General features: G+C 44.8%; 7 protein-coding genes and 1 non-coding gene across 18 annotated transcripts; 5 read left to right on the forward strand and 3 right to left on the reverse strand.

Moving 5' to 3' along the window:
* Positions 1 to 8,657: 8,657 nt before the first annotated feature.
* Positions 8,658 to 52,712, reverse strand: LOC133095673 (uncharacterized). The gene is given in 12 exon segments (XM_061197420.1): positions 8,658 to 9,497; positions 10,386 to 10,439; positions 10,857 to 10,976; positions 11,096 to 11,329; positions 11,332 to 11,370; positions 12,427 to 12,702; positions 14,603 to 14,899; positions 51,038 to 51,137; positions 51,258 to 51,292; positions 51,491 to 51,716; positions 51,814 to 52,352; positions 52,703 to 52,712. Coding segments are annotated over 12 exon segments (2,091 nt in total). The 3' UTR covers positions 8,658 to 9,336.
* Positions 35,525 to 35,663, reverse strand: LOC133095814 (small nucleolar RNA SNORA70). The gene has a single exon (XR_009701676.1). It is a non-coding gene; the product is annotated as a small nucleolar RNA SNORA70 (small nucleolar RNA).
* Positions 51,787 to 64,800, forward strand: TRIM39 (tripartite motif containing 39). Of its 4 annotated transcripts, XM_061195907.1 has the most exons (8): positions 51,787 to 51,825; positions 52,461 to 52,789; positions 54,161 to 54,620; positions 55,982 to 56,077; positions 59,917 to 60,147; positions 61,331 to 61,353; positions 61,935 to 62,050; positions 62,796 to 64,800. In XM_061195907.1, the coding sequence occupies exons 3-8, from the start codon at positions 54,168 to 54,170 to the stop codon at positions 63,341 to 63,343; spliced, it is 1,467 nt and encodes a 488-aa protein (XP_061051890.1). In that variant the 5' UTR covers positions 51,787 to 51,825; positions 52,461 to 52,789; positions 54,161 to 54,167; the 3' UTR covers positions 63,344 to 64,800. The 4 variants fall into 4 exon arrangements, with proteins under 4 accessions (XP_061051890.1, XP_061051886.1, XP_061051887.1 ...); XM_061195903.1 differs by lacking the exons at positions 51,787 to 51,825; positions 52,461 to 52,789 and adding an exon at positions 52,002 to 52,085; XM_061195904.1 differs by lacking the exon at positions 51,787 to 51,825 and having other exon boundaries at positions 52,009 to 52,789.
* A 1,159-nt stretch (positions 64,801 to 65,959) lies between these two features.
* RPP21 (ribonuclease P/MRP subunit p21) lies at positions 65,960 to 75,660 on the forward strand. Of its 5 annotated transcripts, XM_061195910.1 has the most exons (6): positions 65,960 to 66,153; positions 66,230 to 66,330; positions 66,425 to 66,507; positions 67,513 to 67,638; positions 69,023 to 69,109; positions 69,355 to 69,461. In XM_061195910.1, the coding sequence occupies exons 1-5, from the start codon at positions 66,097 to 66,099 to the stop codon at positions 69,091 to 69,093; spliced, it is 438 nt and encodes a 145-aa protein (XP_061051893.1). In that variant the 5' UTR covers positions 65,960 to 66,096; the 3' UTR covers positions 69,094 to 69,109; positions 69,355 to 69,461. The 5 variants fall into 5 exon arrangements, with proteins under 5 accessions (XP_061051893.1, XP_061051895.1, XP_061051894.1 ...); XM_061195912.1 differs by lacking the exons at positions 69,023 to 69,109; positions 69,355 to 69,461 and adding an exon at positions 67,784 to 67,925 and having other exon boundaries at positions 67,513 to 67,645; XM_061195911.1 differs by lacking the exons at positions 69,023 to 69,109; positions 69,355 to 69,461 and adding an exon at positions 75,427 to 75,660 and having other exon boundaries at positions 65,961 to 66,153.
* Positions 75,661 to 100,886: 25,226 nt separating this feature from the next.
* On the reverse strand, positions 100,887 to 109,230 carry GNL1 (G protein nucleolar 1 (putative)). The gene is made up of 12 exons (XM_061195913.1): positions 108,608 to 109,230; positions 108,027 to 108,192; positions 107,525 to 107,661; positions 107,208 to 107,359; positions 107,019 to 107,090; positions 105,830 to 106,037; positions 105,587 to 105,682; positions 104,983 to 105,177; positions 102,240 to 102,418; positions 101,999 to 102,161; positions 101,620 to 101,760; positions 100,887 to 101,242 (listed from the first exon to the last, which is right to left on the reverse strand). Exons 1-12 carry the CDS (start codon positions 108,678 to 108,680, stop codon positions 101,001 to 101,003), a joined length of 1,824 nt encoding a protein of 607 aa, XP_061051896.1. The 5' UTR covers positions 108,681 to 109,230; the 3' UTR covers positions 100,887 to 101,000.
* Positions 109,099 to 115,033, forward strand: PRR3 (proline rich 3). Of its 3 annotated transcripts, none has more exons than XM_061195914.1 (5): positions 109,099 to 109,330; positions 109,757 to 109,934; positions 110,672 to 110,734; positions 113,118 to 113,408; positions 113,693 to 115,032. In XM_061195914.1, exons 1-5 carry the CDS (start codon positions 109,226 to 109,228, stop codon positions 113,797 to 113,799), a joined length of 744 nt encoding a protein of 247 aa, XP_061051897.1. In that variant the 5' UTR covers positions 109,099 to 109,225; the 3' UTR covers positions 113,800 to 115,032. The 3 variants fall into 3 exon arrangements, with proteins under 3 accessions (XP_061051897.1, XP_061051899.1, XP_061051900.1); XM_061195917.1 differs by having other exon boundaries at positions 109,243 to 109,330; positions 109,806 to 109,934; XM_061195916.1 differs by lacking the exon at positions 110,672 to 110,734 and having other exon boundaries at positions 113,693 to 115,033.
* Positions 115,034 to 118,551: 3,518 nt separating this feature from the next.
* On the forward strand, positions 118,552 to 132,961 carry ABCF1 (ATP binding cassette subfamily F member 1). 2 transcript variants are annotated; one of them, XM_061195918.1, is made up of 25 exons: positions 118,552 to 118,677; positions 123,731 to 123,777; positions 123,977 to 124,075; positions 124,232 to 124,361; positions 124,512 to 124,549; positions 124,634 to 124,744; positions 125,417 to 125,491; positions 125,573 to 125,686; positions 126,639 to 126,743; positions 127,003 to 127,125; positions 127,504 to 127,604; positions 127,702 to 127,787; positions 128,103 to 128,242; positions 128,328 to 128,476; positions 128,774 to 128,857; positions 129,058 to 129,182; positions 129,373 to 129,485; positions 129,609 to 129,780; positions 129,883 to 129,957; positions 130,041 to 130,111; positions 131,356 to 131,388; positions 131,473 to 131,641; positions 131,853 to 131,917; positions 132,012 to 132,084; positions 132,230 to 132,961. In XM_061195918.1, the coding sequence occupies exons 1-25, from the start codon at positions 118,605 to 118,607 to the stop codon at positions 132,394 to 132,396; spliced, it is 2,538 nt and encodes an 845-aa protein (XP_061051901.1). In that variant the 5' UTR covers positions 118,552 to 118,604; the 3' UTR covers positions 132,397 to 132,961. The 2 variants fall into 2 exon arrangements, with proteins under 2 accessions (XP_061051901.1, XP_061051902.1); XM_061195919.1 differs by having other exon boundaries at positions 124,235 to 124,361.
* Positions 120,475 to 121,836, forward strand: LOC133094375 (annexin A1-like). Its single transcript, XM_061194914.1, has one exon. It carries the CDS (start codon positions 120,541 to 120,543, stop codon positions 121,579 to 121,581), a length of 1,041 nt encoding a protein of 346 aa, XP_061050897.1. The 5' UTR covers positions 120,475 to 120,540; the 3' UTR covers positions 121,582 to 121,836.
* Positions 132,962 to 138,101: the final 5,140 nt, after the last annotated feature.

The following is a 138,101-nucleotide window of genomic DNA, read 5'->3' on the forward strand; positions in this document are numbered from 1 at the left end:
ATTTTCCAATTCATCTATTGAATTATTTATTTCTGTGATATTTCTAATTTTAAAGAGTGCTTTCTTCTTCTTGGACTGTATACAATTGTATGTAATTCTGTTCTTGTTTCATATGCCGTATCTTTTTTACATCTTTTAGATATTATTGATTATAGTCATAGGGAATCCGTTAGTTCTCCTGGTTATCTGCTTTCATGATTTCTGCTAAATGTTCATTTCCCTCACAACAGTGAGATCTCCATAGCACCAGGGTCTTACTCTTGTTCTTCACTCTGTCTCCAGGAACTAGCAGATCTTGATCCACTGGAGGCCTCGAAACATACGCTGGATGATGGACTTTAGTGTGGCTTGGGCAGTTAAGTCACACTGCCGCTTGATGACCTCCTGAGTTCTGAGCCTAGCAGTCTCCTATCACAGAACATTCTGGAACACTGCAACAGTTCATTTGCATGGGATGCAGAGTCATGCCTGCCACCTGATGGACAGGGAACCAAAGGAAGATGGGTCACAAAGGTCTCTGAGAGAAGATATCCCGGGTTCAACCCCAACTCTACCACCTCCTTAACCTCCCTGAGTTTCCCTTTCCCTGTCTGTACAAAGGGATCACAAATTGGGTGCTTCATGGGTTTGCTCTGAGGATTAAATTTGACTCTCCATGTAAATCACATGGCATTATTGCCTGAGAAATGTGTTCCTTTATTCACAGTTACCATCATTACAGCATTTAGATAAGTTCCACTATTTTGCTTTTATAAACCACAATTCAAGAAACATCCTTGAACACATTTTTGAGACATGTGTGATTATCTTCTTAGGATAAATTCTTTTTAGGAATTAGTTATTTCTTTTTTTTTTGGCTGCATTGTGCGGCATGTGGGATCTTAGTTCCCCAACCAGGGATCGAACCTGTGCCCCCTGCATTGGAAGCGCAGATTCTTAACCACTGGACTGCCAGGGAAGTCCCAGGAATTTAGTTATTTCTGCATCAAAATGTAAGCATACTTAAATTGTTGAGATGATTTGCAAAAGTGCCCTTTAGAAATTTTACACTACTTATCTTTATTTCAAAGCTGAAAAAAAGCCTAACAGTTTATTAAAATTTAATGTACTCATTAGTTCTATTATTTTCCCCCTAAATTCTATACTTCAGGATAGAGATGAGCAAAAGACTCTGGATTTTAGATAGCTTTCTTTGAATAGTTGAGAAAGTCAGCTTTGTGCTTAGCACACTAAAAAATAATTTTATATTATATAATCTTTTGGTATCATTTATATTTAGACCGTGTCTGGGGAATCTAATATTCAATTACTAAATTAAATGTTCTCTTTACTACTTACTTTGTAACCCTATAATATTCTAAGAGTAAACACAAATTAATAGAGTTGGTAAGAAGAGGAGAAAAAAAGAAATTTTGTATTCCAGTTTTTAATCCCATCAAGCTTTATGACCAGTATATTTTTTCCCTATACTGGCAATATCCTCCTCATTCATTTTCATCTTTGCCAAGCTGATAGATTTTTTCATTCTTTTTTTTTTTAAATTAACTAATTTATTTATTTTTGGCTGCGTTGGGTCTTTGTTGCTACGCGCAGGCTTTTCTCTAGTTGCAGCGAGCGGGGCTACTCTTCGTTGTGGTGCGCGGGCTTCTCATCGCGGTGGCTTCTCTTGCTGCGGAGCACAGGCTCTAGGTGCACGGGCTTCAGTAGTTGCAGCACACGGGCTCAGTAGTTGTGGCTCACGGGCTCTAGAGCAGGCTCAGTAATTGTGGCGCACGGGCTTACTTGCTCCGCAGCATGTGGGATCTTCCCAGAGCAGGGCTTGAACCCGTGTCCCCTGCATCCGCAGGCGGATTCTTCACTGCGCCACCAGGGAAGCCCCCAAGCTGATAGATTTTAATTTTTATTTCATTTCTTATTCTACATTCTTGTTTTTGTTCACATTTATTGCTAATATATTTGTTTGACATTTAACCTATGTGTCAAAGAATTTACACAAATACTTGCACAAGATAAAGGAGCAGCTTGGAGCAGGAGATGTATAAGTACAAGTGGGCAAAAGACAATACAATTGAGAACCACAAGAAACAACAGATAGTACAAAGAGGCTCATAAAACTTCAATATTGTAATTATAAAACATAGAAAATAAAACAACCTGGATTATTTTGTATAAAGAGAAAAGTGACAAGCTTGAAAATGCCATGATGGAGTATCAAGGATCAGATTTACTCTCCTGTCTTAAACAATGACAAATTCAGATAAATATATGAAACAACAGTATTCAGACCTTGGGCATCAGGCAGCACAAGAACTGTGACTCCTATGAGAAGGGAAATGAAAGCAGCAAGGCCTACAATTGTCCAGCTTCCTTCCTGGAGAGAGTTTCCAGGACACAGCGCAGGTGGGGAGGAGCCCTAACACAGCCCAGCAGTCTCAGTGAGTTAAGGGGACAGAGTTATGAACTGTGAAGACTAGGATGTTAGAATTAGCAGACAGTGACATTAGAAGTTATTATAAATGTACTCCTTATGTTCAAAAAGTTATATAAGGACATGAAAGGTATATAAAAGACCACAATCAAACTTCTAGAGATGAAAACGTCTGAGATAAAAATACAATGGATGGGACTTCCCTGGTGGTGCCGTGGTTAAGAATCCGCCTGCCAATGCAGCGGACACGGGTTTGATCCCTAGTCCAGGAAGATCCCACATGCCGCGGAGCAACTAAGCCCGTGCGCCATGCCTGCGAGCCACAACTACTGAGCCCACTTGCTGCAACTACTGAAGCCCGTGTGCCTAGAGCCCGTGCTCCACAAGAGAAGCCACCACAACGAGAAGCCTGCGCACTGCAAAGAAGAGTAGCCCCCGCTCGCCGCAGCTGGAGAAAGCCCACACACAGCAATGAAGACCCAAAGCAGCCAAAATAAATAAACAAATAACTTTAAAAAAAATACACTGGATGTGTATTGGTAGATTGGTAGATAGTGTTTGGATGTGTAATGGTAGATTTGATATTGCAGAAGAAAAGATCAGTGACCTTGAAGACATAAAAATTATACGAAGTAATAATTATTACAGTGTATTACTAAGTTTGCAACATATGTTCAAGCAACATTATTCATAATAACCAAAAAAACAGAAATAACCTAAATGTCCATGAATAACACACGAGGTGACTATTTTCCTTGGAGGGACCCAGAGGATACTGTTTATCAGGCAATAAGGAATGTGCAGGCAAGGGGAGTATCAACCTCATTGTGCCTGTGCTTGGTAAGCCGGGCCTGACTCTAGGAGATGATATTACAGAACCTGGCTCCTTAGCATTAATGGGGATAATAGGATCCCAGAAAGCCAGAGGACAAGTGACAGCAAGTTAGAAACAAAGTGGGCAGAATTGCCAAAATAGCCAGCAATGTCAGAATTGAAGCCAGAAAATTCTGACTGCAAGGAATTTTGGAAATGGGTAACAGACTATTGTACTCCTAGGGGCAAGATAAATGGGCAGCCTACAAGAGTGTTGCTTAATATTTTAACCAATAGAAGAAAAATGAATAAGCTGAAGGCTGAGATTAATGGCTCCAATAGAAAGTTATGATTCCTTGGGACTTCCCTGGTGGTCCAGTGGTTAAGACTCCATGCTCCCAATGCAGGGGGCTCGGCTTCAATGCCCGGTCAGGGAACTAGATCCCGCATGCCACAACTAAAAGATCCCGCATGCCGCAACTAAAAGATCCCACATGCCGCGACTAAAAAAGATCCCGCATGCCGCAGCAAAGATCTTGCACGCAGCGACGAAAGATCCCACGTGCCGCAACTAAGACCCAGCACAGCCAAAATAAATAATAAATAAATAAGCAAATAAATGAAAAATTTTTTTAAAAAGTTATGATTCCTTGACCAGTTTCCAGACCCAAGCCAGATCTCAGACCCAGAATCCATTAATTAAAGGAGAGGCCAGGTCCCCTGTTGAAGTCCCCTGCAACACCATGGCAAGTGTACATCAGTAATTCCCCAAGCCCATCACTAAAGGAATCAATGGCCATTTATTCATACACTGAAGAAAGAAAATACCCTGATCTTTGCTAGGTTTATTAGACACAGGATCCAATTTGACACTAATTCTTGGGGAACCAAAGCACCATCATGGACTCCCATTAGGGAGAGGCATATGGGGACCAGGAAATAATTTGTTTCCTGTCTCAGGTCCACCAATATCTCAGTGGGTCCTCTGTGTCCACACATCCACTTGGTGGTTATTTCCCCAGTTTCCAAATGTGTCATTGGAATGGACATGCTTAACAATTGCCAGAACCCTCACATTGTTTCTTTGACCTGTGGAATAAAAGCCTGGTAGTAAGAGAGGCCAAGTGGAAGCCCATGAATTAGCCTTTGAACCTCAGGCAGGATAGAAAATTAAGACAATATTGTATCTTGAGGGCAATTAAAGAGGTTAATACCACCCTCAAATACATAAAGGATGCAGGCGTGGAGGGTAGTCCCAACATATTAAGTTAATTTGCTGGTCTGGTTCTTGCAAAAATTGGATGGATCATGGTAGATGATAGGGAACTGCTAGAAATTTAACTCAAATTAGCCTAATTGCAGCAGATGTGCTGAATGTGATATGTTTAATAGAGTAGATTTATGCAGTTTCTGGTACATGATATAAGGCTATTGAATACCTAAAGGGAATTTTACCTCAATTCAGTTGCATAAACAAATGGCTCAGGCCTTCATGTCACCTACCACTGTTGTGCCTTTCTCTTTTCCTCATTTCTCACCTATGACCTAACGGGGAGTTCCTATGACCAGTTGACATAAGAGGGGAAAACCTGAGCTTGGGTCACAAATGTGGCAGCTCAGTATGTTGGTGTGAGCCCAAAGTGGACTACTGCCGTGCTGCACCATAGCCCCACTCAGGGATGACCAAAGACAGTGCTGAGGGGCCGTCCTTCCAATGGGCAGAACTTCAGGTGACGCTCCTACTTACCCACATTGCATAAAGAAAAAGAAGTGGCCTGAGGTAAGACTATGCACAAACTCAGGCAGTGGCGGTGGCTTAACTGGAGGGGCCTGGGAGGGACCTAAAAGGAGCAAGATTGGAAGATCAGGACAAGAATATTTGGGAAGAGGCATATGGTAGGCACAAAGTGTTAGGATAAGCTGTATCACATGTTAATGCCCATCAAAAACTATCTACTATGCAAGAGACACTAAACAACCAAGTGCACAGAATGACTCAGCCAGTAGACATTAGCCAGCCTCTGTCCTTAGCTAACTCAGTGTTTGCACAACAAGCTATAAAAGGAATATCCATGGTTGGGCTCCCTTTCACCCAGGCTGATATAGTTACTGCTACAACTGAACAGCTGATCTTCCAGCAACAAATAAACTCCAATGTGGTATCATTCCTTAAGGAGGGCAACCAGCCCCTTGGTGGCAAGTTGATTATGTTGTTACTCTTCCACCTTGGAAAAATCAGGGATTGATCTTGATCTGGGCTGACATGTATTCCAGGTAGGATTTTGTCCTTCCTTCCCACAGAGCATCACTCAGAACTATTAACCTAGGGCTCACATAGTAATATAAATATCCAAGGCTATACTTCTAGTCATTAGACTAGACTAGTCATTAGACTAGTCATTGGGTGATGGAGAGAACATTAAATTCTGCTGGGCTCTCATTAAAAAATAACAATATTTGCATCATTGTGGCAGGACTCCTTCAGTCACAAGTTAACAGTTTTAGCAGAACAGATTGAGCATGTTGATCTACCTGAGAGGGCAGGGATGAGGCTGACGTGAGACATGACTGGATCTAGGGAATCAAACTTGTCATCAGCTCTCTCTCTCTGTTCCTAAGGAAGGTAGCCAAGATCATCTCTAACCTCCCTCACATTGCGCCACTTTAACAACTTAAGCAGAAAAATAAACATCTTTCTCACAGTGTCCATACATAAAGTACCAGAGAAGGTTACCTTTGGACCAATCCCTGTTGCCAGGCAGATGTGGTACAATGTGGTACACCCTGATTGGTCAGGTCTGGGTCATGTGCCTCTCCTGGTACATCATAATATTTCCTAAGCTATTTAAGGTCATGCTGATTATTAAACCATGTAACTATAAATAAAAAGAACTTTCAGAATTCTTTGGGCCACGAGAAAAATGAGAGAACATCAGCTATTAGCTTTCCTTTATGTTTCTTTTTAAAATTAATTAATTAATTAATTTGGTTGTGCCAGGTCTTAGTTGCGGTTCGCAGGCTCCTAAGTTGTGGTATGCATGTGGGATCTAGTTCCCTGACCAGGGATCGAACCCGGGCCCCCTGCATTGGGAGCGTGGAGTCTTAACCACTGGACCACCAGGGAAGTCCCTACCTTTATGTTTCTAGCTAACAAAACTGACTCTTTTAATCACAAAACTGATTCACCTTTCTAGGTGGTAAACAGACAGACTCTAAGATATTCCCAAAGATCTTCATCTCCTGGCATCCATGCCCATGTATAACCTTTACCCTTAGAGCATAAGCTGGAGCTAGTGACTCACTGGTAGCAAATAGAATTCGGGAAGTGAGCAATGGAATATTTATTTTGGGATGACCGGGGACAGGATATGAGGGAACTGAGGTCAGTTGTCTCAAGTTCAGCTGTCCAAGCCAGGCTGGGGAAGCACAGACTCCCAGTGAAAACCAATGTCAAGTGGCTCTGCATTCCTTTTCCACCTGAGGAGTTTCTCCTCTAGATCTCAGCCTCCACAGTCACTGCCTCGAGACAGGAGGAGGAGGAGGAGGAAGAGACCACCTGCAGTGATTCTGATGCTGGCTAGGACCGTTGTAAATATATTGGTTTGAAATGATTTCAAATCCACTTGTTTATACCTTAAGTGGAGTTGTTTTAATCCACTTGTTTATGGTAAGGACCAAAAAAAGTTGTTCTTCAAAGTAAAGTTGTTTTGACATAAGAATGAAGTAAGTTGTGTCAGGATGTCATCATGTCCTCTGCTGTTGACTGATAAGCACTTAGCAGCCCAACTGCTGATGGGGGCCCTCTGGGGGCTTATCAATAAGAACATGTGGAGAAGCAACTATGGCAAAGGGACATTTACAATATAAAAAACCAACAGTTAGGGAGGAATATCTGAGAGTTTCAGTCAGGGCAAAACTACCCTTCATGGATCTAGCTCTCTGAAGATATTGAGACACTTGCTCCTGCCCTGGCCAAGGCAACTCTTTGGTCAGCAGCAATGTTCAACCACGCAGCAGTCTCAGGAAGGGAAGGGACACCTGTTCCTGCTTCACCGAGGCCCTCCTGGTTGGCAGTGACATGAGCCATGCAATGGTCCCTGGAGTGATAACCTTCAGAGCAGCCTCGCCTGCCCACCAACACAGGCTCCAACGTTCCCTAGCAACATGCTCTAGCAAAGCCTTCTCTCCCGAGAAAACAAACTCCTATAAAAGATGCACCTCAAAGTACATTTGGACATTATTTCTGTAATCTCCCCTTGCCCAGAACAACAGTGTAATTAATCATTTGTTTGGAGTATGTTATTTCTTTATTAGCTTATTAAAAGACATTATCCTGTATGCTATTGGCTGATGAAATTATTATAATTTCCACAGTGAACCTGTGTTAAATAAACTATTGGCAAAGACAATCTCAGTCTCTGAGCACAATTTGCTGCCTCCAAACCAAATCATAAAACAAACAAGGAATCTGATCTGTAGTGAAAACAGGAAGTGAAGAAACAAAGACTCCCAAACCTAGCACGTGGTGAGCCCCATGGCTAGAAAGATGAGCACCAACATTTCCAGCCTGGACACTGCACTATTTCCTACAGTTTCCACTACTACATTGCTCACCCTTCACTTCTCGATTCTGTTCTCAGCGCAACAGCCAGACTGATGCTTCTAAAAAGAAGTCATACCAGGTCCCTCTTCTTCCAAAACTGTCTTGGAGTGCTACATCTTCCTCAGAGAAAAGTCAATCCAATATTCTCAAAGCCCACATGATCTGGCCGGACACTGGATTTCATCTCAATTCCTCTCTCCTCCAGCTACTATGGCCTCCTCACTCTTCCTTGAGCACGCAGACACTCTCCTGCCCTAGTGCACTGGCACTGGAGGCTCCCCTGCCTGGAGAGGACTTGCCCCAGACATCCTCGTGGACATTCCTTCATGTCCTTCGCATCTTTACTCAAAGGTCACCTTCTCAATGAGGCCCACACTGACAATGATGCCCTAGTAAAACAGCCACCTTCCCTGTCCCCACACACTTACATGCTGGGTCTCCTTCCTCAAAGCATTTACCAACCTCTAAGGTAAACACTTCCTTTATTACTCTGCTTATAGTACCCACTCTGCCCCTTCCCACCAGAACATGCTCCACAGGCCAACAACTTTGCCCGACTTTAGTTTTCTGAAGTTTCTTAGATGCAAAAATAGTGTGTCATGTATCTGACACACAACATATATATCGGTTGAATGAATGATCAGTGGATAGCACCTCCGTATTCTAAAGGCAGTATCTTTATTAATGTAGCCTAAGGCCACGTGTTGTTCTGTGGCAGCTACAGCACGACATCTACTCTCACTGGTGTCAATCCTGCCTTGCTTTTCTCACAAGTGCTGCTCTCCCTCCCTCCCTCCCTCCTTCCTTCCTTCTCCTTCTTCCCACACCAACCCTCCTGCACACCACAGCACACAACTTCTTTCCCTCTTGAGAAAACAATGGTCCTTGACCTATGCGTCCTATTTTCCAATCCACTGTAAATCTAAATTAGACTCAGCTTTATAAATCCATGAGTCTGGCCTGAAGCCAGCACTAGCACTACTAGAGCTAAGGGCAGGGAGAAGGAGTAGTGAGCAGAGAAGATAAGAGGAATTTCTAAGATGAGAAACTATCAGATCCCTCCTCTCTACTATTCTGGGATCTGGTTCCTTAAAGAAAGGTTGGGGAAAAGACAGAAAGAACAATCCAGAAAATAGCCTTAGAAGGAGGGCAAGAGCTGGATGAGTCAGAAAACTCATTTCTGCAGACCACTGACGCTACAGTGAGCAGGGAGCTCCTGGGCCTTGTGGGGACAATGACAGGCAAAATCACTCCTGCTCCTGTCAAGAGATGGGGGACACCCAGAGTAAAATGAGACTAGAATTCATACCCAAGAACAAGAAGAGGCGTAATTCTCTATAGAAACAAATAAAAAATAATAATAAACACCCAAAAGATGAGGGCTGAGGGCCAGACCCAGTCCTGAGTCCTGGCTGACCCAACCACGTAAAGTCCTCACTGCCCAGAGTCCAGAAGACAAGACAAGGTCCAGGTGATGTCCGAGTCCCTGTGATCACAAGTCCTGGTGGGACAAGGTTCTACTGAAGGGACAAGGACAAAGAAGCTGAGAAGATGTGACCAGGAGTGACCACATCAAAGCCCACGATGCAGTGAGCTCGGAGTGGGCACAGGCCGCGTCCACGCTCGGCTCCTCACAGCCTCCTCCTGTCCCACCTGCAACACACAGAGCACAGCAAGCACACGGATTCTGGAAGGTTCTCAGCACTTCCATTTATTTCTCGCAAAATTTAAGAATCTGCCTATCTTTTTTTTTTTTTTCTTTTTTTTTTTTTTTTTTTTTTAAGAATCTTCCTATCTTTTAATTAACCCACCAACCCCACCTCACAACAAGAATCAGAAGAAACAAATTCATATCCAGATTCCTATTTTCAATAAGGAGTAAGAAGCTGCAATTCAGTGCAACGTGAAGTTAAGACAGGGATGGAGGTGGCCCAGCCCCACCTCTGCTGGAACAGGCAAGTGGATCAGGGAAGAGAACACAGGTCAGGGTGGGGAGGGGTCGTGGTGGGCAGGGGTGGGCCAGTCTCCCCACCTCCTCACATTATCCTAAGAGGAACACAGACACATTCAGATGCCAATTGCAGAAACAGAAGTCAGGGGATCCAAAGTCACAAAGGAGGGGGGTGGGGCATAAACAAATCTTACATCACTCAGTCCCACACAAGGCCATTCTCTCATACTGTGAAAGAAAATAATCATGAACAAATTCAGGTCAATCACCGTAAGTGGTCCATTCTTAACAGCCCCCCACATGCTCAAAATGTCCCACTCAAAGAATCTCCATAACCCAGTGTGTTCCCTCTGCCCCAGCCTCTCTCCCATTTTGGGCCCTTTAGGGCCTCACCTTTAGAATCAGTGAGAGCATCAGAGCCCAGAGCACTGTCACTGCCTGGGGGAGAACAAAACAGGACGTGGCCAGAGCCCAGAGATGTGACTAAAGAAGGAATCATGGGGTGGGTGAGCTCCCCCATCGGCTCCCGTCTGCACTATCCCAAGGATCTCAGGGTTCACCCTCCACCACCACCTCCGCTCAATACTTACTTGCAGCCTGAGAATTGCCCCTCTTTTTCCACTTGAGGAAAGAAACACAATGTCCTGTGAGAAGCCAGGGAGAAGGCAGGTCATGAGGCCCTAAAGGAACCCCCTAGTCCTGAACCCCAGGGAAGTTTCCAGAACTGTGACTGAAAACCCAGGGCAGGATCCAAAAACATGAAGAAAGTAGATGTGCAGGGACTGGACCAACCACCCTCCTGGAGGCCTGTCCTCAGTAGTAACATTCCCTGACCTTCAAATCCTAGGAATCATGTCCCCGTCACCAGATTCATCACGTTGATATTGGTCTCGATTTTCACATGTGCCTTACAAAGAATAAGTGAAAGCAAAAGGCCCCAAACTTACTAAGCACACATGTGTGGATGGTACTTCCCAGTAACGAGGCAGGCAGACTTCTACATGGGCTTGAAACCCCACAGCGGGACAAGAAAACTCAGATTCCCTCCCTCCCTTCCCTACCTGGTTGATTCTTCCTGCACTGCAAAACCACCACAGCTCCAGCTGCCACAGCTCCAATGACCATAAAGAAAACCACACCAGCAGTGTTGCCCTTGATGGAGATGGGAAGGAAAGTTGGCTCTGGGAAGGAAAGAGAAGGGAAGGGGCCCAGACCTCAGTCTTTAGTCCTGACCTTGATGAAGTTCTCCAGAAGGGCTTCTGCTTCCCTGAGAATCTCCCCGCTCCATTCCCCTCCTTACCCCATCTCAGCGTAACGGGGTCAGGCAGCCCCTCGTGCTGCACATGGCACGTGTATCTCTGCTCCTCTCCAGAAGGCACAAGAACAGCCGCCCACTTCTGGAAGGTTCCATCCCCTGCAGGTCTGGTCTCCACAAGCTCCATGTCCTGGGTCTGATCCTCCCCATCACGCTGCCAGGTCAGGGTGATCTCTGCAGGGTAGAAACTCAGGGCCCAGCATCTCAGGGTGACCTCCTATTAGGGCCGGTGTGTTGGGCCACGTGTGTTTTGGGAGGCTCTGTGGTAGACAAAGCAGGGAGGGCTCAGGCAAGGGCTCACTGAGTGGCATTGACTCCAAAGACCAAGACACCACAACTCCTGATGGTTTGGCTGCTGACCAGGGGGAGACAGGGAGCTTCCTCTATCTGAAGGTAGAGGGACCCATATTAAGCTGAGCCAAGGTTAAAGACAAGGGTGTGGGAACTCAATCTAACATTCTCCTCCAGGATAAGAGCCTCTTCAAAGACTCTCCACTCTTATCAAGCCTTTGGTCAATGTTTCTAGATACAGGTGTGTATCTAGTGGAAAAGTGCCAAAAGGGTGAAAAACCTCCAAGGTTCTATGAAGTAGCTCTGTGCCCTCCTGAGAGTAGTTTCCTGAGCCTAATAAGAATGGGTGGGTCGGGACTTCCCTGGTGGTCCAGTGGTAAAGAATCCGTCTTCCAATGCAGGGGACGTAGGTTCAATCCTTGGTCAGGGAACTAAAATCCCACTTGCCACGGGGCAACTAAGCCCATGTGCCACAACTACTGAGCTCGCACGCCTCAACTAGAGAGCCTGCATGCCACAAACTACAGAGCCCATGCACTCTGGAACCCGTGCGCCACAACTACAGAGCCCATGTGCCCTGGACACTGCGCGCCACAACTAGAGGAGAGAAAACCCACCCGCCACAACTAGAGAGAACCCCACGCACCGCAATGAAAGATCCCACATGCCTCAACGAAGATCCCACATGCCACAACTAAGACCCAATGCAGCCAAAAAATTAATTAATTTTTTAAAAATCGGTGTTTGAATCAAAGCTTTAAAAAAAATAAAAAAAAAAGAATGGGTGGGTCAGATGGCACCGTCCAGGAGACTCAAGATAGGAAGCCCCCCAGTCCACATCTCTGGCTTGCAGGGAAGTCATCATCAGCACATTGGCCCCAGCCATCCCACACTAAATATCTTACACCCCTGTGCTGGATCAGTTCTGGAGGAGACCCCCTCACCTCACTCACACTCTGGAGAGAGAATGGCCCAAGCTGGGGATGGGGGAAGGGCTGAGTGGGTGGGCTGTGGGAGGTCATTACCAGTGCGGTTCAAGCTCTCCCCTCCAAATTTCAAGTATCTCTGCAGCCACAGGACGCACTCTTTCTCCAAGTAGTTCTTGTGTCTCTCTATGAAGTTCCCACCAGCCTCCCATTTTCATTTGGTGTACTGAGCAATGAATGGTGCTGCTGTGTATTGCAGAGAGTCCATATGTAAGCTCAGGTAGTCCTCACCATCATAGCCATACTGCCAGTGCCCCGTGGGCCTGCCGTCCTGCTGGAGCTCACAGCCGAAGGTGAACTGGAGGGTGTGGGGACCTGCCCACCCCCAGGGACCAAGCAGTGTCAGTCAGGCGGAGTCTGCCTCCAAGGCCTCCGCATCCATGGTTCCAGCTCCCCCACACCTTTCCATCTTATCTCTTATCTTCTCCTTAGAGGCCATTCACATTCTATAGACAAACTAGTTTTGTCCTGATACTGATCTCTTTTATTGGCTGTCAGCTCTGCTGTGGGGAGTGGCCTATGGTTGGTTCCAGGAGGTACTGAAAAAGCCTTGGATGGGGAGTTACAGATTTGGACTTCGCCATGAACTGTGTTATTTGGGCAAGTTAGTCAACCTCCAGGGTTCCACATTTATCTTGTGTAAATGGAGGGTTAGATTATGACCTTACAGGTCTCTTCTGTGCTAAGAGTCTCAGATTCTAAGCTCAAGTTCCTGAAAACAGGATCACACTACACAGCATTAACACAGGAGGGCACAGAGTGCTAAGTACAGTTTTCCTGGAATGCTATGGACTGAATTTTATCCCTCCAATATTCATATGTTGAAGCCCTAACCCTCGATGTAACTTTATTTGGAGATTCTAGGAGGTAATTAAATTTAAATGAGGTCATGAGCATGGTGCCCTAATCCAACAGGGATTAGGGGGATAGGGAGATCTCTCACTCACTCCATGTGCATACACCAAGGAAAGTGAGAATGTGGCTGACTGCAAGCCAGGAAGGGAGCCCTCACCAGAAAGTGAATCCTGCTGAATCTTGATCTTGGACTTTCCAGCCTCTAGAACTGTCAGAAAATAAGTTTCTGTTGCTTAAATCATGCAGTCTGTGGTATTTTGTTATGGCAGCCCGAGCAGACTAATACACGAGGTACTAGAGAATGCAAATAACATCAATAAGCCCAAACTGCTGAAAAATTTCTTGAATGAATTTCAAAGTCAAATATAAATAAATCTGAGATCACTGCAGCCTGGATTCACCACACTCTCCTCTGGGTTCCCACAGTCTCCCAGCTCAAACTCCTAGTCCAACACTGACATACTCTAACCTTATTGTGTATCATCACTCTCTTCTTATGCTGTGAGCCCTTAGATGGCAGGTACTATGTCAGTGCCTGTGAAGTAACCATCTGATAAACCTTTGTTGAATTCATGCTCCTAGAAGGATCAACTGGTAAAAGCTGAGCAGCCTCAGTATTCAGCTTGAATTGTACTTCTCACTGGTTTATGCCTTGATTTGGCTTCAAGGCCCTTTACAAACCTGTTTCAACAGAGCTAAACTCTCAAGAGCCATTAACTAGAAATGATTAAACTTCAGTCTATCCCCTGAACTCACTATGCCAAATCCCACCCCACACCTTGCTGCACCCTAATTTCCTACTACTTGAAACATCTTTTACTTTCTTCATAGACCTAAGTAATACACATCTATCAGGTTCTATATAAAGTTCCGCCTCATTCATGAAACTCTGACCACTGGGGTGTGTTGCCTATGAACCTCAGTAAACTACTTCTCTGCTTCTCATTTGCCATTTAAGGAGGTTCCTGTCTTTGACATCTCTGGGTATGCATCAAAGGGTTAATAAAGTTTTCACAGAAGTGTGAGTACCCTCCCATATTAATTGTAAGCTCTCTGAAGACAAACACCAGGTTATACTTTTCTGGATCCCCACCTCCAGTACCCAAAAGAGACATACTAAGCGTATGTCCATGACCCAATAAAACTGCTTAATTCATCTACTAATTATTAAGTCATGTCAAACAGACCCTACGCCATTGTGACCAGACTAGCCCAGCTTTCATTCTCAAGTGTTAACTTGTACACGTTCTCCTGCCCCAGCCTGACCCTATGGGAACACTTGTAGAGAGGGCCTTTCACCCCTGGGGATTGGTGTGAAGTGATAACCACCACTTCCCTCTACTTTTTCTAAGGCATCTACCTGTTTGCTTTTGTGCCAGCGCTTTGTTCAGACCATCCTCCATGGTTTGGTTGTAATATCACTGCACATTCCTCAGATTTAAGTGGAAAATCTTCATCCAACTTGTGAAGATCTTGGTCTCATCCTCAAAGTAACTCGGCTCCTCCATCAACCACTGAACAGAAGCCTTGGCCTTCATCTCCTCACTGTCATAGCGAATGAAGGGCTGGTCATCCACGAAGCCAAAAGCAGTAAATGAAGGGACTCCTGGAGCTGGCTCAGACACAGCCGAGTAGAAATACTGCAGAGAGTGCGATCCTGAGTTAAGAACAAGAGACAGTGGGTCAGAGCGAGCTCCAGAATTTACTGAGTGAGGATCTAGGGAATGAGTGTGTGTGCACGTGTGTCTAATAAGAGACACACGGCACACAACATAAAACAATGAAAAGACAATTACAACACTCGGCATAAGTGAATTCAAATCCCACACAGAGTATGCACTGAGAGAATTTGAAGAAATAAATATATACACACACATGTATACACATACAAATATATATGTATACACACACAAATATATATGTATATATATATTTACATACATACAGAGTAAGAGATTGATTTACTTTAAGGAATTATTAGCTCATGCAGTTTTGGAGGGCTGGCAAGTCCATATCTGCAGGGCAGACCTGCATGCTGGATACCTAAGGAAAACTTGATGTTGCAGTTTGTGTCCAAAGGCAGTCTGGAAGCAGAATTCCCTCTTCCTCAGGAGACCTCAGTCTTCCCCTTAAGGCCTTCAACTGATTAGACAAGACCTACCCACATTATCACTAGGGTAATCTACATTACTCAAAGTCTACTGATTTTTTTTTCTTTTGGCCATGCCATGTGGCTCACAGGATTTTAGTTTCCCGACAAGGGATCGAACCTGGGGTCCTGGCAATGAGAGTGCCGAGTCCTAACCACTGGACCACCAGGGAATTTCCAAAGTCTACTGATTTAAATGTTAATTTCAACTAAAAAATAACATCATAGCAAAATCTAGACTAGTGTTAGACCAAATAGCTAGGTGCCAGGACCTAGTCAAGTTGACACATGAGATTAACCATCACAAGCACTTAGCACAAATACATAATTACATAGTACACATACAAATGTATATATAAAAATATATAATATGTATATTATACATATATACACCATATGTATATGAGAGGGAGAGGAATAAGTGAAAAATCCATATACCTTACAAAGGTACCAGGAACATAAATTCATGTATAGCAGATATATAATATAGAAAGTACAAATGCCCCATAATAATATCCAAGAGAGAACCACTATTAACTATTTGTTCTATATTTCCCCATTTTTTCCCCTATTCATACATTAGTAAAGATGGATGGAAGTTTGAAATAAATGTTTCTTCCAATTCAGATTGTTCTACAACTTTTATTTTTAATTTATCATGTGGACATGTTTCCTGTCCATATATATAGACTCTTATCTTTTTTCCTAATGACAAGTGTGGTATTTCACTGTATGTACATAGCTTATTTAACTATTCTAGTACTGTTTTTCCCAATTATTCACTAATATACATAATGCCTCAAAAGTATTCTTGCACTTATTTCTTTGCATACTAGAGAAAGTGTTTCTATGAATTCTTAATTTAAGTGGAAATATTGAAACAAAGCTTATGAATAGTTTGAATATTAATAGGTAGTACCAAAGTGCTCCACAAAAAGATCATCAATTTATACCCACATTAACAGGAGAAGTTGCAATATATAGTTTTTTGTTTGTCACTCAATAGATTATTTAATAAGCAAGTTTCACTCAATAGATTATTTAAAAAGTCAACAAAAACTTGGGAGGGCTTTTTCTACAGAATTAAAGTGTGTTTTTTGTTTTTTAATTGAAGAGTTGCTTTACAATGTTGTGTGAGTTTCAGGTGTACAGTATAGTGATTCAGTATTTTGGCAGATTATATTCCATAATAGGTTATTATAAGATAATGGGTATAATTTCCTTTGCTATATGATAAATCCTTGTTGCTTATCTACTTTATATATAGTAGTTTGTATCTGTTAGTCCCATACCCCTAATTTGTCCCTCCCCTCTTGCCCTCTCCTCTTTGGTAATCACAGATTTGATTTCTATGTCTGTGAGTCTGTTTTGTATATACATTCATTTGTATTATTTTTTAGATTCCACGTATAAGTGATTTCATATAGTATTTTTTTTGTCTGACTTATTTCACTAAGCGTAATATTTTCTAGATCTATCAACATTGCTGCAAATGGCAGTTGAAATACATATTTTTTAATGTATTTATGTTGTAATTAGAGAGGTTGAATATAATTTCATGTTTACTGGCCAACTGAATTTATTCTTCTGTAAATTACTTATTCATATCATTTATATGCTTTTAACAGAATTGTTTTTCTCTTTTAAGAAGAACCTCTCCATTTCTACCCCTTGGTATGGTCTCCTCCTTTGATGAACAAGTCCCTCTCACCGTGAACTGACTCTGACCCCACTCAGATCTAGACTCCATGAAGAAGCACCTGCTGAGTCAAGTCAAGAAGTCCTTCCTGAGGAACCAAGACAGTGGACATGCCAGCCAGCGGTCCCTCTGTCTGTTCTCTGCCAATCCCTACTGTGGCCCTGCACCTGAACAGGGGCTATGCAGGGAGCAAGGCTGTTGTTAGATGTTCAGAGACATTGAATTCCAGGGAATGATGGTGAAGAGGAAGGAAAAAAAAACAAGAGCAAAAGAAAGACGAAAGACACTGCATACAAACTCCCCTTTATTCTTTCTAAGGTTCAGTCCAGCAGCCATATCCTGGATGACTTGGTCCATTCAGGCAGACAGGAAATGTACAAATATGGAAAAGTTCACACCTTACTCCCATTAAACACCCTCAACAAACCAGTTAGGTTTGCACAGAAATAAAGTCTGTTTCCTAAATATTGTCACTGTGTTGGAGCAGTTCCTCTGTGGTCTGCTATTATTTCTTTGTTTTATTTTAATTCTTTTAATAACTGTATGAAGTGACATTTAAATTCCATGTTAGAGGTGAGAAAACTGAAACTTAGTAGCAAAGCTTTAATTAGAACACATCTCTCTTTCTCTCTTGCTCATAAATAGGTGAGACCAAAAAAAAAAAAAAAAAGAGTGAAACCAACATCACATTCATGCTGCCAGATATGAATGTCAAGAATTTGTTTCATTTTCCATCGAGTTTTTCCTTGCTAGTCCAGAAACATTTTAATCAGCAATTAAGTCATGAGCCTGGCTTTCCATCTGGTTTTCTTGGTACACCTCTAGACTCTGAAGTTCAACAACAGCTGCTGAGCAACCATGCATAGGACACCTGAGGCTGGAGACAACGGTTTCTCATTAGTTTGCATGAAGGAAAATCCAAAAATAGCAGCTTGGGGTGGGGAGAGCTTTACATAGTTTCAGGTCGGGGTTTTCCTGGATGAGTCATATTTAACGAGTACATCAGTGAAGCACTTCTTCCATCTGAATAAATGTGAATGTTTGTGCGTGTTATCTCTTTCAACTCTGTCATTAACCAAGCTTCTGATAAATAAAAAAGAAGTTATTTAAAATATTTTATCCCATCTTTTTAGATTTCTGTTTTTGTAAATTTTTATAATGTGCATAATGTATTGGTACAATGGAACATCTACATACTTTATAAATAAACACACACTTTAAACTGTAAAGAAAGATGATTTAAAACCTTGGACACCATGGACCCCAAACTCTTGCTTCTGGCTGTGGCTCTGCCCTTCGAAATATTCAACAAGCCTCTTTTCTAAGTGGCTTTGAAGAACCAGAAACATCTATTCTGAGGAAGAATACATAATTCATAACTTGCAGCCTCGTTCAGAGATCTGCCAGCTTCCTTCTTGTTTGCACTACATGCCCTTCTTTGACAGAGCCCGCACAATAGTAAGCCTGTGACAGCCTGCACCAAGATTTTGGAAAGTCACCCTTGAGCTTCCAGTGCTCTGAAGTTCCATTCTGGAGTTTTCCTCTGCCAGATTCGGTTTCCCCTGCAACTCTTCCCAGCCCGCTGCCCCCAATTCCCCACTCAACGGGCTCGGGTCTCTGGCAGGAAGGTCAGGAAGGAGTGAAAGAGGACAGGGGCCCACAGCATCGCCTCAGCTGTTATGATTGGCCCCAAGGCTCCCCAGCACAACCGGGACGGGGCACTCAGCGCCGGGACAGCCAGCTTCACTCCGGCTCTTCACCCAACAGGGCGGGGCCTTAGAGGAACAAAAACTGCTGACGGCGAACAGGAAAGGGTTGGGGAGGGAAACTAGAGCACCAGCCAGAGAGAGATAAGCACTCCAAAAACGCTCTCTGGAAAAGTCCCGCTGGAATTGGTTTCGGAGAAAATTAAGTCCCAGATGAACAGGAAACGCTCCCGGTCCCGCATAGCCAACGCCACACCAAGTCAGCCAGTAGCCCAGGGCTGGTCTAGAGGCACCCACCCCCTTATTGGACTTCAGATCCTAGGCAGGTCTCTCAGCTTAGGAGCCTTGGTTCCTTCCTCACCCAATGCAAATAATGTTCATCTATACATGGACAACCACAGAGAAGTTAAAAGAGTGATTAGCAACTTGGAAAAATATAGCCATATATGGAACGTAATAAACATACAATTAAAATTGAATTGGACTTCCTTGGTGGTCCAGTGGTTAAGACTCCGAGCTTCCTTCCAGTGCAGGGAGCACGGGTTCGATCCCTCGGCTCGGGGAAGTTCCGCAGGCCATGGGGTGTTGCCAAAACTTAATTAATTAATTAATTTACAAAAGAAAAAACAAACCTGGGGACTTCCCTGGTGGCGCAGTGGTTAAGAATCCGCCTGCCAATGCAGGGGATATGGGTTCCATCCCTGGTGGAGGAAGTAAGATCCCACATGCCGCAAGGCCACAGGGGAAAAAAAAATTACATATTTAGGGGGAAAATCGGCAATAAATACACAAAAATAATGTTCTGATTTGGGGTGATTTTTTTCCCTCCAGTTCCAAGTTTTATGGAATGCACTGCCTTTGACTTATAACAGCTAATTAATCAGTCACATTGGCAATCATTTCACAGTACATACATATATCAAATCATTATATCCTACACCTTAAACTAATATAATGTTATATGTCAATTTTACCTGAAAAACTGGGGATAAAAATAAAATGTCCAATTAAAATAAGTTCAGCAGGAGCATTGTTTGTATAAGACAGAAACTGTTATGAGGAACCTGGGAGGGGTAGTTACCCTGCCTACTCTGGGCAAAGTGAGAGGACTGCTGGGTCACAGAGTTGCCTCAGATGGTGGGGGAAGCTCTCCTCCCTGGTTTGGGGGTTCAAGTGGACCAGGTTCAGACCCCCACAGTGGGTTGCTGGGGGTGAGGGAGGTTGGTAAAGCTTGGGACAAGGACGTAGAGCCAAGAGAAAGATTAAAAAACAAAAACAAAGGACATCCCCTTTCCCTTGCCACCCGGCTTCTCTTTTGCTCACATCTGGATGGTTGGAAGCATATCCTGATAGGAGCCAGTAGGGACCAGAAGTCAGGACTTCTCCTACCCCCTGTTTCTCTAATCTCCCTAATCCTGCCTCCCATAAATCACCACACCCTCACCCTACCCTATCCCAAGGGCCATACTCACTGGCAAGAATGGCCTTCGGCATTCCCTGGAACAGCAGCAGTAGGAGGTGAGCCCTCATCACTCCAATTCTTATTATCAAGCGCAAGGTCATTCAGGGGGACCCAGTACAACACAACCTGCAACTTGTAGCTAAAGCCAGGGGAGCAGAAGGAACAAAGATGTGGGCTAGTCCTCAGCAGAAAGCAAAGGGTTTAGCAACCAGTAGTTCCTGTGAGAGCACATTGTCTTGATAGCTTCAGCTTTGTAGTAAATTTTGAAACCAGGAAGTATGAGTCTTCTGATTTTGTTCTTCATTTCAAGATTATTTTGGCTTTTCTGGTTCTCTTTCATTTCCATATGAATTTTAGAATTAGCTTGTCAATTTCTGCAAAGAAGTTAACTGGGATTTTTATAGGGATTGCATTGAATCTGTAGCTCAGTGTGGAGAATATTGCCATCTCAACAATATTAAGTCAGGACTTCCCTAGTGGTCCAGTGGTTAAGACTCCGTGCTTCCACTGCAGGGGGCATGGGTTCGATCCCTGGTTGGGGAATTAAGATCCCGAATGCCACGCCGCCAAAAAAAAAAATATTAAGTCTTCTGATCCTTGAAAGTGACAAGTCTCTCCATTTATTTAGATCTCCTTTATTTTCTTTCAGCAATATTTTTTTTCATTTCAGAGTATAAATTATACACTTAATTGTTATATTTATTCCTAAATATTTTATTCTTTTTGATGCTATCACTCATGGAACTGTGTTCTTAAGTTTATTTTGAATTGCTCATTGCTACTGTATAGAAATACAACTGGGGGGACTTCCCTGGTGGTCCAGTGGTAAAGAATACGCCTTCCAATGCAGGTGACTTGGGTTTGATCCCTGGTTGGGGAACTAAGATCCAACATGCCCCGGGGCAACTAAGCCCGAGCACCACAACTACTGAGCCCGCGTGCCGCAAACTACAGGGCCCACACGCCTCAACAAGAGAGAAGCCCGCACGCTGTAATGAAAGATCCTGCCTGCTGCAACTAAGACCTGTCGCAGCCAAAAAAAATAAAATAAAATGTCAAACTTTTTTTAAAAATACAATTGATTCTTGTATATTAACCTTTGTATTTGTTTTCTGTTGTTCTGTAACAATATTATCACCAACTTGGCTGCTTAACACAACAGTATCTTATCTCACACAACTTATCTCACAGTTTCTGTGGGCCAGGAGTGGAGTATGATTTAGCTATGTCCACTCAATTTTGGACCATCCCATCCAAAATGGTGTCAGCAGGGCTGGGGTCTTATCTCAAAACTTTACTGGGGAAAGACTGGTTTCCATCTTATGTGGATGATGGCAGAATTCAGTCTCTTGTGGTTTTGGGGCTCAAGGTTTCAGTTATTTGCTGGCTGTCTGCTGGAGGCTGCCCTTGGCTCCTAGAAGCTGGCCTCAGATCCTTGCCACATGAACCTCCCAACATGACCACTTGTTTCATTAAAGCCAACAAGGGAGGAAGTGTCTTTGCAAATTTGGGATCACAGTCCTATGTAACAAGGTGTAACAAGTGACATCACATCACACATGCTGTATTCTATTGATCAGAAGCAAGTCACAGGTCCTGCCCAAACTCAAGGAAGATAACGCAAATGCCAGGATGTGGGGCTCATGGGGGCCATATTAAAGTCTGTCCACCAGTCTGTCATCTGACCCCTTATAATTCATGTCCATCCTATATGCGTAATAAATTCACCCCCTCCATGAACACCAAAGCTCTCATCCCATTACAGTATCGGCTCAACATCCAGAACCTCTTCATATAAATAAATCAGGTCCAGGCGTGGATAAAGTTCCATGAATATAGTTCTTTTCAATCTGTCAATCTGTAAAACTAAAAACAAATTATCTGCCTCACACACTCCAACATAAAATGGTAGGACAGGCGTCGGATAACAGCTGTAAACATTCCCATTCAATATGGGGAGGGGGGATAATGGAGATACTATTGCATAGCAATTCTGGTATTCAGCTGGGCAAATGTTGGATGGGATGGTCCTGATTAAGTTTCGAGACCTGAGAATAATTCTCAGGGTTTTTGGCTCTGCCCTGTGGACGCTTGATTCCACCCTCTTGGTCATCCTTCCTTTTTCATGAAAGGCAGCACTTGTTTGTACCTGAGTCATTTTATCAGCTTGCTTCCTACCAATAGAATCTGGGGGGGTCTGACAGCAACCTTTCCTTCCCGTTCTGCATTCTCTTCATCCTTTTCAGTACGAACTACCAGTGATTTTATTGACTAACCTTCTTATAAAACACTGTGGGCCTTCCATGGATTTCACTGGTGTTCACAATTAGACAAAAGACACAAACACAGATCTTTTCAAGATCTTGGGCTCTTGCTGAGATGGCTGAGGGACAAGATATTTAAGCTTCCTAGAATTGCTATGGTTTAACTGAGAGGTTCTATGAGGCATACACTTAGTATTTTTAAAGGGCTTGTTGTGTGACTGAATTTTACTTGATGCTTAGGTCTTTCTGAGGTTTTAACTAAAATTGTATAGTCATACCCTCAGCTTTTTCTCTATACCATGCTTTCCTGATAGTGCTGAAAATTCATTTCCTAATTTTAATGCTTTTTGTCATCTGGAGAGGCTGAGAATTTTCAAAATAATCAAACCCTGGTTCCTTTTTTCTTTAGCTCTTCTTCCCTCAATTTATCTGTCTCCTCTTACATGTTACTATAAACAGTAAGAAGAAAGCAAGCAGCACCTGCAACACGTTGCTTGGAAATCTCCTTAGCTATATAACCAGGTTCATTGCTTACAAGTTCTGCTTCCCACATAACTGCAGGAGATAATTTAGCTAAGCTTTCCACTACTACTTAACAAAGACTTCCCCTTCTTCTAGTTTCCAATAAGATGTTCCTCATTTCCTTCTGAGCCCTCATTGGCAGATTAAAGCCCAGGTTTCTACTAAGTGTGTTCACAGAAATGTAGGCTTTCTCCAGCATGCTTCTTTCTTTCTTCCTTTCTTTTTTTTAAAATTTAATTTTATTTATTTATTTTTCATACAGCAGGTTCTTATTAGTTATCTATTTTATACACATCAGTGTATACATGTCAATCCCAATCTCCCAATTCGTCCCCCCCACCATCACCACCCCCACTTTCCCCCCTTTGTGTCCATACTTTTGTTCTCTACATCTGTGTCTCTATTTCTGCCCTGCAAACCGGTTCATCTGTACCGTTTTTCTAGATTCCACATATATGCATTAATATACGGTATTTGTTTTTCTCTTTCTGACTTACTTTACTCTGTATGACAGTCTCTACATCCATCCACTTCTCTACAAATAACCCAATTTTGTTCCTTTTTATGGCTGAGTAATATTCCATTGTATATATGTACCACACCTTCTTTATCCACGCAACTGTAGATGGGCATTTAGGTTGCTTCCATGACCTGGCTATTGTAAACAGTGCTGCAATGAACATTGGGGTGCATGTGTCTTTTTGAGTTATGGTTTTCTCTGAGTATATGCCCAGTAGTGGGATTGCTGGGTCATACGGTAGCTCTAGTTTTAGTTGTTTAAGGAACCTCCATACTGTTCCCCATAGTAGCTGTATCAATTTACATTCCCACCAACAGTGCAAGAGGGTTCCCTTTTCTCTACACCCTCACCAGCATTTGTTGTTTGTAGATTTTCTGATGATGCCCATTCTAACTGGTGTGAGGTGATACCTCATTGTAGCTTTGATTTGCATTTCTCTAATAATTAGTGATGTTGAGCATCTTTTCATCTGCCTCTTGGCCATCTGTATGTCTTCTCCGGAGAAAAGTCTATTTAGGTCTTCTGCCCATTTTTTGATTGGGTTGTTTGTTTTTTTACTATTGAGCTGCATGAGCTGTTTATATATTTTGGAGATTAATCCTTTGTCCGTTGATTCGTTTGCAAATATTTTCTCCCATTCTGAGGGTTGTCTTTTCATCTTGTTTATGGTTTCCTTTGCTGTGCAAAAGCTTTTAAGTTTCATTAGGTCCCATTTGTTTATTTTTGGTTTTATTTCCATTACTCTAGGAGGTGGATCAAAAAAGATCTTGCTGTGATTTATGTCAAAGAGTGTTCTTCCTATGTTTTCCTCTAAGAGTTTTATAGTGTCCGGTCTTACATTTAGGTCTCTACTCCATTTTGAGTTTATTTTTGTGTATGGTGTTAGGGAGTGTTCTAATTTCATTCTTTTACATGTAGCTGTCCAGTTTTCCCAGCACCACTTATTGAAGAGACTGTCTTTTCTCCATTGTATATCCTTGCCGTCTTTGTCATAGATTGGTTGACCATAGGTGCGTGGGTTTACCTCTGGGCTTTCTATCTTGTTCCATTGATCTATGTTTCTGTTTTTGTGTCAGTACCATATTGTCTTGATTACTGTAGCTTTGTAGTATAGTCTGAAGTCAGGGAGTCTGATTCCTCCAGCTCCGTTTTTTCCCCTCAAGACTGCTTTGGCTATTCAGAGGCTTTTGTGTCTCCATACAAATTTTAAGATTTTTTGTTCTAGTTCTGTAAAAAATGCTATCTGTAATTTGATAGGGATTGCATTGAATCTGTAGGTTGCTTTGGGTAGTATAGTCATTTTCACAATATTGATTCTTCCAATCCAAGAACATGATATATCTCTCCATCTGTTGGTATCATCTTTAATTTCTCTCATCAGTGTCTTATAGTTTTCTGAGTACAGGTCTTTTACCTCCTTAGGTAGGTTTATTCCTAGGTATTTTATTCTTTTTGTTGCAGTGGTGAATGGGATTGTTTCCTTAATTTCCCTTTCTGATCTTTTGTTGTTAGTGTATAGGAATGCAAGAGATTTCTGTGCATTAATTTTGTATAGTGCAACTTTACCAAATTCATTGATTAGCTCTAGTAGTTTTCTGGTGGCATCTTTAAGATTATCTATGTATAGTATCATGTCATCTGCAAACAGTGACAGTTTTACTTCTTCTTTTCCAATGTGTATTCCTTTTATTTCTTTTTCTTCTCTGATTGCCGTAGCTAGGACTTCCAAAACTATGTTGAATAATAGTGGTGAGAGTGGACATCCTCATCTTGTTCCTGATCTTAGAGGAAATGCTTTCAGTTTTTCACCATTGAGAATGATGTTTGCTGTGGGTTTATCATGTATGGCCTTTATTACGTTGAGGTAGGTTCCCTGTATGCCCACTTTCTGGAGAGTTTTTATCATAAACGGGTGTTGTGTTGAATTTTGTCAAAAGCTTTTTCTGCGTCTATTGAGATGATCATATGGTTTTTATTCTTCAATTTGTTAATATGGTATATCACATTGATTGATTTGCATATATTGAAAAATCCTTGCATCCCTGAGATAAATCCCACTAGACCATGGTGTATGATCCTTTTAATGTGCTGTTGGATTCTGTTTGCTAGTATTTTTTTTAAATTAATTAATTAATTTATTTATTTATTTATGGCTGTGTTGGGTCTTTGTTGCCGCGCACGGGCTTTCTTTAGTTGCGGTGAGCGGGGGCTACTCTTCGTTGTGGTGCACAGGCTTCTCATCGTCGTGGCTTCTCTTGTTGTGGAGCACGGGCTCTAGGCATGCAGGCTTCAGTAGTTGTGGCACGTGGGCTCAGTAGTTGTGGCTTGCAGGCTCTAGAGCTCAGGCTCAGTAGTTGTGGCGCATGGGCTTAGTTGCTCCACGGCATGTGGGATCTTCCCAGGCCAGGGCTCAAACCCGTGTCCCTTGCATTGGCAGGCGGATTCTTAACCACTGTGCCACCAGGGAAGCCCTGTTTGCTAGTATTTTGTTGAGGATTTTTGCATCTGTATTCATCAGTGATATTGGTCTGTAATTTTTTCTGTAGTATCTTTGTCTGGTTTTGGTAACAGGGTGATGGTGGCCTCGCAGAATGAGTTTGGGAGTGTTCCTTCCTCTGCAACTTTTTGGAAGAATTGAGAAGGATGGGTGTAAGCTCTTCTCTAAATGTTTGATAGAATTCACCTGTGAAGCCATCTGGTCCTGGACTTTCGTTTTAAGGTTTTTAATCACAGTTTCAATTTCATTACTTGTGACTTGTCTGTTCATATTTTCTATTTCTTCCTGGTTCAGTCTTGGAAGGATACCTTTCTAAGAATTTGTCCATTTCTTCCAGGTTGTCCATTTCATTGGCATAGAGTTGCTTGTAGTAGTCTCTTAGGATGCTTTGTATTTCTGCCATGTCTGTTGTAACTTCTCCTTTTTCATTTCTAATTTTATTGATTTGAGTCCTCTCCCTCTTTTTCTTGATGAGTCTGGCTAAAGGTTTATCAATTTTGTTTATCTTCTCAAAGAACCAGCTTTTAGTTTTAATGATCTTTGCTATTGTTTTCTTTGTTTCTATTTCATTCATTTCTGCTTTAATTTTCATGATTTCTTTCCTTCTACTAATTTTGGGTTGTCTTTGTTCTTCTTTCTCTAGTTCCTTTAGATGTAGGAACCTAAGATTGTTTATTTGAGATTTTTCTTGTTTCTTGAGGTAGGACTGTATTGCTATAAACTTCCCTCTTAGAACAGTTTTTCCTACAACCCATAGGTTTTGGATCATGTTTTCATTGTCATTTGTCTGTAGGTATTTTTTGATTTCCTCTTTGATTTCTCCAGTGATATCTTGATTATTTAGTAACATATTGTTTAGCCTCCATGTGTTTGTGTTTTTTACGTTTTTTTCGCTGTAATTGATTTCTAATCTCATAGCGTTGTGGTCAGAAAAGATGCTTGATATGATTTCAGTTTTCTTAAATTTACTGAGGCTTGATTTGTGACCCAAGATGTGATCTGTCCTGGAGAAGGTTCCGTGCGCACTTGAGAAGAAAGTGTAGTCTGCCGTTTTTGGATGGAATGTCCCATAAACATCAATTAAATCTATCTGATCTACTGTGTCATTTAAAGCTTGTGTTTCCTTATTAATTTTCTGTCTGGATGATCCGTCCATTGGTGTAAGTGAGGTGTTAAAATCCCCCACTATTATTGTGTTACTGTTGATTTCCTCTTTTATAGCTGTTAGCAGTTGCCTTATATATTGAGGTGCTCCTATGTTGGGTGCATATATATTTATAATTGTTATATCTTCTTCTTGGATTGATCCCTTGATCATTATGTAGTGTCCCTCCTTGTCTCTTGTAACATTCTTTATTTTAAAGTCTATTTTATCTGATATGAGTATTGCTACTCCAGCTTTCTTTTGATTTCCATTTGCATGGAATATCTTTTTCCATCCCCGCACTTTCAGTCTGTATGTGTCCCTAGGTCTGAAGTGGGTCTCTTTAGACAGCATATATATGGGTCTCATTTTTATATCCATTCAGCGAGCCTGTGTCTTTTGGTTGGAGCATTTAATCCGTTCACATTTAAGGTAAATATCGATATGTATGTTCCTATTACCATTTTCTTAATTGTTATGGGTTTGTGTTTGTAGGTCCTTTTCTTCTCTTGTGTTTCCCACTTAGAGAAGTTGCTTTAACATTTGTTGTAGAGCTGATTTGGAGGTGCTGAATTCTCTTAGCTTTTGCTTGTCTGTAAAGCTTTTGATGTCTCCGTCGAATCTGAATGAGATCCTTGCCAGGTAGAGTAATCTTCCCTTTCATCACTTTAAATATATCATGCCACTCCCTTCTGGCTTGTAGAGTTTCTGCTGAGAAATCAGCTGTTAACCTTATGGGAGTTCCCTTGTAAGTTATTTGTTGTTTTTCCCTTGTTGCCTTCAATAATTTTTCTTTGTCTTTAATTTTTGTCAGTTTGATTACTATGTGTCTTGCCGTATTTCTCCTTGGGTTTATCCTGCCTGGGACTCTCTGCACTTCCTGGACTTGGGTGGCTATTTCCTTTCCCATGTTAAGGAAGTTTTTGACTATAGTCTCTTCAAATATTTTCTCGGGTCCTTTCTCTCTGTCTTCTCCTTCTGGGACCCCTATAATGCGAATGTTGCTGCATTTAATGTTGTCCCAGAGGTCTCTTAGACTGTCTTCATGTCTTTTCATTCTTTTTTCTTTATTCTGTTCTGCAGCAGTGAATTCCACCATTCTGTCTTCCAGGTCACTTATCCGTTCTTCTGCCTCAGTTATTCTGCTATTGATTCCTTCTAGTGTAGTTTTCATTTCAGTTATTGTATTGTCCATCTCTGTTTGTTTGTTTTTTAATTCTTCTAGGTCTTTGTTAAACATTTCTTGCATCTTCTCGATCTTTGCTTCCATTCTTTTTCCGAGGTCCTGGATCATCTTCACTATCATTATTGTGAATTCTTTTTCTGGAAGGTTGCCTATCTCCACTTCATTTAGTTGTTTTTCTGGGGTTTTATCTTGTTCCTTCATCTGGTACATAGCCCTCTGCCTTTTCATCTTGTCTCTCTTTCTGTGAATGTGGTTTTTGTTCCACAGGCTGCAGGATTGTAGTTCTTCTTGCTTCTGCTGTCTGCCCTCTGGTGGATGAGGCTATCTAAGAGGCTTGTGCAAGCTTCCTGATGGGAGGGACTGGTGGTGGGTAGAGCTGGGTGTTGCTCTGGCGGGCAGAGCTCAGTAAAACTTTAGTTCGCTTGTCTGCTGATGGGTGGGGCCGAGTTCCCTCCCTGTTGGTTGTTTGGCCTGACCCAGCACTGGAGCCTGCAGGCTTTTTGGTGGGGCTAATGGTGGACTCCGGGAGGGCTCACGCCAAGGAGCACTTCCCAGAACCTCTGCTGCCAGTGTCCTTGTCCCCACGGTGAGCACAGCTACCCTCCGCCTCTGCAGGAGACCCTCCAACACTAGCAGGTAGGTCTGCTTCAGTCTCCTATGGGGTCATTGCTCCTTCCTCCAGGTCTTGATGCACACATCACTTTGTGTGTGCCCTCCAAGAGTGGAGTCTGTTTCCCCCAGTCCTGTCGCAGTCCTGCAATCAAATCCCACTAGCTTTCAAAATCTGATTCTCTGGGAATTCCTCCTCCCGTTGCCAGACCCCCAGCTTGGGAAGCCTGACATGGGGCTCAGAACCTTCACTCCAGTGGGTGGACTTCTTTGTTATAAGTGTTCTCCATTTTGTGAGTCATCCACCCAGCAGTTACGGGATTTGATTTTATTGTGATTGCCCCCCTCCTACCGTCTCACTGTGGCTTCTCCTTTATCTTTGGATGTGGGGTATCTTTTTTGGTGAGTTCCAGTGTCTTCCTGTCAATGGTTGTTCAGCAGTTAGTTGTGATTCCAGTGCTCTCACAAGAGGGAGCCTTCCTTTCCTTCCTTCTTCCTTCCTTCCTCCCTTTTTCTTTTCTTCCCTTTCTTCCTTCCTCTTCCTTCCTTCCTTTCTCTTTCTCTTTCTTTCCTTCCTTCCTTTTCTTTTTCTTTCTTCCTTTCCTTTCCTTTCGCTTCCTGTGAAAGCACTGAGTCCTAACCACTGGACCACCAGGGACTTCCCTCCACCATGCTTTTTTTTTTTTAATATTTATTCATTTATTTGGTTGCACTCGGTCTCAGTTGCAGCAGGCGGGCTCCTTAGTTACAACTCACAAGCTCCTTAGTTGAGGCATATGAACTCTTAGTTGCAGCATGCATGTGGGATCTAGTTCCCTGACCAGGGATCAAACCCGGGCCCCCTGCATTGGGAGCACAGAGTCTTAACCACTGCACCACCAGGGAAGTCCCCCACCATGCTTAAAATTCTCCTAGCCTCTACCAACTCCCTGGTTCCAAACCTACTATTCCATTTGTAGGTCTTTGTTATAGCAATATCCCACTTTCAGGTACTAAAATACATATTACATTTCTACTAATGCCTAACAATATTACCATCAATTCAATGGCTAAAACCATAAACATTTATTATCTTGCAGGCTTTGTGGGGCAGGAATCTGGGCACAGATTAGTGGGTCCTCTGCTTAGGGCCTCACAAGCCTGCAATCAAGGTATTGGCCATCTCAAGACTTGACAAGAGAAGGATCTGCTTTCAAGCTCCCAAACTGTTGGCAGAATTCAATTCCATGTGGCTATAGGAAGAAGGGCTTCAGCTTGTTGCTGATTGCTGACCAGAGGCCACCCAAGCTCCAAGAAGCAGCCCTCAATTACTTTCCATGTTCCTCCCAACATGGCTGCTTGCTTCATCAAAGCCACTAGAGAAGAAAGCCTCTTTCTTAGACGTGACAATCCTATGTAATGTAATCACATAAGTGATATCCCATAACCCTGGCCATAGTCTATTGGTCAAGAGCCTCAAGTGTAAGTTATCACACAAATGAATGAACACCAGGAGGCAGGGACTATAGGGGCTACCTTAGAATCTATCTGCCACAATCTTGTACTGTATTACCTGGCTGAATTAATTTATTCATTCCAGTAATCTGTGTGTTTGGGAGGGTACCTTAGGGTTTTCACAATGCAGGATCACATTATTTTCAAATAAAGATAGCGTTATTTCTTCCTTTCCAATGTAGATGTCTTTTTTTTTTTTTCTAATTGCACTAGCTATAACCTCTAGTACAATGCTTATAGAAATGGTGGCAGCAGACATACCTTGTTCTCAATCTTGGGGGAAAGCATTCATTCTTTCACCATTAAGATGTCAGGTTTTTCATAAATGCTCTTTATCAGGTTAAATAAGTTCTCTGTGTGGCAAACTCTAAGATGACCCCTAATGATCCTCATTTTCTAATATTTATGCCCTTTTATTATAACCCTCCCCTCGACTGTCTCTGGGACCTTTGACTTGTTTCTAACGGAGAGAATATGGCAAAAGTGATGGGATGTCATGCCTATGATCACATTGCTACAGAGTCTGTTTTGCTAGTAGACTTTCTTGAGACACTCTCCTGTGCTGGCTTTGAAGCAGCAGCCATGTTGAGAGTCCCATGTGACAAGGAGCTGAGGGTGGCTACTAGGAGCTGAGGGCAACCTCCAGCCAACAACCAGCAAGAAGTCAAGTCCCTCAGTCTTGTAACCACAGGGAACTGAATTCTACTGACGTCCTTAGTGAGTGTGGAAGTGGATCTTACAGTCAATCCTCCAGCTAAGAACACAACTGACACCTTAATACAGCCTTGCAGAGAACCCAGCTGAGGTATACTTGGAGTCCTGACCCACAGAAATTGTGAGATAATAAATGTGTATTGATTTGGGGGCTAGGTTTGTGATCACTTATTATGTAGCACAGAAAACTATGTATGTTTAATCCATTCACATTTAATGTTATTTTTTATCTGAGTGGATTTGTTTACGTTTTTTTCATTTTTTTATGTATCTCATGTCTTTTTGTTCCTCTGTTCCTTCCTCATTGTCTTTTATTAGGTAGATATTTTGCTATGAGCCATATAAATTATTTTGTTCATTTCTAAGTGTAATTCTGAATTATTTTATAGTGGTTTCTTTAGGAATTACAATCTCTACCTTAACATATCACAGTATACTTTGGATAAATACTAATTTAATTCCAGTAAGCACAGAAACCTTGCTCTGATATAGTTTTGTTATGACTCTTCTCCTTCGTGTTATTGTCATATATATTACATAGCTATATTTGTAACATAGTGTCATAAATATTGATTTATATAATTTTCTTTTAAAGAAGTTGAGAAAAGAGAAAAAACATACTTGAGTCTTTCATTTTAAACTCTGTATTTAGCATTTCCAGTACTCTTCCTCTTGTGGATTCAAATTACCATTTTTGTCATTTCCTTACTCCAAAAGAGTTCCATTCCTTCCTCCATCCTTTGTCCAATTATTCACATGAATATATATTACATCTGAAGATGTTGTAAGCCCAACGCAATAAATTTATTATTGCTTTATATAATTTAAGTCAGATAAGAAAAGATAAAAATACATTTATAATGTTTTTCATAATTATGTTCATATTACCTTTCCTGGTGCTCTTTGTTTTTTTCATGCGGATTGGGGTTATTGTCTGGTGTCATTTCTTCTCAGCCTAAAGAACTTAACTATAGTATTTCTTGTAAAACAGATCTGCTAGCAATAAATCCTCTCAGTGTCTTTGGGAATGTCTTTGTCTTCAGTTTCAAATCATAGTTTTGCTAGATATAGAATTCTTTATTAACAGGTTATTTGGTGGTTTCTGTGTTTTTGTTTAGCTTTATTTTGCTTTTCATTTTGAATGTATCAATGCTTTCTGGCCTCTATTGTTTCTGATGAGAAGTTAGCTGTTATTCTTATTGTGTGTGGGTGTGTGTTTAATATGTAATTAGCTTTTTCTCCTACTGCTTGCAAATTTTTCTCTTTTCTTTTGTTCACGATCTTTTGACCATAATGTGTCTTGGTGTGGATCATCTTGGAGTTTGATACATCTCTTGAGTGTATAGATTCAAGTTTCTCATCAAATTTGGGAAGTTTCAAGCCTTTATTTCTTTATTTTTTCTGCTTTTTCTCTTTCCTCCTTTTCTGAGACTCCTATTATGCATATGTTGGTACTGATGTTGTCCCACAGTATCTGAGGCTCTGTTCATATTTTTTTATTCTTATTTCTTCCAGTTCTTCATACCAGATAAACTCTATTGAACTATCTTCAAATTCTTTCTTCTGCCTGCTCAATTCTGCTATTGAGTCCTTCTACTGAACAGGTTTTATTTTGTTTTTTGGGTTTTTTTTTTGCTTTGTATGTGTATTTTTTCTTAATTTTTTAAAAGATTTTATTGTTTTGGAAAAGTTTTAGATTTTCAACAAAATTGAAAGGAAGGTACAGAGATTTTCCATACACCCTCTGCCCCCACACTTACACAGTCTCCCCCATTATCAACACCACTCACCAGAATGGTACATTTTTTACCAAGGATGAACCTACATTGACACATCATAATCATGAAGTCCATAGTTTTCCTTAGTGTTCACTCTTGGAGTTGTACATACTATGGTTTGAACACATGTATGACATATATTCATTATTATTATAGCATACAAAGCATTTTCATTGCCCTAAAAATCCTCTGTGTTCTGCCTATTTATCTCCCTACCTCACCCCACCCCACCCCACCAGTTACCACTAGGTTTTCTTGTCTCTGTACTTTTGCCTTTTCCATATGTCATATAGTTGGAATCAACCTTGCATCATTTATATTCCCACCTAGTTCTCCCCACAGTACATGCTGGATATTTTAAACAAAATTATAGATATATCATTTCATCTGTAATATTTTTAATGTATCCCTAAAATTAATTTTATAAATTTCATAATTACAATATCATTTCTAAAAATAACAATTCTTAACATCATCAAACATCCAGTGCATGTTCACACTTCCCTAATTATATTTTTTTCTTAACAACTGAGGTGTTTAAACCAGGATCCAAAGAGATGTACTCATTGATTTTGGTTGCTATGTCTCCTAACTTACTGATTCCCTCTCTTCTTTTTGTTTTTTTCTCTTGAAATTTATTTGGTTAGAAATCAGCCTTCACTTCTACCACAGCTTACCTACAGCTTCCTGTTTCCTGCCCTTTGAGGTCACAAAATTACTTCTTAGTTAAGATACTGACATTTTCTTGGAAACTCCTTTCTCTTAAGTTTATTTAGTACCTTCAACAACTCTTTCTCCTCATAGCGAGATTTCAAGTGTCTAGAAAAACACATCCCTACATAAGGGGGTCTATAACCCACTGTCCTAACCTCATTAACTCACTCTAGTGTTGTTCTACTATCTTTATGATGCAAGAAGCAGAACTGTCTGAGAATAACACTGCGAGCTCATGCTGGGTAGCCTGAATAATAAGCTAATTAGAACCTGGGGTTCCTTCTTCTCCCAGCGAGTGGGGCTGCAAGAAATCACCATCCAGTTGGATCAGTGGTGTTTTTAACACTTGGCAAAGGAGTCTATAATTTGCCATGGGCCCCCAGGCCTCCAGTTATTGGGCAGTTGGCATTTCCGTACATCTGCAATATATTATCTATTACTGCATAACAAATTACCCCAAACAAGAGGATCTCACAGCATCTCACAGTTTCTGTGGGTCAGCAATCCAACCACAGCATAAGCTGGGTCGTCTATTTCAGGGTGCCTACAAGGCTGCAATCAAGGTGTTGGCAAGAGTGGGGCTCATAAAAAGAAACGAAATTGAGTTATTTGTAGTGAGGTGGATGGACCTAGACAGAGTGAAGTAAGTCAGAAAGAGAAAAACAAATACTGTATGCTAACACATATATATGGAATCTTAAAAAAAAAAAAAATGGTTCTAAAGAACCTAGGGGCAGGACAGGAAGAAAGACGCAGACATAGAGAATGGACTTGAGGACACGGGGAGGGGGAAGGGTAAGCTGGGACGAAGTGAGAGAGTGTCATGGACATATATACACTACCAAATGTAAAACCGATAGGTAGTGGGAAGCAGCCGCATAGCACAGGGAGATCAGCTCGGTGCTTTGTGACCACCTAGAGGGGTGGGATAGGGAGGGTGGGAGGGAGATGCAAAAGGAAGGAGATATGGGGATATATGTATATGTATAGCTGATTCACTTTGCTATTAAGCAGAAACTAACACACCATTGTAAAGCAATTATACTCCAATAAAGATGTTAAAAAAAATGCAGATGACGTCCAAATAAAACTTTCTTTTCACTTCAAAGTTTGACTCAGCTTATCCTGGGAATGTGAGGAGGGTGTTGAGGAAGAGTCTGTTAGAGGTTCATGGGAGAGGCAAGTGGAGGGGGCAGGGGGGAAGAGGTGGTGGGGACAAAGGGAGAGATTGAGCAGACTGGACGGTATCCAACAGTGCTCTGAGACTAAGGAGGGAGCACCATGAGTGGTGTTAGGTGCCATAGAGAAGACTAAGGAAAGGCCTCTGAGGACCACTGGAAGACAGTGTAAATTAAGTGGCGAGAAGAAGTGGGACTGCAGAAGTCAAAGAAAGATGAGAATTTTTTTTTGACAGGAAAGTAGGATTTATTGGTGGGCATGAGTAAGGAGGGGACAGCGCCAAAGCTCTCAAGAGTGCAGGGCCCACCATTTGTCCAGGGGCCACTATTAGGGATGCATTTGACCACACAGCCATCCGGGATGAGCCACTTTTCTGCCACCATGTTTTTAAATTCATCCCCATTAAACAGTAAATCCCCACTTCTTGGAGATGTGGATCTTCTGGCGGCCAGGGAACTTGAACTTGGCCCTGCGGAGGGCCTCAATCACATGCTCCTTGTTCTGCAGCTTGGTGTGGATGGACATTATGATTTGGCCAATGTGGACCCTGGCCACTGTGCCCTGGGGCTTTCCAAAGACACCGCACATACCTGTCTGGAGCCTAGATTGGGGACAGCATGCCAGTCATGAATGTCCACTGGAAAGGGCTGTCTCCAAGGTCCCTTAGGGCAACCCATTCAGGCAACAGGCTGCATACACTACCAAGGAGGCTGCTGTTTGCAGCCATTGCACACTGGGCCCCCATGGGGAAAGATGAGAATTGAGGAAAGTAAAATAAATGCAGACCACTTCTCTCACTGCAGCAAAGGGAAGATTGTTGCTACATAGGTCAGCAGGGCCAATAAAAGCTTTGTTAAATTCTGATTTGAAAGCAAAAAAGAGGAAGCACTGTAAAGACTGATAAAAGAAAAAAGACTATGAAAACAATAACTCCAAAGGAGTTATGAAAAAAATAAAAAATAAAAAAATAAAGGAGTTATGATCAAGACTACAGTTAGTTTGGAACTGGCTATATCTCTGGAGAAACATTTTGGAATTAGCTGTCTCTTTTCCCAGCTATGACCTCAGATTCCTAAAGGGACTATGTCTGTCTTGTTCACTGGTATCCATGGGACCTAGCACAATGCCTAACACAGTCTCTCAATAAAAGTTTGTTACTGATGGACTCTTCCTTCAATATTTGAGGAGTACATGCTTAATAAGTGTCCTCAGTGGTCCATGGCCCACCTCTACTGCAAAGAGAAAGAGTAATTTCCATGAGCAGTTTGCAAAGATCTTGGCTTCCCTAGAAAGTGCTCAGTTTGACAAACGAGAAGGATCACTTTGCTCCTTTCACCAGCCAAAACGAAGACTGTAGAAAGCTGTTTTAAACTTTCTCTCCTTACATTTGAATGGGATCACATATGGAATCCCCCATATACCTAAGTGCACAAAGATGCAGTGTCTATTTCTCTACAAGTGGTCTGTTCTTCCTCACAAATCTCCCACCTATAAAGTTAGGACAGCCCATTGGACAAGATCATAAAGAGCCTTGTAAGCCATTCCAGAGAGATTTAGGTCTTACCCAATCAGTGAAGGATAAAAGTCATCATCAAAGATGACTGAGTAGGGGAATACTACAGAGTTCTGAGTCAGAAATATCACCGAGGAGGCAGTACAGAGGAAAGACTGGGAGTGAGGCAAGGGAGTGAGACCAAATGCTCAGATAAAGGTAGGGAGTCAGTTGCCACAGTATAGGAAGGGCCTGAAATAGGACAGTCAAAGTGGAAAAGGAAGGAGGAGACAGCTAAGATGTTTAGAAATGTCAGAAACTGGCAATTAATTAAATGGGAGGGATACAGGAGAGGAATTACAACATAATTAACAAAGCAGTGAAGCACTGGATATCAACAGCAAAGAAAATGCCCTTGAAAAAAAAAATCTCATCCCAGTAGTTTCACATCCTAAGGGTCAGGATCTCCACCTGGAATCTTTCTGCAGTGCTCTATGGGAACAGGGAGAGGATTTTAGAGGCTATCACTTTTGGGTCACTTCCTAAGCAGTGGAATTCTTAGGATGGGAGGGAGGACATTCTAGTTCCTCAGGGATTCACTGAAGTGAATCAGGGCATGATCAGTGACAACACTGTGTTGCTCCCAGAGCGGACAAAGGTCTGAGTGTGAGAGATACAGAGCTCCTGAAGTCTCTCTGACAGATAAACCCATCAGCCTCTGGAACCTACCTAATCCTTCTCCAGTCCTAATCTCCTTAATCCTAAATCTGAGCTCAGTTATGCCAGCACCTCTAGAGTAAATCATAAAGTCTGAGACCTCAGCAACAAGAGAAGCAGAGTTGGACTCACTGAGGCAGCCAAAACAAAGAGGGAGAGATGGAGAAATGCAAAATAACAGAAGATCTGACTCTACCACCTGGGTAGTGCCTTTCATTCTCCTGTGTTTTCCAGTAAGTCATTAGCAGATCATCTGCCATCTTCTTTTTCTTCAAGAACCAATCAAAACTCAAATTTGCATTTGGGAAACAGAAACTTTCAGGAAACCCAGAGACATCTTTTCAGGACCATGGAGAGCAGAAGGTGGTCGCTCCTGAGGAAACGTTCCATCGCAACATGAAGATGAGGGAAAGAAAGAATAAAGGGTAGTGGAGTCATCAATGGAGAGCATTCAGGTGAGGTAGAAAGACTTGGAATATAAAATCCAAAAGGGCCCTATAGAGCACCTAGTCTGAACTCCTCATAGGAGGAATACTCTTGAGCCAGAAAAGGAAATTCTCCATACCTTCATTATAGCCAACAGTTCTCTTCAGCGACTTATCTTAAAAGGTATCTATAGGGAGTTGAGACTTTTTCAATTTCCTTGGAAGAAATGCATACAAAAAGAACCTTTGATTGATGGTCCTAAAAAGAGCATTACAAACAAGAACCGAAATATTGATACCATAAAGGTAAAGAATCTCACCTAGGTAGGATGACACAAGAGCTGCCAACTCAAGGTTAGTCCTTGGGTCTACTGACACCCGTGCAGTGTTTTCTTCTTTCTAGTTCTTGAGTGGTTAAGGATCTAGATTCTCCTCTGGCTCTGCCATACACCAGCTGTGTGACCGCAGGCAAATTACTAATTCATTCCAAGCCTTGATCTCCTTCTTTGAGCTAAGGCTTCCAGTGTGTCAGACACTGTGAAGCAATGGGAAAACAAAGACAATTTCTGCTCTCAAGTAGCTCCTACTCCAGTGGAGGACAGATATAAAAAACATCAATAGTTCAAGAACACTATAAAAGTACAGAAGTTTTCCAAAGAAAAATATTAACAACTTGGAGGTGGGAGCAAGATTAAGAGGAATCCAGGAAAACAAAGGCATCAAGCTGTGAAATAGGGCACTAGATTTAGGGAACTACAAATAACAATAACTTAGTTCTGATGGATGATAATTTGGCAGTGGGGAGAGCTGGAGTAATAAAACCTTCCACATACTAATGCTGTGGAAGTCAAAGGAGACAAAGCACTATATAGATAAATATTAGCTATGTATTATGCCAACAGCTACCCCTATGAGAAAAAGATTCTTTAATTCAACAAACATTTATAGAATACCTACTACATACTCACTGTACTAGGAGCAGCCACTTCTCCTTTTGGTCCCCTCCCTAAAATAGAGCCAGCTTGAGAATCAAGAAAACCAAATTCTGCCATCTTTCCTGGAGGTAAAAGTGCCTCTTCTATGCATATATCAAGCAAGGGGAGTGGAGGAGAGCTTGACAATCCCATGATTCCTCTACTGAAGTGTCACTTAGATAAGCACATCTTGCACTTGTGTGATTTGAAAAAAGGCTTTGCCTACAGACCAAAGAATACCAGGGATGACCTCTGGTATGATCCCCTTGGCACCAAGTAATCAAGCAAGGTGGTATCATGACACAGAGTCAGATGATCAAAAGTGGCAAATTTCCCAGGCTCAGCTGACAATGAGAGCATACGTAAAAGTGGTTAGAAAAATCATCTTTACGCCAGTTACTATTTTCAACTTCTCCTACTTAGTACTAATTCTCTTAGCTTCCCATAATCAAATATTTGCATATGAACAAGTAGCAGCCATGGTTCTACAATCTGACTAGTCCACTGACCAACTCAATGTCTACATCAAGGACATCTGGATATTGCAGTGTCATGGAAACTTCTCTCTGGTGAAGTGTCTACAGACACCAGTGAAATTTAAAATTTATACTCTATATTGGGTTGAATAGTGTCCCCCCAAAATTCATGTCCACTAGGAACCTCAGAATGCAATCTTATTTGGAAATAGGGTCCTTGTAAATGTAATCAAGTTAAAATGAGGGCATACTGGATTAAGGTGGGCATTAATCCAATGACTGATGTTCTTTTTAGAAGAGGGAATTTTGGACACAGACACACAGACACACACACACACACACACACACACACACAGAGAACACCATGTGACAGTGGAGAGAGAGACTGCCAAGGAACACAAAGTATTGCCAGCCACGACAAGAAGCTAGGAGAGAGGCATGGAACAGATTCTCCCTCAGAGCCTCCAGAAGCAATCAACCTGACCAACACCTTGATTTCAGTCTTCCTCCAGACCTGTGAGAGAATAAATTTTATTCTTTTAAGCCACCAGTTTGTGATACCTTGTTATAGCAACCCTAGGAAACTAATACATACCCCTCTCCCAGTACATGTTTTCCTTCTATGTGCCCTAGGATTTAGGATTTTTTTATCTTCTCAGACAGAAAAGGATAGATATCAACGCTAGTAACTGTATTAGCACATGGAAAGGGGTACTCGTGAGAGCAACAGAATGACTGAGCAATTCAAACCAAAAGAGCACCTTCACAGGTGATGTAAAGGGCAGGGAAATTTACTTCTGAAGGCTCTATAAATTGAGACCCTTTAATCTCTGCAGTAGTTTTTTAAATACCTACAAATTCTTTGATACTCTAGGGAGGGAGAGAAGGGCAGCAGTTAAGAAGAATTCCTGGAACTCAGTAACACATTAGCTGTGAGTGAAAGGGAAAAATCTCAGTTCATACATGTTGAGCTCCAGATGTGTGAGTTTCAGGAGAGACATATAAGCCAGAAACAAATTTTGAGAATCTTTAGCACACAGATTAGCAGATCTCAAATGAGCTTCTCTGGCCAAATGCACAATAATTGTCTGGGGAAACCTATGAAAACACGGAGTGCCAGTTAATACTTAAATGAACTCTATAATTTAAAATTTACTACTATTAGTAAGAGATTGTGATGGGGGTCTAGATATAAGAAATAGTCAAATATCAATTATTTCTTACTTCTTTATCCAAGCAATGAAGCACCTGGTATGCTTATCAGAAACTGGGGGAAAATCTCCACTCATAACAGCCAAAAAAATGCTAAATGAATCTGTTTTTTAAAAATGAAGATTTTGGGACTTCCCTGGTGGCACAGTGGTCGAGAATCCACCTGCCAATGCAGGGGACACGGTTTGGAGCCCTGGTCTGGGAAGATCCCACATGCCGTGGAGCAACTAAGCCCATACACCACAACTACTGAGCCTACGCTCTAGAGCCCACGAGCCACAACTACTGAGCCCGTGTGCCACAACTACTGAAACCCGCTCGCCTAGAGCCCGAGCTCCGCAACAAGAGAAGCCACCACAGTGAGAAACTCGCGCACCACAATGAAGAGTAGCCCTCACTCGCAGGAACTAGAGAAAGCCCGTGCGCAGCAACAAAGACCCAGCACAGCCAAAATTAAATTTTTTTTAAAAAATGAAGATCTTACTGAAGAAATAAAACAAGACCTAAATAAATGGAAAACAAACCACATTCTTGGCTGGGAAGACACATAAAAAATACCAACAACACCCAAATTAAATTATACATTTAATGTTTTTCCGTTTAGAATCACAATAGGTTTTTCTCTTTTTCTTTGACGGGAGGGAACAGTAAAAAATGATTTCAGAGTGTATAGGGAATACATGTCCAAAATCATCTAAGAAAAAGTATAAAAATAACAGAAAAGAGAGACTTGCCTGTCTAGATTTCAGAAAATACTATAAAATCAATGAAATAAAATCTATGGTGTTGGTGTAAGAAGAGATAAATAGAAGATTAGAATACAGAATCAAAAATCCAGAAACAGATCTCACTATGAAAGAATTTCAGATACGACAAGTGTGATAGTTCAATTCAACGAAAAGAGGATGATTATTTAATAAATGTAGCTAGCACAACTAGCCATCCATCTAAGCCATCTAACGCATGCTATTCAACAGTAACAACTAGCCACATGCGGTCACTGAGCACCTAAAATGCGCCTAGTCTAGAATTGAGATATGATATGAGTGTAAAATATACATTGGATTTCAAAGACTTAGTCTGAGAAAACATAAACTATCCCACTAATAATTGTTTAAAATGGATCACATGTAAAAATATTTTTGATATAATGGGTTAAGTTGGTGAAATAAAATATATTTTTACGATTAATTTCACTTGTTTCTTTTTACTTTTTTTTAATGCAGCTTTGACTAGAAAACTTAAAATTACGTAAGTATCTTGCATTTTATTTCTACTGGACAGCACTGCTCTAGAGAAAAATAAAGATCTTCCCTTTACATCATATTTTTAAAAACAAAGATAAAAGGCTTCCCTAGTGGCGCAGTGGTTGAGAATCTGCCTGCCAATGCAGGGAACACGGGTTCGAGCCCTGGTCTGGGAAGATCCCACATGCCGCAGAGCGACTAGGCCCGTGAGCCACAACTACTGAGCCTGCGCGTCTGGAGCCTGTGCTCTGCAACAAGAGAGGCCGCGACAGTGAGAGGCCCGCGCACCGCGATGAAGAGTGGCCCCCACTCGCCGCAACTAGAGAAAGCCCTCGCACGGAAACGAAGACCCAACACAAACATAAATAAAGTAATTAATTAATTAATTAAAAAAAAAAAAGATAAAGACTTAAATGTAAAAAATAAAAAACACTGTAAGAAAACCTAGGAAAGTAAATTAGAATCTGAGGGTCAGGCTAGATTTCTTAATGAGGACAGTATGTCAAGTGTGTGTATGTATGTATGTATAAATTGATAAGCAAAAGACAGACAACCCAACAGGAGAAACAGGCAAAAGACAGGATTGGAAATGCACAGAAAACAAATCCCAATAACAAACAAACAAACAATAACAACAAAAAGATATTCAAAATTACTAAGTAAGAAAAAGTGTAATTCAAATAACCAAGACATTTTTTACTGGCCAGAAAAAAATAAAAACAGATAATAACTCTCTCTCCTGGGGATGCGGGAAAGGGGAAAGCTCATACACTGCTGCCAAGGTAAATGTAAAGAATAACAGCCTTCTTAAAAAGCAGTAAGGGGGCTTCCCTGGTGGTGCAGTGGTTAAGAATCCGCCTGCCAATGCAGGGGACACAGGTTCGAGCCCTGGTCCGGGAAGATACCAGATGCCACAGAGCAACTAAGCCCATGCGCCAAAACTACTGAACCTGCACTCTAGAGACCACGAGCCACAACTACTGAGCCCAAGTGCCGCAACTACTGCAGCCCGCACACCTAGAGCCCATGCTCTGCAACAAGAGAAGCCACCGCAGTGAGAAGCCCACACACAACGAAGAGAAGCCCCCGCTCATCGCAACTAAAGAAAGCCCACGTGCAGCAAAAAAGACCCAACACAACCAAAAGAAGAAAAAAAAGAAAAAAATGCAGTAATGAAATATTCATAAAAATTAGTACTACAGTTGTTCCACACAGATACCAAAATCCACTGATGCTCAAGTCCCTTCTAAAAAATGGCAGCCCTCTGTATCCACAGATGCAGAACCTACAGATACAGAACCCACGGATACAGAGAGCTGATTGTAAATAATACCCTTCAACCCCGGAACCGTTTTCACAGTAATGAATCCACTAGCACATAAGGACAAATGTTCAGAGAACCTTTAGTCTAACACTATTTATGCAGCAGCAAAATAAAATAAAGAGGAAACTAAGGCAAAAGAAAGAAAACTAAGTAACAACAGGAAACTAAGTAAATGCCCATCTGCTAATAAAAGATTGGAAAATGTATGTCACCTGCAGAACAAGACCTGTTATGCAATCATTACAATTTTTCATGAAAAAAATTAGCAAAAATTTTTAAATATGAAAATGTCAACACTGGCTCCACTGTAAGCAAAGAGACTATCTCATAATATGCTGGTGTGGGCAGGAATCGGTACAATCTTATGGGAAGGAAACTAGAAGACAATTAGAATTTTAAATTTCCATGCCTTTTGACTCAGTAGCTCAGTTTCCAGAAATCTGTCCTACTAATACAGATGGTATGACAATTTAAAGACATACGTACAGAGCAGAAGCAAGAAGAACTACAATTCTGAAGCTTGTGGAAGGAAAACCACATTCACAGAAAGATAGACAAAATGAAAAGGCAGAGGACTTTGTACCAGATGAAGGAACAAGATAAAACCCCAGCAAAACAACTAAATGAAGTGGAGATAGGCAATCTTCCAGAAAAAGAATTCAGAATAATGATAGTGAAGATTATCCAGGACCTCGGAAAAAGAATGGAGGCAAAGATCAAGAATATGCAAGAAATGTTTAACAAAGACCTAGAAGAAAGAACAAACAGAGATGAACAATACAATAACTGAAATGAAAAATACACTAGAAGAAATCAATAGCAGAATAACTGAGACAGAACAACGGATAAGTGACCTGGAAGACAGAATGGTGGAATTCACTGCTGCAGAACAGAATAAAGAAAAAAGAATGAAAAGAAATGAAGACAGTCTAAGAGACCTCTGGGACAACATTAAATGCAACAACATTCGCATTATAGGGGTCCCAGAAGGAGAAGACAGAGAGAAAGGACCCGAGAAAATATCTGAAGAGACTATAGTCAAAAACTTCCTTAACATGGGAAAGGAAATAGCCACCCAAGTCCAGGAAGTGCAGAGAGTCCCAGGCAGGATAAACCCAAGGAGAAACACGCTGAGACACACAGTAATCAAATCGACAAAAATTAAAGACAAAGAAAAATTATTGAAGGCAACAAGGGAAAAACAACAAATAACTTACAAGGGAACTCCCATAAGGTTAACAGCTGATTTCTCAGCAGAAACTCTACAAGCCAGAAAGGAGTGGCATGATATATTTAAAGGAAGTGGTATGATATATTTAAAGTGATAAAAGGGAAGAACCTACAACCAAGATTACTCTACCTGGCAAGGATCTCATTCAGATTCAATGGAGAAATCAAAAGCTTTACAGACAAGCAATAGCTAAGCGAATTCAGCACCACCAAACCAGCTCTACAACAAATGCTAAAGGAACTTCTCTAAGTGGGAAACACAAGAGAAGAAAAGGACCTACAAAAACAAACCCATAACAATTAAGAAGATGGTAATAGGAACATACATATCGATAATTACCTTAAACGTGAATGGATTAAATGCTCCAACCAAAAGACACAGGCTCGCTGAATGGATACAAAAACAAGACCCATCTATATGCTTGTCTACAAGAGACCCACTTCAGACCTAGGGACCCATACAGACTGAAAGTGAGGGAATGGAAAAAGATATTCCATGCAAATGGAAATCAAAAGAAAGCTGGAGTAGCAATACTCATATCAGATAAAATAGACTTTAAAATAAAGAATGTTGCAAGAGACAAGGAAGGACACTACATAATGATCAAGGGATCAATCCAAAAAGAAAATATAACAATTTTATATGTGTATATATATATATACACACACACACACACGTATATATATATGTGTATGTATATGTATGTGTGTGTATATATATATATATATACATATATATATATACACACACATACATATACACGTACCCAACATAGAAGCACCTCAATACATAAGGCAACTGCTAACAGCTATAAAAGAGGAAATCAACAGTAACACAATAATAGTGGGGGACTTTAACACCTCATTTACACCAATGGACAGATCATCCAAACAGAAAATTATAAGGAATCACAAGCTTTAAATGACACAATAGACCAGATAGATTTAATTGGTATTTATAGGACATTCCATCCAAAAACGGCAGATTACACTTTCTTCTCAAGTGCACACGGAACCTTCTCCAGGACAGATCACATCTTGGGTCACAAATCAAGCCTCAGTAAATTTAAGAAAACTGAAATCATATCAAGCATCTTTTCTGACCACAATGCTATGAGATTAGAAATCAATTACAGTGAAAAAAACATAAAAAACACAAGCACATGGAGGCTAAACAATATGTTACTAAATAACCAAGAGATCACTGAAGAAATCAAAGAGGAAATCAAAAAATACCTAGAGACAAATGACAACGAAAACACGACGACCCAAAACCTATGGGATGCAGCAAAAGCAGTTCTAAGAGGGAAGTTTATAGCAATACAATCCTACCTCAAGAAACAAGAAACATCTCAAATAAACAATCTTAGGTTCCTACACCTGAAAGAACTCGAGAAAGAAGAACAAACAAAACCCAAAGTTAGCAGAAGGAAAGAAATCATAAAGATCAGAGCAGAAATAAATGAAATAGAAACATAGAAAACAACAGCAAAGATCAATAAAACTGGTTCTTTGAGAAGATAAACAAAATTGATAAACCTTTAGCCAGACTCATCAAGAAAAGGAGGAAGAGGACTCAAATCAATAAAATTAGACATGAAAAAGAAGAAGTTACAACAGACATGGCAGAAATACAAAGCATCCTAAGAGACTACTACAAGCAACTCTATGCCAATAAAATGGACAACCTGGAAGAAATGGACAAATTCTTAGAAACGTATAACCTTCCAAGACTGAACCAGGAAGAAATAGAAAATATGAACAGACCAATCACAAGTAAGGAAATTGAAACTGTGATTAAAAATCTTCCAACAAACAAAAGTCCAGGACCAGATGGCTTCATATGTGAATTCTATCAAACATTTAGAGAAGAGCTAACACCCATCCTTCTCAAACTCTTCCAAAAAATTGCAGAGGAAGGAACACTCCCAAACTCATTCTATGAGGCCACCATCACCCTGATACCAAAACCAGGCAAAGATACTACAAAAAAAGAAAATTACAGACCAATATCACTGATGAATATAGATGCAAAAATCCTCAACAAAATACTAGCAAATAGAATCCAACAGCACATTAAAAGGATCATACACCATGATCAAGTGGGATTTATCCCAGGGATGCAAGGATTATTCAATACACGCAAATCAATCAATGTGATACACCATATTAACAAATTGAAGAATAAAAACCATATGATCATCTCAACAGATGCAGAAAAAGCTTTTGACAAAATTCAACACAACACCCATTTATGATAAAAACTCTCCAGAAAGTGGGCATACAGGGAACCTACCTCAACGTAATAAAGGCCATATACGATAAACCCATAGCAAACATCATTATCAATAGTGAAAAACTGAAGGCATTTCCTCTAAGATCAGGAACAAGATGAGGATGTCCACTCTCGCCACTATTATTCAACATATTTTGGAAGTCCTAGCCACAGCAATCAGAGAAGAAATAGAAATAAAAGGAATACAAATTGGAAAAGAAAAAGTAAAACTGTCACTGTTTGCAGATGACATGATACTATACATAGAGAATCCTAATGCCACCAGAAAACTACTAGAGCTAATCAATGAATTTGGTAAAGTTGCAGGATACAAAATTAATGCACAGAAATCTACTGCATTCCTATACACGAATGATCAAAATTCTGAAAGAGAAATTAAGGAAACACTCCCATTTACCATTGCAACAAAAAGAATAAAATACCTAGGAATAAACCTACCTAGGGAGACGAAAGACCTGTATGAAGAAAACTATAAGACACTGATGAAAGACATTAAAGATGATACAAACAGATGGAGAGATATACCATGTTCTTGGATTGGAAGAATCAATATCGCGAAAATGACTATACTACCCAAAGCAATCTACAGATTCAATGCAATCCCTATCAAACTACCAATGGCATTTTTTACAGAACTAAAATAAAAAAATCTTAAAATTTGTATGGAGACACAAAAGACCCCGAATAGCCAAAGCAGTCTTGAGGGAAAAAAACGGAGCTGGACGAATCAGACTCCCTGACTTCAGAGGATACTACAAAGCTACAGTAATCAAGACAATATGACAGGGTTTCCCTGGTGGTGCAGTGGTTAAGAATCCGCCTGCCAATGCAGGGGACACGGGTTCGAGGTCTGGTCTGGGAAGATCCCACATACCGTGGAGCAACTAAGCCCGTGCGCCACAACTACTGAGCCTGTGCTCTAGAGCCCATGAGCCACAACTACTGAAGCCCGCACACCTAGAGCCCGTGCTCCACAAGAGAAGCCACTGCAATGAGAATCCCATGCACCACAACGAAGAGTAGCCTCCGCTCGCCACAACTAGAGAAAGCCTGCGTGCAGCAATGAAGACCCAACGAAGCCAAAAATAATAAATAAATAAAAATAAAATGAAAAAGAAAAAGAAGACAATATGGTACTGGCACAAAAACAGAAATATAGATCAATGGAACAGGATAGAAAGCCCAGAGATAAACCCACGCACCTGTAGTCAACTAATTTATGACAAAGGAGGCAAGGATATATAATGGAGAAAAGACAGTCTCTTCAATAAGTGGTGCTGGGAAAACTGGACAGCTACATGTAAAAGAATGAAATTAGAACACTCCCTAACACCATACACAAAAATAAACTCAAAATGGATTCGAGACCTAAATGTAAGACCGGACACTATAAAACTCTTAGAGGAAAACATAGGAAGAAGACTCTTCGACATAAATCACAGCAAGATCTTTTTGATCCACCTCCTAGAGTAATGGAAATAAAACCAAAAATAAACAAATGGGACCTAATGAAACTTAAAAGCTTTTGCAAAGCAAAGGAAACCACAAACAAGACGAAAAGACAACCCTCAGAATGGGAGAAAATATTTGTAAACGAATCAACGGACAAAGGATTAATCTCCAAAATATATAAACAGCTCATGCAGCTCAATGTAAAAAAAGCCCAAACAACCCAATCAAAAAATGGGCAGAAGACCTAAATAGACATTTCTCCAAAGAAAACATACAGATGGCCAAGAAGCACATGAAAAGCTGCTCAACATCACTAATTATTAGAGAAATGCAAGTCAAAACTATAGTGAGGTATCACCTCACACCAGTTAGAATGGGCATCTTCAGAAAATCTACAAACAACAAATGCTAGAGAGGGTGTGGAGAAAAGGGAATCCCCTTGCACTGTTGGTGGGAATGTAAATTGATACAGCCACTATGGAGAACAGTATGGAGGTTCCTTAAAAAACTAAAAATAGAACTACCATATGACCCAGCAATCCCACTACTGGGCATATACTCAGAGAAAACCATAACTCAAAAAGACACATGCACCCCAATGTTCATTGCAGCACTATTTGCAATAGTCATGTCATGGAAGCAACCTAAATGCCCATCTACAGTTGCATGGATAAAGAAGATGTGGTACATATATATAATGGAATATTACTCAGCCATTAAAAGGAATGAAATTGGGTCATTTGTAGAGAAGTAGATGGATGTAGAGACTGTCATACAGAGTGAAGTAAGTCAGAAAGAGAAAAACAAATACCGTATATTAACGCATATATGTGGAACCTAGAAAAATGGTACAGATGAACCAGTTTGCAGGGCAGAAGTAGAGACACAGATGTAGAGAACAAAGGTATGGACACCAAGGAGGGAGAGTGGTGGGGGGCGGGGTGGTGGTGGTGGGATGAACTGGGAGATTGGGATTGACATGTATACACTAATATGTATAAAATGGATAACTAATAAGAACCTGCTGTTTAAAAAAATAAAATAAAATTCTAAAATTCAAAAAAAAATAAAAGACGCATTCCTTATTGAGAAGTTAAAAAAAAAAAAAAGACATCGGGGCAAATATATCAAATCATTACCTTGTACACCCTGAACTAACACAGTGTTATACGTCAGTTATGTCACAATAAAACTGAGGGAAAAAGATATATGTACAAGAATGTTCACTACAGCCTTTATTTAATAAGACTTGGAAAAACCCTAAATGTCTTCTCTAAACAAAATGGCTGAATAAATTATACGTCTACACAATGAAGCAGTGACATAGACTTGAAAAAGAACAAGGTAGTTCCAATGTTACTGAATTGGGAAGATAAAAGACAGCCAGTATAAAGTGTAAAAAGCACAGTGTGTAAAGCATAAAAAGCACAGGATAAAGTATAAAAAGACTGACGACTGTCTTTCTGCAGTTTAAATTTTTTATAATTTAAAAAAATGGTGGGGGAAAATTAGATGCTTTGCCTTTTTCTGAGGAAGAATTTCGGAAGTCTGGACAGTTGAACCCTCTCCCTCCCCAACCTACCATATCTCATATCTGACCTCAACCAGTTTTCTACCTGCACTGCTAATACATCCTTTTCCTCTATATGACTCAGTGGTTCCAAGATATCTTCTGATATAAAAGATATATCAGATATATCTTTTACTGATATAAAAACAATATTAAAGTGTATATTTAATTTTTTTAGAATTATCCTTCATATTACTATTATTCATTTTTGCATATTCCTATGTTGGAAATCACTTGATATAAATCAACATCACAATTCAGTGTTATTCCACCTCTCCTGAACTGCAATCCCTTTTAATTTTAGACAACGAATACCTTTCCTTGTTTAAAGAATGTACTTGTATCTTAGTATATTCATAAATCTCAGCCGACCAAGTTTCACAGGTCATAACAAATTTGTGTTAAGATTTCAAATTTCCTTTATTATTATTTTGTGTGTTATCATATAGACAGATGGAAATAAGAGATCATAGCATTGTGTTCACCCACTTTCCCAGGCATTCTCTCTTGAAAAATATTGGGTACTTCATTACTGTTCTATGTCAGGGGTCAGCGAACTATGGTCTGCTACCTGTGTTTGTACAGCCCACAAGCTAAGAAATGTGTTTACATTTTTAAATGATTGGGGGTAAAATCAAAAGGAGAATAAAATTTCAAGGCAAGTGAAGAATTTATATGAAATTCAAATTTCAGCAACGCTCACTCATTTAGTATAGTCTAACGCTATTTTCATACTACAAAGACAGAACTGAGTATGGGCAACAAAGCCAAAAATATGTCCTATTTGGCTCCTTACAGGAAAGGTTTGCCAAACCCTGTTCTATGACATAGTACATGCCCTTCATAATTTTATAGTTTTACCTAGACATTCTCCCCCCTTTCCTTCCACACTGAGCATAAAGTCCTCTTAATAATCTATTAGTCTCCAGGCCAACACATTCTTCATATTCCTCAGAAATGCACTTCCTCCTGGAAATTTGCTTAATATTACCACCCCTGGCCACCTACAAACAGAAAGCCAGAATGAAGTGCTAGCCAACACCTTAAAAGTTACAAATCATAACCAGAACCAAACCTCACCACGCTCCCTATAAAGTAAGGATAAAGAGGCTGACCCCTCAGTTTGTGGCTTTCAAACTACCCTACCTTAGAACTGAGGCAGTCCGTGAACTAGAAAAAGTACTGCTGCTAAAATTCCCAATGGTCAAATAACAATGAGGGAAAAAGAAGTTAATAAATGTAATTTTATCAAGTTTAATCCTCTTCAAATCACTGCTACTGAAAAAAAGTGAACAAAAAGCAAAGAACAGTGAAGAAAAAGCAAACCAGCTGTATTTAGCATGCCTGACCCTAAATCTTTATACCTCCCACATGACATATTTTCTGCAAATAAATAGTTCCTGGCTCCCAGGATGAGAGGTTAAATACTGCACAGTGTTTGTAAACAGCATCACAACTTACACAGGAACAAGTTGGGCCATTGGGCCATTTCACCCGGAAGGGTACACCAAAATTTGCTCATTTCTTTCGGTTAGCATTCTGTATGCCGTGTTGGCAGAGAGAAGGCGGGGCGAGCTGCGTTTCCTACCAGCAGTGTCCACTCTTAGCACTAACTCCTGCCCAGCCGCAGCACACCTTTCCCCAGCCCCAACTTCTCCCCAGTCCCATCACCCCTTTACCCAGCATCCACTCCTCCCCAGCTCCATCAACTCAACTCAGCACCTCCTCCCAGTCTCATCACACCTCTGTCCGCCGACTCTTCCCCAGCCTCATCATCTCGCTCTCGTCCTCCAAAGTCACAGGGCTGCGAAGCTTCCAGCAACAGGAGAGGAAAGTAAGGAGGCTATAACGCAGGAGTCCGGAGTCCCCGCACAACCACCATCTGCTCTTGAGGAGAAACTCAAGCCAAAGCCACAAAACTGGAAAAAGACGGGATTGGCTCGCACCCAGAACGGGTGCTCACGGCGCGCTCGCTGCGGTCGGGCACCGAGCGAGGAGCTGAGGACACAAAGGTGAGCAGCAGAGTCACAGTACCAGCTCTTTCGGGGCTCCCACTCCATCGGAGGAGGTAGATTATTTCCGTAAAGCTCGCCTAGCAAGGACAAGGTGACCAGCATCCGAAGTCCACGGCAGGGAAAACTGAGCTAATCCTTGAATGTTAAAAGGCTTAAACTCAACTTGTCGGAAGTGACGTGCCAGCTGAGACCCGCAGGTCCACCACGTAATTGGCCGCCGACTCGGCGAGCCACCTTCTCCCGGGACTGGCCTGGAGAGAGGAGCAGTGTAGCTCAAAGTCCGCAACCCGCCCTTGTCCCGCCCCCGGCGGCTCCCAGCCCCAACCGGGACCAGCCCGAGCCGGGTCAGAGCCCGGGCCCACACCCTGGGCGGGACGGTCCCGCCTGCCCCGGCGCCCGTAGACGCCCTGTGGGCAATGGGCTTCAGCGCTCCGCCACGCGCATGCGCGGCCCTCTTTCTCCAGAGGATTCCTCGGGTCACCTGGACGACCGCATTTCAGCCACCTGCCCCTCCGGGTCTCTTCTCGCCCTTAACTCCTCCTGCTGGTTTTCCCCTCCGGTCCCCCGCCTTCTCCTTGTTCCGCAGGCGCCGCTAGGCCCTCCCGCGGCCGCCTGCCGATACCCGGGCTTCCACTGACACGAGCCTCTCAGCGCGGCTTCCGCTTCCGGCGAGTATTGTGTGTCGCGCTGCGGGGCGGGGGCGGGGGGAGGAGGAAGGAGGGAGGCAGCGCTCCGGCGGCTCTGCGCCCCGCACTCCCGGACCCGAAGCCGGGAAGGTAGGTGCTGTCCCGCCGCCGCGCCGGGGCCTTGGGGCCTGTCCCCGCTGACCGGCTCCGCACGCCGCGTCCTAGCGCCCCGCGACTGCGTCACCGGTCCCCCGCACGTAACCACAGCTGCCTCCGCCCGCCTCGGGCCCGGGCGGACGTTTTGCCGCCCCGGCGACGTCAGCGCGTCCGGCGTTGCTTGGCTACCCCGCCGTTCCCCCGTCCCGCTGCCGCTCGCCTCCCCGGGTGAAACTCTTACGCCGTCACCGCGGCTCTCGGCTGCGTCATAGCGGCGGGCATCCCACCTTCACGTCACACCTCCTCCTCACCTGGACACGCATCCCTCCCTTCCTGCCAACAACGACGTTTCGTCTCCCCCCACTCCAGTCCCCCTGCGCCAGATCTGGCGGGAGAAGATGGAGACGGGGGTGGGACCGAGTTGTGGACCACGCTCAGGAAAGGGTCGCAAGGTGGGACCCCCGACAGTGGTAGAAACAAAATGAGGACGGCTTTGAAGTTTGCCCTTCTACTGAGACACGAGGAATAGAGGGGAAAAAATGACCAACCCAGAGACACCGAAGGCCTCACTAGTGCTGTAGCTCCAGGTCCTCTCCCCACCCCTCCCTAACCTTTCTCCATCTCTCTTTCACACTACTTCTTTGCTAGTCTAGATCCATCCTGCTCCCTAACTCTGCATACAGTTCAACTCACCCCAGGTGAGGAAACCACCTAATTTCTAGAAGATTAGGGAAAGGGAAGGGTTACTTGTCAAAGTTGGATTCCTGTAGGTAGAGAAAAATCATCTGACTGAACTTCTCTCCTGGTTGAGGGAGGAAATTCAGGTCCAAATAGGTTATCAGTTCCTACTCCAAATTAAATACTTTTCACGTGTGCTGTCAACATATACAGGAATAATCATTGTTAACCCAACTCATTACATGGCCACTTCTCTCTCAATACATAGACTTACTAAATTCCCTTCTGTTGGGTCCCTTAGGGAGGGGGTTAAGGGGATAGAGAAGTCAGCTATTTCATGGATAAAAGTGGTGATGTATTAAGGATGGAATAGAGGACCAGCCTTCTGCTTTATAAATCTCTTAGATGCATTTCCAATTCTTTTGAGGCTTCATTAGAAGTTTTTGATTGCCTCTTTACTTTTCTCTCTCTTAATTCCCAACCACTCCAGAACCTATTAGTTGGAGGTACAGTACATCCAAGGAATTAGTTATCGATAACTATTTCAAAAGACTCCAGTCACTGCTGAATACTTAAAATAGACTTGTCAGCTCTCTCTTCAAAAAATTATTGCCCTGGGCTCAGTAATAGACTTTAGTTGCCGTGAATTTATCACTTTTCAGCAGTTCCAGATGTCCAAATGCACACAAGTAGAAATGAGTTGTTGTATGAATCATTTCATTCCAAAAAAAGGGCACACTTCCTCTAGGCTAGCCTGATAAAAGGACGAACAATTTCAAACTTTCTGAAAAGAAAAGGTTGTCACCCTTGCCTAACTCATTCTATTTATCACCCTTTGAAAGACTGAGAGAACAGTGGCAGAGAATCAAGCTTAGGCTCCAATGGGCTATTGTAGTAAAACTCTTCTGTAACATTAAACTTTAAAATATACTTAATTTAAGAAATCTTAATGCTTTGACTTTTGTGGCACTCTTCGCTTTCCCATACTCTTTTCTCATCTATTAGAAGAAGATGTCACACTAGGAATACATTGGTCTGAAACTCTTGGTTCTAAGATACAAGTGGAATGAACCTGGATCAGGAGAAGTACTCAGCTAGAGTTGAAGGAAGCCTCTGTTTCTAGCAAGAGAAAGCAGTGGTAAAAGACAAGATTAAGGGTTGTGTGTCATTTTGCTGAAGAGAAAAAAAAAATTGATGGCTGGGAGTCACAAGTTTTGGAAATGGAGAAACAAAAGAGGTTGATGTAGTGGAAGAGAAGATGTAAAATACCATGATGGGGCTAAATCTGGAGTTAGGATTTAACATGGGGGTAACTGTCAGGCCAGGGATGCAAAAAAAACTAAACCTCCAACTAACATTTTTTTTTTCTCTTCTCCCATCCTAACCTCAAGTTAAATAATGGCAGAGACAAGCCTGTTAGAGGCCGGGGCCTCTGCAGCCTCCACAGCTGCAGCTCTGGAGAACTTACAGGTGGAGGCAAGTTGCTCTGTGTGCCTGGAGTATCTGAAGGAGCCTGTCATCATTGAGTGTGGGCACAACTTCTGCAAAGCTTGCATCACTCGCTGGTGGGAGGACCTAGAGAGGGACTTCCCTTGTCCTGTATGTCGAAAGACGTCCCGCTACCGCAGTCTCCGGCCTAATCGACAGCTGGGCAGCATGGTGGAAATTGCCAAGCAGCTCCAGGCCGTCAAGCGGAAGATCCGAGATGAGAGCCTCTGCCCCCAGCACCATGAAGCCCTCAGCCTCTTCTGCTATGAGGACCAGGAGGCTGTGTGTTTGATATGTGCAATTTCCCACACCCACCGGGCCCACACCGTCGTGCCACTGGACGATGCCACACAGGAGTACAAGGTAGGGAACCAGACACATGATGCCAATGCAGGGCAAGAGGGAGGAACACAGAGGATGGGAGACTCCCTGGGTAGAGGATTGTAAGTTCCTGAGGGCAAGACGGTATCTGATCCTCACTCTATAGTCCCTTCAGAGCTATGTACACGGGGGCACACAGTATGTCTGATCAATTATCCTCAGGCATGAAGAAAAGCAGTAAGGAGTACCCCCAAAATTTCTGTCTGACTTTTATAACACATTTGAGTATGTGTGGTCTTGGAATGTATCATATTTTTCATAAATGAATGAAACCATGTGGAGAAGATCAAACTTAAGAACTGAAAAATGGCCTGGTTTCTTCATTCTGTCCCCCTGCTCGGCACACCCCTTGTTTACCCACTGGTATTGGGAACGGGTAATGATCTGTTAGAATGATTAGAATGATTAGAATGATCCCCACCAGGCTAAGCTGAACCAGTCTGTTTGCATCTTCCCCCAATAAAGGATAATACGGCATCTGGTTTAACTTACTACTGGGACACAGGGTAAATGTTTGAGTAATAGGAACTAGAGATTTTAATGTCTTAGCACTTTATCAAGTACTTTGCCTAATTAATAAATGTTAATAATGTTAATAAAATCTTGGAAATAAGACTTTATGGTAGTTTGAAGAATAAGTAATCAAGATTTTATTATATTTGCAAGTGGTTAGAATTGGATAGGAAAACAAGTTTAAAGAAAGATATCAGGGTACAGGAGGTCACTTTGACAGTAACAAGAAGTTCCTTGAGTTAGAAAATTAATAGGGCTGGGGAAGGACAGAGAGTTGGTGACAGTGGAACAGTGAGATTCAGTGAAAGGAAGGTTTCAGAGCAAGGAAGATGATGGAGACAGGCTGGTGGCAGGAGGAGGGACCTGTAGGAAGCTGACACCTCAAATGACAGGCCAGGAAGGGAGTTGGATCAGAGGCAGTGAGATGGATAGGAAGCAAACAAATGGTTTAAAACAAATAGGTTAGGGCTTCCCTGGTGGCGCAGTGGTTGAGAGTCTGCCTGCCAATGCAGGGGACGTGGGTTCGAGCCCTGGTCTGGGAAGATCCCACATGCCGCAGAGCAACTAGGCCCGTGAGCCACAACTACTGAGCCTGCGTGTCTGGAGCCTGTGCTCCACAACAAGAGAGGCTGCGATAGTGAGAGGCCCGCGCACCGCGATGAAGAGTGGCCCCTGCTCGCCGCAACTAGAGAGCCCTTGCACAGAAACGAAGACCCAACACAGCCAAAAATAAAAATTAATTAATTAATTAAAAAAAAAATAGGTTAGCCTCTGAACGTAGGATGTACTAGCCAACTCCAAATGCCATTCTCTCACTTCTCACCCCTCAGGAAAAACTGCAGAAGTGCCTGGAGCCCCTGGAGCGGAAGCTGCAGGAGATCACCCGCTGCAAGTCCTCTGAGGAGAAGAAGCCTGGGGAGCTCAAGGTAAAGGCAGGCAATCCCATTTGCGCTGCTCTGCAGGCAATTAACTGAACATTAACCACACATTATTTAATCCACCAGTTCTGGTTTATTAGAAAAATGCTGTTCTCTCAAAAACAATGATATTTTATTAAGCTTGACTGTGATTAAACATTGTACTTAAATTGTCATGGATTAAGAATTGAGGAGAAGGATGTAAGAGGTGAAGGACAGAACATCTTACATCTGGCGAGTTGAGGGAGTTCATGCCCCTTGGCCTCCTTTTCTTTGTAAAGCAGGGAAGGAGGCTCTCTGCTGAGAGATCCTTAGAGGGATTGAGGAAAGGAGAATGTGGAAGGTGCACTGGGGAGGAAGAATGAAGGAGCTGCCCAACAGCGCCCAGAAGAACCCCCCAGCGACATTAGGACCACATTCTCTTAATTCAAGTAAGCTCAAGTATGCTAGATGATAACGGTTCCTAGAATGTTCTTACCCTCCTCATCCTCTACCTATAGGATCCTGTCCATCCTAAGATGAAAACCACTTCCTATGTAGCCTTTCCTGACCCTTCAGAAATTAGCTTTCTTAATTTTCATACAGTTTCACATCTCTTCCATAGCATTACCATATTTGTAGCATGGTATTTTGGTATCTGCCTTATTTCTTCTGTTGGACAGTGAAACATGTATTAATTATAGTGGTAATAATACCTAGTATTTATTGAATCCTGTGCATTAATTCATTAGGTGTCCATGACATTCCAAACTTAGAAGATTGTATTAGGTCTTAGGGTTCTGCCCAGTTTTAAGTTCTAAGAGTTCAGGCTATACTTGGCCCAAGTGGGACATAGAGGAGGTACAAGACAAGGAGGAGGGAGTCCAGGAAGTCATATTTGACAAGAGTGAACTTAGATACCCTGTAAGGTAAGTATTGTTATCCCCAGTTTACACAGTAGGAAACAGGACTTGGATAAGTGTCTAGTCCAAGATCATATAGCCAGTATGTGCAAAATCAGAGATACTAATTCTGCAGAAATCAGTAAATATTTACTAAGCTTCCAGTATAGGCCAAACCCTGTCTTTGACACTGGGGAACAATGATGAGCAAAAGCACCGTCCCTGCCCTCCTTGAGCTTACAGTCAAGTAGAGAAAATATAAATGACATGGCACAAAAAGCACAGTTGCAAATTCCTAAGAAGACAGCAGAGAAACTTGATGTCATTAAAGGCTTCCAGAAGAAATAATGAGTTTTTGGAGTTGAGATTTAGGGATCACCAGAAATTAAACACAGGTTTGAAATCCGTAGAAACACTAATTTTTTTTTTTTTTAACAATGACATTTCAACAGGAAGCAATTATTATTACCTTAGTCCTTTATACATTTTAACAAACAAACATTTGAATTTTTTTAAAATTTGAACTAATTTTGATTGCAAAGGTGAATGTTAAAAAAAAAAAGTTATTTGTCCTTTTGGAGGGCTCCTGAAGAACTTAAAATATGTGAAAATGAAGCTTATTCCCAGTCATTAGCTTTCCTCTTCCTGTTGATCACCTTCTTAAAGGTAAAGGATGGAGAGGGGAATAAAAATTTTAAAAACCTGCTAAATGCTTGAACAGAACTGTGGTGTATTTTTTTTTTTAATGTAAATTATCATTTCAGTGGTCTCGGAAACTCACCAACCACCAGCATTCCTTCAGTGACCTTTTGAATTCTCTCCCTCATCCCCACCTCCAGACCCAATGCCCCTTTTAGAAATAAATAATTTGTAATTAATCATGCTGAAATGAAAATTATGGATAAAATGATCTATCCACATAATTTTTAAAAGAGGCTATCATGCCCAAATATAGTATAATATAATACAACATGGAAGTAATTTATAATAAAATCTGGTATGTAAACATTTAGGCATGACTACCCTGAAAGACACTACAGTGTAGTTTTATCCTTGCACCTATATCAACAATGCAACAAATACAAATTCAGACTGACGGAATTGTGTAGTAATGTTGACTCAAATGCCACTAGCAGTTTAGCTGTTGGTGCCATAATTTTTCAAAATGATAAATAACTTACAGTAAAGTTCTACGAAAAACAAAATACAGTCTTAATGAGTTTTCAGCCATTCCTGAAAAATTCAGGTATATTAAAACCATATAAGAATTACTCTGTGTTTGTATATAAAGTGGCATTCAAGTCCAGGACTCCATTTTTTTAATATCCAGCAGAACATTAGAAAATGGTGCAGTTCATCTTACTGGGTTGTCTTCACACATTGGAGGAGTGTTAGCATCCTTCCCAGGAGCTCCCCGAATCATGGCAAACAGAAATGCCCCCTGTTTCCAAAACATCCCTAGAGGGAGGTAACACCCTGATTAAGAACCACTGCCCTACAAAATAGAGGGAAAAAAAGAGAAGGGATTATGAGATTATAAGAGAGCCCTTTGCTTTCTTTTTACCACAGTTACGAACCTAAATTCTACCCATACATCACCCTAAACACACAGACACACAGGAAAAAAGGCTGTGTTTTACTTAATGGTAAATGTTGTGAGAATAGATTTTGTTCCAATATGCTCCTGAGGAGGCAGCAGTGAAATGGGAAGCAGCAAGCAGCTCTAGAACTGGAGCTAGTCAGCCTCTGCTGGAAACTAGCTTGAAATCCAGAAACATAAGGCTTGTAAGGCCCACCTGGCTTTGCAGCCCCACTCTCTATTCACCCTCAACCCTGCCTTCCAGGCCCTATCCACTTCCTCCTTCCAGAGTCCCAGTCTCTGCTTCTAACTTTGCTTTCCTCTTGGGCTGATTCCTCCCCATCAGACACGTGAATGCTTAGGGAATCTTTTGGGGAGATCACTTCTTGTTGCAGTTGAGGTGCAAAAGGGAGGATATGTCTGCTGATAACTCTCAGAATGGGTTATGGCTGGAGTTTGAGTCATATGTTATCCAATTTCAGAAATGTTAGAGGTTTAACTGAAAGAAAGCATGTTTCAAATTTCAAGCAGATAATTTACTCACAAACTTCTATAACCTGTTCCTGGGGTGTAAACTGTCAGTCTCTGAAGTGACTTGAAGCTGTTTAACAGGTTCAGCCCTGAAATCTACATTTATATTTTGTAACAACCTGTTTCTAAAATCTTGTTGATTCTGATATTTTTCCAGTTGCTTCTCTGGTTTTTATCAAGTAAATGTCTTGCAATGTACAAATGTTAACAATCTCTGACTTTTCAGTATTTGTACTTTCCTTTTCTTGACAGATTGCATTAACTAAAACTTTAGAGTAGGCCATAGCAGAGGTGTCTCTGATATCTGTAATAGTACATGTCATATTATTGGGTTCTTATGTCTTGAATATTTTTACTAAAATATAAAAGTGTAGCTTTTTTAGAAGCTAATTTAATAAAGAAGATAAATTTTTTTAACATTGGTTTATTTTCTTATCTCCCCAGTGGTCTTCATCCCATCATCAGTAGGGGTGACAATGAGGATGGAGCCATTCTTTTCTTTTTTTTTTAATTTTTATTGGAGTATAGTGTAGACTATTTTGTTCATTTCTACTGTACAGCAAAGTGAATCAGCTATACGTGTATATATATATCCCCTCTTTTTTGGATTTCCTTCCCATTTAGGTCACTACAGAGCACTGAGTAGAATTCCCTGTGCTATATAGTAGGTTCTTATTAGTTAGGGATGGAGCCATTCTTTACAAAAGGAAATTCCAATGGAGAGAAACATGAGTGTCCTGTTAAGCTCTTTCCAATGACACTGGAAGTCTGTGTGAATTCATACACATGGTGGGTGGGGAAAGGCACTTTATGCCCCACTGGCCCTGTTAAACATAATACCCACCCTCTGTTCTCAGAGACTAGTGGAGAGTCGTCGACAGCAGATCCTAAAGGAATTTGAAGAGCTTCATCGGCGGCTGGATGAAGAGCAGCAGGTGTTACTTTCACGACTAGAGGAGGAGGAACAGGACATTCTACAGCGCCTCCGAGAAAATGCTGCTCACCTTGGAGACAAGCGCCGGGACCTGGCCCACTTGGCTGCTGAGGTGGAGGGCAAGTGCTTACAGTCGGGCTTCGAGATGCTTAAGGTTCGACCTTTGCCCCTGCATAGCCCCTCAGGCCAAGCGCAGTCTAGCTTTGCACAGGCCATTCTGTCAGCCTGCAATGCTCACTCCTCTGCTCTGCCTCTCTAAATCCAATTCTTTCTTCCAGACATGCTCAAAGGATCTTTCTCTACAGAAAGCCTTCTCTGATTTCTCCCATCCCCTTCTGATCATTTCTGTGTTCTTATGTCTTGTCAACAATTATGTGCTTAACTTGTACCAAAGAAAAAATTCACTCTTTTGAGAGGAGGGCAGTCTAGTCTGAATTAGTGAAAAAACTATGCATTAAAAATTGTGTAAATGCAGTAACCGTTACTTTTAAGTCCTGGAACTTGATTTACCTAGTGCACAGAAAGAATAGAATCATAGTTTGAAGGACACTTGAAATAATGTATAAGTAATATATTGCTTTTGATATGTAAATGGTGCCTCTAAAATGTTTGAAATAATCTGTTTTCTTAAGCAAATGAATGGTGTTAGCAAGGCTGTAGGAAACATATTTCTTATCTTAGAGATCACATTACCAGCATTTGAATCAGTGAGGCTTCGTTGTACATTTATCTGCATGTTATATATTGCTTGGTATTTACTCTCGTGTCCTTTCATGTATGTGTGTTCTGCCTTCCACATTAAACTGGGAAATCCTTGGGGGGCAGAGATTTGTCTTCTTTGTCTTCTGGACCCCAAGTATTCACAAATCAGGATTGGCACACAGTTACTAATATTTATTAACCAATACTAGGCAAGGGATACCAAACCACAACGGGAGAGTGTGATTCGTTCCTATGCCAGCAGTCTGGAACTATCTGTACTGATCCTCAAGGAGACAGGTGTGTGGTTGGTACTTGGGGGACAGAGTAAAGAGCAGACACAATCCCTGTCCCTGGCATTGAGTCCCAGTGTTCTTGAGGAACAAAGACAAGCACCCAAGAAACTATTTGGAAGTGTTATCAATTACCAAGCTTCATGATGACTGAGAGTTGAAAGTGGGGGTTAGGTTGGGAGAGATGTTCTCAGATCCCTCTGGAGCTCGTCCCCTTGCACTGTGACCCATAGTTTGCCTTATGCCTATTTAATAGATCTAGAACTTTTGGGAGGAGGGGAACCTTTTGCCTTTAGGACCCTTGACTACCAGGACCAATATTGCTTTCTTTTCTCCTTCCTCTAGGATGTCAAAAGTACCCTGGAAAAGTAAGTGATTCTTGTATCTCTTTGAGTGAGTTAGGTCTTGGCTTAAAGAGTAGGGCTACAATAAGGAGTTGGGGGAATAAGGATGGGAAAGTCATGCAGTGTCTGGGTAGAAAAAGAGAGAAGGTTTATTGCATCCATGAAGCCAGTTAGAGAGCATATCACTGGGAGTACTAGTCCCTTACCTTTTCCCCTTTGAGCATCAGGACTTCCTAGATACAAAGATAATGAAATAGAACCAGATTCTACCTGGGCCTATGGGTGGAATTGTGTCCAAACAAGATGGAAGGAGGAACTGGTTGGGGGCGGCGGGGGGAAGGTGGTTATCTATTTGCATGAAATATAACAGTACCTCCAAAAAGTTCTAAGACTGATTATTAAGATAAGGGTTTGTCTAGGGGACCACATGGCTTTCCATAGATAGGCAAAAGAAAGCAATAAGCAAGTACTTGTCTTGAGGGAGGAGAAAGTGTGAGGATGGAGAATTTTAGTTTCTCCCTAGAGATGACAACATCTGAATATTCACTAAGCTGGAGCTTCCCCTGACCCTCCCCTTTCTTCCCCTATCTTCCCATCCCTCCTAGATGTGAGAAGGTGAAGACCATGGAGGTGACTTCAGTATCCATAGAGCTGGAAAAGAACTTCAGCAATTTCCCCCGACAGTACTTTGCACTAAGGAAAATCCTTAAACAGCTAATTGGTGAGTTGTTCCCAAAAGGAAACTAGCAGAGGGAATTGACAGAGAGAAGAGAGTCTTTAGGTCCTACTTTATCTGGACTTCAGTTATCCCCTCTGTCACTTTTCATGTCCATATCCACACCCACTCCTTTACCTGGTTTTCAATCTCACTCTGAGTCACAGAACTCAAAGTGAGAAGCCTCAGGTGTCATCTACTCTTAGTCCCATACTTTTCTAAATAGGGACCCAGAGAGGTTAAATAATTTGCTGAAACTGGTCCCCTCTTGAGAGTGAAAGGGAGTCTTATTAATACTTACTTGGAAAATAGTCATAAGCCAGACTGTTCCAGGAAAACAGACACATGGTCACCCTATCGCTAGACTATAATGCTATCTTGCTCTGTACCCTTCTTAACATTTTTATTTTTTCTGACCATTGGACTGTGCCTTGTGCTTCTCCACACAGTGAGATGGATGATGATGTCAGGGGGGGATGGAGGGAGGACTAGTCAGGAGCCTATACCTCCAGCCCTTGCAGAGTCAAGAGATCATTACCTGTTTATTTTAGGGCCAGGATGAGAAGTGAAGCCATTGTTCCCTCCCCTCCCCTCCCTTAGGTGACACCGAGGATTGAGAAAGTTAAGCAAACCACGGGGTTCTGGGGGCTTTCAGGGAGCAGGCTCTGCAAAGGCAGGCTGGAAGAGTGAGGCAGGGGCGTTTAGCTATTCCCGTCCTCATCTAGCTCCCCACTCTGGCTTCTCCCGCCAGCGGATGTGACCCTGGACCCTGAGACTGCTCATCCTAACCTAGTCCTGTCGGAAGATCGTAAGAGCGTCAAGTTCGTGGAGACAAGACTCCGGGATCTCCCTGATACACCACAGCGTTTCACCTTCTACCCTTGTGTCCTGGCTACTGAGGGTTTCACCTCAGGTCGACACTACTGGGAGGTGGAGGTGGGCGACAAGACCCACTGGGCAGTGGGTGTGTGCCGGGACTCTGTGAGCCGAAAGGGCGAACTGACCCCACTCCCTGAGACTGGCTACTGGCGGGTGCGGCTGTGGAACGGAGACAAGTATGCAGCCACCACCACACCTTTTACCCCTTTGCACATCAAGGTGAAACCCAAGCGGGTAGGCATATTCCTAGACTATGAGGCTGGTACACTGTCTTTTTACAACGTCACAGACCGCTCTCATATCTACACCTTCACTGATACTTTTACTGAGAAACTTTGGCCCCTCTTCTACCCAGGCATCCGGGCTGGTCGGAAGAATGCTGCACCACTTACCATCAGGCCCCCAACAGATTGGGAGTGACAGGTAGGGACATGGGAATAATCAGGGTGAGGCAGGGTCAAGAGCTACGGGCCTTCCTTCCTGTGACCTGCTGGAACGTCTTCGTGTCTGCCTGGTTCCAGTCCTGAACCATCTGGGAGAACACCTTGGTTTCTAGAATGGTTTATGGGGAGGAGTAGTTAGGACTGGGCTGGGACGAGAGCACTGCAGTGTCTCCCTCCTCACTGTTAGGGTGGAGAGCTGGTTCCCAGGGGGTAGTCTCCTCTGAAGTCCATCAGGTTTTCTATTGCACAAGGATGGGTTGGAAGGAAGGAGAGGCTTTTCCAGAAACAACAAGTCTGTGGGAGGGTCTGACTTGCTCAAACCAGAGGAGGAAACAGAAACCCCTGTACATCCTTTTAGGGGGTTCTTTGACCCAAAATAGTCTTGTTTTTTTAGGAAGATCACAGAGGTCTTTGTACCTCTAAATTGAAATAAAGATGAATGACAGTTGCTCTCGTGGGTGTAGAAGTTGAGGAGTTATTTTCAGGGCAGAGATTGGGCATCAAGAAGGTTAGAAAGAAGGTCAGGAAAGGGGGCTAAATGAACAGATTCCTAAAGACTAATGAAGGGGAGAAGGGTTTCTTTGGTTGCCATTGTGAGTAGGATTGGCCAGAGGTAGGAATGTGGGGAGGAGGGGGTTGGAAGAAAGAGAACCCAGGTCCCTGCCTTAGCCTTCAGCAGAGATGGCTCATCGCCCACCTCCTTGTAGTTGCTCATCTCCAAGAGCTGTTACCTTGCTTATCTGGAGAGGCAAGATGCAAGAGATCCTGCAAGACACATCTACCCTTTCACTGCTTTCCCAAGGGAACTTGGAAAGGAGAGAGTCGGGTATTAGAGGAAAGAGAAAAGTATTCCTATCCAAAGCCCTGGCCTTAAAGAATGCTACTAAGTAGCTACTCCCAAGTTGTCAGCCTTGTTACCTGGCTAAGGTGTCCAAGCCAGACAGGGAAAAAGAAAACAGAGTCTTCCTCACCCTGGGGACAGGGTAGAAGAGGGTGGTATGTATAGGGAAGGGCCAGATAGGCAACTTCCTTTGGCCTGTGTGCATCTGGCCTGGAACTAGTGTTCACAAGAGCCGGATTTTGTTTGTTGCCATCCTTCACCTTTTGCCATTTCTCATATCAGAGAATGTAAATCATTTTAATGTTAGGCCAAAATAAATAACCTGTAGGGTACATATGTTGTCAAAAAAGGTAAAGCAATGCATGCCAAACCAAACTAAAATGACTGGATTATCTGCTACTTGGGTAATCAGGGGTTCACAGAAGATTAGGACAAGAAACTGCAGTTCATTGAGGGCATTTCAGCTCCTCCTACCACCTCAACAGGACTTTGTCCAGACTCTCCTCTTACCTTTGTGCCTTGACTGTGGTTCTTTGTGGCAAGATGCTTTGGTTGGTAAAACATAATATGGAACAAAGGATCCACTGAAGTGATCTATGTGTCCTGTGTTAATTTGATGATAATCTCTGTTGATGTGTAAGAAACGGTTGTTAAAAATGCATGTTCCTTGGAATTCCCTGGCGGTCCAGTGGTCAGGACTCCACGCTCTCACTGTCAGGGGCCCAGGTTTGATCCCTGGTCAGGGAACTAACATCCCACAAGCTGCACGGCGTGGCTAAAAAAAAAAATTGTGTGTTCCTGGGGCTCACCTTCAGTGATTGATCGAGGTCTGGAGTGGGCCTGGGCATCTACCTTTTAAACACTCCTCATCTGAGCCTGGAGACCCTTGTGAAACTAATCTGAGAGGAAATTTCAGCCATTTCCTTCAAAGTGGAGGCCTGGTTGGTTCCCTGTCCAGCCTGATGGGGGGTGGGGAGGAGGGGGTCTGGGAGAGGAGAGAACCCTCATTCTCTCCTGACTTATTCTGCCCTCTCCCCATCTCAGGATTTATTCATGTTCTATTCCTCTACTTAACCTCAGGAACGAGTGGTTATTAACTATGAAGCAGAAGTGAACACAGGATGTCAAACAGAGCAAAGGAGAGGCAGAGGTCTAAGGGAGGGATGTGAGGAAAGCATGTGAAACACTACAGGGGATATTTTTTCGGGGGCAGGGGATGCTGTTGACAGGTTTCCTCCAGTACCTAAGACCAGGAGTTAGTGAGGATCACGTACTTACTGTGTGTCCAGCACTGCATTTTGGTAAGTGGAAACGATTGGGAGTAAGCTGTGCTTTCTAAGGGCCAGGAGCCCTCTTCCCTCCCTCCACTGCCCTCAAGATCCTTTCCAATTTCACTGTCACTGGCACTAGTGGTTTTTTTGAATGTATAAACTGCTCCTTCAGTCTGTAGGTCTTCCAGGCATCTGCCTTTGGCTTCAGGAGCATAGGGCAGGAAGTCTAGCTGGGTATATATTGCACATAACCATCTCCCCAACCTATCTGCATAAAGAGACCAGTCTTCTGTCCTGAAGATGTTTAGCAGTTTAAGATTCTCTCCTGCTCCACTAACCTCTCCAGTCTCTACCTAATATAATCATGGGCTTGAGGAAGACTAAAAGGAAGCCAAAACTCATAAAGGAACCCCTGGCTTGGATTGCAGGGGATGGTGTGGGTTTGCAAATAGATGGGTCTGTGAGGCCGCAGGGTGTCGCCAGAGTAAGGACGGCACAGGAGCGCGCACGGCCCCAGGAACTACAGTTCCCAGGAGGCCTTGCGCGGACGCCCGGGAGCGGAGCTACCCCGGGGTGGGGCCTGTGGACTGCGGCGTGTGGGGAGCTAGCGCGGCTCGGATGGCCGGGCAGGTGAAGGACCGCGAGGCCCTCCAGAGGCTCAGCTTCCTGTATCAGGTGAGTCCGTGTTGCGGCGCACGCACGGGGAAGCGGCCCAGTGCGGAGGGACCCCAGTGACGGCTCCTTCCCTCAGGCTGCTCACTGCGTCCTCGCGCAGGACCCCGAGAACCAGGCACTGGCGAGGTTTTACTGCCACACGGAGAGGACCATAGCGAAGCGGCTCGTATTGCGGCGGTGAGAGGGGTGCGGAGCCCGGCGGCTGGCTGGACGGGGGAAGGAGGGGAGAGGGAGAGCGGGCGCCCAGACCACCACCTACCTCCGCCCCCAGAGACCCTTCGGTGAAGAGGACCCTTTGTCGTGGCTGCTCGTCCCTCCTCATCCCGGGCCTGACCTGCACCCAGCGCCAGAGACGTGAGTGCTCCCTCCTGCCGAGGTGGGACGTTTGAGGAACACCTGTGGGCTGGGGGAGGGCACGGGCAATGATCCCTTCCTCGATGTAGATGGGTGCCAGGTGTGGGATTTGGAGGCGTCGGCTTTCTCCAGCTCTGAGTTAACAACTTAACTCCACTTGGACAAACTAGGTCTGGGCAGTAGAGAAGTGATGTTGCCATGAGAAGCAACCTCGCCCGTGCATGATAATAGATGTTATTTGACATCATGGAGGACATGATTCCCATATTCATTCATTCATTCAACAATTATTTTTCTGAGATGTGTCAAGTATTGCTCTAGAGTCATTATTCTCATTGAAATTATAGTCTGATGGGACAGACTAAGACAGAAACAATTAGAATGGCGTAGAAAAATGCTTTAATTAGGGAAGTAGAATACTAAGTTACTTAAACCAGTGATGGTGAGGTTCATTATAAGGGAAGGGAGTGGGAGATGGAAATCCTAGGCATTTGTGAGGCCTCAGACAAGAGAGCTTGTGGTGCTGTCAAGGAACTGAGAGCCCAGGAGGCTGGCTTTGAGGTGGGCAAGGGCAAGTCAGGAGGCCGGAGAGGGAAACAGGGCAGATCTTGAAGAGTCTTGTTAAGGAGTTTGGACTTTATCTTAAAGGGTACCAAGAGGGACTTCCTTGGTGGTCTAGTGGTTAAGACTCCGCACTCCCAATGCAGGGGGCCCAGGTTCAATCCCTAGTCAGGGAGCTAGATCCCACATGCAGCAACGAAGATCCCGCACGACCCGCACGCGGCAACAAAGATCTCACGTGCTGCCACTAAGACCCGGCACAACCAAATAAATAAATAAAGGGTACCAAGAAAATGACAGACTTTATGCAGAGACCTGACACCATCAAATCAAAGTGGGGAGGGAGTAGAATCCCTACTGGAAAACGGTGGAGGCAAAACTGGGTGCAGGAGACCTTTTCTTCTCCTAAACCTGGGCACTCTCTTTTCCCCACATGCACCCCAGGCTGCAAGGCTCAGCGCTGGACTGTACAGACCTGCCTGACATGCCAGCGCAGCCAACGGTTCCTCAACGATCCTAGGCATCTGCTCTGGGGAGACCGACCTGAGGCCCAGATGGGGAGCCAGGCAGGTGAGAGGTGGTTGAGAAAATGGGGGGTACTCCAGGGGGGTAGGGACAGTGGGTAACATAGAGCTGCAGAGAACACATGGGTGGGTTCTGGGTTGGTGTGAAAGGTGCCACAGTCTTAAAAAACTAATTCTGCTCATCTACTCAGATCCCAAACCACCACAACCCCTGCCAAACACAGCCCACCACATTCCAGCCCACCTTCCTGAGGAGAAAGTGCAGCCTCAGAGTTCCAATCGCCAGTGATGGATTCACCCTGTCTTCCAAATAAATTTTAATTCTCTTTAACTTTGCATGATTCTGTTTTGTATTTCAGCTCTTAACTCCATTTTCCTCTGTTTCTGTCTGTATTTCTCTGTCAGCAGCTAACCTCTTCTTTGTCCTTTTAGTCCTTTGTCATTATCATCCTCATACTCCCACCATTCAGGGAGATCCCAATTACCACTTGGCCCCATGAAGCAGCTCCCATTTCCAGGACCCTGCCTCCAGTGCCCCTCCACCCCTGCTTCCTCAGTGCAGTGCCACGATTGGAACTCAGGCTCCGGGCTTGTCTGCGAGGCCCTGATCCTTCTTAAGGCAGTCCATTTTTAGGTAGCCCTGACTGTTGAGTAAAGGGCTGGACAGACAGACTGCTGATGCCACTGATGCTGTTTTTAAAGGAGGGAAAAAAAGTTTGGGTGGGGTTGGTGGAGGGAGGGTTTAGATTCTCCAGGCCCACTTCCTTTTGGGTCTTTTCCCAATCTCTGTGTTTTCTTCTGTAAAATTCTAATAAGAGAAGTTGTACAACCTGAACTAATAAAGTCAAAGGTACTAACAAACAGACACTGGCAGATATTACACAAGTAAGTTCTGTAGGTAAACCTTCAAGGTTTTCTTGAGAATCAGTAAACAACAAAAATTGTGTTATTTGATATCCCTGGACAATTTACTCGAAGTCAGAATTTCAGACTGACCTCTTTGCTAGGTGCCAGCTAATCAGTTTACCCCAAAAGTAGACGAACAAAATTCACTATTCCCAGAATGCAGTTTCCTCTCTTCTCTTTCTCTTGTAAATCCTGGTTGCACTTATTCATTGCTGCATAAAAATCACTGCATAATGTTGTAGCTTAAAACAACAATGATGTGTTATTTCCCCTGATTCTGTGGGCTAGACTGATTGAGGGCCTGTCTGAGTGGTTCTTCGGTTCCGTATGGCATCAGCTGGAATCACTCAGCTGCATTTAGCTGGAGGCTGGTACCTGGTCTGGAAGACTCAAAAAGCTTCATTTGCGTGTTTGCACCTCATTGCTTCTCCATGTGGCCTTGCTCTGTAACTGGCCTTGACGTCCTCACAGCATGGCTGTCTCTGGGTGGTTGGACTTCCTTACAAAGCTTCTGGCTTCCACAGAAAGTATTCCAAGAAGACAAGCTCCACGGTGCAAGTGCTTATCAAGCCTCTGTCCTCGTCACGCTTGCTAATGTCACCTTGACCAGAGTAAGTCATGTGGCCAAGCCCACGTTCTGTGGAAGGGGCTACACTGGGGCGTGGATACTGGAAGGTTCATTGGTTCCTTGAGGACCACCAGTGTAGCAGTCTACCACATCCTTGTTTTGCCTTTGTCCCTGACTCATTCTCTTCACTGATTCCTTCACATGCCAGTACGCTGTTTGCATGGAAAATACTTATCAGTGTGTAAGTAACTAAATGTTTCTGAGTTATTCTTTGACGTTTATTTCTAGAGATAGTATTCAACGGGTCAACTGTAGCAGCCAACACAAACATGTAGCCTGAAGATGCACCCCATGCAGGCCTGGACCCTTTGTGTCCTCAGCTCACCTTGCTTGGTTCCCTCCTTGAGTGTCACTTCTGAGCTGGTTGGTTCTTACGCACTAAATCTGATTCTTGGCCAAGTTGTTTTGAGTGTGATTATGATTGCACATGACTGAACATGTCCACAGTGGGATAGCACTGGGGTTCCTCTAACTAGAGATCATAGCCCTCTTCCTCCTCCCAAAACTCTGTCCTTTTTCATGGTTACTTATTATGATACAATAGTTGTCAGTATGTGCAAAAATGGATTTCCTATAACAAAGAGGAAATCAAAGCCCTATTATTCAATAGTCAGTTTTCTTTAATGTTTCTAAACAATTCAGTAATTCAAAATCTGTGCTCTTTTAGGACCTGTTAGATAAAATTAAATAGAGGAGAGAGAAGAAACTTATGTCATCCCAATTGAATCAAAAACACAAGGTTTGGGAATCCCCTGGTAGTCCAGTGGTTAGGACTCTGCACTTCCACTGCAGAGGGCTCGGGTTCCATCTCTGGTTGGGGAACTAAGATCTGGCAGGCCGCATGGTGTCGCCAAAAAAAAAGAAGAAAAAAAGATTTGAGGAAGGTAAGGGATCTAATCATTGTTGGTTCAAAACCTCAGGAGCTTCCTAGGTAAAATCTGAAACCAGCCCCTGTACATGGAGAGCAAGGAGAGATCAAAGAAAGAGGCAGACCACTCCAGATTGGTAGGTGGCAGGTTTAAAATAAGCAAGGAAACTTATATACGAAGCTTTGTCTTGGGCAGCAGCAAGACGAGTAGACCTCCACACTCACCCACCAGAATCTTAAAAAGTTTATATAGAGGCCTTAATAGGGTTCAGTCATGCCTTCAGTCCAGATGGTCTCAACAACACCTTGCTCTCTCAAAGTTGTGCCCTTGGAACAGCTCCCACTGTGGGAACAGTGGGCAGAGCTCACACTCCAAGGACAGGGGAGTGGGTGAGGAGCCCCTGATTGCCCGGGTCCAGTTCGAGGGTCAACCAGCAGTCATGTCCTCATGATTACCTCCTTCAACAGTCATGCAGATATCTGGGAGAAACTTCCAGGCAGAGGGAACAGCTCGGGCAAGTGTCCTGAAGAGGGAGCCTGCGCAAGAGCCTGCGTATTCATAGTTCGCAAGAGGCCAGTGTGAGTGAACAGAGTGAGCCAGGTGGAGAGTAGGAAATGTGGCCAGGAGATAATGGGAGGCCAAGGATCTCTAGGCCATCATAAGGAAATTGGTTCATTGGGAGGCCATTGGAGGTTTTTAGCAAGAAATGACATGATCTGGCTTAACATTTTAAAAGGATCACTCTGATCTAACAGTAGTCTAGGAGAGCAAGATTGGAAGAAAGGAAAACAGGAAGCTGTTGTGGTCACCCATGTGAGAGATGACAGTGGCTTGGACAAGGGTCTTCACAGAGGGAGAGCACTGTTCAGATTTTAGATCTAGTTTGAAGGTAGAACCCATAGATTTCCTGATGGACTAGCAGAAGGATGTAAGAAAAAGGACAAACAATTCCACAAAACTAAAGTTTAAACGGTCTCGTGATATGTGCTATAATATATTCAGAACAAGATATTGGTCTGTACTTTGAAAATATTCTCTGAAAAGGATATTTTATGAATTCCTATTTGATCCAAATGTACAGAGTCCAGTATATCTCCAGCCCTGATGTGTGTATTAGTTTCCTAGGGCTGCCATAACAAAGTGCCACAAAATGGGTGGCTTACAACAACAGAAGTTTATTCTCTCACAGTGCTGGAGGCTAGAAGTCAAGCCATCCACAGGACAACGCTTTCTCCAAAGGCTCTGTAGAAGGAGTCTTCCTTGCTTGTTCCTAACTTCTGATGTTTATCAGCAATCCTTGGTGATCCTTGGCTTGTAGATACGTCACTCCAGTCTCTGTCTCCAACATTGTATGGCATTCTCCCTGTTTGTCTCCGTCTCTGTCCATGTTTCCCTCTTACAAGGACATCAGTCATTGGAGTAGGGCCCACCCTAATCCAATATGATGTCATCTTAACTTGATTATATCTGCAAAGACCCTATTTCCAAATAAGGTCACATTCACATGTTCTAGGTGGACAAAAATTTGGTGGGGGACATTATTCATCTCAGCGCAGGGTGGAAGTTGGGTTTGGAATTGAATCTAATCATTCCCAGGGCTTCTGGAAAGTATACTGTATGTAGAATGGGGAGACATGCCATCACCTCTGTAACTCTCTATGAACTTTTCTCTCTGTAATGTTAATGCTTTAAGGTTAGCATATATCCTCTCATTATAAAGATAAAGTACCTGATGCTGTCCATTGAGCCTTTTGAGGATCTGTTGTATAAATCAGGGGGAATATTTTCCGATTTCAAAGAAGAGTGAGACAGAACAATAATTCACTGTGTTAATGAACTAAAAGAGAAAAAAAATATAATTTCAGTAAATGTAGAAAAAGCATTTGACAGAATCTAACATTTATTCCTAATAAGATCTCTCAGCAAATGAGGAATAGATGAAAAGTTCCTCAACCTTAAAAGGACATCTATGAAAAAGCTACAACTAGCATCACATTTAATGGTGAAAAAATGAATGCTTTCCCCCTAAAGTCAGGAAAAAGACAAGGTTGGCTACTGTCACCTCTTCTACTCATCGTTGAACTAGTGGCTCTAGCCAGTGCAACAAGGCAAGAAAAAGAAACAAAAGGCATCCAGATTGGAAAGGAAGGAGTAAAATTGTTTTAGTTTGCAGAAGACATGATCATCTATGCAGGAAGTCTTAAGACATCACTTGAAAAGCTCCTACAGGGACTTCCCTGGTGATCCGGTAGTTAAGACTCTGCACTTCCACTGCAGGGGGCGTTGATTTGATCCCTGGTCCACGTGGGTTTGATCCCTGAATGCTGTGCAATGCAGCCAAAAAATAAATAAATAAAAATAAAAAATAAAAAGCTCCTACACTTAATAAGTGAGTTTAGCAAGAGTACAGGATATAAAAAAAAAATTGTATTTCTATATACTAGAAATTGTATTTCTATACACAATTAGAAATTAATATTAAAAACCAATACCATTTACAATAGCATCCAGATATTAAATACTTAGGGATAAATATGACAAAAATTATGAAAGGCCTATATACTGAAAACTACAAAATATTGTTCCAAGACCCAAATAAATGGAGAGATATAGCGTGTTCATGAATTGGAAGACTCAATATTATTGAGATGTCAATTCTCCCAAAATATGTCTCCCTAGATTTAAAGCAATCTCAAGCCCTTTTTTTTTTTTCACTCTGAAAGTCATATATTAATAGCCAAAACAACTCTGAAAAAGAATAACAAATTGGAGGAATTAAAGACTTGAGTTCAAGACTTACAAAGCAATAGTAGACAATATAGTCTTGGTGTAAAGATAGACAAATAGATCAATGGAGCAGAATAAAGTCCAGAAATAGATCAACACATATATGGATAACTTATTTTGGGCAAAGGCAAAAAGGCAATTCGGTAAAGAAATGACATTTCTTTACAACAGATGATGCTGAAACAATTGCTTATCCATGTGCAAAAAAAGGTAACTTCAATCCACTGGTCTCCTCAGCCCTCCTCTCACCCATCTCCTAGTCACTGCCTTTCTCTATCTTGCTGCCCCTTTTCTGTCTCAGGAGCCCCTTCACCCCCTACCCCTTCCCTGCCCCATCAACCTTGGACCCCAGGAAGGAGGGTCAGACAAGGTATCAACTCCTCCCTACCCCCAGGAGGTATTTCTACAGAGTCTGAGGATGGAGCCTTGAGCGCAGGGTGGAGCAGGGAGGGCTGGAGTACTGAAACCCAAAGACCACACATCTTCAAGGGTTAAACCTGAAGATCAGCACCTTTCACCTTCCCTTCTAAGAGCTGCTTTCCTGGCCTATCATATCCAAGACCATCATATTCCCTGTGCGAGTCATTATCCTCCCACCTATGGGACTTGCCTTTATCTTCTTGCTGTTACCTTGATGCTTGTTATAGGGAAGAGAAAGAGTCCAGGTAGGAAAGAGAGCCCCCATTTCCTTATGGCTTCCCCACCCTAAGTGGCGGAATTGCCCCATTTTCTGCCCCCGTTACCGCTGGGCTAGAAATGACTACACCTAGATATGCAGCAGGCTGTGGGAAGGAGACTGGCTCTCAGGTGGGCAAGGCCTTAGCCTAGTTGAGCAACCACTGCCTGGGGGGGCGAAATCTGCAGGGAGCCAGGCTCGCTGGGACTGGGTACTTGGGGTAGGAGTTTTCTGCATTAGAAGCTTGATTGTCAGGTGGGCAGACTGAGAAAGTTTAGGCTAGAAGCAGAGCAGGGAGGCTGCTGCCTGTTGAACCATAGTCCCTGCATCCCAGGACTTTCTGGGGTCAGACTGCTGCTTCAGCAGAGCGGGCCACTTCGTGGTGTTTACAGGCCACAGAGATCTGTTTGAAGCCAGATTTCCCCTGCTATCCCCTTGAGGTCTCTGCTCAGTAGGTCTGGGGTGTACCTGAGAGGCACCCAGGATGCCTGGAAATCAGATTTCCATAATACAGTTCACCCTCCTATAAATTCTGTCCTTGGTTTTTATAAATTTTTTATATGAAGTTAAATGTTAGCATAACAGATATGTGAATAAGTGAGAAAATTTGGTGAACGTGTGTACGTAGATGCCTCGCAAGCTTAAGCATTAGGTGAGGACGGCAGGTTAACTGTAGCCAGCACAGGTGAGGACAGAGGAACAGAGCTCAGGCCACCAGAATTGGGTGTCTTCCCTGTTTTAAAAGGTACCTGGGATTTTGCTTCTACTCTGGTATGTATGGTGACGCCAACAGATCAGGAGATGATTACCATTGAAAAGATAGTTTTACTCTGGTTCCCAAGAAGTGAGGAGGGGGCGTTGCACACCACACTGAGCAGGGCCACAGGCAGAACACTGAGGTCGAGGTCAGTTGCAGATAGAGAGCAAGCGGAACAGCAGGAATGCCTGTATTGTGGTTTTTGTGGGAAGGAACTGGTGAGGCAGGGCAACAACGGGCCGACTAGGTTTGGCATTGCTAGTTTGAATAATCTTAGCGAGCCCCAAAGTGTAGCCCTAGTAGTCTGATGCCTGGTGCTGGGGCGGTTAGGGCCTAGGGTTAATGTCTCACAAGCTTAAGAGGGAATAAAGCAGGCGGGTGAGGGGGTGCAGGCTCCAGATTGGTTAGTTTGCATGTCAAAGGGTGAGCTCCTGGGAGAGTTGATTGCTATCTCTAAGAGTAGGCTAACCCCGGGAGGGGCAGTCCCTCCCTAATCTGCAAGGCCCAACAGGTCAAAAACTTCAGAAACTAGAAAATATGGTTAACATACTCACACCCAGAAGTTACAGGTCAGAGGCCTAGGGTCTCTGCCGCAGGATAGGCTTCGGGAGAGCAGCTGACTAGTCCCAATGAAACAGGAGGGAAGGGGGCAGGCACAATCTTTAAAAGAATGATAGAGCCCGAGGACATGACATACGCTGATTAGAACCAAATAGGTACAAGATGGCAGACAAGTTGACTTCCACTAGACCTTGAGCCACAGTATATGCTCACTGTAACACATCAGCAAGCTAAATGACACACTCACAGGCGCCATGGCAGTTCCAACGCCGACCATCAGAGGCCAAAAAAGTGGATGGTGGCCCGATTTCTGGAAATCCCCACAACAGCTGGAATACTCCTCCCACTCATAAGCCTATGAAATTACCCACTCCTATAAAAACTGACAACCCCATACCCTGGTGCCACTCTCGCCTTCTGAGATGGCCCACACTGTCTGTGGAGTGTGTTTCTCTCTAAATAAATCCACTTCTTACCTATCACTTTATCTCTCACTGAATTCTTTCTGCCATGAGACATCAAAACCTGAGCTTCATTAAGTCCTGAAACCAGGTGTTAACCTGAGATCAGGCCTTTTACCTAATCTCAGATAAAAGACCGTGGGGGCTTCCCTGGTGGCGCAGTGGTTAAGAATCCGCCTGCCAATGCAGGGGACGTGGGTTCGAGCCCTGGTCCGGGAAGATCCCACATGCCGTGGAGCAACTAAGCCTATGCACCACAACTACTGAGCCCGCCTGTGGCAACTACTGAAGCCCGCGCACCTGGAGCCCGTGCTCCGCAACAAGAGAAGCCACCGCAATGAGAAGCCAGCGCACCGCAACGAAGAGCAGCCCCCGCTCGCCGCAACTAGAGAAAGTCCATGCACAGCAACAAAGACCCAACACAGCCAAAAATTTAAAAAAACAAATAAATTTATTTTAAAAAAAAGACTGTGGGTTTTGGTCAGGTTCAAGTCCCAATCTGGGTTTAGGCTGGGTTCGTGTCCCGGCACGTGTGTTCAAGTCCCAATCTGAGGTGCACGGTTTCACCAACACTTCCCTTTCCCGTATTGCTTCCTGATCCTGCCCTAGTCTGGACTGAGATAGTTCTGGAAACTTCACTGGGGCCCAAGACTAGCAGCTCCTTAAGAGTGTTCACCCTGGCATCTCACAGGATGTTTTCTCCTCATAAGGGGTAAAGACTGGGACTTTTTTTTTTCCTGAAACTGAGTAAGTAGGTAGGAGGGTCAGAGAAGGAGCCTTAGGATGAGGGAGACAGGAGTCCAGAGGAGGATTCTGTCCTCAGAATCTGTAAGCTGTGACCAGATTTATTTACAAGTTTCTGTTTGAACACCTGTTTTCAGTTCTTTGGGGTATATACTTAGGAGTGGAATTGCGGGATCATATGGTAGTTCCGTTTTTTGGGGAACCACCAAACTCTCTTCCACAGCTGCTGCACCATTTTACATTCCCACTAGCAATATACAAGCATTCTAATTTCTCTCCATTCTTGCACTTGTTATTTTGTTTGTTTATTATAGCCATCCTAGTGGGCGGGCGTGAAGTGCTATCTCCTTATGGTTTTGATTTCATTTCCCTAAGACTAATGATGTTGAGCATCTTTTCCTATACTTGTTGACCATTTGTATATCTTTGGAAAAATATCTATTCAAGACCTTTGCCCCCCCCCCTTTTTTTTGTCACTCTGCACGGCTTGCAGGATCTGTCATAGCGCTGGTGGGTGTGTCATTTAGTCTGCTAATGTATTACAATGAGTGTATACTGAGGCTCAAGGTCTACTGGAAGTCAACTTGTCTGCCATCTTGGACCTAGTTGGTTCTAACCAGTTTTTGTCATGTTCTATGGCCATGTCATTCTTTTAAAGGTTGTGCCCTGCCCCCTTCCCTCCTGTTTCATTTCCACTTGTTTCTCCCAAGGCCTCTCGCCTTCTGAGACGGCCCACACTCTGTCTGTGGAGTGTGTTTCTCTCTAAATAAATCCACTTCTTATCTATCACTTTGTCTCTCACTGAATTCTTTCTGCAATGAGACATCAAGAACCTGAGCTTCATTAAGTCCTGAGACCAGGTGTGTGATCTCAGTTAAAAGACCATGGGTTCAAGCCCCAATCTGAGTTGCACAGTTTCAGTTCCTCACAGTCCATCAGTGTTCTGGCCTCTTAAAACAATTGCTCATGTAATAAGCACTCAGGATTTTCTTGAAATTCTGCCTTGGTTTTTGTTTGTCATTTCTTGCATCATTGCTGTTTTCCTGATGTGTTTCAGCACTTATCTCATTACATCTAGATTATTAAGCATGTGACTGATCCTTGAATTTCTGTCTCAGCTGCTGCATTTGGGTTCTGCCCTTTCTCTCTGTCTTATTACACAAGGATTAGGAAGCATTCCCTGAACAAAAGAATTTTCCACCATCTCAGGGTTGAATATGAATTGCTATTAACATCTGAATTTATATTTAGAGAAGGTGGGTGTTGTACAACCAAGCCTCTTAAACTTGCAAGCTCTCCAAGGTCATCTAAACCACACTGTTGATCTTCCTCCAGTGTGCAGTTACCCTGGGGAGCCAATGATGTCATAACATCCATTCCAGAGATGTGTTTTTGCTGAAGTGAATGATCCTGAAGTGTTTTGGGTTCTGATAAGTATATAGCCAAAGTGGATACTGACTCCAGGAATCCTGATGTTGTAACATTCTCCCATTAAAAATCACCGGGAGCTATCTATGATTTAGGCATTTAGAGGTTTTTTTCATCAATTTCTGTCCTCTTCGGAGCTTCACAGCGTTGTTGAGTCTTCCGCTTGGCAGAGCCTTGCCAAAGCAGGGCAGAGCTGCGGGCTGGGAGAGGCGGCTGGGACGGGCCCCAGGCGAGCAGGGACGGAGGCCCCGGGGTGCGCGGATCCGCCTGCGGCTGGCCGCGGTGCCAACTCCGCGACACCAGATCGGTGTCTCTGCACGAGTTCCTGGAGTTTTGTACCCGCACAGTCCAGCATCGTGGCTGGCGGATAGAGGACGTTAAATAACCGTTGGTTGATTTAAGGAATGAGCGACGCAGCGATGTGTCTGAGCTGCACAGCCGGCAAGCCGCAAACACTCCCGGGCCACTTCTGGGTCTGGCTCTCTTTTCCAGCTGCTGAGATTCTTCCTTTCCCTTTCACTTCCACTTCTCGACTTCGCTGGGAGGTCCTGCCCTGACTCCCACCTAAGAGCTTCCGCTGGTCTCTCCCTATTGTCACGCTTCTCAGACACCGCTCCATCCCCGCCACACACACACAGATATGGGACTTGTCTTGCGAGGTTCACGGTTCTCCCAGCTCAGATGTGTTCCCCAAGCTTGGACATGCCTTTTGCTTCCCAGAGATGTAGGGAAGAAGCAATTCGACTTTGTCCTTTGAGCTTCTTGTTGTGTCTGGGAAGCGTGGAACGCTGTGGGTTAGTGAGAAACCAGAGGAGACTCAAGGGACAGACTTCACGGTCCTTATTGTCCCTTATTGGAAAATTGCAATATCTCAATAGGATTTTTCCTCAATATGAGGGAAAAAGTCAAATTGGAGAGAGAGCCGAGAGGAAGAAGAGAAGATGATGGGCTCCGGTGCTAGAAAATAGTTCACGAGAAACCTAATGCAGTCTAAAACCCGGAGGAAAAGTGGCTTTGCAGAAGTTCCTCTGCAGTTGCATTGGTCACAGATTGTCAGTTTCCCTCGCCCGGAGTCCGCTCCTTTGGCGCCACCTTGTGGCAGCTCCACCCTGCCTGAGTTGCGGCTCTTGTTCTCCGCTGATTGCGCGTCCCTGCCCTCACACAGGGCCCCTCAGCTACCCCAGCTCATTCCAAGTACACAAATAGCACTCAAACCTGATTTAGGCAAGTGCCCCAACCCAGGAGATCCATGTCCTTTTCGCCTCGGGACCTCTGACAGCGCGGGCTTCTACTCTAGCAGAACCAGAGACCGCTGCCTTCCCTTCCACCCTTTGTGGCTGCTTCATCTCAGGCATTTGCCCTTGGCTGGGATGCCAGTCTCAGTGCGTGGCCACTGGCCTAGCAGAGATCGTCATTATCTGTCCCTGAGATTTCTGCCAAGTTTTCCTAACACATTTCTTTTCTTCCAGTCTTACTCTCCTCCAAAGATTCTGCCAGCCACCAGAGAGATATTTGTAGAGCAAGATGTCATTTGATCCTTCCCCTACTTAAAAATCTTCAGTGGCCCACACAATCATTTCAAGAAAACATAGCCCCAAATTGCATGTAGTCTTGAATACATATAAAGCAAAAGCTATCAATATGTAGTATACATCTGTAAAGCATTTTAATTGCAGAAAATGTATGCCAAAGTCACCGTAAATAACATTGCACTACAAACTATAGGATGTCAATAATTTGCTTCCCTTTAATCATTTTACTTACAAATTACTACTGGCCGTAGGCTGACTAATGGCCCCTAATCACATCCTAATGCCTGAAAACTGTGAATATTGCCTTAGATGGCAAAAGTGACTTTGCAGATATGATGAAACTGAAGATCTTGAAAAAGGGGGGTTATCCTGAATTTGCAGGGTGGGCCCAGATGTAATCACAACAGTCCTTATCAGAGAAGGAAGGAGGAGTCAGAGTCAGAAGAGAAGGTGATGTGATGATGGAAGCAGAGATTGAAGTGATGTACTGTAACAGTGGAGGAAGGAGCTACAAACCAAGCAACATAGGCAGACTCTAGAAGCTGGAAAGTGTAAGAGAATGAGTTTTTCCTTAGAGCCTCCAGCAGGAACCAGCCCAGCTGACACCCTGACTTCAGTCCACTGAAACTAATTTTGGACTTCTGACCTCAAGACCTGTAAGAGAATAAACTTTTTTGCCCCTCAGGTGAGCCCCTAAGACTTGGAGGATCCAACACAACTTTTCCAATTCAAATATATGGTTCTGATCTGGCTAGAACAATGGTCTTTCAGGATCATTCTTGAGTCATACTGGGGAAAATCAAGAAAACCATGAGTTACCTTGACACATCATAGCTACCAAAAATGTTGACTGAATTTATGCCGACTTCCCTGGCGGTCCAGTGGTTAAGACTCCGTGCTTCCACCACAGGGGGTGCGGGCTGGATCCCTGGTCAGGGAACTAAGATCCCACATGCCACACAGTGCGGCCAAAAAGAAAAAAAAAAAGAAAAAAAGTGTTTGCTGAATTTAAATGGATCTCTTGAACACATCACTGGTTTACATCAGCTTGCAGAACCTTTGCTTGTCCACCAGGGGCCAGCCCACCCTCCTGCACTTGCCATTATTAACCAATGTGCAGAATTGTATCCTACCAAATCAGCAGCCCCACTTCTAGCACGTCTGCAGAAGAGAACCCAGGGAATGTATGTCCCAGAATCCCCATAGCTCAAGTTCAAGTTTTCCAGTGGGAGAGACTTGCATGAGATATGGGGCCCAGAAGAGGGAGATCTCACTATCCATCAGGCACATGAGTGAGCAGGCACATGTGAAATTCTCAGCAGCTACTGTACCAGGTTTGACACCCACCTGCTTTGCCTTGCAGACTGAGACACAGGATGGGAGTTTTCTCACAGGTTCTAGAGAATTACAGCAATCTCCCAGAAAGCTTGTGAGAACCACCCATCAGTGCTTTGAGCTGAGGTCTCCAGCATTTGCTTCCCTAACCTTCCAACTTCAGCTCCTCAGAATTTTGGTGGTGACTGGTATTATTTTCCTATATCTGCCACAGCAAATTACCACAAACTTAGTGGCTTAAAACAACATGAATTTGTTATCTTACAGTTCTGGATGTCAAAGTCTGAAATAGGTTTCATGAGGCTAAAATCAAGATGTCGGAGAGGCTGTGTTCCTTCTGCAGCCTCTAGGAGAGAATCTGTTTCCTTGCCTTCTCCAGTCTCCAGAGGCTGCCTGCATTTCTCAGCTTGTGGCCCCTTCCTCCGTCTTCTGAGTCAACAATCAAATCACTGTGACCTCTGACTCTGTCGTCAAATCTCATTCTCTAACTCTGACTCTCCTGCCTTCCTTTTTCACTTGTAAAGAACCCTGTGTTACATTGGACCTGCCTGTATAATGCAGGATAATACTCCCATCTCAAGAGGCAAAAAGTCCCTTTTGTCATATCAGGTGACATTTTCACATGTTCCAGGGATTAAGACATGGGCTTCTTTAGGAGACCATTGTCACGCCTACCACATGACTTCACTGATGTTTGCTCCCCAGATTTTCAACTGTGGTGGAAACTGTTATTCCTGTGTTAATTTTTTTATTCCTGGAATACCAGAGTAGGGCTGTTTTTCTGAAAAAGCCTACACTGATACAAGAAGAGCTGAAAAATTGTGCTCCTATTATCCCGAAGTCTCCAAATGGTGCTGATTTCTTAATATGCAATAGGTATAAATTAGATTAGGCAATGATCTTGCCGGGGCAATGGAAGGAGGAAAAAAAGGAATCATCAGAAAGCCCCTGTCCCTTGTCCATGGTGTCTGGTCCTCTTGGGCTCTGGGCTGCAATTTTCCTCTCACATTGACCCCAGCCAATTCCTGACTGAAAGGGCTTTTCACATGATTTGTGTTCAGTTCTTGGATTTGTCATCTTCTCTCTGTCCTCTCGTGTATCTTCATGTTTGTGTTTTGCTTCTCTTCCAACACTGTAGTCCTGCCTCGATTCTTATCATTGTACTCTTCCTGGCTTGCACACAAGTAAGCCAATTCTCCAAGAAGAAATTCCAGACACCTCTTCATTATTTGTTAGTTACTGTTTTTATTTGGCTGCAGAGTTTACGGGGCAAGCTCTCAAGTTTCTTAACTTTCTATTTTACAGAATTGACTATAGGGCTTCCCTGGTGGCACAGTGGTTAAGAATCCGCCTGCCAATGCAGGGGACACAGGTTCAAGCCCTGGTCTGGGAAGATCCCACATGCCGCGGAGCAACTGAGCCCGAGCGCCACAACTACTGAGCCTGAGCTCTAGAGCCCGTGCTCCGCAACAAGAAAAGCCTGCGCACTGTAACGAAGAGTAGCCCCTGGCTCGCCACAACTAGAGAAAGCCTGTGCGCAGCAACAAAGACCCAATGCAGCCAAAAGTAAATAAATAAAATTAATTAATTTTAAAAATTTGACTATAAAAATAATGCATACTCACACAGGAAATGAAACAATCAAATTTGTATAAATATATTTTTAAATCTCTTCCATCACTAAACCCACACCCACTTTATTGAGGTAATTAATATTATCAGTCTACTCCCTATATTTTCGATTTCTCCATTTTCATAAACACTTGTATTGAGGGACTTCCCTGGCGGTCCAGTGGTTAAGATTCTGTGCTTCCACTGCAGGGGTCACAGGTTCAATCCCTGGCCTGGGAACTAAGATCCTGCATGCCGCATGGCGTGGCCAAAAAAACAAAAAACAGAAAGCAACAACAACAAAAAAACTATATTGGGTGTTTTTCTCTCATAGCTTCTTTTTTTAAGCAAAGAAACACACTAATTTTACTTGACACAATCATTTTTAACAGCTTGAGATATAAATCACATACCATACAATTCATGCAAAGTGTACAATTTGGTGGTTTTAATATATTCACAGAGTTGTGCCACCATTAGCACAATCAATTCTAGAACACTTATCACCCACGAAAGAAACACCATACTCATTAGCTGTCACTCTCCATTTCCCCCAAGACCCCAGTCTTAGGCAATTACCAACGTATGTTTTATTTCTACAGATTTCCTATTCTGAATATTTCATATAAATTAAATCATACAATATGCGGCCTTTTGGGTCTGGCTTCTTTCACTTAGGATAATGTTTTCGAGGTTCATCCTTTTTGTAGCATTATTAGTACTTCCTTTCTTCCCTTTCTTCTTCCTCTTCTTCTTTTTCTCCTCTTCCTCCCCTCCCCCTTCTTCTTCCTCTTCCTCTTCTTCTCCTCTCCTCCTCCTTCTTCTTCTTCTTCTTCGCTGAATAATATTCCATTGTATAGACATACTACAATTTGTTTATTCATTTATTATTTGACAAACGTTTGGGTTGTTTCCATTTTTTGCTATTATAAATAATGTTGTTATAAACACTTGTGTACAATGTTTTTGTGTGGACATGTGTTTTTATTTCTCTTGAAGTGCTTACTTTGGTCTAAATGCTGTTACACTGTAGGTTCACTGTAGATGGGCTGCCTGGCAGAACAGAGGCTCAGGTGACTTACTGCCTCTGTGAGTCACTTCCTCTTCTGCCCAAACTGGCTCTTCTATTATAGTGACATCACGGTTAATGATGTATTGGAAGTGGGGTAGATTCAGAATTTGAGATTGTGATTAATGACTGTGTTTAAAATCACAATTTCATGACCATTAGGGTTTACCTTAAATTTTCCTCTCTGGTATCCCATTGTATCCAGTTTAGAGGGAACTCCAGCTCCCTGTACACTAGGACATGTAGATCTGTCCACAGTGCTGAAAGTCTTAAATTGGCAGATTCCACCAACTCTATGAATGGCCTTCTTATTGTGGAAAATTGCTCTACAGTTGAATTTGTACATTCGTTATTTATAAGTTTAGAGCATCTGAGTTACTGAACAATCCAGCAGTAAGTTGGGAAGATAACATACAGAAAGATCCACAAAATATTCTCTTATGCCCTATACTGAAATATACAGAACAAAACAAAAATAGACCACATAATGAGTGAGAAGTTTATCTTTAAGTTTTTTATCAGGATATAAATAAGTTCAGTATTATTGTGGAGGAAAGAGAAAGAATTCAGATTTCAATTAACTTTGATTATCCCCTCCCAATTTATTATCCTTTTTAACCTCACAAGACATTTCAATTTTTTCCATAGTTTATCTTCATTCAATGTTATGCACATACTTACCCTTATTTCTTGTTTATTTTTTATTTAAACTCACACCCTCCTCCTGAGACCTCTCCTTTTGCCTGAAGTACATTCTTCAGAGTTCCTTTAGTAATGGTCTGTTTGTGTCAAATTTTCTGCCTTTGGAAAATCCCATTGAAATTTTAGTTTTAATTATTGTGGTTTTTTAAAATTAATTAATTAATTTTGGCTGCGTTGGGTCTTCGTTGCTGCGTGCGGGCTTTCTCTAGTTGCAGAGAGCGGGGGCTGCTCTTCGTTGAGGAGCACGGGATCTAGGCGCGCGGGCTTCCGTAGTTGTGGCTCGCGGGCTTAGTTGCTCTGTGGCATGTGGGATCTTCCCGGACCAGGGCTCAAACCCGTGTCCCCTGCATTGGCAGGCGGATTCTTAACCACTGCACCACCAGGAAAGTCCCTGTATTTTCATTTATAAAATGTTGTATATAATTCTTTTCAAATTTTCTTGGATATTCTTTACAATTTCTTATTAACTGAAAATATTTAAAATTTTGTCTTTTATTCACAGTAAGAATATGCTATTTTATAACCTATTTTTATTACTCTAATTTCAAAGTTACAGGATTCTGTTGTTTGTTTTTTTCTGTTTCTTCTTTCAAGGTATCTTGTTTCTTGTGAACATATATTTTCTTTTTTAGTGTTAAGTATTCATTTTGCTTATGAAATGATTTTTGGAATTTTCAAAGCATGGATGATAGTAGATTCCTCCAGACCTCTCTTGTGTTTGCTTTCACCAGATTCCTTGGAGTATGGCCTTCTTAATCCTGAATTCATGGCATGCTAATATTCAGAACATCCATGTAATGTGAACTTGGGTTGTCAATCCATAAGAGAGAACACCTGTGGTTAAAACTTAGGCGGTGGTATTATTCTGCTGCCTGCTTGGGAAATCAGTATAGGAAAAATTCAGACTCTTTATGCATCAGGAGAGGGACCACCTGTGCTCCTTGATGGGGATCTTCCTGTGACCCATTTGTTCCTGCTGGGGGTGACCATGACTCCCAATTCCATCCCTGTAAAATCGTAAAAAAAAAAAATCAGACATGAGAGCATCTAAAATTTTCCAGTGAACCCCTTTTTGGGAAGTAGAGGGATGTGCTCCAGGAAGAGGAGGGCATATACCAAAAAAGAGGAAGATGTGGGATCTGGGAAAACAGGGCATCAACCTATGAGAAGGGAAAGGGAGTCAACAGGAAGGCAGAGGGGAGCCTTAAGCAAGAAAATTACCTAGGCAGCAACCATCATGGTTTTGAAGGGACTGAAAAGGGATTCACTTAACTGGGGGGAGAGTTGGGGGGATACATTTATAAAATTAAAACATCATGGAAAGTAAGAAAATGAAAACATCAAGCAATTATTAAATCCCTGAGAAACACCAGTATGTATGGAAAGGACAATTAAGAGAGTTTTACATGTGGCTCAGGCATGAGTAGCATTCCCATAAGTAAATAATTGTAACTCTGACTCTCAGTCCAGTCAACTGGACTACCTACCCTAAGAGGATGAAATTACATTTATTGGGGGGTGGGGGAGTTGGAAGTGTGGGAGGAAGGGATGTTGGCATGTCAAAGATAATTTCTATCAATAAAACTGAAAAATCAAACAAAGCACGAATGTATGCTATCAAGAGACATGGAGATAACAAACAAAACATAAGCTAAAAGGCTTGAAAATAGTTGTTTTCCAGAAAAGGAGTAGAAGGGAATGGTTGGGAGAAAGTAGAGGAGAGATGGTATTTTGCTACTGGCAAGGCACTGTGTAACTTTTTCTTTTTTTTCTTTTTTGCCGAGCCACTTGTGGGATCTCCCTGACCAGGGATGGAACCGGGCACTCGGCAGTGAAAGCGTGGAGTCCTAACCACTGGACCACCAGGGAATTCCTGAGGCATTGTGTAACTTAATGAAGGGGGAAGTGGACAGGGTAGGCAGCCAGCCTCACTCAGAGAATAGGGTTCCAAGGAGTGGTGACGGGTCTGTGGGTTCCTGAAACCTCTTCTTCTGAGCCCGAGCACGAGCAGGACTGCCCTTGGGGCTGAGGCCACCAGCACCCAGGGCTAGCAAGGGCACTGAAGCTGCTGTAATATGGAGAGAGGCAAGAGGAGACTCCAACCTTTTGACCTGAGTGGGTCGGCATACTCTAGTCTCCCTGGTGTCTCCATTCCTGGAGTTAATATGACAAATTGCCTCTAAATTCATCCACTTGGATGGGATTCCTTCCCCCACTTCCTATACCCCTCACCACCACCATTTCCTAGAAGGGTTGTTCTGCACGTTGTTCATCGATTTGTTTTTGCCTGCTGGAGAAAGGATAGAAGGGAAGTCCACCCAGCACACCCAGAGGGAGGCAGCTCCGAGGACCCCTGCTTGAGGTGCACAGTGAGATTTTTCATCTCCAGAGGAGAGATCTCTTGTAGGGCCCCGGGAGAGTCAGTGCTGTGACGGGAGGCGGGCGGGGGGCGGGGGGCCTCCGGCCGCGCATCCCGGCCACTCTCTTTCTGGTCTCCCGGCGTTTCAAAATAGTGAAATTGAAAGGACTGGGATTCTGCCGCTTCTGTCCAGGCCCCTTTCCCCTTTACCTGAGCGTGAGTGCGTCACTTGGGGCGAGGCAGGGCGGGGGGTTCAGGGTGTGGGCGGAAGCTCGGAGCTTGGGATTGTCCCCAGAGACAGAAAATAAGTACCCTCGACCATTGTAGTCAATTTGGACTGCATAAGCTAAATTTAGATTCCTCAAAGCTTGGTTCGGAAAAAAAAAAGGTTTAGTTCACCAACAAGAGCCCCCTTTCCACCCTTCCTCCACCTCCTGGCTGGCTTGGTCTGGCTGGCTGGGCGGACCTGTAATGAGTCCTTTGAACGGTAGTCCAAAAAAGTCGTGAGGGCGAGTGAGATTATACGTGAAGAATGGGGAGACTTGGGGCCGCAGGTTTGGGCTCCTGGAAGGGAAGGGAAGCCTCCCCCGACTCCACCGAGACTGACTAGGCTACGGGCGTCACGAGCACAGAAACGCCGGCGCCCAGTTGGAGCCTTAGCGGTGCAGTTTTATTCCGTAACTGACCGTCCGAGGGTCGGCAGTTGTGTCCGCTGCGAGTTCTGGCTCCTTCGGGGGAGAACTGAGCCCGAGATACTTTATTTCCCCGGAAGAACAACGCTCGAGGCAGACCGCTCTGTGTCCAGGCAAGGAAGCCTTTGAAAATAGTTACACGAAGAAAAAAATCAAATTCATTTTTGCTTTGCCTTACTGAGTACAGCTTACCCCTTAACTGGTCCCAAGGGAGACGGTGCCCGGACTAAAATTGATCTTCTGGGTTTCCATCCAGCGCCTCCCCATAAAGCCGGGTCTCCCCTCTTCCTCTGGGAAAAAAGTGACCGCACCCCCCACCCCCCACCCCCCACCCCCAACGGGAATATCAGTGGCGTGGCCCGCACGCCCCGCACCGCCCATGAATGGAGAATCACACCGGGCGGGGATTGTAGTTTAAAAATCCCTGAACTGCGTTGCGGGACGCGGTGAGCGCAGAAGGGTACAGGCAACTGTTTGGCACCCGGGACGCAGTTGTCTGACGCAGACTGCCCTGCAGCTCCTCATGGGGCCTATTCCAGAGCAGAAAGGACCGCCCTAGGAGGACAGGAGAGGGCAAAGGCGAGTTTGAGGTCGCCTGGACTTTGCTGTATAACAGGGCAGGGAGGTGAGAGGTGAGGAACAGTGACCCTGGCAAGGAAACCTAGACCACGGTGGGGTAAGGGAACGGGTGCGTTTGCAACTCAAGGCTTTGGCAGTCTAGACAAGCGAAGCAAGGGAGCGAAGAAAAAAAAAAAAGCTGGAGAGGGGATTCGAGCCGTAGGCACCCCCAGTGAGGCCAGCCAGTTGTCAACTGTGGGCTCTTCCGGAGGCGTCCCAGGCCCAGATGCCTCCGAGGCAAGTGACTAAGGGTCTTCCTAGGCATTGTATCTAGGCGCTCTAGAGAATCAGACCTTTATATTATGGGGAGCACTGATCGCGCCCTCTGCTATTGGTTGGGACTCCAGACCCTGCTTGCCCTCTCAGAGTCCAGGCTTGGAGCAGTGCCCCTGCAAAAACCCCTGGACGTTCCGCAGAGGGGGACGTCCGACCTCTAGATTTTCCCATAGACGAAAGAGTATTCTGTTCGCGCAGAAACATACTCTCCTAATAAATAACTTTGAGGCTGGCGGGAATGACAGTCTGGGAGGGGGGGAATTTGCACAGCGATTTTTTTTTTTTTTTGAGGTTGTGCTACTCTTTCTTTGCTGCTGATTTGTTTTATATATACAAATTTATTTATTTTTGGCTGCATTGGGTCTTCATTGCTGCGCGGGCTTTCTCTAGTTGCGCGCGGGCTTTCTCTAGTTGCGCGCGGGCTTTCTCTAGTTGCGGCGAGTGGGGGCTACTCTTCGATGCGGTGCGCGGGCTTCTCGTTGCGGTGGCTTCTCTGGTTGCTGAGCGCGGGCTCTAGGCGTGCGGGCTTCAGTAGTTGTGGCTCGCAGGCTCTAGAGCGCAGGTTCAGTAGTTGTGGCGCACGGGCTTGGTTGCTCCGCGGCATGTGGGATCTTCCCCGACCAGGGCTTGAACCCGTGTCCCCTGCATTGGCAGGCGGATTCTTAACCACTGCAGGCACCAGGGACGTCCCTGTTGCTGATTTTTAGTTTTGCTTGTTTGCAGAGCTGTGGCAAAAACTAATTCATTTGTCTTCCTCTCTTAAAGTATTGCTGTTGACAACACACTGTGCCTTAGTATCATTAGTGAGGACCAGTAGGAGTAGTACCCACCACAGAGGGGGGCTATGAAGAGAAGATGAATTAATATTTATTTGGCTCTTACACTGTTAGCCTTACAAATGACTTTAAATATCATGAAACACAGTTGATTCTAAGTTTTGATTCTGTGGAGAGGGGGAGGGGGGCAATGAATAGATGGGGAATCAGTTGTGCAAACTGGGTAAGGTTCCTGTTTGGTAAATATGCTAGAAGACTGCAAAGTACATTTCTACTTGATGTGATATGCTAAGCCAGCTGCAGTTCACATCGAACACTTTAGAGCCATATTTGACACTCTAAAAAAAATTTTTTTGAGAAACTATACTTTTGTTCCATTAGCATTATGCCATGCATGTCCAAAGAAACTTGAACTATATGTACCATAAAGGACAATTTAGGTATCTTCTTTTTTATATTTTAATAAGAAATGGAATGATACTGTGTTACTCCAAAGAGTGCCCAGAAAATATTTTAGAAATAGAACTTCCAGTGGATGAAGGGGGTCAAAAAGTACAAACTTCCAGTTATAAAATAAATAAGTCATGGGGATGTGATGTACAGCATGTTGACTATAGTTGATAATACTGTATTACATATTTGAAAGTTGCTAAGAGAGTAGATCTTAAAAGTTCTCATCACAAGAAAGAAAATTTTATAACTATGTAAGGTCACAGATGTTACTAGACTAGTGGCGATCATTTTCCAATGTATACAAATATCAAATCATTATGTTGTATACCTGAAACTAATATAATGCCGTATGTTAATTATACACCCATTTTTGAAAAAGAAATAGAACTTCCATTTAAAGTAGTCAAGTAGTTGGGGTTACACAGAAATGCTCCCACAAATAAGAATGCCTTTCAAAGGGGGCAAATCTGCTTTAAATCGTGTTGTTTGTATCTTTTCTTAATGCTATGTCAAAATGACTGCAGATGTTTTCATATATTTAATAATCATTGTAAAAATCATATGATCATTTCAATAGATGCAGAAAAATCATTTGACAAAATTCAATATCCATTTGAAGAAACCTCTCAACAAAGTGGGTATAGGGGGAATGTACCTCAACATAATAAGGGCCATATATGACAAGCCCACAGCTAACATCATACTCAACAGTGAAAAGCTAAAAGCTTTTTCTCTAAGATCAGGAAGGAAACAAGGATGCCCACTCTCACCACTTTTATTCAACACAGTATTGGAAATAATTGCCAGACCAATTAGACAAGAAAAGGAAATAAAAGGAATCCAGATCATAGAGGAAGAAGTAAAACTGTCACTATTAGCAGATGACACCGTATTATATATGGAAAATCCTAAAGTCTCCACAAAAAACAAAACAAAACAAAACAAAAAACCTGTTAAAACTAATCAATAAATCAGTAAAGTTGTAGGATAAAATAATCAATATACAATCTAATCTCACTTAAAATTGCATCAAAAGAATAAAATACCTGGGAATAAATTTAACCAAGGAGGTGAAAGATCTTTACACTGAAAACTATAAAACATTAATGAAAGAAATTGAAGTCACAAATAAATGGAAAGATATTCCATGCTCATGAATTGGAAGAATTAATATTGTTAAAATGTCCATACTACCCAAATGCAATCTATAGATTCAATGGAATCCCAATTAAAATTCCAGTGGCATTTTTTACAGAACTAGAATAAACAATCCTAAAATTTGTGTGGAACCACAAAAGACCTCAAATAGCCAAAGCAATCTTGAGAAAGAAGAACAAAGCTAGAGGTATCATACTCCCTGGTTTCAAACTATATTACAAAGCTATAGTAATAAAAACAGTGTGGCACTGGCATAAAAATAGACATGTAGATCAATGGAAGAGATAGAGAGCCCAGAAATAAACCCACACATATACGGTCAATTAATTTCTGACAAAGGAGCCAAGAATATACAATGGGGGAAGGACAGTCTCTTCAACAAATGGTGTTGGGAAAACTGGACAACCACATGCAAAAGACTGAAACTGGACCACTATCTTACACCATACACAAAAATTAACTAAAAAATGGATTAAAGACTTAAACATAAGGCCTGAAACCATAAAACTTCTAGAAAAAAAACATAGGTGGTAAACTCCTTGACATCAGTCTTGGAGATGATATTTTGGATTTGACACCAAAAGCAAAGGCAACAAAAGCAAAAATAAATAAGTGGGACTATATCAAACTGAAAAGCTTCTGCTCAGCAAAGGAAACCATCAACAAAATGAAAAAGCCCAGAAATAAACCCTCATATATATGGCCAAATCACTTTTGACAAGGGTGCCAAGACCAGCCAATGGGGAAAGGACAGTTCTTTCAATGAGTGGTGCTGGGAAAACTGGATAGCTTCATGAAAGAAAAAAAATGAAGTTGGACCCTTATCGAACATGATATACAAAAATAAACTCAAAATGGATCAAAGACCTAAACATAACAGCTAAAACTATAAAATTCTTAGAAGGAAACATAGGGGGGAAACTTTACAACATTGATTTGGCAATGTTTCTTGGATATGACATCAAAGGCAGAGGCAACAAAAGGAAAAATAGACAAATTGAGCTTCATAAAAATTAAAAACTTTTTGTGCATCAAAAGACACTATCAGGGGCTTCCCTGGTGATGCAGTGGTTGAGGGTCCGCCTGCCGGTGCAGGGGACACGGGTTTGAGCCCTGGTCTGGGAGGATCCCATGTGCTGCGGGGCGACTGGGCCCGTGAGCCACAACTACTGAGCCTGCACGTCTGGAGCCTGTGCTCCGCAACAAGAGAGGCCGCAATAGTGAGAGGCCTGCGCACGGCGATGAGGAGTGGCCCCCGCTCGCCGCAGCTAGAGAAAAGCCCTCGCACAGAAACGAAGACCCAACACAGCCATAAATAAATAAATTAATTAATTAATTAAAAAAAAAAAGACACTATCAATGGAGCAAAAGTGCAACCCATAAAATAGGAGAAAATATTTGCAAATATCAGATATCATATGTATGATAAGGGATTAATAACCCGAACATATAGAGGACTCCAAAAACTCAACAACATAAAAGCAGACAACCCAATTCAAAAATGGGCAAATGACTTGAATAGACATTTCTTCAAAGAAGATATACACGTGGCCAATAAGCACATAAAAAGATGATTAACATCACTAATGATTAGGGAAATGCAAGTCAAAACCACAATGAGATACCACTTCACACTCATTAGGATGGCTACTAAAAAAAGAAATAGAGGACTTCCCTGGTGGCGCAGTGGTTGAGAGTCTGCCTGCCAATGCAGGGGACGCGGGTTCGAGCCCTGGTCCGGGAAGATCCCACATGCCGCGGAGCAACTAAGCCCGTGCGCCACAACTACTGAGCCTGCGCTCTAGAGCCCGCAAGCCACAACTACTGAGCCCACATGCCACAACTATTGAAGCCCGCGAGCTCTGCAACAAGAGAAGCCACCGCAGTGAGAAGCCTGCGCACCTCGAGGAAGAGTAGCCCCCGCTCGCGGCAACTAGAGAAAGACGGCGTGCAGCAACGAAGACCCAACACAGCCAAAAATAAATAAATGAAATTTAAAAAAAAAAAAATAGAAAGAAAGAGGGGGGGAAGCGGGGGGCGGTGGTGGTGGGATGAATTGGGAGATAAGGATTGACATATATACACTATGTATAAAATAGATAACTAAAAAGAACCTGCTGTATAAAAATAAAATAAAATTTAAAAATTTTTTAAAAAAGAAAATAACAAGTATTGGCAAACCTGTAGAGATAGCAGAACCCTTGCAAACTGCTGGTGGGAATATAAAATGGTGCAGGATAATAGAGTACAATTTAATGAGGGGATTATTTTAATAGATGTGTGTGTGAAAAGGGTGTGAGCAGTTACCAGTTCTCTTAGAAAGAGCGGGGACTCCGAGCTTTCACGGAGGGGGCACGGGTTTGATCCCTGGTCGGGGAAATAGGATAGCCGCGTGGCGTGGCCGAAAAGATAAATAAATAAATAAAATTTTAAAATAATAAATAAATAAATGGGTATGTGTGGTTTTATAAAACACTGGCAGAGAGGCTATACCTTTTTGCATTCCCACCAGCAACGAATGAAACTTCCTGTTGTTCCATGTCCTCACCATCATTTGGTGTTATCAGCGTTTTGGATTTTAGCCATTCTAATAGATGTGTAGTGGTATTTCATTGTTGTTTCAATTTGCAATTACCTAATGATATATCATGTGGAACATATTTTCATATACTTATTTTCCATCTGTATATCTTCTTTGGTAAGGTGTAAAGTGTCTGTTCAGATTTTTTGCCCATATTTTATTGGGTTGTTTGTTTTCTTATGGTTGAGTTTTAAGAGTTCTTTGTATATTTTGAGCACCAGTATTTTATCAGATATGTGCTTTGCAAATATTTTCTCCCAGTCTGTGGCTGGTTTTCATCCTTTTTAACAATATCTTTCACAAAGCGGAAGTTTTTCACAAGTTCAAGTGCTTAGCAAACTCCAAGCAGGAAAAATACTGTATGATATGGCTTATATGTGGAATCAAAAAAATACAACAGACTAGTGAATATAACATAAAAGAAGCAGACTCATAGATATAGAGAACACGCTAGTGGTTACCAGTGGTGGGGGGGCAACTTAGGGCTGGGGGATTGGGAAGTACAAACTATTGGGTGTAAGATAGGCTAAAGGATGTATTGTACAATGTGAGGAATATAGTAATAGTTGTAAATAGAAAGTAACCTTTAAAATTTTTATAAAGTAAAAAAAATTTAAGAAAATAAAAACTTTTTTTTTTTAATTAATTTATTTATTTTGGCTGCATTTGGTCTTCGTTGCTGTGCGCGGGGCTTTCTCTAGTTGCGGTGAGCGGGGGCTACTCTTCGTTGCGTTGCGCGGGCTTCTCATTGCAGTGGCTTCTCTTGTTGCATGCAGAGCAGAGGCTCTAGGCGCGCAGGCTTCAGTAGTTGTGGCATGCGGGCTCAGTAGTTGTGGCTCGTGGGCTCTAGAGCGCAGTCTCAGTAGTTGTGGCGCACGGGCTTAGTTGCTCCGAGGCATGTGGGATCTTCCCGGACTAGGGCTCAAACCCGTGTTCCCTGCATTGGCAGGTGGATTCTTAACCACTGCACCACCAGGGAAGCCCAATTAAAACTTTTAAGTCTGTATAATGCTACTCTTTGTATAAGAAAGACTAAAAAATATTTATAACATGTGTGTTTATTTTTGTAAAAAGAAACTCTGTAAGAATAAAACAGAAACCAATAAAAATGGTTACTTGAAGGGAGAAGGAAGAAACTGATGGGGAGTATACGATAAACATACTTGTCTGAGTACTTTTTTTTTAAATTAATTAATTTATTTTTTGGTTGTGTTGGGTCTTCGCTGCTGCGCCCGCGGGCTTTCTCTAGTTGTGGCGAGCAGGGGGCTACTCTTCATTGCCATGTCCGGGCTTCTCATTGCAGTGGCCTCCCTTGCTGCAGAGCATGGGGTCTAGGTGTGCAAGCTTCAGTAGTTGTGGCTCGTGGGCTCAGTAGTTGTGGCGCACGGGCTTAGTTGCTCCATGGCATTTGGGATCTTCCCCGACCAGGGATCGAACCCATGTCCCCTGAACTGTCTTAACTGTCAAATTCTTAACCACTGCGCCACCAGGGAAGTCCCATGAGTACATCTTTAAAATCTTATTTCTACTTTTGAACTTTGAAAGTATTTTACATATTTTAAATGAACTTAATATAAAAAATCAGTCTAAAATTGAAAACTGAAACATATGAACCTATTTATTTGCATATTTTGAGGTAACCATTAAGAGAAAATAAATATTTCAGGTGACTTTTGAATACAGTACTCTGTACATCCTTCACGGTAAATATTCTAAAGACTAAAAGAACAGCTAGTAAATATTAAATTGCACTTAGTAATTTTATTGTTAGTAGTATTAAATATTGCAATTTTGAAATTATTTTATGTATATTTTAGGATAAAGCGAATAGATAAATACATCAAAGTTATTAAGATTTTCAATTATCCTGATAAAAGATATAAAATACAAAATTAAAGAAGTTGAGAGAAAACTACAAAGTAAAATTTGAATTGGAAATATCAGCATGAATTCATGATTTCTCTAAACACTAAAAGTGTCTTAAAGCAGTGATACCTCTGTAGCAATGAGCTCTCCCAGAACCTAAACAGTGGTTTCCATATACCATCCTTTGTTAAAAGAACCAGTGCTCCTTGGAGAAATGGCCGATTCCATGTCTGAAGCTTGGGAAAGTAAAAACTGAGCCTGGGACATCATCATGCCAGAAGCAAGAAAGTGGTCAAGACAACTTTGGGGCATGTCAAAAGGACACAGGAGTCAGCTTAAAAGGGCTCTTACTGGACACATTTGATACAGTTTGAGCACAAAAGAAATAATGACTGTAACTGATTATAAAATACTAAATGGATTAAAAACCCTGGATCTATAGTTAAAACAAAAAAAGACTATAACTTTCTACCCTTGTAGATTAATATACCACCACCTTACTCTGAAAATTGGTAATTAAATGGAAATAATTAAGCATTTGTCGTGGCTTTTTAGAAGGAACCCTGCTTTTCCAGTTGATGAGGGAAAGCTCCTCTCTAGATTAATATCCCCTTATAAATGGGGGAGTGGGAGAAGTCGAAAAGCACCATTTTGTAATTCCTGATGAAATAACTCATTCAGGCAAGGATCACTATGGATGTCAATTATTGGGTGAAAGCTTTTTTAGAATATTCAGTGTCAGGAATTCCCTGGTGGTCCAGTGGTTAGGACTCCATGCTCTCACTGCCAGGGGCCTGGGTTTGATCCTTGGTTGGGGAACTAAGATCCTGCAACGTATGTAGTGCAGCCAAAAAAAAAAAAAAAAAAATCACAGTGTCAAAGAACCATGCAGATGACTTGCTAATTGCAAAGGGGAACACTTTACCTTCATAGGACTGATCGGACAGTACCCACCTTAACCAAGTGATTACACTTAGCATCATTAGCTGCGGCATGACCTCGTATTACATGCATTCCAATGTGAGGCAATGTGAAGAACGCAGCACTTTTGAAGAATTAGTCCCAAAATTGGGTAACTAGAATCTAATTTTTTTAATTAAAAAAATATGAGCTAGAGGAACAAGTTAAATGACAACATAGAAACAATAAGACAAATCCAGAATGTAAGACATTCTATAGAAGAGACTGGCCTAGTCTCTTCAAAGAGTCAATTCTATGAAGAAAAAGACTGGATTCTTCTGGATTAAAAAGAAAAGGGGAGGGACTTCCCTGGTGGTCCAGCGGCTAAGACTCCGCGCTCCCAGTGCAGGGGACCCGGGTTCGATCCCTGGTTAGGGAACTAGATCCCACATGCCACAACTAAGATCCTGCATGCCGCAACAAAGATCCCACACGCGGCAACTAAGACCCAGCACAGCCAAATAAATAAATAAATATTAAAAAAAAAAAAAAAGGGCAAAGAGGAGGACATAATCACAACAAAAGGCAATGTGTGGAACTTGATTCCTGGTTTGTTTCTTTAATGCTGTAAAAGACATTCAAATTGGGAAAGCTTGAATATGATATTAGATTATATTAGGAATTATTAACACATTAGACATGATAATTCTGTTGTGGTGTGTAAGATACATACTGATGACTTAGGGATGAATGAGCATGATGTTTGCAACTTGCTTCCAACTGGTTCAGGAAAAAAAAGGGATAAGTAGACAAATAGATGGATAACAAGATAGAGACTAGTAAAGCAAACGTGGCAAAATGATAGGATTTGTTGAAACCTTGTATGAATGTTTGGGTGTTTACTGTCCTTTTTTTCAGTTTGTGTGTTAGACAATTTTCAAAACAAAACGTTGGAAAGAATTTCCATATTATTCTTTTTTTTTTTTTTAACATAGTAACAGAAGACATTCCAGGCAGCAGCTCATTAAATTATTTCTTCTTTTTTCTCCCGTGGAACCAAAAGATTCTCATTTATGATATTTCTGAAGGCACATTAAGAAACATGTTCAAACTTTGTTATTTCTTTATTCAAGTTTGGCTTTAATATTTTATTAAAAATTCTTGAATTTGTAAATATTAAAACACTGCAGTTTACTACGGACACAAGAATGACAATGAACTAGCAATAAAATCAAAGTAGAAGCTAAACTACTTAGAAGCAATAGCAGCTCCATAATTCAAAGATAATTTAGACAGGTAATTTTAAAGAGTATATTTAATAAGGCTCAAAGCAGCCGCTCAGCCTGCAGGGATGCAGCTCCACCGGCAGATGGCGCTGCAAAGCGTCTCAGGTGCAGCGGGAAGCCCATTTACCAATGGCTGTCGCAATCTTAATTACTTGAACTGATGAGTTCATATTATCATTTGTTTTATTAATTATTTTTACTGCTTATTGCAGTTACTCTTATACTACTTACTAACTGGTACAGAAGTGTTTTAACAACTGGTTGAGCAGTACCAGTGCAAACCGGCTGAATGTCAGCGCTGTTTCCTCCTATTACGACAGAAGCCACCAGGCTCCTGCGGGAGGGTAATCCCTGCACCGGGACTGTCAGTGCCACCCCCGCCTGCTCTCCAGGGCTTGTTCCATCACTAATCCCCACTTTCCTGCATTTTCAGCCTTTCCTCCTCCATTTGACCCTTCTAAACAGCCCGTGAAAATGTTCAAAACTTTAAAAAACTGTTTTCCTCGATTTTATATACTCTGCTCTCTCCGTTTTTCTCTCATTGCAAACACAACCAAACTTCTTGAAAATTATATCTTTTTCTCCACTGCTTCCACTTCCTTCCTCCAAATTATTCCTCAATCCCCTGACATCTGGGAATTCTGACCTCACCTGTCCAATGGAACTGCTCCCACCAAGATCAGCAAGGCTTTTTACTAAATCCAGTGGACACTCTTCATTCTTGTCATCAATCCTCAGCAGCATTCTACACTGCGCCTTTCCTTCCTCCTTCCCTTAGCTTTCAATGCACCACACTTCCTAGGTTTTATCCTGTCTGCTGGTTCCTCTTTCCCTGCCCTCCCTTTTATATTCTCCATGTCCTTTCTCAGCCCTCTTCTCTTCTCACGCTACACACTTTCTGTGGATGATCTCAGTTACCCTCCTCCCACCTATACGTTACTGACGCCCAAATCTGTGTGCAGCTGCACCTCTTCCCCCAAACCCCTTAATTCAGGTTTCCATTCTGTCTCTGGGATCTCTGCAAAAGCCTCTGATCTCTCTCCCCTTTCCAAACCAGTCTCCACACTCCAATCAAAGTGACCTAAGGCACAAATCTCTCCTTCTTTGTCTCAATGCTCCTCTGGATAAAGCCTTAATCTTTAGCATGGTTGACAAGGCCCAGTGAGAGCTGACCCAAGCCTACCTCTCCAGCTTCACCTTTCGCCACTTCTCCCTCGAACCCTCTGCCCCAGCCATGCTGAACGTGTTAGTCTTCCAAAATTGTTACGTGTTGTTCCTTGTCCTTTGCTGTCCCCTCAGGAATGCTCTTTCCCTCTCAATGCCTGGCTTACTCCTGCTCAGTTTTCAGGCCTCAGCTTGGACCTCTGTTCCTCTAGGAGGCTTCCTCTGACTCACCAAGACTGGCCCCTGCTGGGTGTTCCCATAGCAATTCTTTACCACAGACCACTGATTTTTTCTCAGTCTTATATAACTTGCTATACAATCACAGCTCCCAGCCCTGTCCTCCACTCCTTTCTGACCAGCATCACAAGACCCTTCTATATGGAGCCACCACTATCCCACAGGACCCTGTTCCACCCTTCTGACAGCACTTATCCCACTTTTTTGGTAATTATCTATTTAATTGTTTCCATAGTCCAATAAATTGTGAGCTCCACAAAGGACCATTTTTATGTCACTTACCACTTAGCAGTGACTGGCAAATAGTAATTGCTTGACAAATGGACAAATGTTCGATTGGTGAATGAATCCTTGGGGTGATTATAGTTCTACCCACCTCACTTAGTTACAACTCAATAGGCTCATTTACAGCAATTCTTTTATAATTTACATATGCTACGGAATTACTGTATTAGTGTCTGGCTGTTCTATTCTTGGAGGGTAAGGTCTATGCCTTACTCAATTTTTTTGTCCCAGAACTCAGCATGCCTGACACACATTGTTTTCAACCAATTTCGTTGGTTGTATCAATGATAATGAGAAATAAAGAAACAGAGGCCCAGATAATTGAACTACTCTGGACCACACACAGCTACCTTGTCCCAGAACCAGGACTGGAACTCAGTCTAGAAAAATGGAATCTCGGAAGAAGCTGTGCAGCATCTAAATAGAATTCCAGCATGAATGAGAAGCACTAGTTTCTCACCATCAAGAGACTGGCCAGAAGCTGTGGGAACTCCCACAGCCCAAGATCTCCATGGTCAAGTATCTCCATAGTGGATGTGACCCAGGAAGGGCGTGAGGACAGGGGTCCTGGGTATTTCATCATGGAGGGGAGACTGGACCCCTGGTTTCCTTTGTCCCTTTTAGTCAGTTTCAAGCTCAGCCTCAGGCAGTGGTCTTCGGTTATTATTTACCCTTCTCCTCCCAAATCTATTTGTTGCTAAGATAGTTCTTCTCCCAGTGTTACTTTCCTACAGAGTGAGTATTGACAGGGGCCTGGGAAGAATCATTTACAGTCTGGCCCCTTGGGGATGTTAGAGTTGCCTCCTTCCAGGTCTTCAGCATGAAAATCCCCCTTCTCAGCTTCCCCTCCAGCACCAGGTCTCAACTTTCACCCCCACCCCCAGCTCTCCCAAATGCCCCTGGTGAAACTCATGAGAGCAAAAGATAAAGACAGTGAAGAGAAGCAGCACAGAGGCAGGGGTACAAACAGAATCTGATTTTTCTTTTCTCCACTTTTTGAGATGATTCCAACATCCCCAACCCACCTCTAGCAGCAAAGAAGTCCCCTGTGCTTCCCTGATCATCATGAACCTTCAAAGGATGCTGAGTCGGGGTCCTCTTTCTTCCATCAAAAGACCCAGCCCTGAGGGTAAAAAGCCCAAGATGGGAGACAGGTGGGTTTTTCTCTCCACTGAAACTTTTTCTCTTTTACGGCACATTTTGGGCAACCTTCACACATAGTCACATGCTGGTAGTATTTAAACTTTGCACTGGAGTGCAAATTCCAGGATTTATGCCCTCACTGGGACCAGTGGAGGGGGGAACTGGAGGAAATGTGTGGCCCAAACACCTCAGCCTCTTTTGCTCCTGGGGTGACAGGGTCTCTGCTGGAATTACAGAAACTGGCCCAAGACCCAGAACCTGAATAGAATGCTTTAGAGTGAAGAGAGGAATCTGGTACGCCCTCTTCTCCTCACCCTTACACCTAACAGCTAACCTATCAAACAACACTTTTTGCTACCACCCGACCCAGACAACATTGTGGCAGCCAATAAACCAAAGCCCATTCTTCCTTTTCTCCAAGAATTAAATCTAGGAGTCCAGCTGCTTGCTTGACAAGGGAGAAGTACAGCAAGGCCTAAAGTGCCCTGACTCACAAGAGACCTGACCCCTGCTGAAATGTGCCTGACACTGTAAGCCAGCTAAGAACCTGCACTGGGTCTCCTTGGCTCCATCTCAAACCAGGGTAAGTGGGATTCAGGAAGCTGGCTCTGTGCCCTCCCCTATGAATCTAGTACCCCCTAGTGTTAAAGGCTTTTAACTAGTTAAACTTGACACTGCACTCAAAGGGCTCTTCTGCTCAAATCATAAATGTGCATGCTACTTTTTTGCCAGTAATTAAGACTACTCATACACGTTTTAGTAACATTTTCACAAGCATCGAGTCTTAACTAAATACCTCCATCAACAGGAAGTTCTAGAGTTATACTATATGAGCCCTAAGGATTTGGAGGACATTATACACCCATCTTAATCCAAAAAGCTAGGTGCCTGATTAATGGGGTCTTGATCATGGCCAGGCAGTATATTTAGGTCAGGCCTATTTGTGCAGCTTTATATGTTCAGTGCTTAGCATAAGTCCAGAAACACAGTCAGACCTCAATAAATATTTCTTGAATTTGAATAAATCCTGTAAATATCTCACTTGGAGACATCAGCTGTGACATCTTCTCTTACTGCTTCTTCTCCCAGAAGCTCCTCGTATAACCCAGGTCTGACAGCAGGGGGGGCACAGGGGGCTGCTCCAATCCCAGAGGGACTGACACAAATTCCCAAAGGGGGCTGAATTTAGACCAGGCCTCAAAAGCCTGAAGTGACCTCCCCTCCCCATGTTGATGACGGGGTTCGTAAGGTGCAAGTGGGAGAGTGAGCAGAGGAAGCGGGTTTCAGGCCTTAGAACCCACTGAATTAACTCCTAAGAGAACTCTTCCTTTGCAGAGAGAATGCACGAAAAAAGAAGGGAGAAAAGCAGCGGAGCCTCCCACAGCTGTCAGCCTGAGACAGCTGCTCTCACCTCAGTCCATCTGGGGAAGGGGCTACAAAGCAGACAATCTTTATTCACAATTGGGGTGGCAGACGGGAGAGACCCCCAGGTCAGTCCAAAAGCAAAGATATGGGCGGGGAGGTGGGGAGATGGAGCAGGGCAGGGACTCAGCACTCGTCCTCGCCCAGCAGGGCGTAAGGGTTTCGGGCGGCCAGGCTGGACCCTGGAGCTGAGGTTGGGGTGTCCTCATCCCCTTCCCCCTCCTCATCCGCATCCCGGTCCTCCTCTCCCTCCTCCTCACAGGAGCTGCTCAGCTCTTCCTCCTCCTCCTCCTCCTCGTCACCTGCTGGCCCCACCCTGCCCTGCAAAACCACCAGCTCCATGGTCTCTGGGTGGGACTCCCAGGTGCCTGGGGAACCAAAACAAGAAAAAGAATGGAGAGTTTTGAGCAAGAAACTAATGCCAGGCAAAGATGGGGAAGAGGCAAAGACTAAGAATAACAATAACTTTTATAGCTGCTGGCATTCATTTGTTCACGCATTCATTCAACCTCTCGTGTACTGGGCACAGAACAGAAGCTCTGCACACATTAACTCCAATCGTGACCACCACCTTGCCAGGAGGCAACTAACCACCCTGGTTCTGTAGAGCAGGAAGTCATCTCAGAGCTGCTTAGTAACACAGAGCTGGCCTATGGGTACAGAATCTGAATCCTCACACCTACAAAGCCCACTCCTTTTTGCCTCCATCACCGCAGGGGCTAGGGAAGAACACTGGCTGACTGACCTTTCTGCTCGCTGTAGCCTGGGGGCTGAAAACACAGGCTGAGGCGGCCATCCAGTGCCAGCCGCAGGAGGCTATTGGCCGCTCTGTACACATCATTTCGGGCCGCCTTGGCTGTCTTGTAACCACGTTTCTCTGCCCAGGCTGGAAGGAGAAAAGAATGGGGAGGGAAGACCATCAACCAGGTCCAGTTACCATCATCCCACTCTCCTAACACAGTCCTTCCAGTTTCCCCCAGAATATTCCAGGCCCGAGATCTTGCTGGCCCTGAGACAGAAGCCTAGGGGTGACTGGCTAGCTGCCCCATCGATGGCAGGACCTCTGAGGAAGGAGAGGAAAGGAGATAGGGCAAGGGGAGGAAAGCCAGGCGTGTGGAGCCCACCTTCACAGATGTCCCAGGCACACCACGGGTGTTCTGCGGAGGGGTCCTCGGCCTCTGGGTGGCGCAGGTGGAGCAGGGCCTGCACAGGGACCCGGGAGGCCAGGTAGCCCACGGCGGTGTATGGCTCCTGGATTTGGGCAATGGGGTAGACCCCTGCCAGGACCTGAGGGGAAACAAGAGCACTCAGCACCTTCCTCCATCTCCTGCCTTCTCCCCGCCTCTGGCCCCTCTGCCCTCATACCTGCAACTGCCTGGGCAGAAGCGAGGGGAATATGAGGCCTGGACAGTCACAGAGCTTCACGGAGGGGGTCAGAAAGTAGGTCTGAAAGTATCGGGTGTGGCCCGGGGTTCTGGAGACACTCACGACCTTCCGCCCCACCAGCCCGTTGATCAGCGAGGACTTGCCCACATTGGGGAAACCTGAGGAAGACAAGGAAAATTAACACCTGACAGATCCTTACTCTGTGACAGGCAGGACGCCGTGCTATAGCTATAGATGAACGGAGAACTAAGGTGCAGAAAGAAAGAAAGGAAGCGGTATAACATCGCAAGTTACAAATCAGGCTCTGGGCTGCCAGGGCTGAATCCTGGCCTCCCCATTTACCTAAGCTTTGTGACCTCATGGCAATTTACTTAATTTTCTGAGTCTCTGTTTCCGCATTTTACAGAGCAGATACCTCCAACCTCACAGTGGTCAGGATGAAATGAGAAACAAATACAATCGCGTGGCGCTGTGTCTGCAGAAGTCTAAGTGAGACATGCATCTCGTGATTATCAAACTTCTCCAAGGAGAAGACTGAGAGCCCAGGGGCTCACTGCCACTCTCTTCATGACCACCACCTTCCACCACACATCTCCTCTACAGCACTCTGGCCTCCCAGTGCCAGAATCTCCCTCCCAAAGGTTTCTTCCATCCCACCTCTGTGGTCTTACCCTGGACCTGTCACTTCACGCCTTCCAAATCTCACCTGCAAGCACCCCTCTCTCTGCCCTGACATCTCGTCTTTCCAGCTCACTTATTCTGGTTCCTCCATTCCAATAAGTCTCTGACACTGACTAGCTTGGGAACACTATTCAATACCCGACTCATGTCCTCACTTCCCTTCTTATGCAACTTAGATTCCGTGATCCAGCTCTACAGCCAGTCCCCCTCATAGACCTTCCACTCCCTGGTCCCGCCTCTCCCCTTCTTCTTAGTCACCTGGCAAAACTCCAACCCTGTAAAATGCAACTCTGGCCATTCAGCAGCTGACTGAGGCTGGGCAAAGATGCACCATGGTGCTGACTGCACTCTGTTTACAACCCACTCAAGTACAGTTGGCCCTTGGTATCCACAGAGGATAGGTTCCAGGAGCCCCTGTTGATACCAAAATCCCTGGAGGCTCAAGTCCCTTATATAAAATGGCGTAGGGTTTCCCTGGTGGCGCAGTGGTTAAGAATCCACCTGCCAATGCAGGGGACATGGGTTCAAGCCCTGGTCCAGGAAGATCCCACATGCCGCGGAGCAACTAAGCCTGTGCGCCACAACTACTGAGCCTGCGCTCTAGAGCCTGCGAGCCACAACTATTGAGCCTGTGCGCCACAACTACTGAAGCCCGCGCACCTAGAACCCGTGCCCCGCAACAAGAGAAGCCACCACAACGAGAAGCCCGCGCCCCGCAACGAAGAGTAGCCCCCGCTCACCTTGACTAGAGAAAGCCCACGCGCAGCAACGAAGACCCAATGCAGCCAAAAATAAATAAATAAATAAATAAAAATTTAAAATAAAAATAAATAAATAAATAAAATGGCATAGTACAGTCGGCCCTCCGTATCCACAGGTTCCTCGATTGTATCTCCTCTCAAAAGGGGGTGGGGGGATAAGACTCTCCTTTGACAACCCCCGCCAGCCTCATTCCTCTCTCCTCTTTAAAAGAGTTTTACTGTAAAGTGCCACAGCTAGAGAGAGAAAACCCGCACGCCACAACTAGAGAGAAGCCCATGCACCGCAATGAGAGATCCCGCATGCCGCACCTAAGACCCAACGCAGTGAAAAATAAAAAAAATTTTTTTAATAATAAAATATTTTTAAAAATAGAGAAGATTCTCCTTAGACTTAAAGAGTTAAGACCCAGAAAGAAACTGACACTTCTAAGCTACTACTATAATTTAATGATCATTCTATGATGGACTAATTACTACAACTAAAAAAGTTAATATGTAAATCATATAACCGTGCCTGGTTCACAGCAAGCATCACGTAGATGTTAATTTTTAACAATTATTATTATTACTATTATCACTATCTGTCAGGCTTTGTTAGGCTCTCTCTACACTATTCCCTCCATTCCTCTCATCCATTCTTTTTTTTTTTTTTAAATATAAATTTATTTATTTATTTATTTTTATTTTTGGCTGCGTTGGGTCTTCGTTGCTGTGTGCAGGCTTTCTCTAGTTGTGGCGAGCGGGGGCTACTCTTCGTTGCAGTACGCGGGCTTCTCGTTGTGGTGGCTTCTCTTGTTGTGGAGCACGGGCTCTAGGCGCTGCGGGCTTCAGTAGTTGTGGCACGTGGGCTCAGTAGTTGTGGCTCGCGGGCTCTAGAGCACAGGTTCAGTAGTTGTGGCGCACTGGCTTAGTTGCTCCGCGGCATGTGGGATCTTCCTGGACCAGGGCTCGAACCTGTGTCCCCTGCATTGGCAGGCAGATTCTCAACCACTGCGCCACCAGGGAAGTCCTCATCCATTCTTTTAATTGAGCATCATTGTCCTCATTTTTCAAATCAAAGTCACTAAGACTGACAGTGGGTAAATAACTTGCTTGAGATCAATACGCTGAGAAGCAGAATTTAACTCAGGCGTGCCGTGATCCTTCCACGACAGCAGACAGCCTCCTCTGTCCTCAGAGACCCTGGAGCCTAATGGGACCTCACCACCTTCCCTCATTTCCAAATATTGAAACCCTGTGCCTCCTAGGAGGCCGCCATGCGTGGGCCGCCGCTTCCTTACCCACACAGCCGATGGTCACCACCCCATCCTTGTAGTGCTCCCGTGTGGGGCCTGCTGGCTCCATCGCTGAGTCAGTCTGCTGCTCCACCAGGACGGCTGGCCCATCCTCCTCTTCCTCCTCCTCCCCGGAGCCATTACCCCAGGTGGCTCCAGCCACATCCCGGGCAATCTTCTCCCGCCAGCTGCTCAGGTCCACTGCGCAGGGAAGGAAAGAAGAAGAAGGTTCTCCCCAGGGCCACTGTATACGATGGCGCAGACCATGCACTGCACAGCTGATGTAAGTGGCGCCCTCTGGATCGGGTAGGACCAAGCTGCGCAACAGCGACTCTCCCCAGCCTTCACTTGACTCCACCCCGGAATCGGGTGCATTTCTGAGTTTCTGAAAAGCACTGGCAACACTGAAGGCAGCAAACCACTCAGGCTCCTGCCTCCCTGCTGCCTCTCTTGTCCCACCAAGTCAGGCTGCTCCCTCTCCCACCCCACCCCATGGCCTCTCACCTGAGTCCATAATAGAGGGACTGACTTTGGGAAAGGTGAGCAAAATGACTTGGGGCTTTGGGTCTCCCCCACGGCCTCCCACAGCTCCCCTCTAAGGGGCACATACCTTTCCCCGCAGTGATAGCTTCACAGGCTCTCAGCAGCTGCTCCGGCCCCAGAGCCCGAGTCCATCCTCTCCCCCGCCTCCGACTCTTCTTCAAGACTGAGATCAGAGGGCACAAAAGCGTGAGCACACCCCATGGGGTCTATGTACCCCCTCTCTCCCACCACCCTCAGGCCCTAGATCAGGTCCCCCTTTGTCCCTTGCCACCCCAGCTCTCCCACGCTGCCCTCCTCATTGCCCACTCACCACTGCTAGGGTCCTGTGGGGTGCGGGGATCCCGAGGAAAAGAGGTGAAAAGAACAATGTGGAGCTGGGGATAGTGTTGATGGAAATAATGCTTCCAGGCAACCACGAGAGCCGGCGGAGCCAGATCCACCTTGTTCAGGACCAGCACCAGGGCCAGCCCTAGCTCTCCAGTCACGTACTCATAAAGTGCTGGTGGGAAATTCACAACCTGGAACAGGGATGGTAAGAGGAGGGAGTGATGCGAGGTCAACCCAGAGTTCTCTGCCTCCAGCTCCCCACACAGCAGGCACAGCTTGGAGACAAGACCCTGGTGGAAGCAGATTCTGGGGCAACAAGGATAAATCAGCCAAACTGAACTAGGAAGACAAAGCAGGCGTAAGTAACACCTATGTGTTTGTCTCTGGGGGGCTTCCTGTAAGGCCTGATTAGGAATGGAAATGAGCTAAAAAGAAGACAAGGAAACAGAGACCCCCAACACAACTGGGCTAAAGGCTGGGATCACTCACAGGGTTGGGGGTTGGGATAGAAATTAATATCTATTTTCACATGTACACAACTGTCTACATGTGTACACAAACGTGTGTGTGCACGCACACGTGTGCATGTTTGTATTGAGCACGTGTAGCTGCATAAGTGAGCGTGTGAATGCACATGTATGTCTGTGAGTATGTAGGAGTGCGTGTGTACACGTTAAGGACCTCCAACCTAAAGGTCCGCACAGACTCCAGACCTCCCTTTCTCCCACTGGAGGACAACAGTGAAGTGGCACAGCCAGGTCACACAAGGGCTGCCTAGCAACAGAGTCTAGAGCCTTAACCACTACCCTAGCATCCCAGGTGAGGACGAGTTCTGTAGTAACCGATATGGCAGGGAAGCCCCCTTCACAGAATCCCCTGGAGCTCCACATTGGGACTTTCTATTTAGCCCTAGTGGGCTAGGAAACAGGATGTGTATGCAGTTTTCCATCAAAGAAATAAAGGAGAGGAGAGGCAGTTGGCCAGGGGAGGAGTGACAGGCTCTGACACTGATGAATAAAGACTGAGTTCCTGACTGCAGACATCAGGATGGGGTAGAGGAGACTGGAAAAGAAGAGGTTACCTCTCTGACTCCCAACTCCTGCCTCTGCCCTTTACCCGGCAAGAATCTTCCCCCCTCCTGCCCCTTACCCACCCTCATCCCCAGGACTCACTGGATGTCGGATATCAGTAATTAGCAGAACAATGTCAGACATCTCTAATACTCGCCACAGCTGCCTCCACGTCTGAAAAGACAAGGTCAGTGGAAGAGAACCTGAGCCCAGAGTCGCTCTCCTGCATGACCCCAGACCAATTTGACCACGGGTGACTATGCCCCACTCCTGTCCCCACTCTAGTCTCACCTCCAGATTGTGCTCAAAGTAGCTGAGTTTCTCAGAGGTGTAAGCCCCATGAATCTTCCCAAGATACTCCTGGAAGCTCCGTTCCTCCTGGCTCATCAGTTGCTCCTTGGACATCTCATAGCTCCAAGGAGGACGTCGGGGAAAGTCCAGGACTGAGAAATCAAGAAAAAATCCAAATAAGTCTGAGGATAGTTTCAGGACTCAAGGGTGCATCCATCCCAGAACCCTTCTTCCTCCCGGTCAGCTCTTACTCTTCCAAACTCCTTTCCCCAGCCCACTGCCTGTCCCAAGCAACCAGGCGTTGAGCTCTCACTCACCGGAGCCGGGCTGATAGACTTCCCAGATGTCCAACACCAGCAGCTCAGCACTGATGGGCTGTAGCACTTGCTCCCGGGCTGCTCTCTTTCTCTTCTCCACCTCCTCCCGGCTGTCTCGTTCAAAATGCAGCCGGTATCTACAGGACAGGGACCACGCCATCCATCACAATCCTTGGCCACGAATTCCCCTCTTGGGCAGGCAACTTCGCAAAGCTTTCACTCCAGAGTTCAAGTCTCCCCTCTGAGTCGGCCCTCTCCCAAATCTCTTTCACGCAACAGCAGGCCTTCCCCTAAGTTTCGCCCTTCTGAAAGCCAAATTCTCTCCAGCCCCTCCAGAAGGGAAGATTGTGGACCGCTCCGGTGACCCAGCGGCCCGCGGAGAACCGTAGCAACCCAGCACCACCAGTTTCAAGCCTCCCCCAGCGGCAGCAGGCTTTCCCCCAACGCTCTGACTTCCGGGTAGGCGGGGAAGCCCGGGCCAGAGCCCCCTGTCCACTCTCACCGATTTGGGTCATAGCCTCGTGAGCCCAGCCCCTGGGAAGGCTGCTGGTTGAGCCTGCGGATGTGATGGGTCACAGACTCCCCGTCCGAGGTGTCGGTCTGCTCCTCCCGCCGCTCCCGGCTCCCGCTGCGGCTGTTGGAACTGGATCGCAGCCCATCTTGAAGCCCTGCGGGGAGGAGCCGGTGACGCCAGGGCTGGCCAGCTCTCCCGGGCCAGAAGACCCCCACCCGGTCGGCCTGGCTCCTCCCCACACCACCCCACTCTTTTGAGGCCGGGCCCTCCCACCTACTCTGCTCAGGATCCTCCCGGATGTGCGTGGGGGGAGGCACTCCTCCTCCAGGGATCTACTGGGATGACGCCCCGTTGGAGCTGGAGGGATTCCCCTCCCCCAACTCTCCATCCTTCCCCACCCCTTCCAGATGTAGGGGGCTGGGGTGAGGGAATCCCCTCCGCGGTCGCCCACGCGCGTCGGCGCGCGGCCGCCACCCCCTCTCACGCCTCACAGAGGTGAGGCGGGCACACCCCTCTCCCAGATGTGCGGGAGTCCGAGCCCCGCCCCCTCCTCTGGCTCCCGCACTGACCTCGCTTCCGCTCCCGCTTGTCCTGCAACTGCTTCTTCTTCTGCTTCACGCTGAAAGGCTTCTTCCTCGGCATGGCCCGGACCAGTCACCTGGCCCGCCCTTCGCCGAGCTCCCGCCGCCTCAACTGACTCCCCCCGGGCCAGCCCCCGCCGCAAGGGCCCGGGACACTGGAGGGGGCGGGACTGGAAGGTGACGTCAGCGGGCGGGCCAGGCCGCTGCGCCCAGGCGGCCCGGGTGGAAGGCAACCAGGGGGAAATACAGTCACTTCCCACTGGGAGCGAGGCGAGAGGATGATGCGGGGTGGGCTACCCGCACGTGAGAGCCAGTGGAGCTGAGAGGGCGCAGCGGCGGCGAGGAAGGAGGCGCGCGTGGGAGGGTCGGGCTAACTTCGTCACGGACGCTACCAAATCGCGTTTGGAGGAGGGGGGACGCGTGTCATCACTACCTTGCGAGCCGGGGAGAAGCTACCACTCACCTGGAGGGGGCGGTGGAGCGGAGGGCGGGTCCTACCACCTGTGGGATAAAGGGGCGTGGACGAGCAGAAGCTACTTTACCAATCCTCCGGCTGGACCTTAGAGGAAAGTCGCGACTGTGCGTCCCGGGAAGGAAGCCAAGTTGATGGGCTACACTGGGGACAGGGTGAGAGGTCTTGAGGGGCGAGTGGTGGTCTGGAGAGCCCTGGGCACCGCCCTGCTGGGACCCAAATTCCTCGTGGGAACGATGGTAAGCAGCAGGTTTACAGATCCTAAGTGCAAGCGCGCGGCCGAGGAGGGAAACCCAGGTGCAACAAGGATTTTTGGAGGGAGGTCATAGGGCACGAAGTTGTGCCTGCAGCTGTTACCATAGAAACCGGGGACCGGATGTGGCGATCTTAGGGTGCGACAGCCGTCTTTTCTCAGGCCTTCTGGCCAGAGCCTGTCGACTCTATGGCACACTATGAGGAGCCGGCTGTAGGGTTTTTTCAGCGAGGGGAGGAGCGAGCAACTTTTTCCAAAGCGTTTATAGAAACGCAGCAAAGGAAAGGTTTGAGATTGCTGCCATACCTGGCAGAGACTGAGGGAGGCGGACAGCCGCCCAAAGTTTCCCCGCAGCCTTCCGGAAGTGAAATGGCGGGAGCCTCAGCCTCACTGTCCACTGCCCCCCCGGAAGCGGAAACAGAATCTCAGCGTGCCCCTTCCTCACTGCCCTCCAAATCCAGCTGCAGCCATTGCCGCAACCACGATGCCGAAACGAAAGAAGCAGAATCATCATCAGCAGCAGCCGCAGCAGCAGCCCCCACTGCCAGAGCGGGAAGAGACTGGAGATGAGGAGGATGGGAGTCCCATCGGTGAGGAGCCCGGGAGTTGTGTGCACATGCCTGTCAGCCGGCCGAGGCGAGGGGTTGGGGGCTGAAAAGGTGCGGGGGAGGGGGCTCCAACGGAAGGAGGAAGGGCGCACGCGCTGGGGCTGGGGCTGGGGCTGGGGCTGGGGCTGGGGCTCGGGGAGGCCTGGCTGGGATGGAACACTAAATGAGTTCTCTTACTTGAACTCTCAACTTCAAACCAGCCACTAAACCTTTCTAAAGAAGGCAGGGGAGAAGATAAAGAGCTCGTGTGCGCAGCCGCAAAACGACAGGGGAGAGGGGTCTTAGAGAGGCTGTAGGTTGCGATGACTGGGATGACAATTTGTGACCAGACGTTCACGGGGAAGGTGGAAGTGCAGCCTTCTGTAAACTACTCGGAGGTGGGGTGGGGGGGAGAGCTATCTGATTGGCCAGCAGTGAAAGAGAGGAGTTGGATTATCTCTGGAATCACTTGGGATCTTTTGGGTAGCAACAATGTAAGGGAAAGAGAAAGTTTGTAGGTATCCTTCCCTCATTATCCCCCTTGACTTGGCTGAGTCTCCACTTTGTAAATCCTGAAAACGCTTTGGAAACAGATGGGGTGAGAACTCATAACACTGCTGAGAACATACCTGGCTTTGCTGGTTAGATTAAGAAATGAATAATAGAAGAAAAACATATAAGAACAGGATCATCAGTTTTTTAGTCCATTCTGATGACCATATTTTCATGTCTGCTCTTAGGACCACCCAGCCTTCTGGGCCCTCCCCCCATGGCCAATGGAAAGCCTGGTGACCCCAAGTCAGGTGAGGAGGAAGGGGCCCTGATCCTTTGACTAGGTCCTGAGAAGGGAGCAAGGGAGGGACTAAAACCCAGAAAGGACTTAAAATTAAAAGATCAGGAATTTTGTACTTAAATGAATGGAGAGATGTGTATTGACAGCCTGGAAAAACTCAATGTTGTAAAAATGTCATTTCTTCCCAAAGTGACCTATAGATTCAGTGCACTCCCAATTACAATCCCTACAGTGTTTTTGTAGAAATAAACATTCTACATTATTGTATGGAAATGGAGAGGATCAGGGTGAGAGACTGCAAAGATAATCTTGAAGTGGAAGGGCTTACTCTGAATATCAAGACTTATTGTAAACCTGTAGTAGTTGTAACAGTGTGGTATTGGCCCAACAATAGACATATAAATCAACAGAACGGCATAAAGAGTCCAGTAACAGGCCCACACATATGTGGCCATTTCATTGATGATGAAGATGGAACTGAAATAGTGGTCTTTTCAGTAAATGATGCTGAATTAATTGGATATTCATGGGTAAAGAAATAATTCTAGAAAACAAATGTATTTCATGGGCTTAAAGTAGATGAGAGCTTTTAAACAGACAAGAAACACACACACTAACCATAAAGGAAAGATAAGCTGAACTATGTTAGAAAATATGAACTTCTGTTAATCAAATCACACCATTAAGTTAATAGGAAGCCACAGAGTAGAAGATACTTGCAACAAATATAACCAATAAAGAGCTCATATCTTGAATATATAAAAACTCTCTGACAACCTGTTAGAAAAATGGGCAAAAGACCAGAACAGCCACCTGATAAAAACTGATCTGTAAATAGCCAAAAACATGAATAAGAACTCAACATCATTAGTCATCAAATAAATGCAAGATAAAAACACATAAGTTTGAAACTGAGCCCCTTGTGTACTGTTGGTGGGATTATAAAGTGGTGCAACCACTATGGAAAACATTATGGAGATTCCTCAAAAAATTAAAAATAGAACTACTGTATGATCCAGCAATTCCACTTCTGGGTATTTACCCAAAAGAATGGAAAGCAGGATCTTGAAGAGGGATTTGCACAGCCATGTTCATAGCAGCACTGTCCACAGTAGACAAGAGATGGAGCCACCCAAATGTCTGTTGATGGATGAATGGATAAACAAAATGTGATATAATCATATAATGGAATATGATCCAGCCCCCAAAAGGAAGAAAATCCTGTAACATGCTACAGCACGGATGAACTTTGAGGCCATGCTAAATGAAATGAGCCAGTCACAAAAAAAACTGCTCTATGTTTCCACTGATCTGAGGTATCTAAAGTAGTTAAATTCATAGAAACAGAAAGTAGAATGGTTGTTGCCAGGGGCTGGGTGGAGGAGGGGAAAAGAGAGTTGTTGAGTAGCTATAAACTTTCAGTTTTGCAAGTTGAAAAATTTCTGGAGATCTGTTTCCAACAAGATGAATTTACTTAACACTACGGAGATGTACACTTAGAGGTAGTTAAGGTGGCAAATTTTTTGTTAAATGTTTTAACCACAATTTCAAAACAAAACACTGCTTTTCACACTCACCAGAATGGCAAAAATGAAAAAGATCTATATTACCAAGTGTTGTCAAGGAACAACAGGTTGTCTATGGAACAACTGCTGGTGGGAGTGTGAGTTGGTACAACCACTTTGGAAAAAAAAAGTTTGACTTCCTTAAACTTGAGTATACATATACTTGAGCACCCAGTAATACGTCTACTACGTATACACTCAACAGAAATGAATCCATGTGTGTACCGAAGACATGTATAAAAATGTTCATAGCAGCATTTTTCGTTATAGCCCCACACTGGAATCCACCACAGTAGAATGGCTAAATAAGTTGTTGTATGTGCATGCAATGGGATACTACACTGCAATGAAAATGAAGGAACTCCTGCTACAGGCAACCTGGATGAATCTCATAAACATGATGTTGAGCGAAAGGATCCAGACACAAAAGAATGCAGACTGTATGATTTCATTTATGCAAAGTTCAAAAACAGGCAAAAACTAACCTATGATGCTAGAAGTCAGGATAGTTGTTACTTTTGGAGAGTAGGGTGGGATAGTGGGGGAGGAGGGGCACAAGGGGGTGGGGCTTCTGAAGTGCTAAAAAGGCTCTATCCCTTCTCTAGCCTGTGTTAGTGGAAACACAGGTGTGTTTACTTTGGTGATGATTGAGTTGTGCATTTAAAATTGTGTATTTTTTGGTATGTATATTGTACTTCAATAAAAAGTTTTTAAAAAATCAGGGCTTCATTATCTGGATTAAGCTGGCCATTGATCACCTTTCCATGTTTCTCTCTCTCTTGCTCTCTCTCTCCCTCTCTCCCTCTCCCTCTCTCTCTCTCTCTTCAGCTCTTCACAGAGGTCCTCCGGGATCAAGGGGACCAATGATCCCACCACTGCTGAGTCTCCCACCTCCTCCCCGGGGCAGAGGCCCAATTCGGGGAGGCCTAGGCCCCAGGTCTGGCCCATATGGTCGTGGTTGGTGGGGGGTCAATGCTGAGCCTCCTTTTCCTGGACCAGGCCATGGGGGTCCCTCCAGGGGAGGCTTTCACAAAGAGCAGAGAAATCCTCGAAGGCTCAAAAGCTGGTCTCTTATCAAGAATACCTGCCCACCCAAGGATGGACCCCAGGTTATGGAAGGTGAGGTCCATTTTTTTATGCCTGCACACATTGAACACCCATCACTCCCAAAGGGACCTCATGTCCAGAATGCCCATGGCTCTTCTTCTTTGGGCTGTCCTTTGTCCTTTTGAAGTAGGTGTAGCCCTGAATGTTTTTTCTCCCAGGAGAAAGACTACCATTCCATCATATCTGGAAATGGTAGTGAGTAGGAAATCTGACTGCCTTCTCTATCTCTGCTTTTTGTTACATTTGTTTTCTTTCTTACTCACATTTTAAACTGCCCGGTTTTCGCTTGTTCACAGACAAATCTGACCGCCCCGTCTGCCGACACTTTGCCAAAAAGGGCCACTGTCGATATGAGGACCTCTGTGCCTTCTACCACCCTGGCGTAAATGGACCTCCTCTGTGAGACTGTGCCTTCCCATCCAGACTGGAAGGAGCCCTCTGACTTTGCGGCCATATACTTCCCTGTGGCCCTGTGATGGCTACCGCGAGGCCGTTCACCTGCCGCCCTCAGTCAGTGATGCCCAGCTCCATCGCCACCTCCCCCACTCGGGGTCCAGAGCTGTGTTCCGTGACTGGCGCACGGTGTGCACGCTTCCTTCTGATGCAGCCTCCAGAGACTCGTCTCCGGGACCCCATCTTTGCTCCATTCAACTGCCTCCTGGATCCTCTTCCCCCTCGCCAGCTGACTGCGGAACAGGAAACCTCTTTGGTGCTGTTTCTTGTGCATCTGTCCACCCAGGCCCGGGTAGCGCCCTGGATTCCTGAGAGCCCTGGAGCAGTTTCCTACCATTCCCTTCTCGCTGCTTGTTTTAAGTCCTTTTTATGTGACACCCCCTTCCCCCAGTGTTGTCAGCTGCTCTGTGACACTCACCAGCTTGTCTGACCTGGGGTCAAGTTGGGATGACTGGTGCAGAGTCACTCCTGAGAGGCCACGTTCCCTGCTTTTGGATTTTGTAGTTTCTGCGTCAGTAGCATGATCTCCACCGCTATGGTCTGTGATCACTGTGCTTTGTGAGACTGTGCATCCCCTCATAGCCTTTCTCAGTGTCCATGGCATTTTTGTGACTTCCCAACGCTAGAGTGAGTTTTTCTGCCAAAATGCGTGGGGCCGTTGGTGCCCTCTAGACTTTCCCCACCTCCCGACGTGGGAGAACTGTGAAACTTCCACAAGGCTGCCTGCCTGGTCCTCCCCATTCTCCCGGTATCGGTTTCTCTGGGTTTGACACAGGCCCGAGAGACGTCCTCTACCCTATCTCCTCTCCAGCCCGATTTAGTTAGATTATGTCATTGTGAGGCCACCAGCCCTTTCGTTTGAATTCTGTGAATCTCCACCTGGTCTACCTGTGGGTGGAACTTGGACAGTACTGTCGCCCTCTTCCAACCTTCTTCCCCTGCATCCCTGGCACTGGTTGTTTTCTGTGAAAACGGCAGTGAACAGGTTCAGTTTTGAACTGGCCCTGGGGAAATGGGTCAGGAGTTGTGTGGGCAAGAGGGAGGGATGAGAGCCGTTGGAGAACTGAGAATGAATTTTTTTTTTCTTTCTAACATGTTTTTATATTAGTAATAAATGCAGCGGAAACAAGCATTTTCTTTAATTCCTGTGTTCCAGTCATCTCCGGAGATGCAGGTGAGGCTGTTCTTGTTGGAGTCAGTTTATTCTTCATTTAGTTCATATGCAGTGTTGCTAGAAGTTTCTTCCAGTCTGAGGAAACCGGTGGCGTCCCATTAACCTATGGGAATCAACCCGACCAGGTTGCATTTTGTTCAAGAGTAAAGTTTTGTTGAGAGAAAGGAAAGGCCGGGTATCCATGGAGTAATTTTTAAACATTTTACCTGCATTTATGGTTTGAGGTTTATGGAGTGGTAATGACAAAGCAGTCTTTCAACAAATATCTGTAGCGTGCGTGTGGGCCAGGCAATGTACTAGACACTAGAGAAAATGGAGAGCCGAAATCAATGAATTTACAAGAGGAGACACGTTAGTGAAAAAGTCACCAGTATGCGTGAAGTACCTGTCAGAAGTGCTATGAAGAAGCGAGACGGGGACTTCCCTGGTGGCACAGTGGTTGAGAATCCACCTGCCAATGCAGGGGACACGGGTTCGAGCTCTGGTCCGTGAAGATCCCATACGCTGCAGAGCAACTAAGCCTGTGCGCCACAAATACTAAGCCTGCACTCTAGAGCCCGCGAGCCACAACTACTGAGCCAGCGTGCCACAACTAGTGAGCCTGCGTGCCTAGAGCCTGTGCTCTGAAACAAGAGAAGCCACCACAGTGAGAAGCCCCAGCTCGCGGCAACTAGAGAAAGCCCGCGCGCAGCAACAAAGACCCAATGCAGCGAAAGATAAATAAATAAAAATAAATACATTTATATTTAAAAAAAAAAAAGCGAGGCGTGGTGGGGAAGCATGTAATAAATGGAGTCTGGGGAGATGGCAGGTGAGACAAGCTCTGAGCACAAGCAGGAGGTGAGGTAGGAGAGCAGAGTCCAGGCAAAGGTGTTGCTAAGAGGAGATGGGGAGAGTGAGAGGCGAGGAGGAGGAGAAGGAGCTAGACCACTAGGTCGTGGTATAGACTTGGGTAGCGGAGTGGAAGAAACGTGAACATTTGGAAATAAAGAGACCAAAATGAAAGTATTTTAGGTTTCCCAGGGTCGGGTCGTTCTGGCTCGCATAACCAAATGCTGTTTGAAAAGGTATTAGAAGAAAACAGGCAGAATGCCACTAATTTGCTTTTGGAATGGTTGCATCTGAGCTGCCTTTTAAGACATCCAATGAGAGATATAAAGTAAGTAGTTGGATATACAGATTTGGTACTCAGATTAAAACTAGAGACATAAATCTGAGTTACCTGCATATAGGTAGTGGTTGAAGCTATGAGCGTGGATACATTCATTCACTCTAAATATTAAGCACTTATTATGGCCCAGTTATGAGTTTTAAGTTCAGTTGTAACAAACTAAAATTAGTCTTAAAGCAAGATAGAAGTTTATTTCTCTCACAAGTCAAGAAGTAGTACAAGGCATGTGTGACAATCATGCCACCACAAGGTCCTCAGGCATTCAGAACCCCTGCTCCCCCCAGCTCTCAGCTCCATGATTCCTGGGGCCAGACCCTCCTATTCACAGTCTGCAGTGAAACTCTAGCTCACTTATCCATGCTCCAAGCCTCAGGACAGAGGAAGGGCAGAGGAAACTACCTCCAAGCTAACATGCCCTCTTTAACTTACACATCACTGGCCATAACTTAGTCCTGTGGCCAATCCTTGGCCCCAGTGAGGCTTGAAAAGTACTCTTTATTCAGGCAGCCATGTACTAAGCAAACTCTTGGCCCTTCCGCAGGTAAAAACATTAGAGGAGGATGAACATCCTCTACCAGTGCCTCCCTGCTAGAATTTGGACATGAAATAGAGAATAAGACAGTAAAAGTGTCAGTGCCCTCCAGCCAAAAACCACACAGGAACCACCTCTAGTTAAACAAAGTTGGGTTTATCACCTGCAGAGATCTCACTAAGAGACGGTTAGGAGTGACAGGTTTGTGTTAGGTGATTTGGGGGAAGATTCAAGGAAGTGGGGAATCTAGATTGAGTGCTCCCAGGAAGTGGGAGCAATTCTATGATTTCACATTTTAATAGTCATCCCTCGGTATCTATGGGGAATTGGTTCCAGCACCCCCTCATGTGCCAAAATCCAAGGATGCTCAAGTCCCTTGTATAAGATGGCATAATATCTGCGTATAACCTGCACACATCCTCTCCTATACTTTGTCATCTCTAGGTGACTTATAATACTGAATACAATGTAAATGCCATGTAAATAGTTACAAATACAATGTAAATACTATGTAAGTAGTAGCTGGTATGCAGCAAATTTAGATTTGCTTTTTGGAATTTCCTGGAATTTCTTTTTTCCCCTAATATTTTGATCCTAGGTTGGTTTAATCCGAATATGTGGAACCCACAGATAACGGAGTCTCCTCTGGGGGGAGAAATGAAACATGGCTGAAGCTGTAACTGGCAAAAAAGCAGCCACTACTCATTTTAGCTGAGAGGGACCTGTTTAGAATTTATGGTTTGCATAGTAACCTTGTTTTTGTCTGCACTTACACAAGATTATAGACTCTGTCTTACTTCCTCACAGTCACAGATTGGCCTTGTCTGGCATGGGTGTTCTGAGGTTATGTTCAATGTGAGAGCACTATGGTCTAGATGTGAGGGCCAGCCCAGCTCTTAAAAACACCAAGGCCGGACTTCCCTGGTGGAGCAGCGGTTAAGAATCCGCCTGCCAATGCAGGGGACACAGGTTCGATCCCTGATCTGGGAAGATCCCACATGCCGCAGAGCAACTAAGCCCATGCGCCACAACTACTGAGCCCGTGCGCCTAGAGCCCACATGCTCTGCAACAAGAGAAGCCACTGCAATGAGAAGCCCGCACACCGAAACGACGACCCAACACAGCCAAAAGTAAAAACAAACAAATACATTTACTAAAAAAAAAAAGTCAGTAAGTTCCAATGAATCCAAGAGTCACACACACACAAAAAAGAAGTGACCCAAATATTGATTGTGGTGGTGATTTAACAGGTGTGTACATGTCAAAACTTATCAAAGTGTACACTTTGCAGTTTATTGGCTGTCTACTGTACATGCAGTTTATGGTAACTCAATTACACCTCAGAAAAGCCGTTACCAAAAAAAAAAAAAAGGTGAACTGAAGCTCCACCGCACCGTGATTTCTGTTTGTTAGGCTAGAGTTCCTCCTCGTTTACACCTCTACCCCTCGGGATTTTGTGACACATCTCAACACTTGACCGACAAGGCCTCTTCCTGAGTCGGTGGACTGCGCCTTTCTGCTCCTAACCAGACGTAAGGGGCTGGTACAAGGTAGCATTCAGTTTCTTAAAAAAAAGAAAAAAGATGACTTCACTCTGTCATACTAGTCGGAAATTATTATGTTCAGTCGTTAGTCACGCGGCGTCGCGGAGTCACTGGGTTGGGGTTCCCCAACCGTCATAAACTTGCTGTCGCGACCCGAGTGGGCGGACCCCCGCCGCAAGCGCTCCCGGGAGATGGAGGCGCGGCGCGCTTGTGGGCCGTCCGGGGGCGGGGTCGACAGCGCAGGCGTAGAGAGCCAGCCTGGTTCCGGGCCCCAAGCTGCCGGAACCGGAAATAGCACCCGGCGCCGCCAAGATTGCTGTAACTGCCACCGCGATGCCGAAGGGGCCCAAGCAGCAGCCGCCGGAGCCCGAGTGGATCGGGGACGGAGAGACCACGAGCCCCACAGGTGAGGCTGGTAGGCAGGGAGGGAAGGATATAGGAAAGAGAAGAAGAGAGAGAAGTGTGTGCGTGTCTTAGGAGAGGGTCACGGGGCGCGAGACTGACCGGGCCGTGCGAGGGCTACTGCGCATGCGTTCAGTGGGGTCGGAAAGAGTTTGCCCTGGCAGGAGGGCTTTTGGGGTGCGGGCGAAAGAAAAGGTGCCGGCGTGTCACGCAGGAACTTCAGTTAAGACTGGGAAAGAGACGAGGAAGAGCGTATGGTACCGAGGGAGAGCTGGGGAAAACTGAGAAAGTCCTGTTTTCTTCTCTTTTGGACATCTTCCCCACCACACCGTATTCCACATCCGGCACTTACATACTGATATAAGCTGTGCCTCGACCTCCTCTCCTCTCTCTCGCGCGCGCACACACACACATATTCTCACACTCACACTCTCACTCACCCGTGGAACCCATCATCCCACCTGCTTCTTAAGAGAGGATGACTCCTTGCGCTCTTTCTGTAAGACACCTTTCTGACTCAACTGGAGCAAGAGCATAGATACTGGGTGTTGGAATGGAGGATTAAGGTTTACTTAAAAGCAGCGGATGTTTATTGAGCACCTGTTTTTAATTATGCAGTGTAACTGCTGTGCTTTGGGGAGGGGAGAAAAAAATACGAAGACATCCTACCAGGCTTGAAGGTACTTCAAGAGGGAGATAAAATGGACACAAATAATTATAGTAGGTATACAGTGACTAACTTTACAAGCATTTATTGGATGCCTACTTTGTACCTGGTGCTGTGCAGAAGAACTGGAGGTGTAGGGATGAAAGCTAAGCCTTGCCTATCGAGAAGGGGCAAGTCTAGTAGAGGGGACAGAGCATTAATCAGGCAGAGGCTGACAGAGTGTGATGAATGTCTTGAGAATGCTATGGGACTAGAATAGAGAGGGGCAACATCTATCAGATAGGGTGGGAGTGTCAGCAAAGCCTCCCAGGAATATGTGATAGCCGAGTTCGTTCTTGAAGGATCAGTGTGAGTTAGCAAGGGGAAGAACATCCTAAGTAAGCAGAGGGTGCAGTTAGTGCAGAGGTAGAGATGTAGTTGAGCCTGGCTGGTTTCCAGTATTGTGTGACTAGTGTGATGGGGTTGGAAAGACGTGAGGGAGACAGATAATGAAAGACTTTATACACTGCTCCAAGGAACTTAGTCCTAAAAACATTAAGAAGGAGGACCCATTGAAGTGCATAAGGAATGGTTGGAGGGAGGGAGACCATTTAGGAGGCTCTGGTAATGATCCAGGTGAGAAGTGGTAAGAGAGTAAGCCAGGGCATTGACTAGAACTGGGAACCAGCTAAATCAAGGGAGAAGAATTAAGGCTGACACTCACTTGAATAATGCAGCGGTTAGTAGGCTATTCATTGAAAGCAGTAGTGGGCTGTAGAGTGGGGAGCGGGAAGAGGTAAGGTCAGCTTTTGAATGCTGAGTTGGAGATTTCTGGGGAATTTTAAGAGGAGATGGCAAGGAGAAAGTTTGTTGGGTGGCTGTGGAGAGAGCTCTAGACTAGGAGTAAGGACACAGGTGAGTGTAGTTGTACGGGGCATCCCCTAGAGAGTGTATACAGATTGAAGCGAAAAGACGTAGAAGGTGGGAACCCAAAAGAACCTCAACAATTAAGGGAAGTAAGGTAGAGAAGGAGGCTGAGGAGATGAGACCGAGAAAGGCGAGCAGCCAGAGAAACTAGAGGCAGACCAGCAGCAGCAGGATCCCTGACGCTAAGTAGCAACAGGAAAGGAGAATTAAAAGGATGAGGAGAGCGTGAGCCGTTCAGAGAAGAATCTCTCTTTAGGTCTTTGGACAGAGGCGGAAAAAAAAGATCCTTCAAAAATGGCAATGGTAACTGAATTCCTCAAGCAGGCCTGGTTTATTGACAATGAAGAGCAGGAATACATTAAAGCTGTGAAAGGATGCAAAGGTGGTCCTGGGTCATCAGTGAGCCCCTGTCCTAGCTTTAATCCATGCTCAGATGTCGAGGCCTTGCATAAAGCAATCACAGCTAAAGGTGTGGATGAAGCAACCATCATTGAAATTCTAACTAAGAGAAACAATGCCCAGCGTCAGCAGATCAAAGCAGCCTATCTCCAGGAAAAAGGAAAGCCCCTGGATGAAGCTCTGAAGAAAGCCCTCACAGGTCACCTTGAGGAAGTTGCTTTGGCTCTGTTGAAAACTCCAGCCCGGTTTGATGCTGATGAGCTCCATGCTGCCATGAAGGGCCTTGGAACTGATGAAGACACTCTGAATGAAATTTTGGCATCAAGAGCTAACACAGAAATCAGAGAAATTAACAGAGTCTATAGAGAAGAACTGAAGAGAGATCTGGCTAAAGACATCATCTCAGACACATCTGGAGATTATAAGACGGCTTTGCTTTCTCTTGCTAAGGGTGACCGATGTGAGGAGCTTGCCATAAATGACGACTTGGTTGATACGGACGCCAGGGACTTATATGAAGCAGGAGAAAGAAGAAAAGGGACAGATGTTAATGTGTTCACCACCATTCTTACCACCAGAAGCTATCCCCATCTTCGCAGAGTGTTTCAGAAGTACTCCAAGTACAGCAAGCATGACATGAACAAAGTTCTGGACCTGGAGTTGAAAGGTGACATCGAGAAATGCCTCACAGTTATTGTGAAGTGTGTCACAAGCAAATCAATGTTCTTTGCTGAGAAGCTTCATCAGGCCATGAAGGGTATTGGAACTCGTCACAAGACACTGATCAGGATTATGGTTTCCCGTTCTGAAATCGACATGAATGACATCAAAGCATGCTATCAGAAGTTGTATGGCATCTCTCTCTGCCAAGCCATCCTGGATGAAACCAAGGGAGATTATGAAAAAATCCTGGTGTCTCTCTGTGCAGGAGACTAAACATTCCTTTGATGATCTCAAGCTTTTTGATCAGAAGACTTATTAACCATATCTTTCCATTCCATATCATAGATTTAAATAGGAAAGTTTCTTCAACAGGAATATAGTCTAGTAACTCCTTCCTGAAAAGTATAGCCTATAAATCATTTTTTATTCAACTCTATATAATAGAGATAAGTTTTTTAAAAATATATTTACTCCAAATTATAAAACCCCATAAAGAGGTTGTTCTAGTAACATTGCTTGAGAAAGATGTTTATGTCACAGAAAATAAAATGATTTTACAGGACAAAAAAAAAAAAAAAAAAAAAGGATGAGGAGGTCGGTAGCATGGAATGTTGCCAAGTAATCAAGCAAAATAAGGACTGCAAAGAAACCTTTTCAGGTTGAACAACTAAGGGGACAGTGACAACTTTGAGAAAAGTAGTATTCATTAGAAGATGACAGCTGAATCAGGTTGCAGTATATTCAAAAAGGAACCGGAGATGAGGAGGTGGCGCTAGTGTGGACTGCACTTTTGAGACTCAGTGAAGACAAGGATAGAAACAGTAATTGGGGGAGGAGATTGTAAGGTTACGGACAGTGCTTTACTTGGCTTTGAAATTAGTAGCCACTTCAGTGATGTACTTACTAAGGGGAGGAGCCGTTAGAGGGGGAGACGTGGAGGATATAGCATAGCTTTAGCCACACTTAGCCTTTTCCTGTTCCTTGCTGATAATACTTTCTCACACTTGAACCTGTGCACAGGCTTCTCTCCCTACGGTCAGGAGGTGTGGTTGTGTTAGTCCTTGGAGATACATTAGTGTCTGAGTCACTTCTCAGTGTTGTTAGGGTGCGCTGATCATGTCATTCCTTCTCGTGTACTGCAGTGAATCCTCCTTCTTAATGGCTTTAGGATTAGACTCCTTGGAATAGCTTATAAAACTTTTCATTATTTTCTCCTGCACATCTTTTCAGTTCCATCACGCTAGTCACCCAATATGGGGATCAGATTTTGAAATGTGTTCAGGATGGAGGTCACAGATTAAGCAAAGACAGGCATAAGCATGCCTGGGAGTTAACCAAGGAGCGGGGAGAAGCCAGTGTCCAGAACACGGGTATGGATAGGGAAACAGAGATAGCAGACAAGATAGGATGCGCCCTTTTAGTCTGTGAGGCCCTAAGTTATAGGGATTGTCCTTTATTATCTCCAGTTTTTGACACTGTAGATGCTCAGTATCTGAATAAATGATTACTATGGACTAGGTGGAAATCTGGTCTGAGAATATTCAATGTGGTAGATAGCAGAAAGCCTTTGTTTTGGGGTTTTTTGGGGGAAAAAAACCTAAGTGATTGCAGGAGTGCTTTTGGATAGAATTGGGTAGCAGTGGGTGGATGGGATGGTTGGGAGACGAATGTGATAGTGGATAGGCCTGGGCGTGGAGAGAAATCACGAGGCTGCTGGCTGCCTCCCAGTCTGATGTGGGAGGGAGTTAGACCTAGTCCCCTGCCTTCAGGGAAATGGGGATGGACAGAAAGGAGAAGTCGGAATTTGTTCAGTCAGTAAACTTTCATCGACTTCCCACTTTGCTCCCTGGGAACACGAGTTAAGCAGTCTCTCAGGTCACTCTCTAGGATGAAGGACCGATGCCCAATTAAGTACAACACAGCGTGACTTGTGCTAGAAATGCGAGTGGAGCAGGTGCGGCATAGACCCAGGTGTCTGTTGACTTACCAGATGGCTCTGTTTCCATGGCCTGCAGGTTCCAAAAATGACATATCCCTAACTGAATTCATATTTTTGTCCTACCTTTCTCCCCAGTGGGTGGTAGGGGTGGGGAGAGGGGTCCTTCTCTTCCAGTATATCCTGCGTTAATCAATGGTACCAATAGCCCAGCTAATTTTGCCAGCTAAAAACATTGGAGTCATCTCTGAATACTCTTACTTCTCACCTCTGCCATCACCCTGTGGATTCTCCTTCTCTGCCTCCCACTGCTAGCCTAGACCAGCCACCATTGTCTGTCTTGTGGGACAGTGCCAATGTCTAGGGAGCGGTAGTTGAGCTAGAAAAACAGTAAATAGGGTGGGGACCACTGAGAGCTTGGCAGGAGAGATCAGGGTGCTTTGGAATTTGCAAATCATCATTCACAATGTCTGCTTAACCTTCTAGACAAAGTGGTGAAGAAAGGGAAGAAGGACAGGAAGACCAAAAAGACGGTGAGGAGAGAGGACTGTGGGTGTTTCCGAGCAGAAGGTGGCCCTTTGAAGGCGGTGGGGGCCCAAGGGAGGGGACGAGGTCTTGTCAGGAGAGGGAGCAAGGTGGGATGGAGTGGAAGGTCCCTGGGCTCGTGTGTGGTGGTGAAGGGCTTGGTTGGTTTCTGAGCCATGTTTACCTAGATCTTAACTCCCGTTATAGTTCTTCGAAGAGCTGGCAGTAGAAGACAGACAGGCTGGGGAAGAAAAGAAAGTGCTCAAGGAGAAGGAGCAGCAACAGCAGCAGCAGCAGCAGCAGCAGGTACAGATGTCCGGGCCCCACCGCTACATGGAGGCCTCCATGGGTCCGCCAGCTCCTCTGCAGCCCGCGCTGGGTCACTCAGCGGACGGGGAGCTCTCTCTGGAGCAGAGATACAGCAGCGGCCTGGGCTTCATTCTCTCACTGTTTGGCTTTCAGCAGCAAAAAAAGAAGCGAGACACTCGAAAAAGCCGTCGGAAAAAGGATGTGGATGATGACGGAGAGGAGAAGGAGCTCATAGAGCGTCTTAAGAAGCTCTCAGCGCCGGCCAGTGATGAGGAGGAGGAGGGTAAATGTCCTGAGGGGAAATGGGTACCTGGAACCCTTTAGTCATGAAGAGTCAGGAGCCTCATTCCTTGCTTTTGGAGTTGGATTAGATTAAGGAGCAGGACATTGTAATTCTCCTTTCCTGTCTCACCTTCTCCCCTTGTCATTTCAGTACCTGCCCCAGTACCCCGAGGAGGGAAGAAAACCAAGGTAAGCCATCTGTGTGGTAGACAGAGACCCCAGGGGTACAGCCTTAACCATCCCGCTGACTTCTCTGGCCCTTTCATTCTCCAGGGTGGTAATGTTTTTGCAGCCCTGATTCAGGATCAGAGTGAGGAAGAAGAGGCGGAGGAAGAAAAACATCCTCCTAAGCCAGCCAAGCCAGAGAAAAATCGGATCAATAAGGTGATAGTGGTGGCTCTGCCAGTCACTCCCACCCCGTGTAGCACCTCTGGCCACAGTGTGGTAATTTCCCGGCTTCTTTTCCTGCTTTTCAGCTAGCTCTTCTAGGCCAGTCTTGCTTACACTGTCAAAGTCAGCTTTTTAAAATACTCTTCATCACTCGGAAATTTACAGTGATCCTGTTGCTTTCAAACTCAAAATATAAAACAAAGGCCTTCGGGTCTTTGCCCTTCCACTTGGACCCCTCTGCAGGGTTACTTGGGACTTCTCCATGTATACCTTTCAGATTAGCCTGATCACATCTTGGCATCCAGCTTGACTGTGTGTTGAAACCTTTGTTCTTTATGCCTTCTCTTCCCTCTTCCTAGAACACCTTCACTAAGCCCACATCCATTACCTCTTCTCGAGATTTGTCCTCTTGAGGAAGCCCTCCATTGCTAGGGCCATCTCACCCACGTGGCTCACTTGCCTGACTCACAGTCCCTTAGCTTTGCTGATATTCTCTAGTCGTCTCTTCACTATCTTTATCCAGCCGGAGACTAGGGTTTTTCTGGGTTTCATTTTCTCCCTGGCAGACTCAGTATAGTTAACTGCTACTCCTAGACTCCCTAGAAACTCTTGTTAAGCTACAATATAGCAAATTAATTTGTGTGTGTCTGTGTGTGTCTTCTCCAGGCTGTATCTCAGGAACAACAGCCAGGGCTCAAGGGCAAAAAGGGAAAGGAGGAGAAGTCAAAGGGGAAAGCCAAGGTGAGGGAGTATAGGCAGGAGGAGGGGCTGGGTCTCAGGAATTAGAGCATTTCATCAAACTTGCTGTCTTTTCCCTGGTAGCCTCAAAATAAATTTGCTGCTCTGGACAATGAAGAGGAGGAGGATGAAGAGGAAATAACAGAAGAAGAGGAACCACCCAAGCAAGGGAAGGAGAAGGCCAAGAAGGCAGAGCAGGTTTGTATTTTGGTGTTGGGGGAAGGTGGGCTAAGGGACTAGGACTCTGTGGCCCTTGGGCAGGGGGCAGGATCTGGGGGTGCTCTTACTCTCCAGAGCAGGAGTTGGCAAACTTTTTTTTTTTTTGTCCCTGCTACGCGGCTTGCGGGATCTTAGTTCCCCAACCAGGGATTGAACCCGGGCCCATGGCACTGAAACCGTGGAGTCCTAACCACTGGACCACCAGCCAAGTCCCAGGCAAACTTCTATAAAGGGACACTTAATAAATATTTTTGGCTTTGCAGGCCATATGTAATCTCTGATGCATATTCTTCTTCTTTTCTATTTTTGGAAAAATTCCTTGAAAATGTAAAAACCGTTCTTAGCTCAAGGGCCATCATTGGCAACTCCTGATCCAGAGAGGAAATGATGTGGGCCTTAGCCTCAGCCAGTCTGAGTTCTGGCTCTTGCCACTCACTGTGTGACCTTGAGTACATTTTTCCATCTCCTTGGGTCCCAGTTTTCTCATCTGTGTGATCTAGTGATCTCTGAGCTCCCTCGTACCGTTAGCACTTGCTAGTTCTGATTTTGCTGGATTTCTCAGTGACTGTATGCTAGGGCTTCCAGACCTTTTCCCTGCATGTTAATGTGTAGGCCACTGATACATGAGAAAAAGAACCTCATATAACCCTCAATTACTCTGTATTGGCAGTTACATAGTTACAGTACATAGTTACAGGTACACATACATTGTTACATTTCATACGTAAATACTCATACCATTTCTGGTGGCAAAAATGGATACAGGGCTGCAAGGAGATCAGGGCAGGTATGAGAATGGGAGCAGATCCACCAGTGTATTTCAGGACCCTGGTGGAGAGAGACAGAGCTGACTGTATAACTGGGGGTTCGTGATGTGAAGTCTGAGTTCTAGAAGGGGTCCCTTGTTTTTACCATCCCCTGGTTCTCACAGGGCTCAGAGGAAGAAGGAGAGGAGGAGGAGGAAGAAGGGGAGTCCAAGGCTGATGATCCCTACGCTCACCTTAGCAAGAAGGAAAAGAAGAAACTGAAGAAACAGGTAAAACCTTGGGTTCTTGGTGGTCAAAGGTGGGAGAATCTGTTTTTTTTTTTTTTTTCCTTAACGCTTCAAGTAGGGGACATGTGAATTAGGGGACGAGAAGCAGCGCTTTGGGTGCTATGTCAAGTAGAACAGTTGGAGTAAGGAAATAATTGCGCTCTGTGAGCCTTGTGTCGGTGTCTGGTGACGTGGGGCTGTATTGTGGTGATGGGAAAGTGGCAGGCAATAGCCTCAAATGTGATTTTTCCTTCCTTCTCAGATGGAGTATGAGCGCCAGGTGGCTTCATTAAAAGCAGCCAATGCTGCTGAAAATGACTTCTCCGTGTCGCAAGCAGAGGTGTCTTCCCGCCAGGCCATGTTAGAAAATGCATCTGATATCAAGGTAAGATCTGAGGGGGCCCCTCTACCAGCTCACCCAGGGACATGCCACTTCTCACCTTCCCCTGAGTGGCCACGGCAACCGAGGAAGTGGGTATGAATGGGAAGTCCATTGGGAAGAAAGCTTGGAGCCGTTCTCTACACCTTGAGTTCTGCCAACTTGAGTGAGAAGATAGAAGAACCAGCATAAGGGTCCACCCTTGGAGGGAAGCAAGGCGGGACAGGCTGGCCGCGCTTAGGATTTGGAGACTCCGATTAGAGGCAGTGGTTGGGGAAGGGGCCGGTGTGGTGAGAAGAGGGGGCTTCCCTACAGAGAGAAAGCTGCAGCTGCTGTCTGGAAGGGAGAGTTCTCATGTGCTCGCTCCTTCCCTGACAACTGCAGCTGGAGAAGTTCAGCATCTCCGCCCACGGCAAGGAGCTGTTTGTCAACGCAGACCTGTACATTGTCGCCAGCCGCCGCTATGGGCTGGTGGGACCCAATGGGTGAGGAGAGGAGGGGCTGGAGCTGTGAGAGGGGCGGGGCTGGAAGGAGAAGAGACTTCTCTGAGGCGGCCTGGTCCTAAAAGCTCTCATCCCCCAGCAAGGGCAAGACCACTCTCCTCAAGCACATCGCCAACCGAGCCCTGAGCATCCCTCCCAACATCGACGTGCTGCTCTGTGAGCAGGGTGAGGCCGCTGGTGGGAGAGGGGCTTGGTGGGGAGGTGAAACCGAGGGGCCTGAGGGGGGCCGCCACTGGGGTACAGGAGCCAACCAAGAATAGAAGAAACCGTGGTTGTAGAGTTGGAAGGGTTATGTGGGGAGACTGGGGACTGGGAAATGGCGCTAAAGAAGGGGGAGAAGAGATGAGAGACTGGAGAATATTTTATTTGGAACAAGTACAAAGAGCTGGGCAGGGTCAGGCAAACCAGAAACAGAGCTGCAGGGAAGAGGGAATAGGAGGCTTGGCCCTTGGGACACCCTGACTTCTCCCCTTCCCCCAGAGGTGGTAGCCGATGAGACACCGGCCGTGCAGGCTGTTCTCCGAGCCGACACCAAGCGCTTGAAGCTGTTGGAAGAGGAGCGGCAGCTTCAGGGACAGCTGGAGCAGGGCGATGACGCGGCTGCCGAGAGGCTCGAGAAGGTAGAGGAGATGGCGCAGGGGACACGGGCTAAGACTGGGGGCTCCTGGGACCTCACAGCATGTGTCCTCTTCTCCCTCCTCCCAGGTGTATGAGGAATTGCGGGCTACCGGGGCGGCAGCTGCAGAGGCCAAAGCCCGCCGGATCCTGGCTGGTCTGGGCTTTGACCCTGAGATGCAGAATCGACCCACACAGAAGTTCTCGGGGGGCTGGCGCATGCGCGTCTCCCTGGCCAGGTGGGCCCCCCTCACCATCCTCCCTTCCAGCCTCCGTCCACCAGGGCTCTTTCCCTTCTTCCCGTTCTTCTAAGGCCGTCTTCTCCCTCCCTTACTGTCTGCCTTGTCAGACTCAGGGTCTTTTCTCCCTACCTGGGGGTGTATTCTGTCTCTGTGTCTCCTGCCTGGGAACTGTCTAAGGAGAGATTGGGAAGGAGTGTTCATGGTCTCAGGCTCCACTTACCAGAGGCTTCTCTGGGTTCTCTGAGCAAGGGTCGTCTTCCCCCTGACTGTGCATTCTGCTGCCCTGCCCTCTAGGGCGCTATTCATGGAGCCCACGCTGCTGATGTTGGATGAGCCCACCAACCACCTGGACCTCAACGCTGTCATCTGGCTCAATAAGTGAGTAGCCCTTGATTACAGCCTTTGCATCGTTGGTTCGCATTCTGCCCTCATTTCCTCTAGCTGGTCTCCACTCTGCCCTTGACAGCTCTCACTCCAGCCCCACCTCTTTCACTCCCTGCCCCCCATGCTCTGTCTGCTTCCCCTGACTCCACCCTAACCTGGCCATTGTGACATTTCCACACTTCTCTAAAACCCAGCTACCTCCAAGGCTGGCGGAAGACGCTGCTCATCGTCTCCCATGACCAGGGCTTCCTGGATGACGTCTGTACCGATATCATCCATCTTGATGCCCAGCGGCTCCATTACTACAGGGGCAATTACAGTAAGGAGGATCGTTTGGGGGCAAGGAAAGGGGTGGTTCCTGGAGAAAGGCCTGGGAGGGAGGGCCTGTAGGGTTGTGGTGATAATTCTGAGTCTTTCAGAATTCTAGACAATGACGCCTGCCCCCATCCTCCCCCGTCCTGCTGGGGAGAGGGACAACCATCGATGCCCATTCCCCTCTCTTGCCCCAGTGACCTTCAAGAAGATGTACCAGCAGAAGCAGAAGGAACTGCTGAAGCAGTATGAGAAGCAGGAGAAAAAGCTGAAGGAGTTAAAGGCGGGCGGCAAGTCGACCAAGCAGGCGGTGAGCACCTGGGTCTTCCTGGGAGGGGGTCTTCTCAAGAGAAGGAGCAAGACGCGGGCCCTGCCTGCCTTTCGAGGCCTTCTGTGAAGGGTGTGGATGTCTCCCTTTCCCCTTCTTCCCCAGGAAAAGCAAACAAAGGAAGCCCTGACTCGAAAGCAGCAGAAGTGCCGGAGGAAAAACCAGGATGAGGAGTCACAGGAGGCCCCCGAGCTCCTGAAGCGCCCCAGGGAGTACACCGTGCGCTTCACGTTCCCTGACCCGCCGCCGCTCAGCCCTCCGGTGCTGGGCCTGCACGGTGAGCGGCCGCGGCCGTGCCTTCCCTCCACACCAGGACATTCGGGGCACCCTCGGGGGACTCTGAAGAGAAAATAAAGTGCTTCTTTTCCTGGCCTCTCAGGTGTGACGTTTGGCTATGAGGGGCAGAAACCACTCTTTAAGAATCTGGATTTTGGCATTGACATGGACTCAAGGAGTGAGTTGGCAGGGGAGGCTCAGGAGCCCCGGGGAGAGTTTCTGGGGACCTCGCCTCTTTGACCTCTGTCTTCCTTCTGGCAGTCTGCATCGTGGGCCCTAACGGTGTGGGGAAGAGCACCCTGCTGCTGCTGCTGACAGGCAAGCTGACGCCGGTGAGTCCGGGAGCCAGGAAGGGGGGACGGCGACGAGCGAGCGGAAGCGTGAGCACATGGCTGTGCCCCAGAGGCTGCAGTCGGGGGCCCCTCCGTGCCGTGGAGAGTTAAATACAGAACTTGTCATGGATGGTGTGTTTCCTGGAGAGGTGCTGTAGAGGAGGACAGTTTAGATCAGGTGGGGAGAAGAGCCAGGAGAAGTGGGGCCAGGCTAGGGGCACGCACCTCCCCCTCCGCCCCCTGCCATGTGTTTCGGTTATGCAAGAAATACATGCCCATTGTAGAGTGGTTAGAAATTGCACAAGCCAGGGAATTCCCTGGCGGTCCAGTGGTAAGGACTCGGAGCTTTCACTGCCATGGGCCCGGGTTCAATCTCTGGTCGGTGAACTAAGATCCCTCAAGCTGCGCGGCGCAGCTGAAAAAAAAAAAAAAAGAAATTGCGTAAGCCAGAGAAAAATCTAGAGGTCACCTGTACTAATTTTGATGGATTGCTTTCTCCTTTTTTCCTTTACAAGCGTGCATATAATTTTTTTTTAACAAAAGTGGCCTATCGTGTGAATTGTTCTGTAACCAGCTTTTTCCAGATAATGTACATCAAGCGTTTTTCCATGCCAGTATCCTATGTGTGCATTCATTTCGTATGGATCTGCCATAGTTTATTTGATGTCAGTCGTTTAGATTATTTCTGATTTTTCACTAAAGGGCAAAATTATAGTAAATAGTCTTATTATACCTGTTCATGAATTTAGTTTTCCTTAGGATAAATTCCCTAGAATTGCTTTGGGGACTTTTGCGGCGTTATGTAGTGCTTAGGTGGGTTGTAGCCTTCTGTCCACCCTCCAAGAAAGTGTTGAGAGGGCCCATTGCCTCACACCCACAGAGAGTAGATCTTCAGAAAGGTGTTCTAGATCCTCCCACAAACTGTCTCTTAATCCCCATCTGAGGTGGAACCCTGAAAACATCTTGCTGGAAGGTGGGGTTGGGGATGGGGGTCCTTTACTTGTGGTCAGTCTGCTCCTGGTTCTGAATCTCTGCTTTTTGTCTCCCCCTCCTTGATTCTCTTCTTGCTTCTGATTTCCTGGGCCTGCCTTGGTCACGTTCAGGAGCACGCCCGTGTCCCCTTTCTCACACTGGCTTGTTCCCAGCCCGGTTCTGGTGTTTAGCTCCCCTTCAGAAAAGTTGGGGTGTGGAGCTGCAGCTCCTTTCCCCTTCCCCTTAGCTCCCCCCTTGCTTTTTCCTTGCAGACTCGTGGGGAAATGAGGAAGAACCACCGGCTGGTAAGTGGCTTTGGGGATCAGGGAGTAAGAGGCCGACAGAGGAAGTATGACTTTGACCGACCACCTCCCTCTCCTCTCGGGCAGAAAATTGGCTTCTTCAACCAGCAGTACGCAGAGCAGCTGCACATGGAGGAGACGCCCACCGAGTACTTGCAGCGGGGCTTCAACCTGCCCTACCAGGATGCCCGCAAGTGCCTGGGCCGCTTCGGCCTGGAGAGTCACGCCCACACCATCCAGATCTGCAAACTCTCTGGTACCAGGGGCCAGGGCAGGTGTCCCCGTCCTTAGCCTTCATACCTGCAGACTGTCCCTAGAGGCAGGAGGAAAGAGGAACTGGGACTTGGGGGACCTCACTGCGTGCGCGCGCACACACACACACACACACACACACACACATTCAGGGTTTACCTGGAGAAATGTCAGGTGGTGAAAGGTGCGGTGGATCTCCTTTCCCTTTGCTACAGGTGGGCAGAAAGCCCGAGTTGTGTTTGCAGAGCTGGCCTGTCGGGAGCCCGATGTCCTCATCTTGGTGAGTGAGCTGGACTGCAGGGCTGGGGCAAGGGTGACAGAAGGGAAAGGTAGGAGTCGTAACTCTCAGTCACGGGATGCCTCCTCCCCCATAGGACGAGCCCACCAATAACCTGGACATTGAGTCTATCGACGCGCTTGGGGAGGCCATCAACGAATACAAGGGTGGTGAGTCAGCTCAGGGCGCGGCCTCCTCCTCCCCGCCTTGGGGACCGGGCTGTGGTGTCTTTCAGCTGGGCGCCCTCCTCTCAGGTTCTGATTCCCCTCTTCCTCCTTCCTCCCTGCCCTCCGTTCTCGCCATCTTTCTTCAAAGCTGTGATCGTCGTCAGCCATGATGCCCGACTTATCACAGAAACCAACTGCCAGCTGTGGGTGGTGGAGGAGCAGAGCGTTAGCCAGATCGATGGTGACTTCGAAGACTACAAGCGGGAGGTGTTGGAGGCCCTGGGTGAAGTCGTGGTCAACCGGCCCCGAGAGTGAGCTTTCCTTCCTGGACATCCCCTCGTCTCCTCTCCACTCGGAAGCCTGCTCTGGTCTGCAGCTGGCGCAGCAGCTACTCGGGTACATGAAGGCGGAGCGTGGTCTTGATGTGACCAGGATACCGCTTTGATTGCTTCCTCTTCTCTGAAAGACTTGTCTGATTGCTCTCTTCAGATAACTGAGCTGGCCTTGTCCTTGAAATCCCTCTGTACAAGCAGAGGTGAGCTTTGTTATGGGGTTCCATCCAGCCAAGCTCGTGTGGCCAGTTGTCTGAGACTCTGTCCTCACTCAGAAGCCTGCGTCTGGTCTGCCTCAAAGGTTCAGGCCCAGCTGCTGCCCTGTTCTGTGAGTGGTGCTGCTTTTTTCTGGTGGATTTAATGCTGGCCTAACTGATACAAACAGCTGGTGCAGCTCAGAGCTGGAGGAGAGTTCTGAGGCCTGTGCTGTCACCCAGGATTTGGTGTGTGCAGTCTCTAGTCTGGTTGGGGACTTGGGGGCAGGAAAGGAATGCTGCTGAACTCGAATCACCCTTTACAAGGGGAAGAAATAAAGGAAAGGAGTTGCACCGCCCTGTCACTGTTTGGAGATTTCGTGGGAACTGGAACTGTTCTTACTCTTGATTTGCTTTGTTCGGTTTACTAGCAGCGGTTAGTATCCTCTCTTCCCCACCAGTACACGTGGGTCTAACTTGCAGTCTTACTGCCCTTTAGATGGTGCTCTCTGTTTGAGGAGCCTCCCTCCCTTCCCACAGCCCTTCTGACAAGGACAAGGGAAAGTGAGTCATCCCTTCCAACTAGGACACTCGGGTTTCTCACTATCCAAGCTCCGCCCTGGTATCAGGGACCAGAGAGCTGATCCTCCCAGACGTTACTAAATCAGCCAACATGTACAGCACCGTGCGGTATGCAAGAAGGGAAGAGACAAGGTCTGCCTTCATGAATAGTCTAGATAGAGAAGATTTAGAAAATAAGACATGAGTGTATAGCGTGATACGATTAATTGCCAAATGTGTGGTGCTCTAGATTCTAAGTTGCCTTGAGCTCATAGAAGAGAAAGATTATCCAGAACTTGGTTATTTGGCGGGATCACTTGAGGGTGGACCTTGAAATAGTAAGGATTCTTTTTTTAAAATTTATTTATTAATTTATTGTTGGCTGCGTTGGGTCTTTGTTGCTGCGCACAGGCTTTCACTAGTTGCAGCGAGTGGGGGCTACTCTTCGTTGTGATGCGCGGGCTTCTCATTGCGGTGGCTTCTCTTGTTGTGGAGCACGGGCTCTAGGTGCGTGGGCTTCAGTAGTTGTGGCACATGGGCTCAGTAGTTGTGGCTCGTGGGCTCTAGAGCACAGGCTCAGTAGTTTTAGTGCACGGGCTTAGGTGCTCCGCAGCACGTGGAATCTTCCCAGACCAGGGCTTGAACCGGTGTCCCCTGCATTGGCAGGTAGATTCTTAACAACTGCACCACTAGGGAAGTCCCAGGATTTTAGTAATGAGGAACAGGGAGCCATTTTTGGAATGTAGGAAAAGAGGAGGTCTAAGGCAGATCTAAAGAAGAAAGAACTATTTGAGAGTTAATGAGAGAACATGGCTGGTGTGGCCACTTTTCTTATTAGAGTTAGATTGGAGAGATGGGTTTGGAAAGTAAAACCCAAGTGGCAAGTGGTTGGTTGGTAGTGATTTTAGGTAGTGATGGGCGAGGTGGACTTTAGAGACTTATGGGACGGGCCCCAGAACTTTCGTTATGGGGATGAGGTAATAAATCCTGAATTAGGATACGAGAGAGGGGGATAGAAGGCAAGGACAGATGGAAAGAGCCAGGTGTGGGAGTTGGAGAGAGGATGGTCAGATGTGTGCAGTTCCGGAGGAAATATGAAGAATCATTTAAGATTTACTAACTTGGGATGTCTAATTTGGGGAAGTTATTTTCTGGCCAAATAATACTGGACCTCAATTATGAGTCTTACGCTAAAAGTGAAGGTTTGGTGTGAAGATGATTGCAGAGGTGCCGTTGGGTACGTCTCCAAGTTAGATATAAAGGAACACCCCTCATGGAATTTGAGGGAAAAGCATCAGGGTCTTGTGCCAAGTAAGATGTTACATGTGAAAGTATTCTCCACAATTCCACGAAGTTGGTCTGTCGTAGAACAATGGGAGTAGGCTTCAAGTCCACTACTAACGGGGTGACCTTGGACTTAGCCTCTTGGTGGTACCTGTTTCCTCATTTGTAACATGAAGGTGATAAAAAGCACCTACCTCACAAGGTTATTAAGGGATTAGATAAGTAATTATTTGTGAAGTGCTTTAATTTTTTTTTTTTTTTTTTACTTTTGTTACATGTATTTCATGTACACTCTACACTTTGCACTTAAATTTTTCAGTTCACTAGTCTAGATGAGATGTTACACAAAATAGCTGGGAATGTTGTTTATAAAATGAACACCAACATTTTGCATTTTAAGTGTTTGACCGCTGATTTCACTACAAATACTTCAGATGCTCCAAAATAACTTCCATCCATGGGCACAAGTTTTATTTCTTTCCTCAATATATATACTATAATAATGCACTTTAAATATGGGCAAAAGAATGCCACTTCTTCAAAAAGAGCAGCATAGAAATGGAGCTCGAAAGGAAAAAATTACACATTTACACAGTAGTACAGTATGTGGGTAACCCAAAACCTGAAAAATGGAATTTAGTTAACAATTAAATATTTTTATTCACGACAATCTTTTGTCACCTACAAATCATGCACTAATGTGGTTCATAATGAGCACCGTAGAAGTGTTTTAAAAAATTAGTTGCTCTTCTCCACACCTTCCTAATGAGGAAACAGACTCAGAGACGCTGACGTGCCCATGGTCACCCAGCCTGGAAAGGAGAGTTCCTGGGCTGGGGGCCCTAGTTTTCTGATGTCAGTGCCCTGGGCGTTCTCCCTCACCTGTAGAATGTGGACAGGATGACCAAAGGATGAGTCCTTGAGGGGCATGAGAGCCAAGGCAGGACTGTGTTTTAGGAACATGTGAGAGACGTTTTAGGGAAGACTGTCAGCACTACAGTGGGAAAGATGAAAGTCGGGAAGGAGCCCTGTGGCCGTACACAACTCAGAGGAGGCCTGGGAATGTGAGAAGTTGGCCTTGTGCTGCCGGTGCTGGTGCAGCAGCTGAAACGCTTGAACTGATGGCTGCTCTAGGGCAGTGGTTCTCAGCGTGTCCTAGACCAGCGGCAGCGTCACCTGGAGTTTGTTAGAAGTGCAAAGGTAGGACTCAGTGGTGCCTTTGGAGCATGTCACAGGAAACATGGTGTTAGGAAAGAAAGGGTAAGGGTCACCTTTAGCTTGAGTGATTAGGGAAGACTTCTCAGAGGAAGTGACATTAATTAAAACCAAAGCCTAGGTGGAGAAGGAACCAACTAGATGGGTGAGAAAGAGCCTTCAGGAAGGCACCAGAATGTGCAGAGGCTCAGAAGCTGGAAGGAGCTTGACTTGGTCAGGAACATGGCTTGAGCTTAGAGCTTGAGCAGCGGCCAGGACACATGGGGTCTTATAAACGTTGATAGGGAGTTAGGATATGGTTCTAGGAGTAATAGAAGGCAGTGTGTACGCAGGAGTGTGAATTGACCTGGTTTTCATTTTCACAAAATTGCTCTGGCTGCTGGGTGAAGAGTGGTGGGTGGGAGGGAGACAGGGAGAGGAGATGCCAGGAGAGGCGAGCAGGAGGAGATATCCTCCTTCCTCTAAGAAAGGAAAGGAGATAATGTAGACCCAGATATTTTCAGGTGAAGAGAAGGGGAAATGGTGCTCACATAGGATGGGTCTCACTTTCTCAGGAGATTTGGTGCCAGAGAAGGGAGAGGAGTTAGGAGTTGCCAGGCAGCAGTGAATGTTGAGTCAGTGCTAGTAATTTGTACTGGGCCAAGATGGTAGGATTTCGTGGTTTTTCAACATTATGTTTACTGCCTGGGAGCAGGAATGGGAGAAATAGAATAATGGTGATTCAGAATTGGAGATTGCACTGGTGTGCTTGGGGAAGGGTTGACAGAGAAGTCAGAAGTTAATAGGGGCTTCCCTGGTGGCGCAGTGGTTGAGAATCTGCCTGCTGATGCAGGGGACACGGGTTCGAGCCCTGGTCTGGGAAGATCCCACGTGCCGCGGAGCAACTAGGCCCGTGAGCCACAACTACTGAGCCTGCGCGTCTGGAGCCTGTGCTCCGCAACAAGAGAGGCCGCGATAGTGAGAGGCCCGCGCACCGAGATGAAGAGTGGCCCCCGCTTGCCACAACTAGAGAAAGCCCTCGCACAGAAACGAAGACCCAACACAGCCAAAAATAAATAAATTAAAAAAAAAAAAGAAAAAGGAAGAACAGACCAACTGAAGCAGTTGGGAGAGGTGTGCCTGCAAGGCTTGGTGAAGAGACAGAAATGGGTCAGTGGGTACAGTGAAATGGATGAGATGCTCAAACTGTCTCCCTGCCTTAAAAAAAAAAAACAAAAAAAAAAAACAGGAAAATCTAAGTAACAGGTAATTTGGATTTTCATGGAGAATTTAAAAGAAAATGGCTGAACTCATTTTTAAATTAAAATAGAAAAAAGCTCTCTGTAAAGGTTCTTGTGGCCTGTTGCAGGAGGTGGAGGGAAGAAGGTGAGAAGCAGGCAGTAGATAGAACCAGAAAGAAAGAAACACAAGTTAAAGAATTTTTTTTTTTAATTATTTTTGGCTGCGTTGGGTCTTCGTTGCTGCGCACGGGCTTTCTCTAGTTGCGGTGAGCGGGGGCTACTCTTCGTTGCAGTGCGCGGGCTTCTCATTATGGTGGCTTCTCACTGCCGAGCCCGGGCTCTAGGCGCACAGGCTCAGTAGTTCTGGCTCACAGGCTTAGTTGCTCCGCGGCATGTGGGATCTTACCAGACCAGGGCTCGAACCCGTGTCCCCTGCATTGGCAGGCGGATTCTTAACCACTGCGCCACCAGGAAGACCAAGTTAAAGAATTTTAAATTTTTTTCACTTGAGTTGTCTGCTTCGTTGGTATTTCACCTCTTAGCTTGGCCCTTAGATTACATCTTTTCAGGACCTCTCCGAGTGTGAAGAGCAACAGTAGGCTGACTGAACACCCTCTTTCCAGAGAAGGGGCAAAAGGGAAGATAAAATTAGCACCACTGGCCTAAGTGTAGGTGGGGCCTGTGAGGTTTAGGAAGTTGCTCCCCTCTTGTGGCCAATCCTGGAAACAACAGCCAAGAAACGTTCTAGGGCCGTGTCTTTTCAGTGTTTTCCAGATCAGCAGTCAGCAACACCTGGGAACTTGTTAGATATGCAAAATCTCGGAATTCATCCCAGACCTGCTGAATCAAAAAATTTGCTGAACCCCACCCCCAATCTCTTTTAAAAGCCCTTCAGATGATTCTGATGAACGCTGCAAGTTTGGAAACCACTATTCTCAACCTATACCCCAATATCCCTACCCTCCCTTTTCCCTCTCCCCCCAAAATGTAATCTCCTAATTTCTAATTACAAGAATAGCAGAGCTTCCTATTTAAAGTTAATCCTCTCCCTCCATATTCTGGACTCCAAAACCTCCTGTCTCCCCAGGAATCTTTCTTTTTTTAAAATATATCTTGATCCTACATCTTCTAGCAGCAGGCCTATTTCTCTCTACCCTGCAGAGCCCCTTTTTTGGGGGACAAGCAGGATCCACCTATTTTTCCTTCCTTCCCCA

This window comes from Eubalaena glacialis, chromosome 7, assembly GCF_028564815.1.
Source record: "Eubalaena glacialis isolate mEubGla1 chromosome 7, mEubGla1.1.hap2.+ XY, whole genome shotgun sequence".
Classification (NCBI taxonomy): Eukaryota; Metazoa; Chordata; class Mammalia; order Artiodactyla; family Balaenidae; genus Eubalaena; species Eubalaena glacialis.

Bases quoted from the DNA above. Each gene is read 5' to 3' on its own strand.
- GNL1 (XM_061195913.1), bottom strand. From the start codon at position 108,680: ATGCCGAGGAAGAAGCCTTTCAGCGTGAAGCAGAAGAAGAAGCAGTTG. The intron at 108,193-108,607 runs GTCAGTGCGGGA...TCCTCCCCGCAG, and splicing joins CAAGCGGGAGCGGAAGCGAG to GGCTTCAAGATGGGCTGCGA. The intron at 105,683-105,829 runs GTGAGTGGGCAA...CTCTGATCTCAG, and splicing joins CCCACAGGACCCTAGCAGTG to TCTTGAAGAAGAGTCGGAGG.
- TRIM39 (XM_061195907.1), top strand. From the start codon at position 54,168: ATGGCAGAGACAAGCCTGTTAGAGGCCGGGGCCTCTGCAGCCTCCACA. The intron at 56,078-59,916 runs GTAAAGGCAGGC...CTCTGTTCTCAG, and splicing joins AGAAGCCTGGGGAGCTCAAG to AGACTAGTGGAGAGTCGTCG. The intron at 61,354-61,934 runs GTAAGTGATTCT...CATCCCTCCTAG, and splicing joins GTCAAAAGTACCCTGGAAAA to ATGTGAGAAGGTGAAGACCA.
- RPP21 (XM_061195908.1), top strand. From the start codon at position 66,097: ATGGCCGGGCAGGTGAAGGACCGCGAGGCCCTCCAGAGGCTCAGCTTC. The intron at 66,154-66,229 runs GTGAGTCCGTGT...TCCTTCCCTCAG, and splicing joins GGCTCAGCTTCCTGTATCAG to GCTGCTCACTGCGTCCTCGC. The intron at 67,639-67,783 runs GTGAGAGGTGGT...TCATCTACTCAG, and splicing joins CCAGATGGGGAGCCAGGCAG to ATCCCAAACCACCACAACCC.
- ABCF1 (XM_061195918.1), top strand. From the start codon at position 118,605: ATGCCGAAGGGGCCCAAGCAGCAGCCGCCGGAGCCCGAGTGGATCGGG. The intron at 127,605-127,701 runs GTGAGGAGAGGA...CTCATCCCCCAG, and splicing joins GGGCTGGTGGGACCCAATGG to CAAGGGCAAGACCACTCTCC. The intron at 128,243-128,327 runs GTAGAGGAGATG...CCCTCCTCCCAG, and splicing joins CTGCCGAGAGGCTCGAGAAG to GTGTATGAGGAATTGCGGGC.
- LOC133094375 (XM_061194914.1), top strand. From the start codon at position 120,541: ATGGCAATGGTAACTGAATTCCTCAAGCAGGCCTGGTTTATTGACAAT.
- PRR3 (XM_061195914.1), top strand. From the start codon at position 109,226: ATGGGCTACACTGGGGACAGGGTGAGAGGTCTTGAGGGGCGAGTGGTG. The intron at 109,935-110,671 runs GTGAGGAGCCCG...GTCTGCTCTTAG, and splicing joins GGAGGATGGGAGTCCCATCG to GACCACCCAGCCTTCTGGGC. The intron at 110,735-113,117 runs GTGAGGAGGAAG...CTCTCTCTTCAG, and splicing joins GCCTGGTGACCCCAAGTCAG to CTCTTCACAGAGGTCCTCCG.